Below are 144179 nucleotides of genomic sequence, written 5' to 3' on the forward strand. Positions count from 1 at the left end.
AGGCTGAGCGCCAACTCTCAGATACTTCCTCCTCCCTCCCCCTGGACCATGACCAGACCACTGAACATCAAGCCATTATTTCCAACCACGTTAGCGACCTCATTTCCTCCAGATGCCTTCCCCCTACGGCTTCCAACCTCAATGTCTGTCAACCTCGGACAGCCCAGCTTTTACCTACTTCCCAAAATCCACAAAAAGGACTGTCCCTGCAGGCCCATTGTGTCAGCATGCTCCTGCCCCACCAAACCTATTTCCTCTTATCTTGACTCCATCCTCACTCTTCTGGTCCATTCCCTCCCCACCTACATCCGGGATTCCTCTGATGTCCTGCGTCATAGTGACAGCTTCCAGTTCGCGGGCCTGACAGCATCCTATTTACCATGGATGTGCAATCTCTTTATACCTCCATCCCACACCAGGATGGCCTGAGAGCTCTTTGCTTATTTCTCGAAAAGAGGCCGAGACAATTCCCATCCACCACCACTCTCCTCCACCTGGCTGAACTCGTTCTATCTATCAACAACTTCTCCTTTAACTCATCCCATTTTCTCCAAATCAAAGGTGTAGCAATGGGTACGTGCATGGGTCCGAGCTACGCTTGCCTTTTTATGGAGTATGTGGAATATTCCTTGTTCCAGGCCGACCTGGGTCCCTCCCACAACTCCTTTACCAGTACATTGATGACTATTTTGGTGCCACTTCATGCTCTCGTCTGGACCTGGAAAAATTCATCAACTTTGCTTCCAATTTCCACCCCTCCATCACTTTCATCTGGTCCATATCAGATACTTTCCTTCCCTTCCTTGGTCTTTCTATCTCCATTCCCGGCAATAGACAATCTACAAATATCGACTACAAGTCCACTGACTCCCACAGCTATCTGGACTGCAGCTCGTCACACCTTACATCCTGTAAGGGCTCCATATCTTCTCTCAGCTCCTTCGCCTCTGTCGCATTTGTTCCGACGATGCCACTTTCCAAAATGGTGCTTTGAAAATGTGTTCCTTCTTCCTCAACCATGATTTCCCATCTACATTGTTGACAGGGCACTCAACAGTGTGTGGTCCATCTCCCACGCCACTGCCCTCGCCCCCTCCCAGAACAAGGATAGAGTCCCCTTCGTTCTCACATTTCACCCCACCAGCCTCCGTATGCAAAGCATAATCCTCCTGCATTTTCGCCAACTTCAGCGTGATACCAGCACTAAACATATCTTCCCTTCACTCCCTCTGTCAGCATTCCACAGAGACCGTTCCCTCCGAGACAATCTAGTCCACTCGTCCACCACACCCAACACCTCTCCCATCACACATGGCACCTTCCCATGCAATCGCAGAAGGTGTAACACCTGCCCCTTTACCTCTTCCATACTTAACATCTCAGGCCCAAAACACACATTCCAGGTTTAGCAGCGTTTCACTTGCACCTCTTCTAATTTGGTCTATTGCGTTTGCTGCTCCCAATGTGGTCTCCTCTATATCGGAGAAACCAAATGCAGACTGGATGATCGCTTTGCTGAGCATCTTCGGTCTGTGCGCATTCAGGACCCTGACCTTCCCGTTGCTTGCCATTTTAACAAAAGACCCTGCTCCCATGCCCACATGTCTGTCCTTGGCCTGCTGCAATGTTCCAGTGAAGCTCAACGCAAACTGGAGGAACAACACCTCATCTTCTGGTTAGGCACGCTACAGACTCCCGGTCTCAACATCGAATTCAACAACTTCAGATGATTAGCTGTACCCCATCTCCACCCATTTGTTTTCATCCCATTTCATTTTAACTGTTTGTTGCCGTTTCTTTCTCTCTTGTCTTTCTTTATAAATATTTACCCCTCCCCCCATCTTATCCACCTTTCCTTACCCTTTCTCCCCTTTGCATCCCCCTTCCTCTCCCCCTACATCTACATCTGTCACAGTTTACCCTCTGATGTTAGTTTCTCTGCTGTTTGGCCTTTCACACCTTTTATTCTCTCTGGGGACTACCGTTAGCACTCTTTCCCCTTGGTTTCTGTGGCTATTAGCACCCTGCTTCCCTGGGTTTCTGTGGCATCACTCATCTTTCATTCTCACTCCACGGTATAAATATTTCCCACTTTCTCTGTCTTTAGCTTTGACAAAGGGTCACCTGAACTCAAAACGTTAGCTCTTTTCTCTCCCTACTGTTGCTGCCAGACCTACTGAGATTTTCCGGCATTTTCTCTTTGGTGACTTCAATTCTTCTCCTGCCAGCTGAAGACAGTAGGGAAGAAAATCAGCTCCAAAAGAGGGATGGAATAGTTGCATTTTTCTTTGTGCTCCATTTGTGCTCCATTAGGAAAGCTTCGACCTCCTCTGCTGTGAATGCAAAATCACCCCCTTTACAAGCATTTGACCCGTGTGAGACAGCACTGGCAGCCTATTCCACCATTTAACTAATGTTGGCAGGCAACCTCCAATGCTATGCAATCTTATCGTACTTCATGCCAACTCCCCAATGTGAACGGGAAGGAGAATGGCTGGTAGAATTTAATTGCGATGCAGCCATTAAAATTGGCTAGGTCTCAGTATGTCACTATTCAGTGGGAGTGAACATGCCAATGCAGTTTTTTTTGCCAGAAACCCAATGGTACTTAACAGCCAGGCCAGAGTTGCAAATTGTGTATTAATAGTATTTAATTGGAGCAGGTGGTGGACATTCACTTGCACTCCTATGAATAGGAACAGACTGAAACCAGGGCTGTTGCGTTAGGCGGTACATGTTTTGTGAAATGTCTCAGTGAATAAAATCTGTAGAGTTAAAATCCCTCTCTTTTGGTCAAGAATCAATATTGGTAATCATCATTAAAGAGGATACTAGCCCAGAGTTCAAAGTGACAAAGAAAATAAATAACCTGGCTAATCTGAATAACAGAATTCTGAAGGAATGCCTTTGTGAAATCTCCATTTTTCCTTTCCCTGTCATTTTGTTTTGTTTAATCCTCTTCAGGCAGTCGCTTTTTTGCTTCATTCATTGATTAGCTTTTTTTAGCCGTATGAATACATTATTTTATGCAAATTGGTTTCAATTCTATTCTTCACTACCAGGCTTTCTAGAATAGAATATTGTTGCAGAGAATGGTTATTGTTATAACCCACAAGTACCTTACGGGATGGGAACAATTAACTTCCCCCTTGACCTTGCAGAATATGAGCTCCCCCGTTAAGGGGGTAGGGGACCTCTAAATAATGTATACTTGTAAGGTACATAAAGCCAGCCAGTTAGACACCAGCAAGGCAGACCAAGGTGGGGTCTACCGTGTGGTGTATATACTCGTGATTGTAAATAAACTAAGTTTCTTTGAACTACTCGGTGTGTACTCCTTCGTGGCCGTATAAACGTTATCTATTGGCGAATGTTTGAAGCCAAGAAAATAAAATCAGACATAAAACTAAAATCCTAGTGTCCATTGTGGAAAATGGCAGAAGGTGACTGTAATTGTTGGGTTATGATTACCCTCTGAAATTCTTAGGCTATCACTAGTGGAAGAATGAATTGAATGCGTCAAGTTTTTTTTTATTCATGGGATGTAGGCATCGTAGGTTAGGCCAGCTTTTATTGCCCATCCCTAAATGCACTTGAGAAGGTGGCAGTGAGCTGCCTTCTTGAACCACTGTAGTCCATGTATTGCATAGATTACATGCTACCAAAGAGAAAGAAAGGTGTGACCTTGGCATTGTATTTCCTACAAGAAGTAAAATCAGAAACAATGAATTTTGTTGGAAGAATGTCCATTAGTTTAGTAACGATGAAGGTTTAGATCTTCCAATAGAGTTCTTGGATGAAAGCTACACAACTAGGATCTGTTAAATGCCTAGGAGGAAGGATCAGAATTTGATAGACTTAAGAAAATAATAATAATAATACACTTTATTGTCACAAGTAGGCTTACATTAACACTGCCATGAAGTTAATGTGAAAGCCGTAGTTGCCACATTCCGGTGGCTGTTCGGGTACACAGAGGGAGAATTCAGAGTATCCAATTCACCCAATAGCATGTCTTTCGGGACTTGTGGGAGGAAACTGGAGCACCCAGAGGAAACCCAAGCAGACATGGGGAACCAAGCTGGGAAATGAACCTGGGACCCTGGAGCTGTGAAGCAACAGTGCTACATAACTAGGATCTGTTAAATGCCTAGGAGGAAGGATCAGAATTTGATAGACTTAAGAAAATAATAATAATAATACACTTTATTGTCACAAGTAGGCTTACATTAACACTGCCATGAAGTTAATGTGAAAGCCATAGTTGCCACATTCTGGTGGCTGTTCGGGTACACAGAGGGAGAATTCAGAGTATCCAATTCACCGAATAGAATGTCTTTCGGGACTTGTGGGAGGAAACTGGAGCACCCAGAAGAAACCCAAGCAGACATGGGGAACCAAGCCGGGAATTGAACCTGGGACCCTGGAGCTGTGAAGCAACAGTGCTAACCACTGCGCAACCGTGCTGCCCCTTGACACTGAAGTAAAAGTTCCCATGATCTCCACCCTTATATGGACTTAGAACTGTCGAGTGTCAGAATCTTTGTTCCATTCTGCTGAGTTTTTTTGTATAATTCATCCATAATCAGCATAACCGGCACAAAGGTCACAACATTTTAAGTACAAATTACGTTCAATTTCACTTCTTTGACGCTGATTGGGCAAACCCTCGGATATGTTCCCTCTCATACTGCCTGGGTACCTCCCTGCCCAGAGCCCGACCACCCGGGGGTCTTCGATGGCCTGGGAGACCCCTCCAGGTGCCGCTCTGCCGGGTCCACATTTGTTCGGACCAGTGCCGAACAGCGCCATGATGAAGTCTCCAAAGCGCGGGCGTTTGTTCCCGGGCCTCGGAAGAATCAGTCCCCGACATATTTAAATGAGCCTAATGGCGCACGTGAATACGTAAATGTCGATCTCGTCCAGTGAGGGCGAGATCCAGAAGGTGACATTTCCCGAAATCTTGTTAGATTTCGCGAGGCATTCCGAGTGTCGCAAATCTCTTGAGAAGCCTCTTGTGAGGTTTAATGGCCTCAGCACGTCTCTAAGTTGAGTACGACAATGCCAGGAAGGGGTCAAGTCCAAGATTACGGAGTTTGGTTATTAGTCTTGTTGGGATAATGGTGTTGAAGGCAGAGCTTTAGTCAGTGAACAGCAGTCTTACATTGGTGTCTTTGTTGTCGAGGTGTTCGAGTGTTGATTGTAGAGCCAGGGAGATAGCATCTGCTGTGGACCGGTTGCGGTGATAAGCAAACCGCAGTGGATCGAGACCGTCTGGGAGGCTGGCAGTGATCCGCCTCATGACTAGCCGCTCGCAGCATTTCATGATAACAGACGTCAGGGCCACCGGTCGGTAGTTGTTGAGGCATGCTACCTTGTTCTTCGAACATAGAACATAGAACAATACAGCGCAGTACAGGCCCTTCGGCCCACGATGTTGCACCAAAACAAAAGCCATCTAACCTACACTATGCCATTATCATCCATATGTTTATCCAATAAACTTTTAAATGCCCTCAATGTTGGCGAGTTCACTACTGTAGCAGGTAGGGCATTCCACGGCCTCACTACTCTTTGCGTAAAGAACCTACCTCTGACCTCTGTCCTATATCTATTACCCCTCAGTTTAAAGTTATGTCCCCTCGTGCCAGCCATATCCATCCGCGGGAGAAGGCTCTCACTGTCCACCCTATCCAACCCCCTGATCATTTTGTATGCCTCTATTAAGTCTCCTCTTAACCTTCTTCTCTCCAACGAAAACAACCTCAAGTCCATCAGCCTTTCCTCATAAGATTTTCCCTCCATACCAGGCACATCCTGGTAAATCTCCTCTGCACCCGCTCCAAAGCCTCCACGTCCTTCCTATAATGCGGTGACCAGAACTGTACGCAATACTCCAAATGCGGCCGTACCAGAGTTCTGTACAGCTGCAACATGACCTCCCGACTCCGGAACTCAATCCCTCTACCAATAAAGGCCAAAACTCCATAGGCCTTCTTCACAACCCTATCAACCTGGGTGGCAACTTTCAGGGATCTATGTACATGGACACCTAGATCCCTCTGCTCATCCACACTTTCAAGAACTTTACCATTAGCCAAATATTCCGCATTCCTGTTATTCCTTCCAAAGTGAATCACCTCACACTTCTCTACATTAAACTCCATTTGCCACCTCTCAGCCCAGCTCTGCAGCTTATCTATATCCCTCTGTAACCTGCTACATCCTTCCACACTATCGACAACACCACCGACTTTAGTATCGTCTGCAAATTTACTCACCCACCCTTCTGCGCCTTCCTCTAGGTCATTGATAAAAATGACAAACAGCAACGGCCCCAGAACAGATCCTTGTGGTACTCCACTTGTGACTGTACTCCATTCTGAACATTTCCCATCAACCACCACCCTCTGTCTTCTTTCAGCTAGCCAATTTCTGATCCACATCTCTAAATCACCCTCAATCCCCAGCCTCCGTATTTTTTGCAATAGCCTACCGTGGGGAACCTTATCAAACGCTTTGCTGAAATCCATATACACCACATCAACTGCTCTACCCTCGTCTACCTGTTCAGTCACCTTCTCAAAGAACTCAATAAGGTTTGTGAGGCATGACCTACCCTTCACAAAGCCATGCTGACTATCCCTGATCATATTATTCCTATCTAGATGATTATAAATCTTGTCCCTTATAATCCCCTCCAAGACTTTACCCACTACAGACGTGAGGCTCACCGGTCTATAGTTGCCGGGGTTGTCTCTGCTCCCCTTTTTGAACAAAGGGACCACATTTGCTGTCCTCCAGTCCTCTGGCACTATTCCTGTAGCCAATGATGACATAAAATTCAAAGCCAAAGGTCCAGCAATCTCTTCCCTGGCCTCCCATAGAATCCTAGGATAAATCCCATCAGGTCCCGGGGACTTATCTATTTTCAGCCTGTCCAGAATTGCCAACACCTCTTCCCTACGTACCTCAATGCCATCTATTCTATTAGCCTGGGGCTCAGCATTCTCCTCCACAACATTATCTTTTTCCTGAGTGTGAATACTGACGAAAAATATTCATTTAGTATCTCGCCTATCTCTTCAGACTCCACACACAATTTCCCATCCCTGTCCTTGACTGGTCCTACTCTTTCCCTAGTCATTCGCTTATTCCTGACATACCTATAGAAAGCTTTTGGGTTTTCCTTGATCCTTCCTGCCAAATACTTCTCATGTCCCCTCTTCTTTGGTACTGGTATTATGATGTTCTTCTTGAAGGAGGTAGCGACCTCAGAGCAGAGAAGTGAGGTGGTGAAGATATCTGCAAATACACTCGCCAGCTGGTCTGTGCAGGCTCTGAATGCTCACCCAGGGACTCCGTCGGGGCCCGTCGCTTTCTGCGGATTCACTTTCATGAAGGCAGCTCTTACCTCTGATGCTGTAATAGTGGATATGGGTGTGCCCAGGGCTGTTGGGGCGGGTGGCATTGATACATTGGCTGACTGCTCAAAGCGGGCATAAAACTTGTTCAGATCATCGGGTAGGGATGTTCCAGCCCCAGATCGTGCCCAATGTCATAGAATCATAGAATTTACAGCGCAGAAGGAGGCCATTCGGCCCATCAAATCTACACCAGCTCTTGGAAAGAGCACCCTACCCAAGCCCACACCTCCACCCTATCCCCATAACCCAGTAACCCCACCCAACACCAAGGGCAATTTTGAACATTAAGGGCAATTTATCATGGCCAATCCACCTAACCTGCACATCTTTGGACTGTGGGAGGAAACCGGAGCACCCGGAGAAAACAATGCACACACGGGGAGGATGTGCAGACTCCGCACAGACAGTGACCCAAGCCGGAATCGAACCTGGGACCCTGGAGCTCTGAAGCAATTGTGCTATCCACAACGCTACCGTGCTGCCCCACAATGCTACCGTGCTGCTGTCACTGAACTAGTAATCCTGGGGAAATGGGTTCAAACACAATTGCAGTAGCTGATGGAATTTAAATTCAGTTAATGAAAGCTGGCCTCAGTAACGATATCATCAATTGTCATTTAAAAAAAAGCCCATTTGGTTCACTAATGTCCTTATGGGAAGGAAATCTGCCATCCTTACCTGGTCTGGCTTACATGTGACTCCAGCCCCATACCTATCTACTTGTCTCTTAACTGCCCTTTAAAGTGGCCCAGCAAGCCAGTTAATTCAAGGGCAGTTAGGGATGAATAACAAATGCTGGCCTTGCCAGAGATGCCCATATTTCATGATAGAACAAAAAACAGCTTGGTTAGAAGGAGATTCGCCTTGGGAATTCATCCAGGGAGATGGCTAGTTTTGTAGGTGAGCTTCCTTCCAGCACAATATTTTTAGAATTAGCGTAAAATCAGAATCCCTCCCTCCTGCACCATCTCTCAAGCCATGCATTCATCCTGTCTATCCTGTCATTCCTACTCTGACCAGCACGTGACACTGGTAGCAATCCCGCGATTGCTACCTTTGATGTCCTACTTTTTAGTTTAACTCTTAACTCCCTAAATTCAGTATGTAGGACCTCATCACGTTTTTTGCCAATATTGTTGGTGCCTATATGCACCATGACAGCTGACTGTTCACCCTCCCCCTTTAGAATGTCCTGCAGCCTCTCTGAGACATCCAGGACCCTTGCACCTTGGAATCTCGTTTGCGTCCGCAGAAACGCCTGTCTACTCCCCTTTCAATCAAATCCCCTATCACTAGAGCTCTATCACTCTTTTTCCTGCCCTCCTGCGCAGCAGAGGCAGCCACGGTGCCATGAGCCTAGCTACTTCTGCCTTCCCCTGGTGAGCCATCTCCCCCAACAGTATCCAAAACGGTATACTTGTTTTGGAGGGAGATGACCGCAGGGGACTCCTGCACTGCCTTCCTACTCTACCACTGTCTGATGGTCACCCATTTCCTATTTCCCCCAGTACTCTTTATCTGTGGTGTGACCAACTTGCTAAACATGCTATCCACGATTTCCTCAGCATCGTGGATGCTGCAAAGTGAGTCCATCCGCAGCTCCAGAGCCGTCAAGCGGTCTAACAGGAGCTGTAGCTGGATACACTTCTTGCACGTGAAGGGGCCAGGGCAGTTGACGTGTCCCTGAACTCCCACATTGCACATGAAGAGCATGACACGGGTCTGGGATCTCCTGCCATGCCTTAAACCTTAGGTTAACTGGAATATGGTGTGCTGACTACTCTGTTTTTGTCCCCATGCCATTGTAAAAACTGTGGCCTTTCGCGACAGAAAAACTGGCGTTGTAGAGGGTGCCATCTCCGCTCCTCCACTACTGGGCCGATACCTGGGGTTTGAATATCTGTGTGTGTCTCTCTCCAGCTGGCACTGAAACTTCAGAGGCCAGGGGATGTCGCACTGGGACACTTCCACTGAAGAGAGCACTGCTTCAAGCCTGCCGTTTATTCCTAACCGGCAGCCTGAGGCTTATATCACACAGATCTCCAGACCCCTACCAATACCCAGGTGATTCTCTCTCTTGCCGGTGGTGCAACACCCACCCGGTTCCTACTTTGCTAGAGTAGCTTTCCCAAGAGAGAGAATAGGACACTGCTGTTTATTTCCTAACCAGCAGTCTGTCCTGAGTGAATCGCTCAAGATGACCCTCGATTCTTGAACCCGGAATTAAGGTGAGGAGTATTTTAACAATGACTTGGTCAGAGATCGCTGGTGAAAGATTGAAGAATTTAAACGACTCCAATTATCATCAAATCAAGGTTTATTGCAAAACCCAGGTCAAAATCATCAACAGAAGAAATACAATAAAATCTTATGCTCTAATACAAACTAAGTCTATTCAAAAGTACTAAAACGGACACAACGAAAATTCTTATGATTACACAGTTTTAGCAATAGCACAAGGCACAAAACAGGTTCCCTTCCCCAAAGCCTCAACCACTATTAAAGTCAAGGGAGTTTCGCAAGCTGCTGCAGGGTACTTACGGTCACAGGCTGCAGAGGTCAAGTCAAAGGTGGAGAGGTCGAGCCAAGAGCCAAGCGAGCCCCAATCGAAAACACAGCCCCTTTTATATTGTTTTACCTGGCTTTGTCCTGTGATCGGCCAGCCCCTTTTGCATTGAAAAAGGTAAGGTTTAAAGTTCCCGCTGGTCCTGCCCCCTTTGAGCCGGTCAGACCTGTCGAGATGGGAGTACCTCCCCTAGGTCCGCCTCCAGTCTGCTTTTCGAGATAACGAGGTTGAGCTCCCTTGTGAAGATTTTCAACGTCTTCCATCTGCTCCGGAGATAGCTGCTATGTTGATGGGGTGTTGATTGGATTCTGCTCTGGTGGAAGCCAGGTCATTTACATTTGCATGGGGCTATGACCATCCCATTGTCCTGCTTGCAGGCAGGCCTCCTGTGTATTCCCGTGCCCCTTTGTCTGTGTTTTGATGTTATCTCGTTGTCTGGCTCCTTCTTCCTTGTAGCTCCTAGGGGGGGGGTTTGTAAATACTTATGTACTTATGTCCCTACTCAGCTCAGCGGACCAAGCCTGCTGGGAGAACTGGTTCCATTCTCTTGGCTGAAAAGTCAGTTTACAGTCTCTGAGTTTTATTCTTGGGCAGTCCAAAAAGGGCCGAATTGCCCGAAAACCTTACAGATGCCCCTTCGATACGTCCCTACCTGCTTGGACCGTATCGACACAGGTGAAGGGCAATTATTTCCTTTTGTGTGGACCGTAGGCCCCCCCTCAACAACATGCGAAACTACAAGTCCCAAGACAGTTCCCTTAATCTAGGCTACCCCTGATTTCAATGAAAGGGAAAGACAAGACCATACTTAATTCAAACACACAGTAACATATACACATTTCACCGGAACCCCAAACTTAAGGGTCCCTGTACATATATCACAATCAAGTAACTGAAACCCGCGAATCCATACAACTATTTACAATTGCATCTCTTTATTTCACCAAGGATCCTCCTTTCTTGGCTGCACTTCGCTTCTTCCCGTTGAAGGCTCTTCATTTTTCCTCCATCGTCGATACCTGCAGCTGAGAGGTTTAGTCCAACTGAGGCGACAGCATAATGTACCCCCTGTACAACATTTTCTTTGTGGGGGCAAACACTAAACCATTCTCAGGCCCCCCTGGTGGTGATCGGACAGTTGTGAGGGTCGATCGGTTGGGCTGTGGGCAGGGGTCGCTTTACCTGAACCAGCAGTTCGGTAGCTTTTACAGTCATCCCTTCCCTGGGCGTTACACATCCCTCCCCACTGCGGTCAATTTATCCCGTTCCCTGGGTTCTGCCACCACCTTACAAAAGTGATTAATGCCCCTTGTGGACATGCCTTGGTAGATCCCCATGAACACAAATAAATGCCCTGGTCGGAAGCCCACCACTTATCCCAGCAAACGGTGATCTTACCCGGTGACCCCGTGATGGTCCGGTAGGTGTCGTTGTCCATTCGTTCCCAGTCCGAGGTCCGATCCCTCATGTCCAGGCTCAGCTTCCTGAGCCACCACCATCTCCCCAAAGGAACGTCCCCCTCACAGGTTAAACACACCCGCCTGCCCTCAGTCACCCTAACCCGGTCAGTCGCCACCTGTATCTCCTCGCAGAGTACCGAGGCCTCTCCATAGGTGAAGCTCTGGTGGCTGGAGTACCTGGTCGAATTCGACCCTAGCCACCCAGGCCACCTCCCCAGGTGTGAGTAGCGGGCCTGCTCTATGGCCACCTGGTTTCCCTGTCCGGTAGTGACCAGAGGGGCTCTGCCGCCAGAACACCCATAGACCAAGGACTCTTCTGTCTCGCCTCTGCGGAGTTCTCCCGGTCCCACCATCGCCAGGATCAGCAAACTCCACACCGTCGGGTGCCCCATCTGTAAAAAAACAAAACACATCCTTGCCTCTACAGAACTACCTACCTTAAAGTGCATGGGTTCTATCCAGCGGCGGCAGCAGCTCCTGCTTTGAAGTTGCCGCAGCCTGTCTGTGATTCTGTGTTTACAGACCGGCTCCCCAGGGTCCTAGTGCCTGCTGCTATCCGGCGGCAGCAGCAGCTCCCGCTTTGAAGTTGCCGCAGCCTGTCTGTGATTCTGTGTTTACAGCCCGGCTGCACCAGGGTCCTAGTGCCTGGTGCTTCATCATTTTACCATTGCACTAGGCGCTTCTGTGTTCCCACGATCCTAAATACTTCACACACAACTACACACTAATTAGAACTAGCAGGGGGAAAGAAAAAGGAATATGATATATACAATGCCATCCGTCTCCGGGTGGCCAAATTAAAACTGTGCCCCGCTAAACTGGGGCAGTTCACCTGTTTGGTCCAACGGCTCGGGCCAGACCGTCCCCTCCCGGGGGTTCGGGCTGCCCCTTGCCTCTCCTTCCCCGACAGGGTTCGGGGATCCCTCAGCGTTCCCTTCTACTCGGGCCCCCTTACTGCGGGACCGGGTTCTAGGGAGGTGTGATGGGGACCATCTTAGAGGGGGCTTGGAGACCCGATTGCTCCTTCGTCCCCTGACTGGTTCCCAAACCCAAGGTGATACCTCCACTTCCTCCGCCTCCTTAGCCTCTATACTAAGGCAGGCCACCTGACCCACAGGTAAGGGCTTGGGAATCGTTACTGTCCCTGGGCTGGGTGCTTGCAGCACTGTCGGTCTCTTTGGGACTGCCCCTTCGGGACAGCACCTTGTCACCGGTTGTGTGACCGTGGAGTCAGGGACCTCCCCCACCGTCGTTAATTCTACGGGGGGTTTCTCCACTACCACCCCCAGTCTTCCCCCCACCTTGCTCTTTCTTGTCCTTATGGGGTGGAACAATTTAAATTGACTGATGTGGCGTTCGCATGGGTCCCACCTTAAGGGATTTAAACTGCAAATAGCCCCTGAGGCAGCCTCCAGAATGGGACCCTGCACCTGGACCGGACCAGGGTCTGGGGCTAGAACTACCCCTGCGCTCCCTTTTTCCTGAGGCTGCTCCCTGGGTAGTCATACGGGTTCTTGTGGTGTGGGTGCGGGCAGGCCCTGGCCCGTTGCCATTGCCACCTGTCCTGAGCCTTGCAAAAGGGCTAAAATTTTACTTATCTCGATGGTTCCCGGGGCAGCTGCTCCTACCGCCGGGGTCTGACTCTCTACTGCGGGAGCCCTCTCCTGCTTGCTAGGGTTTCTACATTCCCTCTTGAAATGCCCGGCCTTCCCACACCCGTAGCATACCGGTTTCTCGTCGGAGGTCCGGGTGCCCTCATGCTTCCACTCTCTCTTAGGGGCTGCTGGCGCGATTTCATGCACCCTACCCTTAAGGGGCTTGTCCTCACCCCTCTCCCCATTACGATATGCGAGGGTAAGTTTCCTAAGGACCTCTTCCTCATTAAGGGCCGGGGTCTGCGGGTCGAACCAGTGTTCGGCTTTTGCCCTAACGTTAGGGAGACAGTTGGCAACTAGGGTCTTCAGCCAGTGGGCGGTTCTTTCCCCTAAATTCCGTCTATCCCCGGGAACCCCGCATGCCTCCATATAGACAGTCCACAGTCTGTCTGCGAACATGGTGGGAGATTCCCCTGGTTGCTGCTTGGTTTCCCCCACCCTCATGAAAGGGCTCCCCAGATTCAAGCCCATCGCCTCCAGAACAGCAGTCTGTGCTGCCGCCCATGTGTCAGGTCTTCCCCCATTCCCCGAGGTCACTGTCCTGCATAGCTGTGCATCTAGGGTCATCAGGAGCATCCTTATTTGCTCCCCCTCGTCGCAGTCATTAATGCTGGCCGCCTGTTCCACCTCCATAAAATGAAGCGACGGATCCCCCTTTGGAGTTAGCCTGGGAACGTGGGCCACCATCCCCCTGAGCGCGGATGCCCCATGAGGAATGATAATGTCGCCCTCAACCGGTCCCCTATTCGCCAGCCCCGCCGGGGGACCATACCTTCTTTGTCTGACAGGGCACATCCGCCCTACCTGGGGTTCCTGCTCCTCCTCCCCACTGTCCAGCTCTCCTGCCCCGTTGGGTAGCCCCCCTGTCCCCGGGCTAACTACCCATATAGGAGACGCCGCTATCTGGGGATACACCACTGACCCCCCTTGGACCTGCCCCTGACCGGGCGGTCCAAACCCTACCTGCTGACCCGGCCCCATCACCGGCATCCCAGGCAGCGGTCTGTCCCCATCCCATGGGGACCCACATACGAAACCAGGCGGACACGCCGCCAGCTGGGGGTACCCTGCCGACCCCCCTTGGACTTGCCCCTGAACGTGCAGTCCGATCCCCCCCTGCCGGCCCGGACACAATCCCGGTGCCTCAGGAGGCGGTCTATTCCCCTTGGCCTGTGGGGAATCATCCGCTGCGAGGAGCACCTTGCCCCTTGGGAACCCCCCTGGACCTACCAGGTGTACCTGTCCCCTGACCTTGGACAAGGCCTCCTCCAACTCCGTTATTCGTGCCTGGCACGGCCCATGGGCACAGTCCCCTATTTCCTCGCGAGCCACTCGGTACGCTGCCTGGATGTCCTGGAACTTCCCCTCCAGCTTCCTACACTGCTCTGTACTCCGAGCATAGAGTTCCTGGAGCCTCCGTTCCTTTTCTTTACCCTCCATTATCTGGCAGTGGAGATAGTCCTTCTCACACCGGTTAGACTCGCTTTCCTGTTTCATTTCTGCCATTTCTTCCCGCAGTCGTTCCGCTACACTCGCGCTGTCCTGTTTAATTTCTGCCAATTCCTCCCGCAGTCGTTCCGCTGCGCTAGCACTGTCCCCTGCGCTGGCCCTCACTTCTCTCAACTCCTGCTCTAACTCTTCGACCCTATCCTCTGTCTTGACTACCTGCTCGGACAGGCAAACCAGCCAAACTGCCTTCTCCAAGTGCCTTTTGTGCGCCTTGCTTTCTGTCCATGCAGCCGCTGCCATTACCGGTTGCTCCGCATTGATTAATTCTGAAACCCAAGGTTTGGTGAGGTTGACCTTTTGCCACAAATACGAGGATATTCTCTCCTCCATTTTGCTTCGTTCCCTCACCCCCTCTGCCAAGTCACATACTCCAAACCACCGGGCTCCTGCCTGACTCGCCATTGTAGAGGGTGCCATCTCCGCTCCTCCACTACTGGGCCGATACCTGGGGTTTGAATATCTGTGTGTGTCTCTCTCCAGCTGGCACTGAAACTTCAGAGGCCAGGGGATGTCGCACTGGGACACTTCCACTGAAGAGAGCACTGCTTCAAGCCTGCCGTTTATTCCTAACCGGCAGCCTGAGGCTTATATCACACAGATCTCCAGACCCCTACCAATACCCAGGTGATTCTCTCTCTTGCCGGTGGTGCAACACCCACCCGGTTCCTACTTTGCTAGAGTAGCTTTCCCAAGAGAGAGAATAGGACACTGCTGTTTATTTCCTAACCAGCAGTCTGTCCTGAGTGAATCGCTCAAGATGACCCTCGATTCTTGAACCCGGAATTAAGGTGAGGAGTATTTTAACAATGACTTGGTCAGAGATCGCTGGTGAAAGATTGAAGAATTTAAACGACTCCAATTATCATCAAATCAAGGTTTATTGCAAAACCCAGGTCAAAATCATCAACAGAAGAAATACAATAAAATCTTATGCTCTAATACAAACTAAATCTATTCAAAAGTACTAAAACGGACACAACGAAAATTCTTATGATTACACAGTTTTAGCAATAGCACAAGGCACAAAACAGGTTCCCTTCCCCAAAGCCTCAACCACTATTAAAGTCAAGGGAGTTTCGCAAGCTGCTGCAGGGTACTTACGGTCACAGGCTGCAGAGGTCAAGTCAAAGGTGGAGAGGTCGAGCCAAGAGCCAAGCGAGCCCCAATCGAAAACACAGCCCCTTTTATATTGTTTTACCTGGCTTTGTCCTGTGATCGGCCAGCCCCTTTTGCATTGAAAAAGGTAAGGTTTAAAGTTCCCGCTGGTCCTGCCCCCTTTGAGCCGGTCAGACCTGTCGAGATGGGAGTACCTCCCCTAGGTCCGCCTCCAGTCTGCTTTTCGAGATAACGAGGTTGAGCTCCCTTGTGAAGATTTTCAACGTCTTCCATCTGCTCCGGAGATAGCTGCTATGTTGATGGGGTGTTGATTGGATTCTGCTCTGGTGGAGGCCAGGTCATTTACATTTGCATGGGGCTATGACCATCCCATTGTCCTGCTTGCAGGCAGGCCTCCTGTGTATTCCCGTGCCCCTTTGTCTGTGTTTTGATGTTATCTCGTTGTCTGGCTCCTTCTTCCTTGTAGCTCCTAGGGGGGGGTTTGTAAATACTTATGTACTTATGTCCCTACTCAGCTCAGCGGACCAAGCCTGCTGGGAGAACTGGTTCCGTTCTCTTGGCTGAAAAGTCAGTTTACAGTCTCTGAGTTTTATTCTTGGGCAGTCCAAAAAGGGCCGAATTGCCCGAAAACCTTACAGCGTGCAAGAGCCACATATTCAAAGCCCAGCAGGGGGTTAGCAGGGACCCGTTGTGAATCTAGCAGTTTTTTGCTGCAGATATGGGCTCCAACACTTCTGGGTCAGAGGTCAGGCATTGCGCACGGCAGCGGCCTCCAGCAGCCGCGCCGTGCTCCTTGGCAGACTCAGACCGCCGAGCTGGACCTCCCAAATAGTGCCTCCAAATAGTGACACCGATCTGCCGCACGCCCTCCCCTGAGCACCCGCCCTGTATGAGGCCCCCCCTGCCCTCCGATCAGCCCACTCCCGACCATGGCGGCCACAGACTGAGTCCACAGCCGCCACACTAGTGTCCCAACCACACTAGTATCGGGACTTTGGCTGGTCGGGGGTGGAGAAAGACGGAGCGGACCTCCAGCAATGGCCACAGGTAGATGATACACAGCGTGGAGTACTCTCCGAGTACATGCTTTTCGGGGCCTAGAGAATCGGGGAACAGGCGCCTGTCCCGATTTCGTGCGCGGCAGTGGATTCTCCGCCCATACGCTAGCCGCGATTTTGGCGTCGGGATGCGGAGAATCTAGCCCGATGTCATTCTTGATGGTTCCTCTTAGGTGTGAAGTACTTCTTCAGAGCAAATAATCAATTCCGGATGAAAAGCAACGGGTCATTCTGCTGACCGCGTGTGGGCCAGCAGCCTTTGCCATTATGCGCAGTCTCACTTTTCTGGAGGCACCGGATACGAAAACATTCCAGGAATTGACGGACTTAGTAAAAGAGTACGATGACCCTAAGCCACCTCTGATACTGTGAAGGTACCGGTTTTACTCAGCATTCCAAGACACTGGGGAGTCAATTACAAACTTTTTAACAAGATTAAGGCGATTAGCAGAGGCTTGCGAATTTGGCCTGATGCTAAATGAGATGCTCTGAGACCGTTTGGTATGTGGAATAAATAATTTAGCAATACAGGAATGTCTGTTAGCAGAGGCTGAGCTGGATTGCAAACAAGCATTGCAGCTGGCTTTCTCCTTAGATAAAGCGGCAAGTGGAGCGCATGAGTTACAGGGTACTCCGATGGAGGTAGACGGCCATATCAGTGAAACTGAGTTAAGGGACGATCGCTGGGGGATAGGCAACTGCATAGCCACCCTCAGGAACGACTCGGATACTAAGTTAACCAGGCCCACTCGTAGAAGCCCTATTAAACAAGGGAAAATTAGGTCCAGACAGACATCCCCTGCAGCCTTTCGCCCAGCAAAATATTGTAGCTGTTTCACTGGCCAGAGATTGGAGCCAGAAAGGAGAAATAGAAGACCAAAACCATCATTTTGGAGAAGGTCACGTAGGCCACGGTACAGGAGAATGCATACCCTAGAAGCCCCACCTACCTCCGACAAGGAGCAACTAAATTGTGTAACGATGGGGAAATCAAAACCCATTAAATTATCCATGAGGATGAATGGACGTCCCACACTGATGGAAGTCGACACTGGAGCAGCTGTATCAGTGATAGGGGAAACAGTATTCAATAAAATTCGCACTGGACTCCAACCCTTAATCCTAACCAAGACCTCGGCAAAGCTGAGGACATACACAGGGGAACCACTGAAGTGTTGGGCACGACGCATGTAACTGTGGCTTATGGAGAGCAACTGGTTAGACAGCCTTTAATGGTAGTGAAAGATGTGGGGCCAAGCTTATTGGGACGAAACTGGCTAAAAGAGATCCAGCTGGATTGGGTAAATATTTTCCAGCTGGAAAATGGCCGCCTGAGCGAGCTCCTGTGCAAATACCCAGAGGTTTTCCGAGAAGGGCTCGAAACAATAAAGGGAGCAAAGGCGACATTGCATGTAGATCCAGAGGCAGTCCCAAAATTCTACATACGCAACCAGTACCCTTCGCATTAAGGCAGAAAGTCGATATGGAAATAAAACAATTAGAGCGTGAGGGAATAATAAAACCAGTCTGGTTTGCAAAGTGGGCGGCACCCGTGGTGCCTATCCTTAAGCTGGTCCGCCTTTGTGGATGTTTCAAACAAACGATTAATCGCTACTCACAACTGGACAAATACCCAATTCCCCGATTGAGGGTTTGTATGCAAAGCTGGCTGGAGGACTCCTATTCTCAAAGCTGGATATGAGCCATGCATATCTACAGCTGGAGCTGGATGAAGTGTCCCAAAAATTCTCAACGATAAACACCCTGAAGGGCCTTTTTCAGTGTACAAGATTACCCTTCGGGGTATCGTCAGCTTGTGCGATATTCCAGAGGACAATGGAGAATATATTGCAAGGGCTACCACAAGTCGCGATTTACCTGGACGACGTCCTCATTACAGGAAAAACAAAGGCAGAACACCTGCAAAACCTGGAGGAAGTCCTTAGGAGGTTTTCAGCAGCAGGCGTGTGCCTAAAGAGGGAGAAATTTGTTTTCCTAGCACCTCAAGTAACCTATCTTGGGTACAAGGTGGACTAATCAGGGCTGCACCCTTTGGAGATCGGGTGAGGGCGATTAAAGATGCCCCCACCACAATCCAGGAGTTAAGGTCTTTTTTAGGACTGGTGACATATTATGGAAAGTTCATACAGAACAGAGCTTCCATCTTGGACCCCCTACACCAATTACTAAAAAAGGGGCAAGCCTGGGAGTGGTCTGCCTGCCAAGACAGGGCCTTCAAGAAGATAAAAGAACATCTTTCCTCAGAGAACGTCTTGGCACACTATGACCCCAGGAAAGAGTTGGTGCTCACGTGCGACGCGTCTCCATATGGCGTTGGTGCAGTTTTGGCACACAGAGGGCAAAACGGACAGCAACGACCTAGAGCGTTTGTTTCCAGGATGCTGGCAGCAGCAGAACGAAAGTATGCCCAAATCGAAAAGGAAGGACTGGCTGTGATCTTCGCGGTGAAGAAATTTCACCAGTACTTGTACGGGCGGAAATTCACTATAATTACAGACCACAAGCCATTGCTGGGTTTGTTGAAAGAAGTCAAAGCAATACCACCAATAGCTTCGGCCCGGATCTACGCTGAGCCCTACTACTGTTGGCGTACCAGCATCAACTGGAACATCGGCCAGGAACCCAGGTGGCAAACGTTGATGCACTGAGCAGGCTGCCATTACCGGACATCCCGCCATTCGTACCCAAAATAGAGGAACGGTAATGACGTTACATTTCCTGAACACCCTTCCAGTGGCTGCACAAAACATTTGTTTGTGGACCCAAAGTGTAATTGAAAATATGGAAAGATATGTCATTTGAAACATGGAAGTCTGGCAATACCTGATTTAAGAAACATGAGAGAATGTAGGGAAAAATCCCACGAAGGGTTAACAGCAGCTGCCAGGAGAGGATTGTCAAATAGCCTTCAGCAGATAGTCAAGCAGGCTTAGCAAACAAAACAAACAACTCTTTCAAGTCACAATCGAGTGAATCTTAGTATACAGTTAAAAGCAATGTTTCGCACCTTCATTGAAGTTAGGTAAGCAGATGGAAAAGAATGGATGAGGTTCAGCTGAATTAGGTGATCAATGTTTAAATGTGAGACAAGTCTTTTAAACTCACCACCAATTGAATCTTTATTAGAAAGCAAAAAGCAATATTTCACACCTTCATTGAAGTTAAGTAAGCAGCTGGAAAAGAATGGATGAGGTTCAGTTGAATTAGGTGACAATTCTAGGGGTGAAACTTTGCTGACACCAGGTGAATATAGAAAGCTGGAGTCAATGTGTCTACGAGAACACAAATTAGACCCAAATCAAAGTCAAAATTATGAGCTGGGGACACAATTTGATAATAATAAAACAATAGAAATGACAGGAATCAAAAGTCACACTACCTTTGAAATCAAAGCATTTTTGAACATCACAAAGGAAACAATGTAATCAGATCTATGAGCTGAGGTCATGCTCAAAATGAATACTTAGCCGTGTTAGAAAAATTCAGATTAAAGGTACCTTTTACAATCCAAGTGAAACAAAAGTTACTTTACAATAAAGTCATAAAAACGTAATAACTGTTGGAAAAATATATAAACCCTGAGAAAGGGACAGAGAGGCAGAGAGAAGGAACAAGAGTCAGTTCAGAGTCAGCTCTCATAGCTCGGTCATGGGAAAGGGACAGAGCAAAGCAGCTGAGCCAAAGCAGCTAATACATTTAAGGAAGACCAGAATTTAAAGAGGAGGCAGAGTCAGCTCAGAGTAAGCTCAGAGCCAGCTCTCACAGCTCGGTACATGGGAAAGATAGAGCATAGCAACCGAGCAGAACAGCGAATACATCTAAAGAAGACCAAATTTTAAAAAGAAGATTGATTGGCAAGTTGGGCCTGAAGGTCCCTTCAACCAACCAGAAGGATCCAGAAGCAAGATCTTTTTAACTTTTCTGTAAAGACGATGATTGCATCTTTTAAAAGAAAAAAATATAATAATAAAATAACTTAAAAGTTTTAACCTGAAACGGTGGTTATTACAAAGCCTACTTTACTTACTTAGCAACGCAGGACCCAGGATATCGATGCTACTAAGTGGTAAGTAGGTCAAATTCTTCTGTGAAGGTATGGGTTATACTGGGAGATAACTTGAAAACATAGTTTGACCTGAATAGCACCCACCTAAGTCTGCATAGGAGTCAGGGAGTGAGAATCCCTGTTCACCATTTAGAATGTCGGCCCTTTTTGGTATAGGGGGACTTCTAAGAATAGTGGTGAGTTTTCAACAACAAAAGGGACCCGGTTTTATAAAAAATAAAACACACGGTGCTAACTGGGGAGATGGAAAGACCGGTCCAGGCAGAATTCCACACTTACTGGAGCAGAAGAGAGCAGATCACCATGGAAGATGGGATCCTGCTATGGGGGGCTAGAGTAATAGTTCCCAAGTCAAGGCTGTCGAGCCATACTGGCTGAACTACATCATGGGCACCCTGGAGTCTCAAAAATGAAGATGCTGGCCAGAAATGTCTGGTGGCCGGGTCTGCACACAGACATAGCGCCATTGGTAGGTCAGTGCCAAGAATGCCAACAAGGGCAAAAGGTGCCACTGCACCCATGGGAATGGCCAGGTAGACCAAGGTCGTGACATCATGTCGATTTTGCAGGCCCGTTTATGGGTTCAATGTTTTTTTGTAATAGTACACGCCCATTCCAAATAGCTGGACGTCTACAAAATGAACTCTGCAAATTCAACAACTACCATTGAAAAACTCCGCACCTTGTTCGCAACTCATGGTATCCCGGAGGTGTTAGTTTTGGATAATGGATCGGTTTTCACCAGCCAGGACTTCACAAAATTTATAAAGTCGAATGGCATTCGGCACATAAGGACGGCACCATACCACCCGGCATCGAATGGTTTGGCGGAGAGAGCCGTCCAGACTTTAAAAGTCGGGTTGAATAAACAGTCAGCTGTGTCATTGGACACCAAACTGTCGCACTGGCTATTTGACTACAGAACAACCCTACACACAACAGGAATAGCACCGGCGGAGCTACTCATGGGCAGACAACTCCGAACCCGGCTGAGTCTACTATTGCCAAATTTCGGTGGCAGAATAGAGCGACACCAAGAGGCCCAATGCAGGGGCCACGACAACACTCGCCGAGAAAGGCAGTTCAACACGGGTGAAAATGTATGGGTCAGAAATTATGTGAATGGCCCCACATGGGTTGCAGGAACAGTCAAGGCCAGGACAGGACCTGTGTCGTATGAGATACGTGTGGGAAAACACGTAATAAAGAAACACCTGGACCAGGTGCTGGCCTCAGACTTGTTTCCTCCTCTGGAGCTGACTCAGACCAGCATACCAAGGACGGTGGAGAGTCCTCCCCGGCAAACTATTCATGCCCCTCCGACACCACTGGTGAGGGTTTTGGACTCGGATATGGACACACTGGATGATGCCGCAGCTGTAACCCTGCCGCCGGATGAAAGGGGCGAACTGCCCCTCAGGCGCTCACATCAGAAAAGACGGGCGCCTGGTCGTTATACCCCCCCTACGTCGGAGGCCGAAGTGGAGCAGCCGGACACGGCACAAAAATGAAGCAGGAGACCCATGAGTCACGAGGGCCATGGAGGCTCCTCGGACTTTGGGGGAGAGGGGTGTAGGCCAGGTCTTTGAGATTGGCCAATTAGAATAAGAGTTCCCTAATTAGTGGCCCAATCAGGGAACACCTTTCTGTGTATATAACAGGGAGTGTCAGATCGTCTGCACTCCCGGTGTTGACAGCAGACTGAATGGCCATAGTTGTTCAGCTGTTGGGTTTGTAAATAAAAGGAATTCTGGTGACAGACTTCTGCCTCCGTGGACTTATTACACTGGTGTAAGGTTTCACTGCCAAGCTGACCTTGACGTACCGAGAACAATGCAGCTTCTGTTTCAACTGCAGTTACAAGATTTTTAAAACTTGGATTTTAACTATTTTCCGACACCAGCATAATGATTTTGTACGGCCCAATTTGTTATAATGAAAGCATATAACTTTCCTCATGTCCCCCATTCCTTCAGTACCATCTCTTTTACTTTGAGGTGAAATCTCCTCAAAATTGTCAATCATTCCCTCTCTTGCTTGAATGTCTTTTCTCGCACTTTCCCATTTTCTAGCTTTCATGCTTGATAGGTGTCAAGAAAAGGATTTTGACCTACTAGCACGCTGAACGGTTTGCCTCACAGTTTTACCTCTTTGTTCCTCCTCATGAATTCTTATCACTGCAGAATTACTTCTCTAAGAACCTCACAGATTCCTTCTATTTTAAAAAGAACCTCACAGGTTCCTTCCATTTTAAATGCTCTCACCCATCTATTAAGATTACTTTTTCAACCCTTTGAAAGTCAATGTAACATAAGTCCGTTAAGACCGGTTTCTCACATTTTGAAACAACTGGACGCCTATGGTACTAGCTCACAAGCACTCAATATAGCTTGTTTTTTACTGTATCATACTCACCAGTCCTTTCCTCTGACAGACTTCACCATCCCTATGGGCTTACTCTGTAAGAGCAGTGTCTAAATATATTGCTACCATTTTATTTGGCTCACTATTTTCTCAAATGAATTACAAATGCTTTTACATCCTTTTCATCAAATTTTGGATGTGCCTATTGTGGTAAACCACTGTTGCACCTCTATTAGGTGATGTATGGTAGGACCTGTACTACAGGTATGTTGGTAGTCCCTGCCTGCTGGCTCCGCCCAATAGGCAGAGTATAAATATGTGTGTCCTCCATGCTGCAGCCATTTCGCCAGCTGCTGTGGGAGACCACACATCTTAGACCAATAAAGCCTCAGTTGTACCCAACTCAAGTCTTTGTGCAATTGATCGTGCATCAATTTATTGCTCTAAGATTTTCAAAAGATGGACCTCCGTATCAAACCGGATTGCCTGAAGCTGGATCCACATTCAAGCGATGCCAAAAAGGACTTTCAACACTGACTAGCTTGTTTCGAGGCATACATCAACTCGGCGTCTAGCCCTGTCTCGGAGGCTCAGAAGATACAGATCCTGTACTCAAGGTTGAGCTCCAACGTCTTTCTGCTGATCCAGGACGTGCCAACCTACGCCGAAGCCATGCCACTTCTCAAAGAGAATCACGCTCAGAAGACGAACACACTCTTCGCCAGGCATGTACTCGCCACTCGCTCTCAACTCCCTGATGAGTCCATAGAAGACTTCTGGCGGGCCCTAATCCCACTCGTCCGGGACTGTGACTGTCAGGCCGTTACGGCCACTGAACATTCAAACCTCCTTATGCGGGACGGGTTTGTTACGGGGATTGGGTCGAGCCTCATATGCCAGTGAATGTTAGAAGTCTCAACCCAGCAGAGACAAACAATCTAGCGCTCTCTATGATGGTCGCCTCGCGCAACGTTCAGGCCTACACCCCCAGCCACGCGGCCCACCCCTCCTACATATCGTGGACCTCACAGATGGCCGCCCCAGCGGGGGCCTTACCCAGCCAATATGCCTGCGCCATGTGCCAGCCAGCGAACCCCGGGCATCCCCAATGTTACTTTTGCGGCCAGTAGAAACACCCCCTCCAAAGCTGCCTGGCCCACGCTGCCCTTTGTAAGGCTTGCGGCAAGAAGGGGCACTTCGCCACAGTGTGCCAGGCCATTGCATTCGCCGCTATCTTCCTCAAGATCTTCAGGCGCCGCCATCTTGTCTCCCCAACGGCACATTGGCACCGCCAGCATTCCAGGACCCGTGCCTCCCGGGTTCTCCATCATCCAACACCAGCGATGACCGACCACGACTCGCCTCAGTGACCATCGACCAGTCTCGTCCACTCAACCTGGCCACCGCATCGACCAGCGTTAAAATCAACGGACACGTGACCTCTTGCCTGCTGGACTCCAGGAGCACCAAAAGCTTCATCCACCCGGATACGGTAAAGCTCTGCTCCCTCACGGTACACCCCGCCAACCAAAGAATCTCCCAGGCATCCGGATCCCATTCCGTGGCGATCCGGGGGTACTGTATGGTCACACTCACAGTCCACGGCATAGAATTCAGCGGCTTCCGCCTCTACATCCTCCCTAACCTCTGCGCTGCCCTACTACTTGCCCTGGACTTCCAGTGCAACCTCCAGAGCCTAACATTGAAATTCGGCGGGTCCCTACCACCCCTCACTGTGTGCGGCCTCGCGACCCTAAAGGTCAATCTGCCTTCCCTCTTCGCAAATCTAACCTCGGATTTCAAACCCGGCGCCAGCAGGAGCAGACGGTACAGCACCCAGGACAGGACCTTCATCAGGTCCGAGGTCCAGCGGCTGCTTCGGGAAGGCATCATCGAGGTCAGCAACAGCCCCTGGAGAGCCCAAGTGGTAGTAGTTCAAACTGGGGAGAAACACAGAATGGTCGTGGACTACAGCCAGACCATCAATCGGTACATGCAGCTCGACACGTACCCCCTCCCACGCCTATCTGATATGGCCAATCAGATTGCACAGTACCGGGTCTTCTCAACGGTATACCTCAAGTCCGCCTACCACCAGCTCCCCATTCATAAATCGGACCGTCCATACACTGCCTTCGAGGCAGACGGCCGCCTCTATCACTTCCTCAGGGTTCCCTTCGGCGTCACCAACTGGGTCTCGGTCTTCAAAAGGGAGATGGACCGAATGGTCGACCGGTACGGTTTGCAGGCCACCTTTCCGTACCTAGACAACGTCATCATCTGCGGTCATGATCAGCAGGACCACGATGCCAACCTTGCCAAATTTCTCCACACTGCCACTCTCCTCAACCTCACCTACAACAAGGAGAAGTGCGTGTTTAGCACGACCTGCTTAGCCATCCTCGGAGTTCTGGGGCCCGATCCCGACTGCATGCGCCCCCTCATGGAGCTCCCCCTCCCCCACTGCCCCAAGACCCTCAAACGCTGCCTGGTGTTCTTTTTGTACTACGCTTAGTGGGTCCCAAACTCTGCGGACAAGGCCCGCCCACTCTTAAAGTCAACCCATTTTCCCCTGACGGCCGAGGCACAACAGGCCTTCGCCCGTATCGGAGCCGATATCGCCAAGGCCGGGATGCATGCAGTCGACGAGACACTGCCCTTTCAAGTATGAGAGTGACGCATCAGACGTCGCCCTAGCCGCCACCCTCAATCAGGCAGGCAGACCCGGTGGCATTTTTTTCCTGCACCCTTCATGCCTCAGATATTCGGCACTCATCCGTCGAACAAAAGGCCCAAGCTATCGTTGAAGTTGTACGGCATTGGAGGCATTACCTGGCCGGCAGGAGATTCACTCTCCTCACTGACCAACGGCCCGTAGCCTTCATGTTCAATAACACACAGTGGGGCAAGATCAAGAATGATAAGATCTTGAGGTGGAGAATCAAGCTCTCCACCTACAATTACGAGATTTTGTATCGTCCCGGCAAGCTCACCGAGCCCCCAAACACCCTATCCCGAGGTACATGTGGCAGCGCACAAGTAGACCGACTCCAGACCCTGCACGACAGCCTTTGTCACCCGGGAGTCACACGGTTATACCATTTCATAAAGGCCCGCAATCTTCCCTACTCTGTCGAGGAAGTCAGGACAATCACCAGGGACTGCCAGGTCTGTGCGGAGTGCAAGCTGCACTTCTACCGACTGGACCGTGTGCGTCTGGTGAGGGCATCCTGCCCCTTTGAACGCCTCAGCATGGATTTCAAAGGGCTCCTCCCCTCCGCCGACCATATCACGTATTTTCTCAGTGTGGTCGATGAGAACCCCAGATTCCCCTTCGCCATCCCATGCCCCGATATGACGTCTGCTACTTTCATCAAAGCCCTCAACACAATCTTCGCTCTGTTCGGTTTCCTCGCCTACATCCACAGTGACAGGGGATCCTCCTTCATGAGTGATGAGCTGCGTCAGTTCCTGCTCAGCAGGGGTATCGCCTCCAGCAGAACGACAAGCTACAACCCCCGGGGAAACGGACAGGTAGAGAGGGAGAACAGGACGGTGTGGAGGGCCATCCAACTGGCCCTACGGTCCAGGAACCTCCCAGCCTCCCGTTGGCAGGAGGTCCTCCCTGATGCACTACACTCCATTCGGTCACTACTGTGCACCGCCACTAACAACACACCCCATGAACGTCTCTTTGCCTTCCCCAGGAAGTCCACATCCGGGGTGTCGCTCCCGACTTGGCTCGCAGTTCCAGGACCCGTCCTACTCCATAGGCATGTCTGACTCCACAAGGCGGACCCGTTGGTGGAAAGGGTGCAATTGCTCCATGCAAACCCCCAGTATGCCTACGTGGTGTACCCAGACGTCCACCAGGATACTGTCTCCCTCAGGGACCTGGCACCAGCAGGTTACACACACACACACACACACCCCCCCGGCCCGGCACCACCCTCCCCTCCCCCGGCGCTCCCAGCAGCAACCCCCCCCCCCCCCCCGGGACTATCTGTCCTCCCCCTGCCCACGCCCAAGGATGAAGAGGATTTTGGCATGTTCCCGGAGGCACCGGACATCAGACCAGCATCGGCATCGCCGCCACCACTATGTCGCTCCCTGCGGCACATCAAGGCCCCGGACCGGTTAAACCTCTAACTGGTCCACTGGACTTCAAAAGACATTTTTTTCTCTCTATCAAATATTGTAAATGTAAATGTAAAAAAGAAAACAATTTGTTGTATATAGTTCTCCACCACCCCCACCGGACTCAATTTTAACAGGGGGTGAATGTGGTAAACCACTGTTGCACCTCTATTAGGTGATGCATGGTAGGAGGTACGTTAGTAGTCCCTGCCTGCTGGCTCCGCCCAGTAGGCGGAGTATAAATATGTGTGTCCTCCATGCTGCAGCCATTTCGCTAGCTGCTGTGGGGGGCCACACATCTTAGAGCAATAAAGCCTCAGTTGAACCCAACTCAAGTCTTTTGCAATTGATCATGCATCACCTATACAAATCTAATTATCTCCCAACTAGGTTCATGTCTCGAACTAAGCCTTCCTCAACCTACTCTGGTGTCTCTGCTTTAGCGGTTGTTTGAAGGCAAGTAGTGGGGGTGTGGGGATGACCTTGGCAAGATGTTCATCTTCATCGATGATGTGTTGAAGGCTGTGAAGAAGATGTCGTAGTTTCTCCGCTCCGGGAAAGTACTGGACGACGAAGGGTATTCTGTCGGTTGTGTCCCATGTTTGTCTTCTGAGGAGGTCGGTGCGGTTTTTTGCTGTGGCACGTTGGAACTGTCGATCGATGAAGATGAACATCTTGCCAAGGTCATCCCCACACCCCCACTACTTGCCTTCAAACAACCGCGCAACCTCAAACAAACCATTGTTTGCAGCAAACTACCCAGCCTTCAGAACAGTGACCACGACACCACACAACCCTGCCATGGCAATCTCTGCAAGACGTGTCAGATCATCGACATGGATACCACCATTACACGTGAGAACACCACCCACCAGGTATGCGGTACATACTCGTGCGACTCGGCCAACGTTGTCTACCTCATACGCTGCAGGAAAGGATGTCCCGAAGTGTGGTACATTGGCGAGACCATGCAGACGCTGCGACAATGAATGAACGGACATCGTGCGACAATCACCAGGCAGGAATGTTCCCTTCCAGTCGGGGAACACTTCAGCAGTCAAGGGCATTCAGCCTCTGATCTCCGGGTAGGCGTTCTCCAAGGTGGCCTTCAGGACGCGCGACAACGCAGAATCGCCGAGCAGGAGCTTCTAGCCAAGTTCCGCACACGTGAGTGCGGCCTCAACCGGGACCTGGGATTCATGTCGCATTACATTCATCCCCCACCATCTGGCCTGCAAAATCCTATCAACTGTCCTGGCTTGACACAATTCACACCTCTTTAACCTGGGGTTACCCATCTCTGGATCTGTAAAGATTTAATCACCTGCTAATGCTCACATTCCAAGCATTGTCTGGCGTCTTTGAATTTGTCTATATATATGTTTCTGGAGCATACCTCTTCATTCACCTGAGGAAGGAGCAGCGCTCCGAAAGCTAATGACACCGAAACAAACCTGTTGGACTTTAACATGGTGTTGTAAAACTTCTTACTGTGCTCAGCCCAGTCCAACACCGGCATCTCCACATCTTATCTAACACTGCCATGCCTCCTATTTTCATTCCCCCCCTCCCTTACTGCTGACGTTCAATTTTCTTTGAAGAAGTCGATGAGTGGCTGCCATCTCTGGGCGAACCCCTTAGTTGATCCTCTCAAGGCAAACTTGACTTTTTCCAGCCTGAGAAACTCTGCCATGTCGCTGACCCACACACCTGACTTCGGGGGCTCTGAGTCCCTCCATCCCAGTAAAATCCATCTCCAGGCCACCAGGTAGGAGAAGGCCAGGACATCGGCCTCCCTCCCCCACCTTGACCCCCGGATCATCCGATACCCCAAGTCTTGCCAGTTCTGGACTTGGGGTTACCCTCCCTCCCAGGACTTCTGACATAACATCTGGAAATCCCTGCCAGAATCCCCTCAACGTCGGACATGCCCAGAACATATCCACATGGTTTGCCGGGCTACCCCCACACCGCCCACATCTATCCTCCACCTCCTCAAAGAACCTACTCATCCGGACTACCATCATGTGGACCCTGTGGACCACTTTGAACTGGATCAGGCTAAGCCTGGCACAGGATGAAGATGAATTGACTCTCTTCAAGGCTTTTTCCCACTTTTCCATTTCCAGCTCTCTTCCCAGCTCCTCTTCCCACTTCTGATTCACCTCCCTGATCGGGGCCCCCTCCCACTCCATCAACTCCTTGCATATCTCCAAAATCCTTCCCTCTCCAACCCCAGTTTTTGACATCACCTTATCCTGTAGTCCCCTCAGGGGGAGGTGAGGGAAGCTTGGAACTTTCCTCCTGACAAGTCCTGGACCTGAAGATATCGAAACCCATTCCCGCCCGGTAGCTCAAGCTCCTCCTCCAGTGCCTTCAAGGTCGGAAAGCCCTCCTGGGTAAATAAATCCCCAAATATCTCAATCCCTGCCTGCTGCCACCACCTGAAGCCCCCATCCAGCATCCCCGGGACAAACCGGTGATTGTTACAAATCAGAGACCACACTGACGCCCCCTCCAATCCCATGTGCTGCCTCCATTGCCCCCACTCCCTGAGGGCTGCCACCACCACAGGGGTTGTAGAGTACTGAGCCGGTGAGAATGGCAGGGGCGACGTTAGTAAAGCCTCCAAACTCGTACCGTTGCAGGATACCGCTTCCACTCGCTCCCACGTCGACCCCTCCCCCACTACCCACTTTCTGACCATCGATATGTTGGCCGCCCAGTAATAATTAATAGTTTTAAAGCACACACCTCCTCACTTGGTTCCATACTTTCCTCATCCTCATTACATTTAAAAGTTACAAATTCCCCAGGGAATTATGCTTTTGAGAATCTTTAGCAAGCCCCCAATTTTGTTAAGCACCCTGCTGATGTTAAATGTGAGGGTATCTCAAACCCACAAAGATAACTTTGAACACAGATTATTATGGTGTATATTTTCAATTTGGTATACTGTGAGATAAAATATGCAAACCAGGGAGGAGTCCAGTCACTTTATGATCAATTAATAAATAATCTTTATTAACTTAAAAAAATTACAAACAACAAGAAGGAATATAATACATTACAAAAGTACACTTAACTACACTGATTGCTATACACACACAATATTACATGAAGGTACCTTTTTGTTCCCAACAACCTACGTTTCCTGAACTGTGAGACACCCTTATCTGCAGACAACATCCAATATTATATAACTTTCTAAGTTAAATCCAGCATATAATTACCACACACAGGTTATTTGTCCACATTTAATAATTTTTATTGGCACAAGTAGGCTTACATTAATACTGCAATGAAGTTACTATGAAAAGCCCCTAGTCGCCACATTCCGGCACCTGTTTGGGTACACTGAGGGAGAATTCAGAATGTCCAATTCGCCTAACAGCACATTTTTTGGGACTTGCGGGAGGAAACCGGAGCACCCGGAGGAAACCCATGCAGACAGGGGGAGAACATGCAGACTCCGGAAAGACAGTGACCCAAGCCGGGAATTGAACCTAGGACCCTGGCGCTATGAAGCAACTGTGCAAACCACTGTGCTACTGTGCTGCCAGGGGAAATTTAGAGAAATGGTCTTCAGTTTCAGTGAAGACATAATCTTCTCAGTTTGAGTTTTGAATTTTAACTGGCTGCCCTTTTAGCAATAATTTGTGATTAGGGGAGACTGTTTTCTGCAGCTGGGTGTGGCTGTGACATAGCTCCCTCTACTGTGTCCCTTTCTCCAGTTATTGTGCTATGGATATAAAATTATTTCCCTTTGATGTTACCCATCCTGTGGACCAATTTTTAGCATATAAGTCCCAATTCTCTGATCTCTCTCAGTTTGAAGTTAATTCTTCTACATCACATTACTTTCCTCCAGTCACATAGATAAACATCCACTTTTCTTACTTGCATACTAATCCTACATAATATGCTGGAATTATATGGCTGTCTCTGTGTTTTAACCATTTAGCCTGTCATGTCCATGCTGACCCTCTGAAGGAACAATTCACCTCGGGTCATTCCCCTGCGTCTTCCCCTCAGCCCTGAATGTTTTTCCTTTTCAGATAATGATCCAATTTCCTTTTGAAAACTTTAATTGGTCCTGCCTGCATCACACTCTTAGGCAGTGCATTCCAGATTCCTAAAAGGATTTTCCTCATCTCACCATTACCTCTTTTGCCAACCAGTTGCACCGTCTGGACCTGTAAAGACTTAATTACCTGCAAAGACTCACATTTTAAATTATCTTGCATCATAGACTTTGTCTATGTATGTGTTTCTGGAACCCACCTCTTCACTCACCCGATGAAGGAGCTGCGCTCCGAAAGCTGGTGATTCCAAACAAACCTGTTGGACCTTAACCTGGTGTTGTAAGACTTCTTACTGTGCCCACCCCAGTCCAACACCAGCATCTCCACATCTTTTGCCAACAGCCTTAAATGTGTGCCCTCTAGCTCTCAATCATTCCACCAAACAGTTTCTCCCTATATACTCTGTCCAGACCCCTCATTATTTATTTATTTCTCATGCCTCTATCATTTTCCGCTCAACCTTCTTTTTTCTTCTCCAAGGGAATGGTCCCAGCTTCTCCCATTTATCCAGGTGACTGACGTTCTTCAACCCTGGAACCATTCTCATCAGGTCTCTCTTATGGGGGCTCTGTGGTGGTTAGGCTCTGTAATTGGGGGTGGCGGTAGGCGGGTCTGGTAGGAGTGGGGTGGGGCAGGATTTGCATTGTGGGAGGAGAGCTTCCGATGGACTTTTGGGGGCAACTGCCTTACTGAGTTAACCCTAGGCCCACCGAGAGCTCCATCGCATCAGGCCACATTTGTAAATACCTGCACTAATTCTCACCCACATGAATCCAGGCCCAGAGGAACAGAGAATCATGTGGGCTTGGAGAATATGGAGCCCGGTCCATTGATTGGATGCAAGTAGGCCTAAATGACCCATTTTGCATCCTCCCACTGGCGCGGGCATGAACCTCGATGCCGCCATCAGCAGGGACCGAAACTGATCCTGTTTTTTTGCCCGATGCTGAATTCTCCACCACATCGGGAACTCTGCTGATGGCGGAGGATCCAGCCCACTATCTCTTATCTTGAGGTTGGCTTGTGTCGTGACCAATACTGGTTAACATAGCTGTCTCTCATTTGGAGTTGTGGCCCCTTGGACAAGGGCCTATATTCAGTCTTTCTGCTAGTCAAGGCTAAAATTCATGTTACCTCTTCATTCTGTACCATGAGAAACACACATTAATCTTTTTTCTCACAGCACCTTGAAAGTTTATATTAATAATCAAATGTTAATAGTGTGCTTATAATTACAGAAGTCATACACATTTATGTTCCAAATTATATTTCCAGCCTAACATATCTATTCATCAATTATTATTCTTTAATTGTCTCACATAAGGCTGTTTACTTAACTAATCCGGCTGGTTTCCAATAACATTTTTTCAGTTTTGATTAAAATGGATTCCATTAGTTTCAGCTAAGAACATGTTAATTCAAACTACAAAATGATAGTCATACTAAGACTAGTGATTTTCAAACGACCAACACTACTGCCTCCAGAATCTCCATTATCACTTCCTTTGGTATCCTTCATACATCTTTTCTTTCTTCCAGAAGTCGTCATGATCATGAAGTTCTAGTTAGACCATAAGACCATAAGACATTGGAGCATAATTAGGCCATTCGGCCCATCGAGGCTGCTCTGCCATCCAATCATGTTTGATATATTTCTCATCCCCATTCTCCTACTTTCTCCCCATAACCCATGATCCCCTTATTAATCAAGAACCTATCTATCTCTATCTTAAAGACATTCAGTGATTTGGCCTCCACAGCCTTCTGCGGCAAAGAGTTCTACAGATTCACCACCCTCTGGCTGAAAAAATTCTCCTCATCTCAGTTTTAAAGGATCGTTCCTTCAGTCTGAGGTTGTGCCCTCTGGTTCCAGTTTTTACTACAAGTGGAAACATTCTCTCCATGTACACTCTACCAGCAGGCCTCTCAATATCCTGTACGCGTCAATAAAATCCCCTCCTCATCGTTCTAAACTCCGACGAGTACAGACCGAGGCCTCAACTGCTCCTCATATGACAATGTATTAATTCCAGGGATCATTCTTGTGAATCTCCTCTCGACCCTTTCCAAGGCCAGCACATCCTTCCTTCGATACAGGGCCCCAAACTGCTCACAATACTCAAAAGGGGTCTGACCAGAGCCTTATACAGCCTCAGAAGTACAGCACAGAACAGGCCCTTCGGCCCACGATGTTGTGCCTAACCTTTGTCCTAGATTAATCATAGATTATCATTGAATTTACAGTGCAGGAGGAGGCCATTCGGCCCATTGAGTCTGCACCGGCTCTTGGAAAGAGCACCCTACCCAAAGTCAACACCTCCACCCAACACTAAGGGCAATTGTGGACACTAAGGGCAATTTAATGTGGCCAATCCACCTAACCTGCACATCTTTGGACTGTGGGAGGAAACCGGAGCACCTGTAGAAAACCCACGCAGACACGGGGAGGATGTGCAGACTGAACACAGACAGTGACCCAAGTCAGAATCGAACCTGGGACCCTGGAGCTGTGAAGCAATTGTGCTATCCACAATGCTACCATGCTGCCCTTAAGAACAAATAAATCTACACTATATCATTTTACCGTAATCCATGTACCTATCCAATAGCTGCTTGAAGGTCCCTAATGTTTCTGACTCAACTACTTCCACAGGCAGTGCATTCCATGCCCCCACTACTCTCTGGGTAAAGAACCTACCTCTGACATCCCCCCTATATCTTCCACCATTCACCTTAAATTTATGTCCCATTGTAATGGTTTGTTCCACCCGGGGAAAAAGTCTCTGACTGTCTCCTCTAACTATTCATACACTACACCTAGCTAGACACTAGAGGGAGAACCAGAGACACCATGACACACAGACATTTAACCAATAGGTCAGTAAGATAGCTCACGACCAATGGGCAGTCACGACACACCCAGACGTGACACTACCACAGGGGGGCATTACACCAACCCATATAAAAGAACACAGCACACATGATCTTTCTCTTTCCAGTGGAGACACTTGGTGAGTACAGACAGGGTTGATTGAAACACATCACACCCACCACGTGGATTGTAGTAGACTGGTTAGTTAGTCTGAGTAGCTATAGCAGGATTAACAGGAGAGTCGAATCCAAGTAGGAGAATTGTTAACAGTTTAATAAATGTGTTAAAGCTATCTCCAAGTCTGAACCTTCCTTTGTCAGCGTGCACATCAAAGAAGCAGCTTATGCTACGTCAAGAGCATAACAAAAAATGGTACCAGTGAGTGACTGTTTAAATCCATATAGTTTCTACTCAACTCAACAAATTCATGACAACCAGCAACAGCACCCAGGCATGATGTTCGAGATTCCGGTTCCATAGCAGCTCAGGTACCACGGCAATCTCAGTGCAAACTGGCGTGCGTTCAGGCAGAGATTTGAGATCTACCTGGTAGCGTCCGACCTAGATGGCGTGGCGGATGCAGAGAAAATAAAGCTTCTACTTACCATCGCGGGTCCAAGAGCAGCTGAAAGCTTCCAGACCTTCAAATACTCAAAGGGGCAAAACAAGAGCGACTTCCAGGCAATCCTGGACAAATCCCAAGAATTCTGCGAGGAAGATACAAAAAAAAACGGTAAAAGAGGCACCAATCCTGACCACGAGGCGAAGGTAGGCCTGCAGAAAACGGCAGTTTTGATTTGCAGCCATCTTGGAAAAGGAGCCGCACATGCGCAGTTGCGCGATAAGCGCACAGAACGGGAAGGTCCTTTTGCGCATGCGCGAGAAGCCGCACATGCGCAGTTGGGAACAATGCCCCAAGTAAAGGAACAGTGATCTGCGCATCCGCAATAGCTTCCGACGCTCTACGTCACAAGCTTTGTGACGTCAGAGGCCCCGGATCACGCCCATGTAAAGGGGAAATGTCTCAAAACAAGAAAAAAAAATGTTAAAGCCTCAAAACAAGATTCTTTCACCTGGAACAAAAGCACAATGCCTGAATTTCGACCAGTAGCTGAAAGTAACCTCCTCAGAACCCTGCAACAAGCAGTTAGCACCGCCCTAGAAGATGATATGTTTTTTGCAGACAACGATTTCATCAGACGAAGATTTCATCTTGGGAGATGGCGACCCCAGTACCAAATCCGAACCGCAACTAGAGGTGTTGCACATTGAAGACCCCGACAACGAGTTCTTCGGATTGGGGAATCCTCAGCCCAGCATATATGATATCCCGACTTGTGAGTGCAGGATTATGCTGCGGCCTGACGCCAAGAGACAGAGAGCGGTCCAAGCCCACAGAGCGCGGCCTGCTGCCACACAGAGAGTGGTTCACGCACCGTGAAGGGTCCCCGACTCCACACAGAGAGTGGCCCACGCACCACGAAGGGTCCCAGCTTCCACACAGAAAGCGATAAAAGACTCCACAGCGAGACAGCTGCACGTCTCCACACAGAAAGTGACTCCAGTGACAGCGAGCTCGTGGACAGACTCCACAACAGAAGCAACGCAAGACTCCACAGCACAGTCCTTGCATGAACAAGAAGTGATGACAGTCTCCACAGCGAGACCAATGCACAATTCCACACAGGGAACGCTGCAAGACTCCACAGAGGAAATGACACAAGCCTCCATAGCGAGCTCGTGGACAACCTCCACGATAGAAGGAACGCAAGACTCCAGAGCGCAGTCATAAGAACATAAGAACATAAGAGCTAGGAACAGGAGTAGGCCATCTGGCCCCTCGAGCCTGCTCCGCCACTCAATGAGATCATGGCTGATCTTTGTGGACTCAGCTCCACTCTCCGGCCCGTACACCATATCCCGAATCCCTTTATTCTTTAGAAAGGTATCTATCTTTTTTTTAAAAACGTTTAAAGAAGGAGCCTCAACTGCTTCACTGGGCAAGGAATTCCAGAGATTCACAACCCTTTGGGTGAAGAAGTTCCTGCTAAACTCAGTCCTAAATCTACTTCCCCTTATTTTGAGGCTATGCCCCCTAGTTCTGCTTTCCCCGACCAGTGGAAACAACCTGCCCGCATCTATCCTATCTATTCCCTTCATAATTTTATATGTTTCAATAAGATCCCCCCGCATCCTTCTAAACTCCAATGAGTACAGTCCCAGTCTACTCAACCTCTCGTCATAATCTAATCCCCTCAACTCTGGGATCAACCTAGTGAATCTCCTCTGCACTCCCTCCAGTGCCAATATGTCCTTTCTCAGGTAAGGAGACCAAAACTGAACACAATACTCCAGATGTGGCCTCACCAACACCCTCTACAATTGCAGCATAACCTCACTAGTCTTGAACTCCATCCCTCTAGCAATGAAAGACAAAACTCGATTAGCCTTCTTAATCACCTGTTGCACCTGCACACCAACTTTTTGCGACTCGTGCACCAGCACACCCAGGTCCCTCTGCACAGCAGCATGTTTTAACATCTTACTGTTTAAATAATAATCCAGTCTGCTGTTATTCCTCCCAAAATGGATAGCCTCATACTTGGCAACATTGAATTCCATCTGCCAGACCCTAGCCCATTCACCTAACCTATCCAAATCCTTCTGCAGACTTCCGGTATCCTCTGCCCTTTTTGCTTTACCACTCATCTTAGTGTCGTCTGCAAACCTTGTCACATTGCACTTGGTCCCCAACTCCAAATCATCTCTGTAAATTGTGAACAACTGCGGGCCCAACACTGATCCTTGAGGGACCCCACTAGTTACAGGTTGCCAACCAGAGAAACACCCATTTTTTCCCACTCTCTGTTTTCTGTTAGTTAACCAATCCTCTACCCATGCTACCACTTTACCCTCAATGCCATGCATCTTTAGTTTATGCAGCAACCTTTTATGTGGCACCTTGTCAAAAGCTTTCTGGAAATCCAGATGTACCACATCCATTGGCTCCCCGTTATCTACTGCACTGGTAACATCCTCAAAAAATTCTACCAAATTAGTCAGACACGACCTACCCTTTGTGAACCCATGCTGCGTCTGCCCAATGGGACAATTTCCCTCCAGGTGCCCTGCTATTTCCTCCTTAATGATAGATTCCAGCATTTTCCCTACAACCGAAGTTAAGCTTACCGGCCTATAATTACCCGCTTTCTGCCGACCTCCTTTTTTAAACAGTGGTGTCACATTTGCTACTTTCCAATCCTCTGGGACCACTCCAGAGTCTAGTTAATTTTGATAAATTATCACTAATGCATTTACAATTTCCGTAGCCATCTCTTTTAACACTCTGGGATGCATCCCATCAGGGCCAGGAGACTTGTCTACCTTTAGCCCCATTAGCTTGCCCAATACTGCCTCCTTAGTGATTACAATCATCTCAAGGTCCTCACCTATCATACCTTTATTTCCATCAGTCACTGGCATGTTATTTGTGTCTTCCACTGTGAAGACTGACCCACAAAACCTGTTCAGCTCCTCAGCCATTTCCCCGTCTCCTATTGTTAAATTTCCCTTTTCATCTTCCAAAGGACCAATATTTACCTTAGCCACTCTTTTTTGTCTTATATATTTGTAGAAGCTTTTACTATCTGCTTTTATGTTCTGAGCCAGTTTACTTTCATAGTCTACCTTACTCTTCTTTATAGCTTTCTTAGTAGCTTTCTGTTGTCCCCTAAAGACTTCCCAGTCCTCTAGTCTCCCACTAATTTTTGCCACTTTGTATGTTTTTTCCTTCAATTTGATACTCTCCCTCACCTCCTTAGATATCCACGGTCGATTTTTCCCCTTTCTAACGTCTTTCTTTTTTGTCGGTATGAACCTTTTCTGAACACGGTGAAAGATCGCTCGGAAGGTTCTCCACTGTTCCTCAACTGCTTCACCATGAAGTCTTTGCTCCCAGTCTACCTTAGCTAGTTCTTCTCTCATCCCATTGTAATCGCCTTTGTTTAAGCACAAAACACTAGTGTTTGATTTTACCTTGTCATCCTCCAACTGTATTTTAAATTCCACCATATTGTGGTCGCTCCTTCCAAGAGGATCCCGAACTATGAGACCATTAATCAATCCTGCCTCGTTACACAAGACCAGATCTAGGACCGCTTGTTTCCTTGTAGGTTCCATTACATACTGTTCCAGGAAATTATCCCGGACACATTCTATAAACGCCTCCTCAAGGCTGCCTTGACCGACCTGGTTAAATCAATCGACATGCAGATTAAAATCTCCCATGATAACCGCTGTACCATTTCTTCATGCATCCGTTATTTCTTTGCTTATTGCCTGCCCTACCATCCTGTTACTATTTGGTGGCCTATAGACTACTCCTATCAGTGACCTTTTCGCCTTACTATTCCTGATTTCCACCCAAATTGATTCAACCTTGTCCTCCATAGCACCAATATCATCCCTTACTATTGCCCGGATGCCATCCTTAAACAACAAAGCTACACCGCCGCCCTTACCGTCCATTCTATCCTTTTGTATAGTTTGATACCCTTGGATATTTAACTCCCAGTCGTGACCATCTTTTAACCATGTTTCAGTAATGGCCACTAAATCATAGTTATTCACGATGATTTGCGCCATCAACTCATTCACCTTATTCCGTATACTACGAGCATTCAGGTAAAGTACACTTATGCTGTTTTTTATGTCTTTGTTATGAATCCTAACACCTTGATCAGTAACTTTTCGCAAATTATTTTTCCTCTTACCCTTTCTCCTAATTTTCCTTGTCTTTGAACCCATATCTCTACATAATAACCTGTCCTTGCATGAACAAGACCATGAGGGTCTAGCAACCTCCTCTGAGCAACCAGCAGCAGACGATGCAGGTCTGCCACACTCAATTGCACAGCAAGAAGACTCTGACACTCTACCACGCTCAAGTGAACAGCAAGAAGACACTGAGGCTCTACCCACCGTATGTGTGACAAGTGACGACGGCATCCCACTTCCCATACAAGATGTGCAACGTGACAGACCTCAGCTAGTGTGTACAGAGGCACTCGACAATCACAGTGAGGCTACTGGTGACTCCGGTGACACCACGCTAATTCAATCCTCAACCACTCGAGCCTCTCCATAAGCAAATGAATTCCTGAATGTTTTGACTCCAGACATGGAGCATCAAGAAACCTCAGAAGATGCAAGTGAACCTGAAATGACTCCGGATGGGGAGCATCAAGAAACCTCAGCTGACTCAAGTGAACCTGCAATGACTCCGAACGGGGAGCGTCAAGAAACCAAAGCTGATTCAGGTGAACCAGAAAGGGCTCCAGACGGGGAGCATCGACAAGCCAAAACTGACTCAGGTGAAACAGACCAGACTCCATACAGGGAGCATCGACAAGTCAAAGCTGATTCCAGTAAGCCGGACATGACTCCAGACGGGGAGCGCCGCGAACTCAGTGATGGCACGCTAAAGGAAACAGCAGATGCCACAAAGATCGCTGACAAGAGTAACTGTGTGAAGGACTCGTATTATCCACAGAGTGTGGTTCTTGAGCGCAGCAAACACGGCAACAAAACCAACCAACACAACACCACAACCTATGAAAACCATGTCAAAGACAATAACAAGAAGCATACCAGAGGCAACAACATCAACAACAAGCATGACAAAAACAACAACAATGGGACTACGACTGGTATGACATGGTACACCTCTGCAAATGAGGGACACTTACTGCTCAGCTCAGTACAATGACATGCCATGGCAGGACGATGCATCTTACCAATTCACATTTGCTACACTACCAACAGGCGACCTGGCTTTCAGGACAGATGCCATCAAGAATTGCTACCATAAGCATCGAAAGAAAGAGTCCAAATCAGTCAATGAAATGATTTGAACACTTGAACACCTCCTGATGACCAAACACCAGGACACTGACGGTGTTCACAAGGGAATTAAAACGTCACCATTGACACTTCTTTACCAGACCATATAAATTCATGAACTATTGGACTCATAACTTTTATTTTGTAATTTCATATCCTCAAAGTCATCGCAACTATTATTTGGTCTTGTATACTATTGTATAGTCATCACAGTCATCATAACTTGTACATGGAATCACTTATCTCCCTGTTTTTGTTCAATTTTCTTTAACATTGTACAGAAAATATGTAACATGAAAAAAGGGGGGATGTGGTGATTTGCATCACTGTAAATACACAAGGGGTTAATGTACATACACTACACCAACTAGACACTAGAGGGAGAACCAGAGACATCATGACACACAGACATTCAACCAATAAGTCAGTAAGATAGGACACGACCAATGGGCAGTCACGACACACCCAGATGTGACACTACCACAGGGGGGCATTACACCAACCCATATAAAAGAACACAGCACACATGATCTTTCTCTTTCCAGTGGAGACACTTGGTGAGTACAGACAGGGTTGATTGAAACACATCACACCCACCACGTGGATTGTAGCAGACTGGTTAGTTAGTCTGAGTAGCTATAGTAGGATTAACAGGAGAGTCGAATCCAAGTAGGAGAATTGTTAGCAGTTTAATAAATGTGTTAAAGCTATCTCCAAGTCTGAACCTTCCTTTGTCAGAGTGCACATCAAGGAAGCAGCTTATGCTACGTCAAGTGCATAACAAAACAGTAACCTTCAGAGAATCTTGAACTATGACTCCTAAGTCCCTTTGTGCTTCTGATTTCCTAAGCATTTCCCCATTTAGAAAATCATCTATGCCTCTATTCTTCATACCAAAGTGCATAACCTCACACTTTACCACATTGTATTCCATCTGCCACTTATTTGCCCACTCTCCAAGCCCTCCAACTTCCTCAATACTACCTGTCCCTCTGCATATTTCTGTATTATCTGCAAATAACTTCACTGAAGCCTACTTATTATTATTAACTTAGAATCAATGCCTTCAGTTCCTCCTTACAGATCATTAATATATATTGTAAAAAGTTGTAGTCACAGCACAGACCCCTGAGGCACACCACTAGTCACCAGCTGCCATCCTGAAAAATACCCCTTATTCCCCATTCTTTGCTTTATGCCAGTCAGTCAATCCTCTATCCATACCAGGATCTTACCCTTAACTTATTTAACAGTCTCCTATGTGGTGCCTTGTCAAAGGCCTTCTGGAAATCTAAAGAGATCATGTCCACTGATTCTCCTTTGTCTAACTTCCTTATTACCTCCTCATAAAATTCTAACAGTTTTGTCAGAAATGATCTCCTCTTGACGAAGCCGTGCTGACTCAGTCCTATTTTATCATGTACTTCCAAGTACTCTGCAAACCCGTCTTTAATACTGGACTCTTAAAAATCTTACCATGATCAAAGTTAGGCTAACCGGCCTATAATTTCCCATCTTCTGCCTCCCTCCCTTCTTAAACAGGGGTGTTACATCAGCAATTTTCTAGTCCTCTGAAACTTTCCCTGCCTCCAGCAATTTCTGAAAGAACACCACCACTGCTTCCACAATCTCCTCAGCTATCTTTCAGACACCTGGGGTGTAATCCATCTGGTCCAGGTGATTTATCCACCTTCAGACCTTTCAGTTTCCCAATAATCTTCTCCTTAGTGATGGCCACTACACCCACCTCTACCCCCTGATTCTTCTGAAGTTCTGGTGTCCCATTGGTGTCTTCCACAATGAAGGCTGATGCAAAGTAACTATTCAGTTCATAGAATCATAGAATCTGCAGTGCAGAAGGAGGCCATTCGGCCCATCGAGTCTACATCGGCCCTTGAAAGAGCACCCTACTTAAGCCCACACCACCACCCTTAATCCAGTAACCCCACCCCAATCTCTGGGCACGAAGGGGCAATTTAGCGTGGCCAACCACCTAATCTGCACATCTTTGGACAATGGGAGAAAACCGGAGCACCCCGAGGAAACCCTTCTCTGCCATTTCTTTGTTTCCTATTACTACTTCTCCAGCCTCATTTTCCAGTGGACCCATGTCTATTCTTGCCTCTCTCTTACCTTTTAGAAATTGAAAAAAAACCTTGCTATTTTCTTTTTTATTACTAACTAGCTTATACACATATTTCATCTTGTCTCCCCTTATTACCTTTTTCGTTGCCCTCTTCTCACTTTTAAAGGCTTCCCAATCCTCTGGCTTCCCAGTAATCCTCGCCAGTTGCTGCCAATAAAGTTGAAGAAAAACTAATAAGAAAGTCAAAACACTTAAGAATTATACAGTTGGAGAGAGAGTGCTGTTTACTCTGAGGCATCAGGTGAGGGTCAAACAGTTTTTTACTGAAGTGGATTTATATTGAAAATGTCCTACAGATGGACTGACAAGGCCAACGTGAATCTCTGAGACCTGACACATGGGGGAATCCAGCCATTACGCAAAGCCTCTGGCTTTCTCAACCTTAATGTCCACATCAGTCCAGAGCTTGATTCTCCTGAAGAGGACATCGATCACAAACTTGATGCAGTGCTGTGTGGCTGATTGGGAGATGCAGCACACATGTCTCCAGTGGGCCCCTGGATAGAGCCTGAGGAATACAAATTATGGTCACTGCCACGCTGAGAACCTTTAGTATCAGATGCCCACCAGTGCAATTGGAGCTCACCTCCTCTGCCAGCATGTCATACATATTGGTCACCGGCCTCTTGGGAGACACAATTTTTGGCGACACTGACAATCCAAACCTGAAGGTAACTCATATAAGTATTTACATTCTGTCCATTTTGTAGCCTCATCTCCATGCCAATCTCTATACACGTTTCCCTCTTCAGCCTTCTGTGGCATGCCCATCATAAAAGCCCCTGCATGTGCCCAGGAGCTGCTGTCCATTTTTATTGGTCCACTCTTCCCTCCCCCTCACATTCTCCTCCTCGCTGCAGAATGCATGGTGCCCATGCCACATAGGCACTGCTCCTATAGAGGGGGAGCCCTTCCCACAATTGCAAAAATCCTAACCAGTCCAACACCCACTTCTTAGGTCCCTCATGTAAGAACCTCCTGCCCAGAGGGCCAACTGCTCAAGGGTCCCCTTCTACTTCCTTTTAAATATATGCTAAGACCTCAATGAATGTGTGCAACAACAGAAACAGCTGCCACCCTGTCACCAACCTTTAAATAATGCCAATGCTCTGCCCAGGCAAGCCAAACATGCATGCATCTGTTTTATATGGGCCAGATTTGCCCATTTACAGCCCAAAGCATCATAATATCAATAATATAAACATAACAAGTATATAAAGTTTTGCATTGCCCTCCAATGCTGCCTCCTGAAAGGTAGCCACTTTTATCCCCACAAACCATGTCACGGGCCTTCATGCCCAATTTCCTGACCCGTGCTCACCTTGAGGAAGGCTCCATTCCATCCTACGAAGTCTTGTAAAATGAGGGTTTAGGTATGGTCTGACCAGATCTTCACAATACATAGCTAGAGGTCTTTATCTATGTGGTCTGTGGTGCCTCAGAAGCTTACGTGCCAGACAGCAGACTCGGTATCAGTTCATTTTGCGTCACGGTAGTTTGAGCTCTGCTTCTGCTCGAAGTAAACTCTGTGATGAGCTTGATCAGAGATATTGGTTCAGTCAGATACTTCACTAACTCTGTCTGTAACCTTGAAAAGCATAACTTCTGACATCAATACTACAAAATTTGAATAGGAGTCAGCATGGAAACATCTTCAGCTTATTACTCTGCTGTTCTGACTATTGATTGATTGCATAGTCTGAAACAGCTGCAAAATGAAGATATTTCAGTGGGGAAACAAATCTCCTTCATACTCCAAAAATTCATAACAAGGACTGACATATTTAAAGTAAACAACAGCTTCTGAAATTGATATAGTAAACATGCACAATTTGGTAAGCACAGCTCTTCAAATATAATTTTTCTTCGCAGACATAATAGTTCTTATTAACACTGCTGAGTGAGTCATACTGTAAATAATTCTCTATAATGCATTTCAGAGTTTGATACCAATGATAAGGGATTATTCAACATTAATAACAGTCTTCAGCAAGATTTTCTGCCAACCCATCAGCAGAACGCCACAGGAAAACTATCAGGAATGATCAGGTGCTCCCTGTTGTCCTTGTATGTATTCTTTCACAGGATATGGGCATTGCCACTGGGCCAGAATTTTTTGCCCATTGTAATTGCCTCTGAGAAGGTGGTGGTGTATCCACAGTGCAGTTAGGGAGGGAGTTCCCGAATTTTGAGCCAATGACAGTGAAAAAATGGCAATATATTTCCAAGTGCGCAGGGACAAGTGCAATTCCTTTGGGATGGAGTTCCTGTGTATATCTGAGGCTGCCAGTGCAGCAGTAATCATGAAAGTCAAATTCCCTGCTTTTAATCTTGAACCTACAACTCCAACAAAAGGGAAATAATGTGGATGCTACAAATCTTAAATTAAATTAAGAAAATGTTAAGTAAACAATGAGCAGCTCATGCATCATTCGTAGTGAGAGAATTCTGTTTCTCTGTCCCCAGCTGCTGCTTGAGCTGATGAGTGTTCATTTTTTATTCATTTTGACTTTCCCCTCCGGAGCCATGAGGATGTTGCTCCGAGAGTCTGTGCAGTCAGTCAGGTGGGTGTACCTGTTGCACCACTACAGGCATTGGCCTTCTTATGGTCGTGATCACATCCCTGGAATTTCAAACTTTTGCACGGATGCCAGTGGGATTAATATCCAAAAAAAAATTCTGTCTCAATGTTGTTCCAAGCTGCTCTTTTACTAAGACGTCATCTTGGCATTAGGTGAGAGGTTTGCCTGGACTTTTCTCTTTGTCTTATGTCCAGGCAGAGCAAGACGTTTGCTCTTCCCTTTGACACTGTTGTAAACCCAATCTGTTTTCCTAATTTGAACTTCTTTACTTGTATATTTGTGAGAGGAAGTCCCAGTAAAGTTGCAGTAGGGGCATTTTTCGGGGCAGTCAAGACTTGAAGCAAGCAGAAGTTGTAGCCTTATAACCCTTGCACTTCAACAAGTAGCAAATGGACATGATTGGAGCAGAAGGTACACTTTTTCAGCCCTCTCCATTCATTGCTGCACTTTGAAACAATTGCAAAACCCACCCCAAACCTGCTGTCACTCCAATTAGGCAGCCCTGGAGGGCACTGATAAAAGTGGCAAATGGTGGTAGTACCTTTGTTATTCGAGTATGTCCTAGCTGTAAGTTACTTTATGTGCAGAGGGTCCTTTCACAATTGAAGTGTCCAATGGGAGAGTGACATGAATGTCCACAGAATGTACAGTTTATATTATTGTTGTTGTTGGCGCTGGGGAGAACATCTGCAGCTGCTCCACCTCTGGCCTCCCTCTGTGTACCTTGGATGTTGTGGGTTTGACAGAGACTCTAGCAGATAATTGTGAGGTCATTTGCGTTCAAATGCACGCAAAATGAATTTGGCATCATTTGACATCAAAATGTATAACTTAGAATTAGTTTTCATCACTCATCAGAAGTGTTCAGTTGTTACCTTTGATTGTCAGTTGCCATCAAATGTGCTTAAACATCAGAAGTTGATCGGCAGTATTCAAAAGCAATTATCAGACACCAAAAGCACTCATCGTGCATCTAAAGAGATCATCAGTCCACCCCCCTAACAAAATAACCCGTGTCCTCCCTCCCATTCAGACTCTCTACCTATGGCCCTGCTGTACCCCAGTGAGAGTCAGTGTCTGTGGAACCTGTACCTCAGTGAGAGTCAGTGTCTGTGGAACATGTGCCTCAGTGAGAGTCAGTGTCTGTGGAACTTGTACCTCACTGAGAGTCAGTGTCTGTGGAACCTGTACCTCAGTGAGAGTCAGTGTCTTTGGAACAAGTGCCTCAGTGAGAGTCAGTGCCTGGGGAACACAAACCTCAGTAAGAGTCAATGTCTGTGGAACCTGTACCTCAGTGAGAGTCAGTGTCTGTGGAACATGTGCCTCAGTGAGAGTCAGTGTCTGTGGAACTTGTACCTCACTGAGAGTCAGTGTCTGTGGAACTTGTACCTCACTGAGAGTCAGTGTCTGTGGAACTTGTACCTCACCGAGAGTCAGTGTCTGTGGAACCTGTACCTCAGTGAGAGTCAGTGTCTTTGGAACAAGTGCCTCAGTGAGAGTCAGTGCCTGGGGAACACAAACCTCAGTAAGAGTCAGTGCCTGGGGAACCTGTACCTTAGAGTCAGTGTCTTTGGAACCTGTTCCTCAGAGAGAGTGCCCCCAATGGGAACGCAAATTGTACGTTATTTAGTCCCGGCGGGAACATAGTCTGTCAAACAGAGAAACCAGCCCAAAAATGTTTTTGATCCATGGTTTTCAGGCAGCTGTGTGTGACTTCTGTTTCAATAAATATGTCCACTTTTGAATGAAACTTCATTGGTCTACATATTTGGCCTAAATTACAGTGTCAGCATCAATGTGGCCAGACCGTCTAGACTTGGTTATGTTTAAGCCTCTGATCTAATGACCTACAATTCCAATGGTCAGCAAGTTGATTTACTCACACTTGGTTTCATGCCTATGTAAACCTGATTTAAATTTGCAAACATTTTCACACAGAGATCCTGAAACTTTGTGGGATGCTGGTCTCATGGGAGCCATATGGAATAGCCTCTGGAATTTCCTACCCTGCCAACCTGAGAATTTGCTGATGTCTGTATTTTTTGAAGTCCATTTTTATTTATTGATATAAATGGTCAAATACATAAGTTTTGAAACTATCAATTAATAATGGAGGAAATTATTTCAACTTCTTTGACAACAAAACCTTGATGGATGTGTTAGTTACCTTTAAATAAATTTAGCACAGTGGATGGAGTCAGACGGGATGATATTAATTTGGCTCATTGAACTCACATGGGGATAGAGTGAATAGTGTCCAGGAAAGCAATAACCAAGAAGAAGAACAGCCTCAGTTTATATGAGGTGAGATGAGTGAGCTCTGTGTGCCTACTTGAGGGAAAAGTTCATTTACTGCCAAGTCCTCAATTATTTTAAAATTTAGAAACGTTTGTACAATATAAAGTCACAAAAGTTTCATCAAATGCTGACAATGGGAAATAAGCATTTTAATTGGTGTGTCTGACACTGAATATAGGGAGTCAAAACCAAGTTTAGCCTTCAGGTGAAGTGGGATCAGAAAGAATAGGATTGTTGTTCCAAGCTGCAGTCATAAGTAAGCACAACTTTCAAAGTCATGCATTCTGGACAAAAGTTGTTCATGCATTGCAGCTTGAAGCAGCGCTAGACACCAATTCCTCATGGCCTTCTTCATCAGTGGCCTGTGGCACTGCTCCCCAGGAAGTTATATAACTATGCGTGCCACTGCTTGAGTAAAACAGCAGAGCACAAACAAACTTTTCTTCCCCTATGTTTTCGTGTAAGTAGAGACACTCAACATATATGAGGGCGGGAGGGTCTGGAGGAGTGCAGCCATGTGTGAGAGAAACTTGGAGACACTGAGTTTCTGCTGAAATCCATGGCTAACTTTTGTCTTCTGTTTCTCCCTGGAAACTGTCTAAATTGATGGGCTGACCTGCCGTTAGGTGGGAAAACCAGCAGAAGGAGATTGTGGCTGGGGACCTTTGAAGATAATGCTCCCTCTAATCTGTGTAGTCCAGTAGCAACCCAAAGGTTCCTGTACATACCAAGCACAAGTTGGCTCCTTTAAGTTACTATGCATTTGCAGCTGCTTAAATAAACTTAAAAGGCTCATATGTGATTTGTTAGGTTGTAGGTGTAACATAAGCGGCTTCCTTGTGGTGCACTTGACAAAGGAAGGTTCAGACATGGCGATAACTTCAACACGTTTATTAAATTGTTTACACTTCTATTACTCGGGTTCGACACGACTGCTAATCCTACTATAGCTACCCAGATTGACTAACCAGTTGCTGCAATCCACATGGTGGCTGTAATATTGAATCAACCCTGTGTCTGTACTAATTGACTGTCTCCACTGGAAAGAGGCAGATCATGTGTGTGGTGTCCTTTATATATGAGTTAGTGTAATGCCCCTCTGTGGTCCTGTCACCTCCTTGTGTATCGTGAATGTCTATTGGTCGTGTCCTATCTACTTGATCTATTGGTTGAGTGTGTGTGCGTCGTGTCTGTTGTGCTCCCTCTAGTGTCTAGCTAGCCTACATGTATTTACATTGATGCACATCACCACAATATGCTTAATTGAATAGACAGCACACACCAAGCACAAAATTTGAGGGTTCATTATTTAGGAACGGGCATCAGTAATTGGAAAATGATCATGGCAGGGATGGCTAGTAAATGGGAGTAAACTGCACATAAGTGCTTGGAATATGACGGTCAATGATTGTTGGCAGACTGTCAGGGCCGGGGATTGGGGTGGAGGTATCTTAAATTCCTGTGGGGAGAGAGGTCAGCAGGAAGTGGGCCTGCTTCCTCGGGTCAGCAAGGACTACTATGAAAAATATACTTACCTGCTGGAGTCAGCAGCTATTGCTCCCATTTCATTGTCAGGTCCAGAAGTACATTTTTTAAAAATACATATTTCATGGGATGTGGGCATCGCTGGCTAGGCCACCATTTATTGCCCATCGCTAATTGCCCCTGAGAAAATGGTGAATCCACCTTATTGAACACAGTCCATATGCTGTCGGAAGACCAAAATTGCTGTTTAGAAGAGAGTTCCAGAGTTTTGTCTCAGCTGTTGTAAAGGAACAGCGATAAAGTTCCAAGTCAGGATGGTGTGTGACTTGGAGGGGAACATGCAGGTGTTGGTAATCCTATGCATCTGCAGCCCTTAGCCTTCTAGGTTGTTGAGGTCATGGAGTTGTGAGGTGCTGCCGAAGGATCCTTGTAGTTTGTGTAGTGTATTGCATATGGTATACATTGCTGCCACTGTGCATTATTGGTGGTGTAGGGAGTGAATGTTGAAGCCTATCAAGTGGGTTGCTTTATCCTGGATGGTGTTGAGCTTCTTAAGTGTTGGAGCTGCATTCATCCAGACAAGTGAAGAGTATTCCATTACACTCCTGACTTGTGTCTAGTAAGTGGTGGACAAGCTTTGGGGAGCCAGGAAGTGAGTTATTCGCTGGAAAATTCACAGCCTTTGACCTGCTCTTGTAGCCACAGAATTTATATGTATGGTCCTGTAGCCATCTGGGATGGCCACTTTCAGCATATAAAATGGACACTCGCAGAGCATACAGGGAAAAATGGTCAATACAAAGTAACAAACAGGCACAGAGCCTGAATGTGTATTTAGAAGACAGACTGCAGACAGAACCAAAACTCTTGGCCGATTTGCACATTGATGGCCCATCTCCGATAAACAAAAGACTAGCGCTCAGGTAGCCGACACCGTCCCAGACATTCTGGCGCCACTACCTCAGCAAGAAGATACAAACAAAGAAAGGCCAACGGCCACTTCGGACATGCCCAGCCATCAGGGGACCCGCCCCTTTATTGGCTCAGATCGATGGCGGTGATCAAGAAGCTGCCCAATTGATTGGGACCAAGTTTAAGGACCGCCTAAAAGCACGCGAAGCCCCCCCGAGTATAAGAAGGAACTCCGCCATGTGTTCGCTCTCTTGGATTCGGCTCTCAACTGGAGAGACCCCTCCACCTGCACCACCAGAAGCAAGTTCAGGTCAACGCTCGCTACCAGACGGACGGCCATAGCTACACACCTGCTACCTCTTCGAACCCAACAGCCTCAGATCCGAACAGTGCCACTGTTCCTCTGACCTAAGCGGGTACCTGAAGTTAAGTATAGGTGTTAGTGATAGACATAGTTTAGCCTGTAGTGTTATTGTGCATGAGTAAACCATACTGTGTGTAAATAAAGTACCATTGACTTTGAACTAACTAACTGGTGTATTGGCTCTTTGATCGATATTTGGTTGAACCTTGTAGCGGTATCAAGAGACACCTGGCGACTCTGAAAACATATTCACATTTAAGATTAAGAAAGGCGACCTTATTAACTGCCATATTTATAGCCACTAAAAGATAGCAACAGTCCATTTCAGTTTTTGGTCAGTGCTAACGCCCGGATGTTAATAGTGGGGCATTCAGCGATGCTAATGTCATTGAATGTCAAGAGGAGATGGTTAGATTCTCTCTTGCTGGAAATGGTGATTTCCTGGTACGAATGTTACCAGGAAATCACTTGTCAGCCCAAGCCTGGATATTGTCCAGGCTTTGCTGCATATGAACACAGACCTCTTCAGTATCTGAGGAGTCGTGAATGGTGCTGAACTTTGTGCAATCACTAGCAAACATCCTCACTTCTGACCTTATGGTGGAGGGAAGGTGATTGATGAAACAGCTAAAGGTAGTTAGTCCTAGGACACTACCCTGATGAACTTCTGAAGCAGTTTTGGACTGCCGACAGCACATGGACTGTTCCAGAAGGTGGACTGAGATGATTGACTTCCAACACCCACAACCGTCTTCCTTTGTGCTTGGTATGACCCTAACCCAGTGGAAGGTTTTCCTGCTGATGAGCTAGTTATTGGTTTGTAAGTAGCACTTGATCGTGCTGCTAGTAACACCTTCCATCCCATCACTTTGCTGATGATCAAGAATAGACTGCTGGGGTAGTGACTGTCCAGTTTTGGGCAATTTTCCTTGTTGTTCAGCGGATTCCAATATTGTAGCTGTACTGGAACAGCTTGGCTAGGTGCACGGCTACTTTTGGAGCACAAGTCTTCAGTATTATTGCTGGAATGTTGGCAGACCCCTCAGCCTTTGTAATATCATACTTAGGTACTGCTCACAATAAATGGTCATAGAACTGTGAACTGAATAATATGGGAGCATTGGATGCCCCTGAAATGGCATCAGTTCAAGCCTACATGCTCCACCCCAACCTACCCCACAGTCATAAAGCACTGTGCGGAGGACTAATGAGGGCTAAGCAAGACTTTTGTTCTTTGTTGTTGCCCTACGAACAGCAAAGTGAAGCCCCTGAAGAGTGACACTTATTTCCTTCACACCCTTTCAGGGCGTCACTGTCTAAAAATAAGGTTTGCCCATTTAAAACAGAGATGAGAAGAATGTTTTTCTTTCAGAGGGAAGTGTGTCTTTGGAACTCGCTTCCTCAAAAGGAAGTGGAAGTAGTTTTTGACTATTTGTAAGACATAGGTTGATAGAGTTTTGATAAACAAAGAGGTGAAAGGTAATTGGGGCAGGAAGCAACAATCAGTTCAGCCATGCTCCTATTGAATGGTGGAGCAGGCTCAAGGGTCCAAGTTGCCTACTCCTACTCCTAATTCATATGTTCGTATGTTGGTAAGCATTTGAGTGAAGAAACCAACCTTCCCGCTCCCACCTGATTGTCCACGCCAATGTGAGCAGCGTATTTATCAGACTCAATTGGCTGGATTACAAGGCTAAATGACCGTTGAATTTTCATTTAAATGTAGCAGATGGGCTGCTGATTTAAGCCCCTGCCCACATCCCTCTCGTATGATGGAGGTGAACTCTGACATGGGCAGGAAGGTGGTGGGATGGGCATTCACCCTATTTTCTGTCCATGTCTGCAGTGAGAAACAAGCCCTCCGGGGTCAGGTAAAATTCAGTCCTGTGTGTGTCTGTACTTCTGAATATTGTTATGTTCCTTGTTTTGTTCTCCAAGATATCCAAAGATGTAGTGTTGACAAACAACTTAAAACTATATGTCTAAATCAAAACTAATTTATTTTACACTACTTAACTTGATTCGCACTGTCTACTGAGTAACAGTTAACAAAATAATAGTACTGAATCTGTGATGCAGTAATTAATAATTTCTCTAATATATAAACGACACTAACTCAACCTCACACTATCCTTCGACTCAAATTCCCCATCAGCTTCTCCCAGCATGCCTAGAGACGCAGACCTTTATAAGACTACTCCGTGATAACAAAACAAAGAAAACAAAACAAAGAAAAGTACAGCACAGAAACAGACCATTCAGACCTCCAAGCCTGCGTCGACCATGCTGCCCATCTAAACTAAAATCTTCTACACTTCCGGGTTCCGTATCTCTCTATTCCCATCCTATTCATGTATTTCTCAACATGCCCCTTAAACGTCACTATCGTCCCTGCTTCCACCATCTCCTCCGGAAGCGAGTTCCAGGCACCCACTACCCTCTGTGCAAAAAACTTGCCTCGTACATCTCCTCTAAACCTTGCCCCTCGCACCTTAAACTTATGCCCCCCGGAAATTGACCCCTCTACCCTGGGAAAAAGTCTCTGACTACCCACTCTGTCTATGCCCCTCATAAGTTTGTAGACCCCAATCAGGTCGTCCCTCAACCTCCTTCGTTCCAGTGAGAACAAACCAAGTTTATTCAACCTCTCCTCATAGCTAATGCCCTCTATAGCAGGCAACATCCTGGTAAATCTCTTCTGCACCCTCTCTAAAGCCTCCACATCCTTCTGGTAGTGTGGCAACCAGAATTGAACACTATACTCCAAGCATGGCCTAACTAAGGTTCTATACAGCTGCAACATGACTTGCCAATTTTTATACTCAATGCCCCGGCCAATGAAGGCAAGCATGTCGTATGCCTTGTTGACTGCCTTCTCCACCTATGTTGTCCCTTTCAGTGACCACTGGACCTGTACACCTGGACCTCTCTGACTGTCCATACTCTTGAGGGTTTTACCATTCACTCTATAATCCCAAATTCCAGACCTTCCAAAATGCATTACCTCACACTTGTTCGGATTAAACTCCATCTGCCACCACTCTGCCCAAGTCTCCAAATGATCTAAATCCTGCTGTATCCTCTGACAGTCCTCATCGCTATCCGCAATTCCACCAACCTTTGTGTCGTCCACAAACTTACTAATCAGACCAGTTACATTTTCCTCCAAATCATTTATATATACTACGAACTGCAAAGGTCCTAGCAGAACACCAATAGTCACAGCCCTCCAATCAGAAAAGCACCCTTCCATTGTGTGGTAGTCTGTATTAGGGGTATTAAGTACCTAGGTTGAGGCTGTAAGATCATTGGTGTGGGAGGTACCTGAGACAGGAAGATCATTGGTGAAGCCTGCCTGCTGGTTCCGCCCAGTAAGGCCGAGTATAAGAGTCTGTGTCTCCCTAGCAGCTGCATTCTGTACCTGCGCTGCTGGGGGAAACATCTAGTCCAATAAAGCCTTCAATTGTCTTCCAATCTCACTTCTGGAGTTATTGATCAAGCATCACATTGCTACTCTCTGCCTTCTATGACCTAACCAGTTCTGTATCCATCTTGCCAGCTCACCTCTGATCCTATGTGACTTCATCTTTTGTACCAGTCTGCCATGAGGGACCTTGTCAAAGGCCTTACTGAAGTCCATATAGATAACATCCACTACTGTACCTGCATCAATCATCTTTGTGACCTCCTCGACAAATTCCATCAAGTTAGTAGACATGATCTTCCCTTCACAAAACCGTGCTGCCTCTCGCTAATACGTCCACTTGCTTCCAAATGGGAGTAGATCCTGTCTCGAAGAATTCTCTCCAGTAACTTCCCTACCACTGACATAAGGCTCACCGGCCTGTAGAAAACCTGGATTATCCTTACTATCATTCTTAAACAAAAGAACAACATTGGCTATTCTCCAGTCCTCCGGGACATTACCTGAAGATAGTGAGGATCCAAAGATTTCTGTCAAGGCCTCAGCAATTTCCTCTCTTGCCATCTAGTGTAGATATACATGAGCATCAATTTGTTAACCTTTTACTATGTTTTGACTGTACATATCATTACAAATACCTGTGTAGGGAACAAGGTCTGATAATACTACACATATCCCCACATTCCAACAGTGACTACACTTTCAAGAATACTTAATTAAAAGTGCTTTTGCACCTGCTGAGTTTGCAGAAAGGGTTATGTAAATGAAAGTCTTTCTTTTATTTAACTCATCAGATACTACGCAAGATGATTTGGCAATCCTAGCAGGCAAACCTAGCAAAGGTATTGTTACTCTTCATGGTAATAGTTAACACGAGGGTATGCAGGTTTGTGTGACAGTTGCAGGGTGCCAAGCAATTTTCGACAGCGTGACAGTAACTTCATTGAAGCCTACTTGTGACAATAAGTGATTATTATTATTATGTAGTGTGCACTCAACATGATGATATTGTAACAATTATATCACATATTAAGTCAATTTGCAAAAACTTGACAGCTTTAGTTTTTTTTTAACTTCACTTCATTTCTCAAATGTGCGCTGTCTTCAAATCTCAAATGTACCCTGTCATCGCAGAGAAGTTGGTCATTGTTGTACAATGGCTGCATCACCACTCGATAATTTGAGTGCCTACAAAGTTTATATCCACTCTTTACAAATCATGGGAAAGTCATGCTCACCATTAAATGATGTTGACAGACAAGGCTCCCAGTGGAATCTGAAAGTCAGAAAATTATCTCGAAGATAGATTTAACTGGTTGCTTCCCTCTAGTTTTTCACAATAATCTTTGTCAGCAGCCGTTGGTGGCTTAATCTGGTTGAGGAACATTCCACCTCAAATGTTAAATCTGACAAGTCTTCTCTTCAGGACTGTGTACTGACCTGAATATAAGCTCTTCTTTTCCGAGCGATGAAATCTGATCGCAGACAGTTCCTCACTCGATGCCTGTCCCCTCATTGCAGAAGTTTAAAACCAGAGTAAGCCATCATTTGAAGAGCTAGTGTTGTTCAGACATCCTCAATGCTATGGGAGATCTCTTGTCTGTGCAACCATTATTGTTTCTCTAAGCATCAGAAACCATTAGGGTTCATTTCACAAGAGTTCTCCTCTTGTTACACTTGCCACTCAAGCTGCATAATGTTGTCACATTCCTAACATATAATTTTAAAAATAAGATATTTTCCAGGAGTCAGCTCACAAGTCAATCATTCCTCTTCTGGATAGCAACATTTATACCACTCATGTGGGCTTGCCAGGGATGGGTTAGGGCAAGTAGCTGAGAGGTTTAATCTGTCACTATGGGATCATTGAGATTTTGATGGTTTAGAAAGAAAACAAAGTATAAGAGCAATAAGCTGCAGAGGTATTTTAACATCTACCAAGAAGGAAATAGTTTTGTGGAAATTGGACTGAGCCATCATATTGAGCATATAGAGACTGGCAGTAGTGGAAAAGGTCCATTGGAAGTAGTCCCTGCTGAAATATAAAGTTGTCATTTATTATCCGAGTTCCAAATATACATAAACTGGATGTTAATATAGTTGTTTTAAATGTAAATAAAACCATCAAAAATAGCTTGCTCCATTAATAACTTATTACTTTACCATTTTAAGCTTCACTGCCATTGAAAACAAAATTCCTTGTGGAGAAGGAAACTTTCATTTTGGAAAAAAAACGTATTTACGTCCTTCTACTGTTATTTGAAAACTGGAAAATTGCTCTGGGGTGAGGTGGAATTTGTAAATGACAGCATCTAGTAAGGTTCTAAATGTCTTTGAGAAAGGAATATTTGAGCACTCTGCTACTTTTCAACAGGAATTTTGTTTCAACAGGAATTTATTTTCAAAAGTCACAACTATTTTCAATTCTTGTAAGTAAAGGATTTGTTTTCCGAAAAATCAAAGAAATTATGCATTTACATAGGAAGTACAGTGCAGAAACTGGCCATTTGATGCAATCAATTCAAATTGGCGTTTATCTGCCAGTTCTAATCTCATGTTCCTTTTATTCCTTTTTCTTCATCATGTTCGTATTGCATTCGTAAATGTTAACATTGCCTCTGTTTCAACCATTAGTTCCAGTAGCACATCCAGAATCTCGGGCGAGATTCTCCGTCCCCCGCCGGGTCAGAGAATCGCCGGGGGCTGGTGTGAATCCCGCCCCCGCTGGTTGGCGAATTATCCGGCACCGGATATTCGGCGGGGGCGGGAATCGCGCCGCGCCGGTTGGCGGGCCCCCACCCCCGATTCTCCGGCCCGGATGGGCCGAAGTCCCGCCGCTAAAATGCCTGTCCCGCCGGCGTAGATTAAACCACCTACCTTACCGGCGGGACAAGGCGGCGCGGGCGGGCTCCGGGGTCCTGGGGGGGGGGGCGCGGGCCGATCTGGCCCCAGGGGGTGCCCCCACGGTGGCCTGGCCCGTGATCGGGACCCAGCGATCTGCGGGCGGGCCTGTGCCATGGGGGCACTCTTTCGCTTCCGCCTTCGCCACGGTCTCCACCATGGCGGAGGCGGAAGAGACTCCCTCCACTGCGCATGCGCGGGAATGCCGTCAGCGGCCGCTAACGCTCCCGCGCATGTGCCGCCCGGAGATGTCATTTCCGCGCCAGCTGGCAGGGCACCAAAGGCCTTTTCCGCCAGCTGGCAGGACGGAAATTCGTCCGGCACGGCTCTAGCCCCTTAAGGTTGGGGCTCGGCCCCCAAAGATGCGGAGCATTCCGCACCTTTGGGGCGGCGCGATGCCCGACTGATTTGCGCCATTTTGGGCGCCAGACGGCGGACATCACGCCGATACCGGAGAATTTCGCCCCTCACAACCGTTGTATAAGAAGATTTCTCCTGGTTTCACTCCTAAATATCGTGCCTTTAATTTTATATCAAAGTCCTCTGTCCACAAAACAGAGGAAAAAGTCTGTTTTCTTTGACTCTGTCCCATTTCTTGGTATTTGTAAACACTCTGTTCTCCAGATCCTGGGCTAATAAACTGTTGTTTGACTTTCTTACAGGGAATAATCTCATCATCTCTGCCCTTTCTCTTTCTATCGAGGCAGAATTAGCTAAGAGCCTGAGTGTTGACATTTCTCATGAGGCTCCTTGAATTATCAACCCCAGTTTTATTCTTCAGAATTTGAGCTCACCTTGATGAGCACAGTTACTTTTAGTGAACCCTTGGGTTGTCAGGAAGTCCAGCTGGTGTCGACCTGACAGAAGCCCAAAAACTAGAAAATAGTGAGTGTTGTGCTTCTGATAACTTCTGACCACTTCCAACCGGGCTTGAATGACATCCTCCGCTGGTAAAGGTGTTAGTGCAGATATGCGAGACAGGGTAGATACAGGAAGGAAGTTCCCGATGGTGGGGGAGTCCAGAACCAGGGGTCACAGTCTGAGGGTAAACCATTTGGGACTGAGATGAGGGAAGATTTCTTCACCCAGAGAGTGGTGAGCCTATGGAATGCACAATACTGTGATTGTATGTTTTCTTTTTTTTCATAAATTTAGAGTACCCAATTATTTTGTTTTCCAATTAAGAGGCAATTTAGCGTGGCCAATCCACCTACCCTGCACATCTTTGGGTTGTGGGGGTGAACACCACGCAGACAAGAGGAGAATGTGCAAACTCCACACAACAGACAGAATGACCCGGGGCCGGGATCGAACCCGGGTCCTTAGCGCCGTATGCAGCAGTGCTAACCACTGAGCCACCGTGCCGCCCCCAGTATTGTATATTTTTAAGAGGAAATTGATACTGCTGTTGGGGCTAAAGAGATCAAGGGATGGGAAAGTGGGAATAGATTACTGAGTTGTATGATCAGCAATGATCATAATGAATGCCTGAACAGGCTCGAAGGACCGAATGGCCTACTTCTGCTCCTATTTTCTATGTTTCTATGCTATGCATGCTGTGTGCATTGGAAGCGTTAGTGGAGGAGGAAGGAGGTAGTGGGTGGTACAGATTGTGGCATCAAAAAGCTGTTGTGGCTGATCTGGCGCATGGTTTTGAAACTTGGACCATTGCAGTTGCAATGAAAACTTGTGCTACTCGCAGCAGAATGTGCATTCAGCAGCATGGGGGAGCCCACCATACATAAGAACATAAGAACTAGGAGCAGGAGTAGGCCATCTGGCCCCTCGAGCCTGCTCCACCATTCAATGAGATCATGGCTGATCTTTTGTGGACTCCGCTCCACTTTCCGGCCCGAACACCATAACCCTTAATCCCTTTATTCTTCAAAAAACTATCTATCTTTATCTTAAAAACATTTAATGAAGGAGCCTCTACTGCTTCACTGGGCAAGGAATTCCATAGATTCACAACCCTTTGGGTGAAGAAGTTCCTCCTAAACTCAGTCCTAAATCTACTTCCCCTTATTTTGAGGCTATGCCCCCTAGTTCTGCTTTCACCCACCAGTGGAAACAATCTGCACGCATCTATCCTATCTATTCCCTTCATAATCTTATATGTTTCCATAAGATCCCCCCTCATCCTTCTAAATTCCAACGAGTACAGTCCCAGTCTACTCAACCTCTCCTCGTAATCCAACCCCTTCAGCTCTGGGATTAACCGAGTGAATCTCCTCTGCACACCCTCCAGTGCCAGTACGTCCTTTCTCAAGTAAGGAGACCAAAACTGAACACAATACTCCAGGTGTGGCCTCACTAACACCTTATACAATTGCAGCAGAACCTCCCTAGTCTTAAACTCCATCCCTCTAGCAATGAAGGACAAAATTCCATTTGCCTTCTTAATCACCTGTTGCACCTGTAAACCAACTTTTTGCGACTCATGCACTAGCACACCCAGGTCTCTCTGCACAGCAGCATGTTTTAATATTTTACCATTTAAATAATAATCCCTTTTGCTGTTATTCCTACCAAAATGGATAACCTCACATTTGTCAACATTGTATTCCACCTGCCAGACCCTAGCCCATTCACTTAGCCTATCCAAATCCCTCTGCAGACTTCCAGTATCCTCTGCACTTTTTGCTTTATCACTTATCTTAGTGTCGTCTGCAAACCTGGACACATTGCCCTTGGTCCCCAACTCCAAATCATCTATGTAAATTGTGAACAGTTGTGGGCCCAACACTGATCCCTGAGGGACACCACTAGCTACTGATTGCCAAACAGAGAAACACCCATTAATCCCCACTCTTTGCTTTCTATTAATTACCCAATCCTCGATCCATGCTCCTACTTTCCCCTTAATGCCATGCATCTTTATCTTATGCAGCAACCTTTTGTGTGGCATCTTGTCAAAGGCTTTCTGGAAATCCAGATATACCACATCCATTGGCTCCCCGTTATCTACCGCACTGTTAATGTCCTCAAAACATTCCACTAAATTAGTTAGGCACGACCTGCCCTTTATGAACCCATGCTGCGTCTGCCCAATGGGACAATTTCCATCCAGATGTCTCGCTATTTCTTCCTTGATGATAGGTTCCAGCATCTTCCCTACTACCGAAGTTAAGCTCACTGGCTCATAAATACCCGCTTTCTGCCTACCTCCTTTTTTAAACAGTAGTGTCACGTTTGCTAATTTCCAATCTGCAAGGACCACCCCAGAGTCTAGTGAATTTTGATAAATTATCACTAGTGCATTTGCAAATTCCCTAGCCATCTCTTTTAGCACTCTGGGATGCATTCCATCAGGTCCAGGAGACTTGTCTACCTTTAGCCCCATTAGCTTGCCCATCACTACCTCCTTGGTGATAACAATCCTCTCAAGGTCCTCATCTGTCATAGCCTCATTTCCATCAGTCACTGGCATGTTATTTGTGTCTTCCACTGTGAAGACCGACCCAAAAAACCTGTTCAGTTCCTCAGCCATTTCCTCATCTCCCATTATTAAATCTCCCTTCTCAGCCTCTAAAGGACCAACATTTACCTTAGCCACTCTTTTTTGTTTTATGTATTTGTAGAAACTTTTACTATCTGTTTTTATATTCTGTGCAAGTTTACTCTCATAATCTATCTTACTCTTCTTGATAGCTTTTTTAGTAGCTTTCTGTTGCCCCCTAAAGATTTCCCAGTCCTCTAGTCTCCCACTGATCTTTGCTACCTTGTATGTTTTTTCCTTCAATTTGATACTCTCCCTTATTTCCTTAGATATCTACGGTCGATTTTCCCTCTTTTTCCCGTCCTTCCTTTTTGTTGGTATAAAGCTTTGCTGAGCACTGTGAAAAATCACTTGGAAGGTTCTCCACCGTTCCTCAACTGATTCACTATAAAGTCTTTGCTCCCAGTCTACCTTAGCTAGTTCTTCTCTCATCCCATTGTAATCTCCTTTGTTTAAGCACAAAACACTAGTGCTTGATTTTACCTTCTCACCCTCCATCTGTATTTTAAATTCCACCATTTTGTGATCGCTCCTTCCGAGAGGATCCCTAACTATGAGATCCTGAATCAATCCTGTCTCATTACACAGGACCAGATCTAGGACCGCTTGTTCCCTCATAGGTTCCATTACATACTGTTCTAGGAAACTATCGCGGATACATTCTTTAAACTCCTCCTCAAGGCTGCCTTGACCGACCTGGTTAAACCAATCAACATGTAGATTAAAATCCCCCATGATAACTGCTGTACCATTTCTACATGCATCAGTTATTTCTTTGTTTATTGCCTGCCCCACCATAATGTTACTATTTGGTGGCCTATAGATTACTCCTATCAGTGACTTTTTCGCCTTACTATTCCTGATTTCCACCCAAATGGATTCAACCTTATCCTCCATAGCACCGATGTCATCCCTTACTGTTGCCCAGATGTCATCCTTAAATAACAGAGCTACACCACTTCCCTTACCATCCACTCTGTCCTTTTGAAAAGTTTGATACCCTTGGATATTTAACTCCCAGTCGTGACCATCCTTTAACCATGTTTCAGTAATTGCCACTAAATCATAGTCATTCACGATGATTTGCACCATCAACTCATTTACCTTATTCCGAATACTACGAGCATTCAGGTAAAGTACACTTATGTTGGCTTTTTTACCTCTGTTCTGAATCATAACACCTCGATCAGTAACCTCTCCTAAGTTATATTTCCTCTTAACGTTTCTCCTAATTTTCCTTGTTGTTGAACCCATATCTTCATGTAACAACCTGCCGCGTCGCTTACCATTAATGTTTTCACGTCCCGTTTTATTTCTTTTAGTATTCCTGGTCCTATTCACTGAGCTCCCCTCAGTCACTGTACCTTGTACTGTCGCCCTTTTTGATTTTTGACTATGGCTTCTCTGCCTTATGCTTTCCCCCTTAATGCCTTTTATTTCTGTCCCTGTTTTACTACCTTCCAACTTCCTGCATCGGTTCCCATCCCCCTGCCACGTTAGTTTAAATTCTCCCCAACAGCTCTAGCAAACACCCCCCCTAGGACATTGGTTCCAGTCCTGCCCAGGTGCAGACCGTCCGGTTTGTACTGGTCCCACCTCCCCCAGAACCAGTTCCAATGTCCCAGGAATTTGAATCCCTCCCTCTTGCACCATCTCTCGAGCCTCGCATTCATCCTCTCTATCCTGACATCCTACTCTGACTAGCTCGTGGCACTGGTAGCAATCCTGAGATTACTACCTTTGAGGTCCTACTTTTTAGTTTAACTCCTAGCTCCTTAAATTCAGCTTGTAGGACCTCGTCCCATTTTTTACCTATATCGTTGGTGCCTATGTGCACCATGACAGCTGGCTATTCACCCCCCCCCCCCCGCCCCAGAATGTCCTGCAGCCGCTCTGAGACATCCTTGACCATTGCACCAGGGAGGCAACATACCATCCTGGAGTCTCGATTGCGTCCGCAGAACCGCCTGTATATTGCCCTTACAATTGAGTCCCCTATCACTATAGCCCTGCCATTCTTCTTCCTGCCCAGCTGCGCAGCAGAACCAGCCACGGTGCCATGAACCTGGCTGCTGCTGCCTTCCCCTGGTGAGTCATCTCCCTCAACAGTATCCAAAGCGGTATATCTGTTTTGCAGGGAGATGACCATAGAGGACACCTGCACTGCCTTCGTACTCTTGCTCTGTCTTTTGGTCACCCATTTTCTATCTCCCTCAGTACCTTTCACCTGCGGTGTGACCAACTCGCTAAACGTGCTATCCACGACGTCCTCAGCATCGCGGATGCTCCAAAGTGAGTCCACCCGCAGCTCCAGAGCCGTCAAGCGGTCTAACAGGAGCTGCAACTGGACACACTTCTTGCACGTGAAGGAGCCAGGGACAGTGGACGTGTCCCTGAGCTCCCACATCGCACACGAGGAGCATGACACAGGTCTGAGATCTCCTGCCATGTCTTAAACCTTCGGTTAACTTCAACAACTACAATTTCAACAAAGAAAACAACAAAGAAAAAATAAATAAATATACCAATGAAAAGAATCAGAAAAACAGAAACACTACTTACCAGTCACTTACCAGGGATAAAAAGCACTTCCTCCCCACCCAGCTTCGAAATCCCACCTAGATTCAAATTCCCAAACTCACTCTTAGCTGTGTCTCACTCCTGGCTCTGTCTTCTCTGGCTCACTGGGAGGACATACAATGTGCAGGTGGTGTGCTTTTGACTTCTGCTGTTATGTAGGTGTTGTGGTGAGTAGCTGGATTTGGAAGAGTGTGTTGTTTCATTGAGGGACGGCAGAGGATTTAGTCATCTCTCCACACAAAGGCTGCACCAGGAGCTGTAGTTAGTATCTCTGAGTCTGCAATATTACAGACAAATGGAGTAAAGGCTCCAGAGCGGAGAAGCTTAAGGCATGGAGGAGGACGGATCTCCTCAGACCCTACCCACTAAGAGTTTTCAAGGAACAGTCACTCCTTCAACCTCCACCTCAATCAGGAGCGATGCCTGAGGTGTCAGAAATTCATCGAGGACCTGCTCCTCACATCAAGGTGAGGACTGTGCTGCCAATGATCATCAAGGTCCTCATCACCCTGAATTTGTACACAACCGGATTCCTCCAGAGTGGGAGCAGGTCACATTGTGAGTGTCCTAGTACATCATCCACTGCTACATCTGGGAGGTGAAGGGGACCCTCTATATGAGAAGAGTTGGCCTCATCATTTGCTCTAAAACAGAAAGAAACATGAGTGAGTTTTACCTGACTTTACCAGGGTAGTAGGATTCCCAATCATGATGGGAGACACTAACTGCAATCATCCAGCTCTATGGGTTCCACATATCAACGAGAAAAGGCAGAGGCACCTTAAAGGGCTCCACTCCATTAATGTGCAGTTGATGTACGGCCATGTACAAACCAGCATGTTAGCCAACTATCTTCACAGTGTTTAAGCAATGACTCTGCTGCCTGGACCACTTGAGGTGAGCCCTACAATATATTCCTGAGCACAAATCCAATTTCATGGTGGTCTGCTGTGGCCTCCATAACATTGCTGCTTTCACAGCAGAGCTATTGCCACCAGACATCCAAAAACCACCTCAGAAAGATAAGGAGGAGACAGGGTGAAGGCATCTAGCACCGTGCTGGAGTATCCATGAGCGTCTACGATTCCAGTTGGATTAGAAGATAATTTCTTCACTAGCATGGCTTCACCCTCCCCACCTTCCCATGCAGCTTATCCCCGAACAGCTCAGAGGGAACGTTGTTCCTGATTCCACTCTGCTACTGGACTTTGCATCACCAACATTCCTGCAATCAGTCATGCTGCCACCACAAATATCGAGGAACAAATTCTCAGCCTTCTGGTTCCACTACCTGGATGACCCAGGAGGAACCCACTCGCCAGGCACATCTCCAAGTTCACGGTGGTCATCTGCACCCTTCACAACCTCACAGTCATGGTCACACAGTCCTTCCCACCAGGTCTTCAGAGAATAATTGGGAGGAGGAGACGCCAAAGGGGCTTGCAGGGAGTAGACAACTAAGACTCTCTCAGTCCAATGGGCTGTCTGTGAACAAATACTCAGACCCCAGTTCCACTAGATCTCACCCCACATCACATCTGCTTCAGAGGGGCTGGTTTAGCACAGTGGGCTAAACAGCTGGCTTGTGATGCAGAACAACGCTAGCAGCGCGGGTTCAATTCCCGTACCGGCCTCCCCGAACAAGCGCCGGAATGTGGCGACTAGGGGCTTTTCACAGTAACTTAATTGAAGCCTACTTGTGACAATAAGCGATTAGTATTGTTATTAAATCCCGAACTTTCAATACCCCACAGTCAAAATCCTGCTCTGAAAAGGCAGCAGAAAGAGCTTTTCCACAATCAAATAGCATGTCCAACGATACATATAAAAATGAACTATTCACCCTTGTGCATTCCCTTAATGTGGGTCATGTAGGTGCATTTCCTGTCCAATGCTCCTACATAGTGCTCCCCAGCAGCTGTACATTGCTGTCAGAAGACTGCTGACTTTCAGTGGGGAAGACTACACCTGGCCTTGGCCAATGCCTCCAAGCAGCTGAGGGTCAGGCTTCAGACTAAACCACTGCAGCACGGTCACCAGCGGTCTGGTTTGGTTGATTGAAAAGCACCAGAACAGACATTGGTAAAGTGACAGTGATGGGAGTTGTCACCTGGGACAGGATGGTAGTTTTGTGTTCTATTGAGTCAATGCTACTCCCAGGGCGGAGCGTCAGCTTTGGTGCTTCGTTGGGAGCGGCATAATGGTGGCGTCGAAGTCGGTGCTGGCGGTGGTGGAGGTGGCACCGAATGCGGTGGTGGCGGTGCGGATGCTGGCCAGTCATCGGGGAACTCCGAGAGCGTGCCAAAGTCCTCTTCATCCACTTGTGCAGAAAAGGGGAGGGGGGGTGGTCTGGTGGGGTCAATATTGGCGGCGCGGTGGGAGGGCGGAGGGGTGCGCATGAGTGGGGGGGTTGTTGGGGTGCCAGGTCCCTGAGTGAGATAGTATCTTGGCGGCCGTCGGGGAACTCAACGTAGGCATATTGAGGGTTGGCGTGGAGCAGGTGAACCCTGTCCACCAAGGGATCCGCCTTGTGGAATCGGACATGCCTACGGAGAAGGACCGGTCCTGGAGCAGCGAGCCAAGTCAGGAGCGACACCCCAGATGTGGACTTCCTGGGGAAGGTAAAAACACGTTCATGGTGTGTGTTCTTAGTGGCGGTGCACAATAGTGACCGGATGGAGTGTAGAGCGTCAGGGAGGACCTCTTGCCAGTGGGAGGCTGGGAGGTTCCTGGACCATTGGGCCGGCTGGACGGCCCTCCAAACCGTCCCATTCTCCTGTTCTACTTGCCCGTTTCCCCGGGAGTTGTAGCTGGGCGTCCTGCTGGAGGCTATACCCCTGCTGAGCAGGAACTGACGCAGCTCATCGCTCATGAATGAGGATCCCCTGTCACTGTGGATATAGGCGGGAAAACCGAACAGAGCGAAGATGGTGCTGAGAGCCTTGATGATGGTGGTGGACGTCATATCGGGGCATGGGATGCCGAAGTGGAATCTGGAGTACTCATTGACCACACTGAGAATGTATGTGTTACGGTCGGTGGAGGGGAGGGGCCCTTTGAAATCCACGCTGAGGCGTTCAAAGGGGTGGGAAGCCTTCACCAGGCGTGCACGGTCTGGCCAGTAGAAGTGCGACTTGCACTCCGCACAGACCTGGCAGTCCCTGGTGGTGACTGTCCTTACTTCCTCGATGGAGTAGCGCAGATTGCGAGCTTTGACCAGATGGTACAATCGAGTGACCCCCGGGTGATAAAGGCTGTCGTGTAGGGCCCAGAGTTGGTCCACTTGTGCGCTGGCACATGTACCTCGGGAGAGGGCGTCGGGGGCTCGTTGAGTTTACCGGGGCAATACAAGATCTCGTAATTATAGGCGGAGAGCTCGATTCTCCACCGCAAGATTTTATCATTTTTGATCTTGCCCCGCTGTGTGTTATTGAACATGAAGGCTACCAACCGTTAGTCGGTAAGGAGAGTGAATCTCTTACCGGCCAGGTAATGCCTCCAATGCCGCACAGCTTCAATGATAGCTTGGGCCTCCTTTTCGACAGATGAGTGACAAATTTCAGAGGCATGAAGGGTGCGGGAAAAGAATGCCACGGGTCTGCCTGCCTGGTTTAGAGTGGCGGCAAGGGCGACGTCTGAAGCGTCGCTTTCTACTTGGAAAGGCAGTGACTCATCCACTGCTCGCATCCCGGCCTTGGCGATGTCGGCTCTGATGCGGGCGAAAGCGTGTTGTGCCTCGGCCGCGAGGGGGAATTGGGTGGACTGAATGAGTGGGCGGGCCTTGTCCGCATAGTTTGGGACCCACTGAGCATAGAAGGAAAAGAACCCCAGGCAGCGTTTGAGAGCCTTGGGGCAGTGGGGAGGGGAAGTTCTATGAGGGGGCGCATGCGAGCAGGATCGGGCCCGAGAAGTCCGTTTTGGACTATATAGCCGAGAATGGCTAACCGGGTCGCGCTGAACACACACTTCTCTTTGTTATAGCTCAGGTTGAGAAGAGTGGCAGTGCGGAGGAATTTATTGAGGTTAGCATCGTGGTCCTGCTGATCATGGCCACAGATGGTGACATTATCTAAGTACGGAAAGGTGGCCCGCAAACCGTACAGGTCGACCATTCGGTCCACCTCTCTTTGGAAGACCGAGACCCCATTTGTGACGCCGAGAGGGACCCTAAGGAAGTGGTAGAGACGACCGTCCACCTCGAAGGCCGTGTATGGCCGGTCCGACTTCCGGATGGGGAGTTGGTGGTCGGCGGATTTCAGGTCAATTGTTGGGAAGACCTGGGGCGTCATTCTCCGACCCCCCGCCGGGTCGGAGAATGGCCATAGGCCGCCGTGAATCCCGCCCCCGCCCCTGCCGAAGTCTCCGGTACCGGAGATTGGGCGGGGGCGGGAATCGGGCCGTGCCGGTTGGCGGGACCCCCCGCTGGATTCTCCGACCCGGATGGGCCGAAGTCCCGCCCAGAAATTGCCTGCCCCGCCGGCGTAAATAAAAGCTGGTATTTACCGGCGGGACCAGGCGGCGTGGGCGGGCTCCGGGGTCCTGGGGGGGGGGGGGGGGGTGATCTGACCCCGGGGGGTGCCCCCACTGTGGCCTGGCCCGCGATCGGGGCCCGCCGATCCGCTGGCGGGCCTGTGCCGTGGGGGCACTCTTTCCCTTCCGCCTCCGCTACGGCCTCCACCATGGCGGAGGCGGAAGAGACTCTCCCCACTGCGCATGCATGGGAAACTGACAGCGGCCGCTGACGCTACCGCGCATGCGCCGGGAAACTGTCAGCGGCCGCTGACGCTCCCGCGCATGCGCCGCATTTCCGCGCCAGCTGGCGGGGCAACAAACGCCATTTCCGCCAGCTGGCGGGGCGTAAATCCCTCCGGCGTCGGCCTAGCCCCTCAATGTTGGGGCTAGGCCGCCAAAGATGCGGAGCATTCCGCACCTTTGGGCCGGCGCGATGCCCGTCTGATTGGTGCCGTGTTTGGTGCCAGTCGGCGGACATCGCGCCGTTGGGGGAGAATTTCGCCCCTGGTACTGTGCAATTTGATTGACCATATCAGATATGCGTGGGAGGGGGTACGCGTCGAGCTGCGTGTACCGATTGATGGTCTGGCTGTAGTCCACGACCATCCTGTGTTTCTCCCCAGTTTTAACCACAACCACTTGGGCTCTCCAGGGGCTGTTGCTGGCCTCGATAATACCCTCCTTAAGCAGCCGCTGGATTTCGGACCTGATGAAGGTCTTGTCCTGGGTGCTGTACCGTCTGCTCCTGGTGGCAACGGGCTTGCAATCCGCAGTTAGATTGGCAAAAAGGGAGGGGGGGGTACCCAAAAAGGGACCCTTGAGGGTCGCGAGGCCGCAAAACGTAAGGTGGGGTAAGGGCCCGCCGAATTTGAGGGTGAGGCTCCGGAGGTTGCACTGGAAGTCCAGGCCCAACAGGACTGCCGCGCAGAGATTAGGGAGGACATAGAGGCGGAAGTTACTAAATTCTACGCCCTGGACCGTGAGGGTGACAGTACAAAAGCCTCGGATTGGAACGGAGTGGGATCCGGAGGCTAGGGAGATCCTTTGATTGGCAGGGTGGACCGTGAGAGAGCAGCGCCTTACCGTATCTGGGTGAACGAAGCTTTCGGTGTTCCCAGAGTCCAGCAGGCATGAGGTCGCGTGGCCGTTGATTTTCACCGTCGTCGATGCGGTGGCCAGGTTGTGCGGGCGAGATTGGTCCAGCGTCATCGAAGCGAGTTGCGGGTAGCCGTCGGATGCTTCGGGTGACGAGCGTGTGGGATTCCGATGTCGGGATGTCCGGAGACCCTGTGGGGGACAAGGTGGCGGCGCCCATGGTGCGCACATTGCGGGGTCGGGACAAGATGGCGGCGCCCATTGGTCGCACATGGACCCGGGAGGAGAAGATGCCGGCTCCCATTATGCGTCTGGCGTGTGGGAGTAGGCGATAGTGGTGACTGCGCAGGTCTGGCACATAGCCGCGAAGTGGCCCTTTTTAACGCAGGCTTTACAAACGCCAGTGCCGGCAGGGCAGTTTTAGCGGGGGTGTTTCTGCTGACCGCATAAGTAACAGCGGGGACCCCCGGGGTGCGCGGATCGGCGTGCGGCGCAGGTGTATTGGGAAGGCAGGGCCCCAGCTCAGGAGGTCGTCGGTGGGGTCCAGGAGGGGTAGGAAGGAGTAGAAGGGTGGGCAGCGCGGCGGGAGGGGTACATTGCACGTCACGGGATGCGACCGTCATGGAGAGTGCCAAGGGTCTCTGCCAGTTCGGGCGTGGCTCCTTGCGGTAATCGTTCTCGGATGCGGTCCGACGCAATCACCGTCACGAAAGCATCGCGCATGAGGAGGTTCGTGTGTTCGGCGGCCATAACGGCCTGTCAGTCACAGTCCCGGATGAATGGAATTAGGGCGCGCCAGAAGTCTTCAATGGACTCACCAGGTAGTTACGAGCGGGTGGCGAGTACATGCCTGGCGAAGAGCGTGTTCGCCTTCTGCGCGTAGTGTTCCTTAAGGAGTTCCATCGCTTTTGTGTAGTTCGTGGCGTCTTGGATCAACGGGAATACGCTGCAGCTCAGTCTGGAGTACAGGACGTTTATCTTCTGAGCCTCCGTTGGCACGGGTCCGCCGCGTTGATGTAGGCCTCAAAACATGCTAGCCAGTGAGTAAAGTATTTTCTGGCGTCGGGCAAGTGCGGATCCAGCTGCAGGCAATCGGGCTTAATTCTGATGTCCATTCTGTGGAAAATCTGACTGTAATAAATTGATGCACGGTCAATTGCACAAAGACTAAAGTTGGGTACAACTGTGGCTTTATTACAGTCAGATGCGTGGCCTCCTGCTGCAGCTGGCGAAATGGCAGGGCAATGAAGGTCATGCATATTTATACAGTTCTCCGTGGGCGGAGCCAGCCGGCAGGAGCTACCGGCAAACCTGTAGTACAGGTCCTACCTTACATCCCCTAATACAGTGGTTCACCACACATACACTGACCTTGAACAACCAAATGAAATCATTAAACTTCTTAAGGCAATGCTGCCAGGTATTCGGGACCAAACTCAGGGAGCAACACCTCCCTTCCTATCTGTTTCCATTCCCTTCTGAGGATGTTCCTTGAGAAACTCCTGATCTCCTGCAGAATTATTGTCTCTCTCCTCCCATCAATCTCCATCACTAAGGCCTTTGACACGGCATCCATGGACCTCAGAGCGTTGTCTCTTGGCTATTGCTCCATTTGTTCAGCTTCCACTTACAGCCAATCGTACTACAGACAGTTCACAGCTACAGTCTTGCAATGAGTCCCTTTAAGAGGGATAGGCTGTGTTTAAAAGCTGCAGCCAGGAGTATGGGCTGCACATGATTGAACAATACAATTGTGCAAATGAGGAGCCAGCATAAAATTTGCATGCTGCCTGTCTCAATGAACCCACGCGCTGGCAGTTTGTGAATTACGACCTCACAGTGCCTGAAAACAGGAAGAAACCATTTTTTAGCCCCAGGTATTTTGTTTTCAATGTTTTTTGTAGCATAGAAATTACTGTTTGCAGAATTAGTGTAGGAATATTTAAGAGGTTTGTCTGAAATTCCTTTGTTTGCAATTTTAATGGAAGCATTAACTTGCTTAAAATAAATGCCTTTCTGGTTTGTATTTGTCATCTGTTTATAATTAAGTTTCCAGCAATATAACCAGCAATTTAAATTAAACTACTCTGGAAATAATTGTATCACTTACAAAATAATTACTACAGAGTGTAGATTTGAGCTTAAAGGCAAAAACTGTAAAATGTTAAATCCATTAATGCAATGTTTGCGTCTGGCAGTGTCTACTGTTCAGTGATGGATGTGATGGTATCATGGCACTGAATGCTTCAGAATTCAATGAATATATATTTATTTTAAAGGAATGCTGTCTTTTACATCTTGTTATCCTTGCAACACAATAAAAATCAACACATTTTCTTGATGTCAAATATAATCAAAATTCAACATATCTGCAAATGCTGGAAATCAGACGCAAAAACAAAATGCTGGAAATGCGCAACAGGTCAGTCAACATCTGTGGAGAAAATATTTTAACTAAAAACATTAACACATCTGTTCCTCTCTTTGCCCTTCCATCAATTACAGGCCTTTTATAGAGTCGCTTAGTTCACACAACCCCCAGTGATTTCCCATCTGGACCTCACCAAAGTCAATGTCCACTTCTCCTATTCCTGTGACAATAATTTTATTGAACATCCATATTGCGTGTGTGCGGCTACTGGTTCTTTCCACTGTGGGTTCCTTTAGCCTCAGCAGCAACTTTCTTGCAAGGCGTTTGACCATTAATCTTTAAACTCAACACTCACCTGCTGCTCCTCCCAGGCGTGAACTGTGTGACAGCGGTGAGACTGGCTTCTGATAATCCAAATAACATTTCTTCATTTCATGGCAACTCGGACCTGCTGCAGGGTCAGCCTGGTCCCGCCTCCTTCCTGCCACCTGCACAGGCTGAACTCTTAAAGGGACAGCAACACCAAATGAGGACAATTGTGCCACGCCACCAATATTTGTCACCAGCTCTGTAAGGTGGGCATGGGGCACCAGCATGGATACTAGCTCCAATTACACTAACAGAGCATCGAAGCCCAGAGAGCTATTGTTTGGGAGCATAAGAGCAATATAATAAATATTTTGCCTCAGTTTTGACAGAGGAATGTGAAACAGGAATTGTAAGAATTCAAGAGAAAGATGGCTAAGAGCCTATATTGGAAACGAGTATTTTTTTTAAAAAAGGTATCAAAAAGATACCATGGACTTACGGTCCTGAGACATGGGATTTACTGTGGGGCTATGGTTGGGTAGGTGGGTGGATCTCACCAACACTTCCGATGGCTGCCTCACAATCATTTGACTTGGGGCGGGACTTCCACACCTCAGTAACAGGAAGCCAACCTCAGAGAGTTGATGGCCAATCAGACGCTGGCAGCTCTGCTACACTGACAGCACCATTGCAAGTCGAGCCACTACCAGTACTGAAAATGAAATGAAAATCGCTTATTGTCACAAATAGGCTTCAAATGAAGTTACTGTGAAAAGCCCCTAGTCGCCACATTCCGGCGCCTGTTCGGGGAGGCTGATACTGGAATTGAAACGCGCTGCTGGCCTGCCTTGGTCTGCTTTCAAAGCCAGCGATTTAGCCCTGTGCTAAACAGCCCCTGAAGGAAGGAGCAAGGTCGAGAGGAGGGCGTACAGCACTGGAGCTGGGCAGGATGCAAACCTGGGGGTCTTGTCGGAGCCAAGCTGGCAGACCCCTGTAAGGGTGGTGAGGAGCATGGGGGGCAAGGTAGAAAGTCCTGGTGGGGGTTTGATGCACTATCAATTACGACGAGACAAGAGTAGCTTGTAATCGAGGGTTTATTACACTGAGATGTGTGGCCTCCTACAGCAGCTGTCGAAATGGCTGCTGTTCGGAGAGCACACACATTTATGCTCCGCCTACTGGGCGGAACCAGCAGGCAGGGATCTACCCCTATACGTGTAGTGCAGGGGCCTTACTGTAATACCCATATATACAATATAATACAACAGTGGTGACTACCACATTCACCCCCTGTTAAAAATGAGTCCAGCGGGGGTGGTGGAAAACTATATACATACAGATTGGTATTAAAATTACAGAGAAGGGTACAGATTTAGACGATCGGGCACTTGATCTGTCGTTGAGAGCGGCGCAGTGCTGGTGGCGACTCAGGCGTCGGCTTAGTCTCCGGTGGCTCCGGGAGCGTGATGAAATCCTCTTCATTCCCGGGTGGGAGCAAGGGGAGGATGGATTGTCCTGGAGCGGGGGCTGCGGTGGGGTGCGCCGGGGGAGGCGAGGGTGGCGCTGGGGCAGGGGGGGGGGTGAGGACCCAGCTGGTGCCAGATCCCTGAGGGAGACTGTGCCTTGGAGGCTGTCGGGGTACGCTACGTAGGCGTACTGCAGGTTTGCATGGAGTAGCTGTACCCTCTCAACCAACGAGTCCGCCTTGTGGAGCTGCACGTGCTTACGAAGGAGAACGGGTCCTGGAGCTGCCAGCCACGTTGGGAACGAAACCCCGGAGGTGGACTTCCTGGGAAAGGCAAAGAGACGTTCATGGGGGGTTTCATTGGTCGCGGTGCACAGGAGCGACCGAATGGAGTGAAATGCCTCGGGGAGGACCTCCTGCCAGCGGGAGGCCGGTACATTTCTGGACCATATGGCCATCTGGTCGGCTGCTCCACCTGCCTGTTTCCCCTGGGGTTGTAGCTGGTCGTCCTGCTCGAGGCAATGTCCCTATTGAGCAGGTACTGGCGCAGCTCATCGCCCATAAATGAGGATGCCCGGTTGCTGTGTATGTAGGCGGTGAAACCGAACAGAGCGAAGATGGTGTTGAGGGCTTTGATGACGGTGGCAGACGTCATATCGGGGAATGGGACGGCGAAGGGGAGAGGCCCTTTGAAGTCCAACCTTAGGCATTCAACGGGGCGGGAGGCCTTCACCAGGCGTGCACGGTCTGGCCGGTAGAAGTGCGGTTTACACTCCGCGCAGACCTGCCAGTCTCTGGTGATCGCCCTGACTTCCTCGATGGAGTAGGGCAGATTGCGGGCCTTAATGAACTGGTAAAAGTGGGTGACTCCTGGGTGACAGAGATCGCCGTGCAGGGTCCGGAGTCAGTCCACTTGTGCGCTGGCACATGTACCTCGGGACAGGGCATCAGGCGGCTTGTTGAGCTCACCGGGGCGATACAAAATCTCATAATTGTAGGTGGAGAGCTCGATCCTCCACCTCAAGATTTTATCATTTTTGATCTTACCCCGCTGTGTGTTGTTAAACATGAAGGCAACCGACCGCTGGTCAGTTAGGAGGGTGAATCTCCTGTCGGCCAGGTAATGCCTCCAATGTCGCACTGCTTCAATGATCGCTTGGGCCTCCTTTTCGACGGAGGAGTGCCGAATTTCAGACGCAAGGAGGGTGCGGGAAAAGAATGCCACGGGCCTGCCTGCCTGGTTGAGGGTAGCGGCCAGAGAGACGTCTGATGCATCGCTCTAGACTTGGAAGGGGAGCCTCTCGTCGACCGCATGCATCGCGGCCTTGGCGATGTCGGCCTTGGTACGGTTGAAGGCCTGGTGAGCCTCGGACGCCAGTTGGAAAACGATGGATTGAATGAGTGGGCGGGCCTTGTCTGCATAGTTTGGGACCCACTGGGCGTAATACGAAAAGAACCCCAGGCATTGTTTGAGGGCCTTGGGGCAGTGGGGGAGGGGGAGTTCCATGAGGGGGCGCATGCGATCGGGGTCAGGCCCTAGAACTCCATTCTGAACCACATAGCCGAGGATGGCTAATCGGTTCGTGCTGAACACACACGTCTCCTTGTTGTAAGTTCGTTTGAGGAGTGTGGCGGTGTGGAGAAATTTGGAAAGGTTAGCGTCGTGGTCCTGCTGGCGTGGCCGCAGATCGTGACGTTGTCCAGGTACGGGAAAGTGGCCCGCAGCCCGTACCGGTCAACCATTCGGTCCATCTCCCGTTGGAAGACCAAGACCCCATTGGTGACGCCGAAGGGAACCTAAGGAAATGGTAAAGGAGGCCATCTGCTTCAAACGCAGTGTATGGGCGGTCGGCCTTACGGATGGGGAGCTGGTAGTAGGCAGATTTCAAGTCCATTGTCGAGAAGACCTGGTACTGTGCAATCTGATTGACCATATCAGATATGCGTGGGAGGGGGTACGCGTCGAGCTGCGTGTACCGATTGATGGTCTGACTGTAGTCAACAACCATCCTGTTTTTCTCCCCGGTTTTCACCACTACCACTTGGGCTCTCCAGGGGGGCTGTTGCTGGCCTCGATGATACCTGCACGCAGCAGCCGCTGGACCTCAGACCTGATGAAGGTCCTGTCCTGGGGGCTGTACTGTCTGCTCCTGGTGGCGACGTGTTTGCAATCCGGGGTGAGGTTTGCAAACAGGGAAGGCGGGTCGACCTTAAGGGTCGCGAGGCCGCACACAGTAAGGGGTTGTAGGGGCCCGCCAAATTTCAGGGTTAGGCTCTGGAGGTTGCAGTGGAAGTCCAGGCCGAGTAGCAAGGCGGCGCAGAGGTTTACATAGAATTTACATAGAATTTACAGTGCAGAAGGAGGCCATTTGGCCCGTCAAGTCTGCACCGGCTCTTGGAAAGAGCGCCCTACCCAAGGTCAACACCTCCACCCCATCCCCATAACCCAGTAACTCCACCCAACCCCACCCAACACTAAGGGCAATTTTGGACATTAAGGGCAATTTGTCATGGCCAATCCACCTAACCTGCACATCTTTGGACTGTGGGAGGAAACCGGAGCACCCGGAGTAAACCCACGCACACACGGGAAGGATGTGCAGACTCCGCACAGACAGTGACCCAAGCCGGAATCGAACCTGGGACCCTGGAGCTGTGAAGCAATTGTGCTATCCACAATGCTACCGTGCTGCCCCACGGAGTGGACGTAGAGCCGGAAGCCACTAAACTCTACGCCCTGGACGGTGAGGGTGGCGATGCAGTACCCCCGGATCGCCACGGAGTGGGATCTGGAGACAAGGGAGATTCTTTGGTTATTGGGGTGCACCGCAAGGGAGCAGCGCCTTACCGTATCAGGGTGGGTGAAGTTCTGAGTGCTCCCGGAGTCCAGAAGGCAGGATATCTCGTACCCGTCGATCTTCACCTTTGTTGAAGCAGTCGCGAGGTTGTGTGGTCGAGACTGGTCGATCGTGATTGAGGCGTGACGCGGTTGGTCGTCGGCAGTTGCAGGCGATGAGCGGCCCGATGAGGTGGCCGATGGGCAGGGGTCCTGAGGCAGCGCCCACGGGCTGCACGTGTCCTGGGGAAGGCAAGATGGCGGTGCCCGTTGGTTCTGAGGCGAGCAAGATGGCGGCGCCCACGGGCCGCACGTGTTGTAAGTGGAGTAAGATGGCGCCGCCCACGGGCCTCACGTGATCTGAGGAGAGGAAGATGGCGGCGCCCACTGACCGCACGTGGGGGTGCAGGGACAATAGCGACGATTGAGCGGGCCTGGCACACTGCAGCCAAATGTCCCTTTTTGGCACAGGCCTTGCAGAGCGCGCTCCACGCCGGGCAGCGCTGCCGGGGGTGTTTTGTCTGTCCGCAGAAGTAACACTTGGGTCCCCTTGGGGTTGGTTGGCTGCCGCGCGGCGCAGGTGTGGGGTTGGCTGAGGGCGGTCGCTGATGGGGTCCATGATCGGGTGGCCGCTGGCGGGGTCCATGATGCACAGGGGGCGTGGGACGTGCGGTCGGGGGCATAAGCCTGTATGTTGTGTGAGGCGACCGTGAGCGAGAGCGCTAGTTTCTTGGTCGCTGCGAGGTCAAACGTGACCCCTGCTAAGAGGCGCTGGCGGATGTAGCCAGACCCTATGCCCATAACGAACGCGTCTCTCATGAGTAGGTTCGAATGTTCAGTGGCCAAAACGGCCTGGCAGTCACAGTCTCTCACCAGGGCGAGCAGGGCATGCCAGAAATCTTCCACAGACTCACCGGGAAGTTGGTGCTGCGTGGATAGGAGGTTCCTGGCATAGATCTTGTTGGTCTGCTGAGCATAATTCTCCTTCAGTAGCGCCATGGCCTCTGCATAGGTAGGCGCGTCCTGGACGAGGGGAAAAACGTTCGAGCTCAGCCGCGTGTACAGAATCTGGAGCTTCTGTGCTTCTGAGATTGGGTCTGGCGCAGACCCGATATATGCTTCAAAGCAAGCTAGCCAATGTTGGAAGTCCTTTTTGGCGTTGTTTGCTTGAGGATGGAGCTGCAGGTGATCCGGCTTGATGCGGAGGTCCATCTCTGAAAAATCTCTGTGTAATAAAGTGATGCACTATCAATTATGACGAGACGAGAGTAGGATGCAATCGAGGCTTTATTACACAGAGATGTGTGGCGTCCTACAGCAGCTGACAAAATGGTTGCTGTTCGGAGAGCACACACATTTATACTCCGCCTCCTGGGCGGAGCCAGCAGGCAGGGATCTACCCCTGTACCTGTCGTACAGGGGCCTTACCGTAATACCCATATATACAATATAATACAACAGTGGTGATTACCACAGGGATTATATCTTGCAAAGGGCTTTCTGTTGGGCCCGGGAGGCCAGTTAGAGGAAATATCCCCCCCCCCCCCCCCCATTCCTCACAGGCCCAAACAGGGAAAGCTGGTGGGATTGACACAGGGCATGGTACCTTCCCATGTTTTCATCTCAGCAGTGGCGGTATGAGGAACTTAAGAGGCATTAATTGGCCACATAAGGGCCTCACTTGCCCATTGCTCACTCCCGCCCAGCCTCCTGTGCCATTGGTAAAATTGTGGCAAGGTGGGTGGGTACACACCAGGCATGGCACCCACTGGATTTTACATACCCCCTCCTTCAATCCCGCTGCGAGCATTAAATCCTGTTCATGGGTTCAAATCTCGCCACAGCAGTTGGGAATTAAATAAAATCAGTAACAGTGGCTAATTATTGCAAAAGGCCATCTGATTTAATAATTTCCACAAGGAAGAAAATCTGTCTCTGCGATTGATTGAGATGGGACTCCAGATCCAGAACAATGTGGGTGACTGTTACCAACCCTCTGAAATGGCCCAGCAAACTACTCAGTTATAGTGAGGTAGGTAACTCACACCAGCATTTCCACAAGGTAAATTCGGGATGGGCAATAAATGCTGGCTGTGTTAATGGGACTACAAGTAAAAAGGTTAACTGCTCCAAGCCAGAAGAGTGGAGCGGGTTTGAAAGAAATTAGGAACATTTATCACAGTTTTTCAGAACTATTTGGAGACAGGAATTATTCAAACACTGGCAAATGGCCGATATTGTACCTTATTGTTCAAGAAAAAAAAATGGCATAAACTAAGAAAACTATTAAGTTAGTCAATCTCAATTGCAGATGCACAGTTAGACCAGGGTTTCCTATTAAGTACATGTTTTCCACTGCCATTTAGTCAGACACTTGTAAATAAGACAATAATGATGTGATTCTACATCTCATGTTCTATCACGCCTGCTTCATTTATACACTTTCTAACAAAGACAATCCTGAAGACTGAAGTAACTTGAAATAAACAAGCTTATTTGACTCCACAATCAGCACAATGATACTCTTATCATTTTTTTGAATAATAAGGGGCAGCATGGTGGCTCGGTGGTTAGCACTACCACCTGTTGTGTTTAAACCACAGGGTGTCATAACCCGTAGACGGTGGACAAATGACTACAAGTCTGTTTCATATACCAATTCAATATTTATTCACTATCACACAATTGTTCATGTTAATCAGTCATACACATATACAACATAAGTTAAACTACAAAGTAAATTTGCACACGAACTTAACTTCAAGTGACTGGCAAGTACCGGGAAGATAAGGCCTTTATCTGTCACCCGCAGTCTTGCAGTTCTCGATGGTTGGTTGTTGGTCTTCCTCGTTCTTGGCTCTGGTCTTCTTTCTGCTGGTGTCATGGATGGTCTTCTTTTTGGGCCGGTGAAGGGTCACTGTTGTTGGGCGCTCTGCACAGGGCGAGATCGAGGGGTTGCCCAGCACCTTTTATCCCTGGGATTTCGCGCCCTTTTGGGCGGTCCCAGGTTAGCTATCAATCAATCGATCAGGGCTTCATCGCCCTGATCTATTATGTCCAACCAGGCCCACCCCCTTGATGGCGGGGCATGTCCTTACGGCCATGTCCGTTCGTGTATAAGGCACGTGTCATGATATCCATATTAACATATCATGGTGCAATCACACACACACACACACTGATGGACAGGTCGACGGACCAATCAACACACACGCAACATCACAGCCAATCACCAGTGAGAGCACACGCACTATAAAACAGGGAACAGCACAGTTCCCGCTCATTCCACCAGGAGATAGCTCAGAGCACAGAGCTCACAGCGTGCCACTCAGACATACACCATGTGCCGAGTGCCTCTCTAAGATAGTGCTAGGGCTGGGTCCACAGGTTAGCTGGTGAAGTATGAACCACAGCCAGAAGTTAACAGTTGTTATTATACAGAATAATAAAACAGAGTTGTACCATCTACAACCGTGTTGGTTCGTTTGTGTATCGAAAAACACCCAACACGACAGCATGTAGGCCTTTCCAAATAAGGGAAACAGATGCTGCTGAGTCTGATACTTTGGAAATGAGTTACATTTAAGCCCATTGTCCCGAGATGGCGTTTTGATAGCCTTTTTCCCGTGTCACTTTGCAAAGTCTGGCTGCAGCCTTGGTTTATTCAAAGCTGCAGCCTGCTTGCCCTTGAACTTGGCCAGTTTTCCCAGCATCCTTTGCCAGACGCCATTTTAGTTGCCCACACGCCTCACAGCACCAAGGGCCCAGGTTCGATCCTGGTCCTGGGTCACTGTCGGTGTGGAATTTGCACATTCTCCCCGTGTCTGCATGTTCTCACCCCACAACAAAAAAAGATCTGCAGTGTCGGTGGATTGACCACACTAAATTGCTCCTCAATTGGAAAATAAAGAATTGGGTACTCTATATATTTTTTTAAATTATGAATTATTTTTGTTTATTAACTGATGCAACCCACCGAGGCAGGTTAAGGATAGATTTTTCCATCTCACCAGGAATCGTGTCTGAAGTAATAATAATAATAATCACTTTTGTCACGAGTAGGCTTCAATGAAGTTACTGTGAAAAGCCCCTAGTCGCCACATTCCGGCGTCTGTTCGGGGAAGCTGGTATGGGAATTGAACCTGCGCTGCTGGCCTTGTTCTGCATTACAAGCCAGCTGTTTAGCCCACTGTGCTAAACCAGCCCCGACAAGTGACTGATGATCACTGAACTCTCCCATCTCCTTCACCTATATCTGCAGCCATTAATTTCCATCCAAATGATCCTTCCAGCCAGAAGACAGAGGCATTGCTAACATATCATAGTTTCTCACACATCACTGCATCGGGGAGGCAACAGAGGCTTGTACGCTAGGAGAGCGGAATTCATTTTCTCGCTAACTAGATAGAATCAGGAGGATCGGAATGTGGCTTTTCCAGGCCAGCAGGAATTTCCTATGGATCAGGGAGTTATTGACTGTGTGCATATGGCTCTGCAGGTTCTACATGTTAACGGGAAGATATATTACAACCACAAGAGTTAACACTTCTTTAATGTGCAGATGTTGTTTGATGATGCTCAGAACCTCATGTTGGTAAATGTCCGCTATATCAGCAGCAACGACACTTCCACCCTGCCCCAGTCAGCTGATTTAACTATATTTGAGGGAAGCTGATGAATCAGAGGCTGGCTGCTCAGTAACAAGGACTATCTGCTTTACATGTGGCTTGCGATTCCCTGCACCAGCTGAACACACATGGACAGTGCACATACGAGTACCATGCTGTGACCAGAAACCTCCTGAAGCCTATCATAAGCATTTCTTTCCTTGGACTGCTCTAGTTCTGACTAGACTGCACTCCAGATTCATGGTGCTTTGTTGCATCTTCCACAACCTCGGTCTTTGAGGGCACAGTCCTCGCTGTCGAAGATAAGGAGGAGAAGTAGGAAGAGCATAAGTAAGAAATGGAGAGAAGGAAGAGCCACTCCTTTTCTCCAGACAGGCTATCCGTGACCCATGGACTCCAACTCCCCCAAAATCTTATTTTCACATAATAACCATCCCCTTCATTTATATCCATCTCCTATGGACCACAATAGCATCATTATTATTACGATACCACACCAGATCCTAATAATAGCTGGGATACTGGACTGAAACCCCAATATTTTAATTTAATTTTGTAAGACAGTGCAGAAAGGAAACATCACTCCAGGTGTGATGATACAAATAAGTCAGGATATGGCAGAATAAAACAAACTTTATTACTGACAGAGTATTAAAGTATCTTTAATACCACACCAGAAAATGACATACAATTACCCCTTAAACAATGCTACTCAATACAGTGAATACAATACCTTTAACTGCTATATTTATTCCCACTTAAACAACAAGAAAAAAAACATGTAAGCTCTCATTCCACTATTAAATACCTCAGACACTCAGGAATACCTGCTTTACAGGTGTTCTTTGAGAAATAGAGATGCTTTGGCACTGCTTGAAAGAAAAGAATGGACTCCAGTCAGACCTATGCAGAAACCTTAGCTGTATGTCTTCAGAAGATGTTTATCAGCTTGTTTCAGCTCCCTGTGTATTCAGGCAAGTCTGCACTGCTTCAAAGACTGTTAATCTCTTTTAACCGAACTGCAGTAAGAGAAAACTGCTTGACATCTGGTCATAGCTCCATTCAGCTCACAGCTGAACTGCTTTTAGCAAAATGTCTGATGCCTTAGTTCCACCCAGCAACAGCATCATGTTACCAAGCTGAAACCAAATTAACTTCAGAGGGAATCCCTTTAATCAAAATAACACTCCAGGTGTGGGGCAGCATGGTAGCACAAATGGACAGCATTGTGGCTTCACAGCGCCAGGGTCCCAGGTTCGATTCCCCGCTGGGTCACTGTCTGTGCAGAGTCTGCACGTTCTCCCCGTGTCTACGTGGGTTTCCTCCGGGTGCTCCATTTTTCCCCACAGTCCAAAGACGTGCAGTTTAGGTGGATTGGCCATGTTAAAATTGCCCTTAGTGACCAAAGAGGTTAGATGGGGTTATTGGGTTACGGGGATAGGGTGGAAGTGAGGGCTTAAGTGGGTCAGTGCAGACTCGATGGACCGAATGGCCTCCTTCTGCACTGTATGTTCTATGTTCTAACATTCTATTAGCCCAGGCTTTTTATGATGCTTTAATTGCACCCCGATTCCCAAAAGCTTTGGTGTCTTTCAAACTAGGATTTTAAAAAAACATGACTGCAGCAGTCACACACACACTAACCCAGGCATTTATTAGCCTTACTGCATCAAATACCTACAATAAAATACATCTGAAATTCCTATACTCATCACACCTTGGCCAAAATCCTAAAATAATACAATAGAAAAAATCCATTCGACAACAATTGCATCAATAGCACTTCCATTAATAAATGCAAAATTCACACGTGTGAGTTCCCTCAGTGCCTGTCTTTCAGGCTTCCTTGCCTATCTTGGTGCCTCCCCTGTGGCTGAAACATGACTTGTGGAAGGCTGCTGGCATTCAGTGAAGGAAGCTACAGAGAGCCTTTGGAGGGTGACCTCTGGCAGCTCTTGGCCTTGCGCATTGTTGCACTGCATTATATCAGCATGGCCTGTAGCAAACCATTTGGCTGGTAATGTGGAAAATTGCCCAGGTGTGCACTGTACACAAGAAACAGGTCAAAGGAAACCCTGCCAATTACCACCCAGCCAGTCTACTCTCCATCATCAGCAAAGTTATGGCAGGAGTTATCAACAGTGCTAGGAAGCGGCACTTACTCAGCAATAACCTGCTCACGGATGCTCAGTTTGGGTTCCGTCAGGGTCACTCAGCTCTTGACCTCATTACAGCCTTGGTTCAAACATGGACAAAAGAGTCAGAGGTGAGGGTAGAGTGCACTTGACATCAAAGCAGCATTTGACTGAGTATGGCATCAAGGAACCCTAGCTAAACTGGAGTCAATGGGAATCAGAGGGGAAACTCTCTGCTGGTTGGAGTCATACCTGGCACAAAGGTAGATGGTTGTGGTGGTTGGAGGTCAATCATATCAGCTCCAGGACATAACTGCAGGAGTTCCTCAGGATAGTGTCCTAGGCCTAACCATCTTCAGCTGCTTCATCAATGACCTCCCTTCCATCATAAGGTCAAAAGTGGGGATGTTTGCGGTGATGCACAATGTTCAGCACCATTCGTGACTCCTCAGATAATGAAGCAGTCCATGTCCAAATGCAACAAGACCTGGACAATATCCAGGCTTGGGCTGCCAAGTGACAAGTTACATTTGTTCCACTCAAGTGCCAGGTAATGACCATCTCCTGCAAGAGAGGATCTAACCACTGCCCCCTTAACATTCAATGGCAATACCATTGTTGAATCCCCCACAATCAACATCCTGGGGGGTTACCATTAATCAGAAACTGAACTGGACTAAGCCATCTTAATACTGTGGCTACCAGGGCAGGTCAAAGGATAGGAATCCTACGGCTAATAACTCACCTCCTGACCCCCCAAAGACTGCCCACCATCTGCAAGGTATAAGTCAGGAGTGCAATGGAGTACTCTCCACTTGCCTGGATGAGTGTAGCTCCAACAACACTTAAGAAGCTTGACACCATCCAGGACAAAGCAGCCCGCTTAATTGTTCCCCCTTCCACAAACATTCAAACCCTCCACCACTGACAACCAGGGGCAGCCATGTGTAGCATCTATAGGATTCACTGCAGGAACTCAGCAAGGTTCCTTACCCAACCCACCTTCCAAACCCACGACCACTAGCACCTAGAAGGACAAGAGCAGCAGATATCTGGGAATCCCATCTCCCCTCCAAGTCACTCACCACCCTGACTAGGAAATATATCGTCGTTCCTTCACCGTCACTGGGGCAACATCCTGGAACTCCCTCCTTAACAGCTCAGGGGGTGGACCTACACCTCAAGGACTTCAGCAGTTCAAGAAGGCAGCTCACCAACCCCTTCTGAAGGGTAAGTAGGGATGGGTCAATAAATGCTGGCCTAGCCAGCGACGCCCACATACTGTAAATTATTATTTTTTTAAATCATCAACCTGAATGTCCTTGGCAATTTCAAATGCAATAGCCTCAGTCAATGCCAGTGCTATTATGCTGAAGGCCATCTCCTCCAAAGGGCTAGGGAGGCAGAGGCATTGACTTTGTATGATCCACCTTGCCCTGCAAGTAAGTGTACTGAAATATTTTTGGGTGATGTGCCTACCATACCTGAGTGGCTAGAAGTGTATGGAAACTGTGAGATTTAGGTTTGAGGATGGCGACAATGATGAATGTGAGATTGAGGTGGAGCATTTGAATGTTAGGCATAGGTCCTAATTGCTGAATCATGTGGTTGTAATGCTTTGAACAGAGTGAAAGGTTGATGGAGTGGCATAGATGTATTGATTGGCTTTGACACATTTATCATGTTATTGAACATTTTCCAGCATTGCAGTCTGGCCCTCAGGGGCCAGTCAACTGGAATTCACTTCCCTCGCCACCTGCTCTCAATCCCTACACTGGGTACACCTTGAAGGCTTCCTGGCACATTGCGGAAACATCCGGACCTCTGCCCCATTTCTACTGCCTGGATTAAGGCCTCTAGTAGTGGCACATCAGAGAACATTAGAGCCCTCTCCTCAGCAGTTACTCCATGTCTTCTCCCTTCCCTTAAAGTCTTTCACAAACAGTTCCACAAACTGCTGTCACCAGAATGCACACTCTCTTTAAGAGGGACAGAATGCCTTTAAGACACATCGGCCGATTTTATGTCATCGTGCCCACTCACATATCTGCTGAGTGTGCAGCCATGTTTCACCCTGGGCTGAACATCAAATCACAGTATTGAGCAGGCAGCATGCAGTTTCTCCAAATCACTTTGACTGGTTACAAGTTAATACACATCATGATCCTTTCACTTCTAACTTGCTTAAACAGATTTTTTACCCTGGAATTTTGGTCCTAATTTCTGATTACCATAACGTGAACTTCACTGGAGTGTTAAGCTAGACACTTGCAAGTTTAATGAGGCATAAAGCAGGAAGTGGGAGCCCACTTGCACCCATGTCAATTCCAGTACACTGGTTGGTACACAATGGCATTCTGCAGGATGACTCAGGAAACAATGAAGAGGGTGCACAGGTTCTTGAATGCTGCACTGAAGGTCCTGGCAGATGAGGTCCAGAGGAGGAGGGATGTCCTGTACCCATGGTGTGGAGAGGCATCACCTCACCCTCCTTTCCCTCCTAACCTTCACCCTTGCAGATGCAGAGGGTGTTCTGCCTGATGTCATGTCCTTCCTCAATTCTTTCTCCAAGCCAAGAGGGGCCCCTAGCAAGATTCCCATGACAAATCACTCCCTTCGTCTTGGTGACCCCAAGAAGATATTCAATAAGATGCAGTAATACAGCACTTACGTAATTTCAGTGAAGTTCTCAAAGAACGTCCAGAGCATGTTTCGCTCGAGGGTTTGCAAAAAGACTGTCCCAGAAAGTCTCCTCTCTTCACAACTCCAGCAAGTGAACATGCATGCGGTTTCTCCGTATCACTTTGACTGGTTACAGGTTAATACACATCATGATCCTTTCACTTCTAACTTGCTTAAACAGATTTTCTACCCTGGAATTTTGGTCCTAATTTCTGATAGTGCTTGAGATCGACATCAATGCTGTGTTTCCTACCAAACTGCTGGTAGCTGTTTGGAGAGGATGTTTGTTGAAACACTAACTGCAAAATGATGTCTGACTTCACTGCTGAGCACCAGCAAGTATTTTGAGTGGCAATTAGCTGCTTAGCATTCTTCTAGGCAGTCATTCCTCGCACTCATATCAACTGCTTTACCAAGATGGCAGTAGACCAATCAATTATTTCAGTTCCATCTTGACCATCATGGATAATTGTTAGTGCCTGAACGCGCTTCCGAAAATCAACCCCATATAATTAAACTTTGTTTGTCTCCTGCATCCTATTGAAAAGTATTTCTCAACTCGATTTCTTCCAATTTGTTGGTACTGATCTCAAGCCATCAAAAGGTAACATCTGGCAATAGACCTCTTTAACAACAACCACCAAGCACATTAATATTAAAATGCAGGGACCTTGGGCGAAATTCTCCGGAAACGGCGCGATGTCCGCCAACTGGCGCCCAAAACGGCACAAATCAGACGGGCATCGCGCCGCCCCAAAGGTGCGGAATGCGCCGCATCTTTGGGGGCCGAGCCCCAACCTTGAGGGGCTAGGCCGGCGGCGGATGAATTTCCGCCCCGCCAGCTGGCGGAAAAGGCCTTTGGTGCCCCGCCAGCTGGCGCGGAAATGACATCTCCGGGCGGCGCATGCGCGGGAGCGTCAGGGCCGCTGACGGCATTCCCGCGCATGCGCAGTGGAGGGAGTCTCTTCTGCCTCCGCCATGGTGGAGACCGTGGCGGAGGTGGAAGGGGAAGAGTGCCCCCACGGCACAGGCCCGCCCACAGATCGGTGGGCCCCGATCGCGGGCCAGGCCACCATGGGGGCACCCCCCGGGGCCAGATCGGGGCCCCCCCCAGGACCCCGGAGCCCGCCCGCGCCGCCTTGTCCCGCCGGTAAGGTAGGTGGTTTAATTTACACCAGCGGGACAGGCATTTTAGCAGTGGGACTTCAGCCCATCCGGGCCGGAGAATCGAGCGGGGGGGCCCGCCAACCGGCGCGGCGCGATTCCCGCCCCCGCCGAATATCCGGTGCCGGAGACTTCGGCAACCGGCGGGGGCAGGATTCACGCCAGCCCCCGGCGATTCGCCGACCTGGCGGGGTGTCGGAGAATCTCGCCCCTTGTTCTCGTCCGATTCACATTGAAATGTAGAACAGCAGACACATCTATTTAAAAATGAAATACTGCAGATGTTGGAGATCCCAGTGCTAGAAAAACTCAGCATGTCTGGCAGCATCTGTGGAGTGGGAGAAACAAAGTTAATGATCAGAGTTCTCCCAGCAGGGGCAGGATAGGGAGTGTTCACAGAGGCCGGGGGAGACCGCACAATATCTTCCAGCCCAAATCTCAATAATTATACACCCAGAGGTTGAGTGGCATACTCCGTGGCAGGGCAGGTATGATGGCATAAATCCATCATATCTGGGTGCCATATTGAAATGTCACCCAACATCACTAATCCACCATTGAAGAAAGAAGATGTACCTCTTGAAAGAAGATGTATCTCTGAAGCTGGAACATGGATCAGCTTGATGGCACTGAATCTGGAGGCTACAGCTGTAGAAGCTCTACCCCCACCCATTTATGTGGTGTTCCAGAGTTCAGAGCTGCCGGTGGCCTCCATTGCGAACTTTGGAGACAGCCCCAAAGGTTGTTCAGGTGAGTCCCAACTTCCAGACATGGACAGGTGAGTTTTCCTGCTGGCATTGTGGAGAATCAGGCGCGGGGTAGAATATTCCAGTTGGGTCTTCATCAGCACTCCATTAGCAGGATGAAAATCAGTTTCATGCTGGCCTCTAACGGGTTTCCTAATCTACCATGGCGGGCACCAGAAAAAGGTTCCATGGGAAATTCACACCACCATAAATCCGATTTTTGGATTCACGCTAAATTCTTCCCTCCATCCTATCCACTGTTGAAGCTGCCTGCGGGCCAACGGAGAAGTCCGCACGTTTCGGTTTGCAAACAAGAGTCACATCCGACTCAAAATGTTAACTCTGTTTGTCTCTCCGCAAATGTTTCCAGACAAGCTGGATTTTTCCACCACTTGCAGTTTTTTTTTAGACTGAACTATTTGTTGTTTTTTCTATATCCCAAGGAAATACAGATAAATATGCATCATTGCCTCTTTTCACTTATTGATTTGCTGCTTAATAAATCATTTTATGGCATTTACATCAGAGACATAGTCTTTGGTGGGCAGCATGGTAGCACAGTGGTTAGCACAATTGCTTCACAGCTCCAGGGTCCCAGGTTCGATTCCTGGCTTGGGTCGCTGTCTGTGCAGAGTCTGCACTTTCTCCCCGTCTGCATGGGTTTCATCCGGGTGATCCGGTTTCCTCCCACAGTGCTAATCACTATGATACCGCACTGCCCATGAAGGACTTAAATGAGTAAATCAAAGGGAAACATCTTACAATGGCTGAAGAGTCAATCAGAGGGCACAGATTGAAGGTGATTGGCAAAGGAACCAGAGGCTGTGTGGGAAAAAAAGATTTTTGTGCAATTAATGCTTAGGAGGGGAACGCATTGCCAGATCGGAAAAAAAAGTGCGGGTATGGAGAGAGACCAGGGTTGGACTAACTGGATTGCTCTTTAATTAAACCAGGTCAAACGTAAGGGTTGATAGTCTCCCGCTGTGCTGCGCTATATGGTTCCATTAATAAATGCAATTTCTGCAAGTTCTGAGTTCACAGTGATTAGATTTTTAAAAAGATTACAGTGCAGGTAGAGTTAATTATGTCGTCGCTGGTTCTGGCTCCTCAAGTCGAACTATATATTGTAATATAACCTTCCCTGCATTTTTCCAATAGCTATATTTGTTCGTCTCTTTCAAACATTTATGGATTTTATAGGCTACCAGAAGTGGAATGATGTATGTTTTGAACTGCCCAAGCTGTGCTAAACAGATCTTGTGTGATTTACCAAGGTTGGCCTGATTATATTGTCAGTGACCTCCAGAGCAGCCCAGGGAAATGTTTTGCATTTGATTTTTAATCTAGATACTTTCTTCAGCTTCAACACGTTCCTCCTGACAGTAAGCCTTTACTCCTTATGAGCCTGAGTTTGCATTTACCTGCCTTGTTATATTGTTATATTACTGGGTTTAGTAATATATTTTGTAACTAGTTGCTATATATTCAGAAGGTCTGATGGTGTGATCCTGAAGAAACAACGAGTCTTCAACTTGAAGCAAACTAATTTATTAAGTAACGATTAATTATAATTTAGTTCAACACTCTACAGGAATATCACTAGTAATCCAGTAACTAAATATTAATGTATTAACTGATTCAAAATTACACGTGCTAACTATGCTGTGATCTATCTATCATACACTACTGCTGTCTAGTCACTCCTGGGTTGAAAGAGACCAAGATCCTTTGTGAGCTGATACTTATAGTGGGATCTAGTGGTGCACTCTAGTGGTAGTGTTGCAGCTAGATGTTATAATTAACCCTTTAGTTATCTACATGTATACATATCATTACAATAATGAAGTAATTTGTAACAAGCTCTGAGATAAATTGCAAAGCCTTCATTTGAATATTTTGGCCACCAATTACATTGTGTACCTTTATGTGGCTTTCATTTTTCCTTATATTTAGTTATATTTCCTTAGTTAGCCGTAAAAAGAAAAAAGATAGAGGTGTCACGCTCGAAGTTCATCAAAAACACAGTGTGGCGTTTATTTGGAGATGCCACTCTTGCTGTACAAATTGGTGAACTAAAAGCTCATGCAAACACTCTGCTGAAGTTACTACAGGTCATGTGATATTCCACCAGCAGGCAGCATTACATGAATATATAATACCCCTCCTCTTTTACTGCTTTAGTGCAAACAACTTTTTTTTAACACATGAACAACAGACCCAAGCAAATATCCATTACATTACTTTATATTGTTTATACATATGTACACTCAATAAGACAGCTGCTTAGGAGGCAGTCTGTCTCTTTTTTATGTAGTACTTGATGTTCTGGAATCTAGCTATTCGAGACCTCTGAAATATAGAACATAGAAAATACAGCACAGAACAGGCCCTTCGGCCCACGATGTTGTGCCGAACCTTTGTCCTAGATTAATCATAGATTATCATTGAATTTACAGTGCAGAAGGAGGCCACCTGGCCCCCTGAGTCTGCACCGGCCCCCGGAAAGAGCACCACACCCAAACCCAACACCTCCACCCAACACCAAGGGCAATTTGGACATTAAGGGCAATTTATCATTGGCCAATTCACCTAACCCGCACATCTTTGGACTGTGGGAGGAAACCGGAGCACCCGGAGGAAACCCACGCAGACACGGGGAGGACGTGCAGACTCCGCACAGACAATGACCCAAGCCGGAATCGAACCTGGGACCATGGAGCTGTGAAGCAATTGCGCTATCCACAATGCTACCGTGCTGCCCTTAAGAACAAATAAATCTACACTATATCATTTTACCGTCATCCATGTACCTATCCAATAGCTGCTTGAAGGTCCCTAATGTTTCCGACTCAACTACTTCCACAGGCAGTGCATTCCATGCCCCCACTACTCTCTGGGTAAAGAACCTACCTCTGATATCCCTCCTATATCTTCCACCTTTCACCTTAAATTTATGTCCCCTTGTAATGGTGTGTTCCACCCGGGGAAAAAGTCTCTGACTGTCTACTCTATCTATTCCCCTGATCATCTTATAAACCTCTATCAAGTCGCCCCTCATCCTTCTCCGCTCTAATGAGAAAAGGCCTAGCACCCTCAACCTTTCCTCGTAAGACCTACTCTCCATTCCAGGCAACATCCTGGTAAATCTTCTTTGCACCTTTTCCAGAGCTTCCACATCCTTCCTAAAATGAGGCGACCAGAACTGTACACAGTACTCCAAATGTGGCCTTACCAAAGTTTTGTACAGCTGCATCATCACCTCACGGCTCTTAAATTCAATCCCTCTGTTAATGAACGCGAGCACACCATAGGCCTTCTTCACAGCTCTATCCACTTGAGTGGCAACTTTCAAAGATGTATGAACATAGACCCCAAGATCTCTCTGCTCCTCCACATTGCCAAGAACTCTACCGTTAACCCTATATTCCGCATTCATATTTGTCCTTCCAAAATGGACAACCTCACACTTTTCAGGGTTAAACTCCATCTGCCACTTCTCAGCCCAGCTCTGCATCCTATCTATGTCTCTTTGCAGCCGACAACAGCCCTCCTTACTATCCACAACTCCACCAATCTTCGTATCGTCTGCAAATTTACTGACCCACCCTTCAACTCCCTCATCCAAGGTAGAAAAGGGGTATCTTCCTTTTCTTCTGTTGGTAGTACTTCTTGAGAAATTGTCTGTCTCCATTCGTGTTGCAGACTCTGCAGGCACAGATCCTACAATCTCCTCCATAGTAGATCTCGGTTCCGACATATCACTGCTCATATATTCTGATGTGAATACTTCTGGTGAAGTCTCAGTGATTTCACTTTGTGAAGCTAGTAATTGGTCACGATAACATCGCCAAGCTCTCTCATCATCAGGCTGTACAGTGTATGCTGTTAGACCTGTCTTTGCTAGGATGATGGATGGTACCCATTTTTCACTTATCGTATAACTGCTGGCTAATACGCATTCTACTTGGTTGAAGACTACTTCTTGAGTTTTTCTCTCCTAGCAATCTGTGCTTGTTGTTGTCATTTGATAATCTCTGAAGTATTCAATGGTATCGAGAGACCGAATTGTGTCCTTAGCTTCCCCTTAAAGAGTAACATTGTTGGTGAGCTATGTGTATGTGTTGTTGCATGTATGATATTTCTACAGGGCATCAGAAAGTTGTTAACACGTCTTGATCTCTTGATACCGAAACTGCATGTTTGAGTGACTGAACAAATTGTTCAACCAATCCATTTGTTGCAGAATGGTATGGAATCGATTTGATATGTTGTTTACCAATCCTCTTCAATTAATCTTTGAACTCTTTTGACATAAATTGAGTATCATTATCACTTACGACTTGCTCCGGTCTTCCAAACCTTGTGAATACCTCATCTAATCTCTCAATAGTTTGTTCAGTTTTCGTGGATTTCATGATTGCCATCTGTGGCCATTTTAATTGTGCGTCAAAAATCATTCGGAACAGATGTCCCTCAGCTAGTCCAGCAAAATCTATGTGTACTCTCTGCCATTTCTGTGTCAGCTATTCCAATAGATGTAAGGGTTGCAGTGGTGGAGTGTTTCTTAGTATTACACAGGACTGACATTGCCCCATTTTCTCTTCAATTTTGGCATCTAACCCTGACCACCAAAAATAACTGTGTGCCAATCTATCAACTGCCCAACACCAGGATATCCTTTATGTAGTTGATCAAGGATCTTGTTACGCAAGCATGGAGGAATAATCTCTCCGATTCCCCTTAATAGACTCCCTGGACTATCAGCTCAAGTCTTCTCGTGATGTAGGGCTTGAGGTCTGAATGTTTACGATGTATGTCTGTCATTGTACCTTTTAGGACCATGTCCATAACCTTCTGTATTACTGGATCGGTTCTTGTATACTTCTGTACTTGTGATGATGTCACAGGTACATTATCCATGTGAGAGAAATATTAGATGTTGACAAAATTTTCTTCCAGTTTTCGTTTGACTTGTAACAGCAGTCTAGATAAAGCATCCATATTTATATGCTGTTCTGATTTTCGATAATGAATATCATAATCATGTGCTGACAATATCAAAGACCATCTCTGTAATGAGACTAGCTGCTAACGAAGGAATATATTTATACGGCTAAAGATTGTCATCAAGTGTTGGTGGTCTGTCAAGACTATAAAATGGCATCCATAAAGGTAACGGTGAAACCTTTTTATGTCGAATATGATGCTCCAAAGCTTCTTTTTCTAGCTGAGCGTAATTAGTTTCTGCGCCATTATGTGTTTGTGAAGCAAATGCTATCAGTTGTTCCATTCCTGAGGGTATTATGAATGAGACAACTGAACCAACCTCATAAGGTGATGCATCGCAAGCAAGCTATAACCTCAGCTTGGGATTTAGTGGACCTATAACTCTGGCTTCTTTCAAACTTCTTTGACATTTTTATATGCATTTTTACTTTCTTCTTTCCAGTGCATTGTCTATTTGATACATAATAAAGTGTGTAATGGCCTCAATCTCATTGCTAAGTTAGGAACAAAATTTACCAAAATTGGACAATCCTAAAAATTACCTCAGTTGTGTAACAGTTTGAGGACATTGGGGCCTCTAGGACCCCAGCCATTTTATTTAATTCTTTATATAAACTATCTTGGTCAATAATGTGACCGAGATAGTTGATGGATGATATGAAAAATTCACATTTTTCTTTTTTGACTGTGATTTTGTAACCATGACAGGGTAGCTTCCAAATTCTTTAAGCATTCTGGTTCACTCGAACCTGCGATGAGAATGTCATTTGAATAATATTAAACACCAGTTAGTCCACTCCGAATTTGATCCATGAATCTCTGAAAAAGAACACGTGCCCACGTTATCCCAGATGGAAGTCTCCTGGAATGAAATAGATCTTTGTGTGTCACTATTGTAAGTAACGGTTGTGATTTTGCAGCCATATTCATCTGTCGAAACGCCTTGAAAGATCTATTTTACTAACTTTCTGAAAGTCCAGCGAATAAGTTTTCAATTAGCAGCAGTGGATAGTGAACTGCACACAATACTGGGTTAATTGTGTTTTTTAAATCTCCACATCGTCTTACTGAACCATTGTGCTTCAACACAGGAACTATTGATGTAGCCCAATCACTGGTAGAAACGGGTTCAATGACTTCTGTTTGAATTAGTCTTTCAAGTTCTTTTTCAACCTTTGACCTGATGGGGGACAGTTCTTATCTTGAGACATTTAGGTGCACTGGTTGGCTTAATCTTGACTTTGACTTCAACTCCTGTCATTGAGCTGGAGTTCCCTATTTTTAGGCTCTGGTTCTGTCAGAGATCATGTATCATAGAATTTACAGTGCAGAAGGAGGCCATTTGACCCATCGAATCGGCACCGGCCCATGGAAAGATCACTCTACCTAAGCCCATACCTCCACCCTATCCCCGTAACCCAGTAACCCCACACCACCTTTCTTTTGGACACTAAGGGCAATTTAGGTCCTCCCTGTGTGTGCGTGGGTTTCCTCCGGGTGCTCCGGTTTCCTCACACAGTCCAAAGATGTGGATTGGCCATGCTAAATTGCCCTTAGTGTCCAAAAATTGCCCTTAGTGTTGGCTGGGGTTACTGGGTTATGGTGGAGGTGTGTGGTTGAGTAGGGTGCTCTTTCCAAGAGCCGGTGCAGACTCGATGGGCCGAATGGCCTCCTTCTGCACTGTAAATTCTGTGAATAATCTATGAATATCATTAAACACCTCCATTAAACCTCGTCTTAACCTCCTCTGCTGTCAGGAATATAACCCTAACTTTTTCAGTCTATTGAGAGATCCGTAATCCTGCATTCATGGAATTTTCTAGTAACTCTATGGGCCAATCAGCCCATAGAGCCTGCTCCACCATTCAATAAAATTATTGCTGATCATCCACATCAATGCTCTTTTCCCACAATATCCCCATATCCCTTTACATCATTGGCATTTAGAAATCTGTCAATCTCTGCTTCAAACATACTCAATGACAGAGCTTCCGCAGCCCTCTGTGGTAGCGGAATCCAAAGATTCACAACCCTCTGAGTAAATTTTTTTTCTTCATCTTGGTCCTAAGTGGCTTCCTCCTTGTTTTGAAATGTTGCGCCCTCTCTATGGAAATAATATCCTTTCTGAGGTAAGGGGACCAAAGCTGCACACAGTACTCCAGGTGTGATCTGACCAGCTTCTATACAACTGAAGCAGAACCTCACTGCCCCTGTACTTAAATCTTCTTGTGATAAAGGCCAGCACACCATTAGCCTTTCTATTTGCCTGATGTGCCTGCATGTTAGCCTTCAGACACTTCTTGACGAGGGCACCCAACTTCTTTTGTATATCTACATGTTCTAATTTCTTACCATTTAAAGAAAATGCTCTGTGCATCTATTCTTTCTACTAAAGTGGATTACGTCACATCTTTCCACATTATATTCCATCTGCCATGTTCTTACCCACTCATTGGCGAGATATTCTCTGAAATCACCAAAGGCTGATGTTGGGAGGGAAAAGCAGCTTTGAGATCAATGACGGCAATGGCGGCTTTTCACAGCAGATGGTGTGGAACTTATTGCCAAAAAATTTCATGCAGAGGGTCCACGCCATATCTTTGGAATGGCAGCCTTTGACTCGCCCGCCCCGCCATCACCTTAGCGCTGCAATCATCAGGGAGCCACAGTTAATGACTGCTCCAGCGCACAGCAGCTACACTTTGGACGTGGCCAGGGAATGATGGCTGCCAGGAAATCTGCCCTCAGGTTTTCAGATGCCTTCCTGGAGAGACTGCCCGATGCTGTAGAGGCCTGACATGCTGCCCTCTACCTGAACTTTGAAAAAAACCTGCCAGCAAGGTAACTAACCGAGCATGGGAGCCAGTCGCATTCGTGGTCAGTGTTAAAGCCTTGCAGAAGAGAACCATCGTCCAGTGCTGAAGAGGACGAAAGGTCCCTATTCTGGCCAGAGTAAGTCACTCTTCTCATCACCCTCAACTCACATCCATTGTACATCAACAGGGATCTCTTTGCCAGCCCAAGGGACACCACCATTCACTCTCCCACACACATCTTCATCTCCTCTGTGGGTCGTGTCCTCATCATCACTCACCATCCACATATGCTAGGCATCCTTATCGTCTGCCCGGCACACATCCTGCTTACACTATCTCCATCCGTCTTCATGCAGGACAAGCTGGTTGACAGCAAATGGGATGTGTTATGTGAGAGTACCTTCAAGAAATGGGTGTTTATCGAATAGAGGATGTATCTTTAAGAAATGGGTGTTTATCAGTGATGTCAGAGTGTGGGTGGAGCTGGGCTGTCTGTCAGCTTTTAGTTTCGCTTTGAGAAAAGCTTGGGTGTGTCTGTGTTTTTTTTTGTTTCGTTTTAGTTTTGGAGCTGAAGCCAGGCAAAGAAGGTGTAATTTCGATCTCTCTGCCATCTAAAGACTATCTCTTGATCATTTGGTGAATTCAGAGTTTTAACTGTTCTCAGTACTAAATTTAAACCTGATGCGCTTCTGTTAAAAGGTTTTTGTTGTCTTATGGATGTTAAAAGGAAAGTTTAAGTATTACTTAGAATGTTGTATCATTTGGGGGTTGTATTTGAATTGATGGTTGCTAAGATGTTCACTGTATGTTTTAAAAAGATTAACTGAGTTCATAGAATAAACATTAGGGGCTGGTTTAGCACAGGGCTAAATAGCAGGCTTTTAAAGCAGACCAATGCAGGCCAGCAGCATGGTTCAATTTCCATACCAGCCTCCCCAAACAGGCGCCGGAATGTGGCGACTAGGGGTTTTTCACAGTAACTTTATTTGAAGCCTAATTGTGACAATAAGCGATTTTCATTTTTCATTTCATTTGTTTTGCTTTAAAAAATACTGTTGGATGTCTGCTGCACCACCAAAAGACTGGTCACCATACCACAATCTCGTAAAAGTTGTGGGTCAGATGAACTCCATGATACACTTTGGGGTTCTCTAAACCCTGGCCCATAACAAATTGGGGACACAAGGGGGGTAAAAGTCTATCTATTGGATTGGCTTAGTGAACTTAAAGACAGTGAGGGGTGAGCATATTGTGGTTGCTTTTCAGGTGTGTTATTTCAGTTTAAATAGGGAGTGTGTTGTGGACAATGGCTCTTTTAGAGGCTCTGAAGTTTTTGGGGGTGGAGACGGTCACATGCAATACCTTATGGACAGAGACGAGAAACAGACTGTTAGATTTGGCAAAAACATTGCAGTTAACATTACTGGACACAATGTGAAAAGATGAGGTAATTATGGTGGTGGCTAAGCATTTAAAATTGCTTAAGATAAAGTATGACTCGCAGAAATGGCAAAAAATTCAGTTACAGATCATGCAACTTGAACATGAAAAACAGTTAAAGCGGCTTGAATACACAAGAGATAGAGACGATAAAGAAAAGGAGAGAGAAGAAAGAATAGCCTTAGCAGAACAAAAAGAAAGAGAAAGGGAGATACAGTTCAGGGAAAAAGAAAGAGAGAGGAAAGAGAAAGAGAGAGAGAGGACAAAGAAAGACAGATAGAGTTTGAACTTTGGTAAATGGCCATGAAACATGACAGTTAGTTAAAATTGGCAGGCGTAAAGTGAAACGTACAGTTGGAGGATGGTGAAGAGGATAGTGAGAGAGTGTCATAGTCGAAGACTTGGTGGGGATCTATTTAAATATGTCCACGCAGTGCCAAGGTTCAATGAGAAGGAAGTAGAAGCCTTTCTCATTTCATTTGGGAAGGTAGCTAAACAAATGAAATGGTCACAGGAGATGTAGGTATTACATATTCAAACAAAGCTGGTAGGTAGGGCGAGTGAAGTGTTTGCATCACTATCGGAGGAGGTATCTGGGACATATGAGGAGGTGAAAAAATCCATTGTAGGTGTATATGAACTAGTGCCTGAAGCCTACAGACAAAGGTTTAGAAATTTAAGGGAAGAATTTGGTCAAACATACATAGAGTTTGAAAGGATCAAAAAGAGTAATTTTGATAGGTGGATAAGGGCTTTGAAAATAGACCAAACGCATGAAGCTCCCAGAGAAATTATACTTTTGGAGGAGTTTAAAAATTCAATTTCTGATGTTGTGAGAACTCATGTGGAGGAGCAGATGGTTAAAACTGCGAGGTTAGCAGCAGAAATGGCAGATGATTATGAATTAGTTTATAAATCAAAGCTTGGTTTCTGACATTAGTTTCAGCCTGTGAGGGATAGAAACTGGGGACATGAGAAATACTCAAGTGGTAAAGGTAAAGGAGTTCTGATGGGAGATAATAAGGAGAATGTACCAGGAGGAAATCCAGGAGGGTGGAAAAGAAATGAAAAGTTTCAAATGCTTCCACTGTAATAAACTAGGCCATGTAAAGTCACAGTGTTGGTGGTTGAAGAAAAGCACTGGGAAGGCTGATGTGGTAAAGCAGGATATGACAGTGGGGTTTGTTAAAGTGGGAAAGGAAAGGTCAAGTGAAGCGAAGGAGGTGCAAAAGATTGTACAGCCTGATCAAGAGGTGATTGATAAGATGGTGCCAGATCTCTTTAAAGAATTTATTTGTGTGGGTAAAGTTTACTCATGTGTATCTGGAGGAGCAGGTAAAGAAGTCACAGTTTTAAGAGATACATGAGCTAGTCAATCTTTAAAGGTAAGACATGAGGAGTTATGTAGTTTGGGAAGAATGTTGCCAGAAAAGGTGGTAATATGTGGAATTCAGGATGAGAAGAGTAGTGTTCCATTATATCAGGTAAGGTTGGAAAGTCCAGTGAAGAGTGGTGAAGTGGTAGTAGGAGTAACAGAGAAACTATCTTGTCCAGGAATACAGTTTATCTTGGGTAATGTTATAGCTGGATCACAGTTGGGAGTGATGCATACTGTGGTTGATAAGCCAGTGGAAAATCAGACAACTGAAGTGTTGAAGGACGAATATCCTGGAATTTTTCCGGATTGTGTAGTAACAAGGTCGCAAAATCACAGGTTAAGACAAGAGGAGAAATCAGAGAGTGAAGATAAAGGTGAAGTGCAATTATCAGAAACGATTTTTGATCAGATGGTTGGAAAAGAACAGCTGGAGGATGAGGCGGATATTTTTAGTTCAGGAAAATTGGCAGAGTTACAACAGAAAGATATAGAAATAAAATGGATGTATCAGAAAGCATACACGGAAGAAGAATCTGAGTGTATACCGGAGTGTTTTTACCGTAACGATGATGTCTTGATGAGAAAATGGAGACCTTTACATATGCAAAGAAGTTATGGATAGCTTAGGAATAAAACAATTTAAATCAACTGCGTACCATCCAGAATCGCAGGGAGCATTAGAAAGGTGGCATCAGACATTAAAGACAATGTTGAGGGCTTATTGTCAAGATTATCCAGAGGATTGGGATAAAGGAATTCCATTTGTACTGTTTGCAATTAGGGATGCACCGAATGAGTCAACCAAATTTAGTCCTTTTGAACTAATTTTTGGTCATGAGATAAGAGGACCACTTAAATTGATTAAGGAAAAATTGGTGAGTGAGAAATCGGAAACTACCTTATTGGATTACGTGTCAAATTTTAGGGAAGAATTAAATAGAGCAGGTGAATTGGCTGGACAGCATTTAAATGTTGCACAACATGTGATCAAATGGGTAGCGGACACGAAATCCAAAGTTCGTAGTTTTGCCAGTGGAGATAAAGTTTTAGTATTGTTACCAGCGATAGGTGAACCTTTAAAAGCAAGGTTTTGTGGACCTTATCAAATTGAAAGGAAATTAGGTGAGGTGAATTATGCAGTAAAAATACCAGATAGAAAGAAAACCCACCGAGTATGTCATGTGAATATGCTTAAAAGATACTTTGATAGGGAAGGAGAGCAAAAGGGGTAGGTTTTAATGATTCTAACTCAAAGTGATGAATCAAATCCAGATGACTGTGAATTTGACATACCTCATATTAAATTGGAAAACGAGGATGTTCTTACAAATTGGGATAGATTGTTGAGTTACCTTCCAGAGGAAAAATGGACTGACCTGAAAGAGTTATTGATATCACGTGGGCAAGTTTGTGGAGATAAATTGGGAAGTACTAAAATGGCTATACATGATGTAGATGTGGGAAATGCTGTTCCAATCAAACAACATCCATACAGACTTAACCCTTTAAAATTGGCAAAGGTTAACAAAGAAATTGAGAGTCTGCTTAAAAATAGCATAATTGAAAGGGGTTGCAGCCAATGAAGCTCACCCATAGTGATGATACCTAAACCAGACGGTACCCAATGGTTGTGTGTAGACTATAGAAAGGTTAATGCAGTTACATGAATGACTCTTATCCTATCCCACGTTTGGAGGATTGCATTGAGAAAGCTTTTATTTCCAAACTAGATTTACTTAAAGGTTACTGGCAGGTACCTTTATCTGAAAGGGCAAAGGAGATTTCAGCTTTTGTGACTCCAGATGGTATATACCAATTCATAGTTATGCTGGTTTAGCACACTGGGCTAAATCGCTGGCTTTTAAAGCAGACCAAGGCAGGCACGGTTCAATTCCCGTACAAGCCTCCCTGAACAGGTGCCGGAATGTGGCGACTAAGGGCTTTTCACAGTAACTTCATCGAAGCCTACTTGTGACAATAAGCAATTTTATTTTATTTATTTATTTATTATTTGGCATGAAAAATGCCCCTGCCACATTTCAACAGTTAACTAACAAAGTTGTTTCAGGATTACCCAATTGTGCGGTATACATTGACGATCTGGTAATTTTCAGCCAGACATGGAAAGAACATTTAAAACATCTGATGGAGTTATTCGATCAACTTCAGGAGGCGGATTTGGTGATAAACCGAGCCAAAAGTGAATTTGGAAATGCCCAAGTCACTTTCCTTGGCCATACAAACGGACAGGGTCGAACGGTCACATGGGATGAGAAGACAACGTTATTGAGGAGTTTCCAATACACTCAACGCGAAGGGAAATAATGCGATTTCTTGGCATGAGTGGATTTGATCAAACATTTGTGGAAAATCTTTGTAGCGTGGTTGCTCCATTGATGGACTTTCTGAAGAAACGTCAATAATTTCAGTGGACAGCGGACTTTCAACAGGCATTTGACGGCCTGAAAGTTGTAACAACCAATGCTCTTGTGTTGGAGAATTACAAGGGCCTCTGTGATCAGATTGAACTAAAGTATCTGACTTTAAAGAGAAATGCCGAGGCATAGAGAAATGGACGGATCATGCAAAGACCTTCTTGTTCAAAGAGACTGTCAATCGAGAAGGATTCCTGTTGGAGGAAGAAGAACTAAAATGGACTATATTATTATAAATGTTTGCATGTTTTGTTTTGTTAAAAAAAAATGTATATTCACTGTCCATATTTCTTAAAGGAAAGTGAAAAGGTGAAAAATGAAACTATCTTGAAGTTGATGGTTTACTTATTTTTTCTTGGGGGAAGGTGTCATGTGAGAGTAATTTTACGAAATGGGTGTTTATCGAGTAGTGGATGTACCTTTACGAAATGGGTGTTTATCAATGATGTCAGAGTGTGGGTGGAAATGGCTGTCTGTCAGCTTTTAGTTTCGCTTTGAGAAAAGCTTGGGTGTGTCTGTGGGGCTTTTTTAGTTTTGGAGCTGAAGCCAGCCAAAGAAGGTGTAATTTTGATCTCTCTGCCATCTAAAGACTATCTCTCGATCATTTGGTGAATTCAGAGTGATAACTGTTCTCAGTAGTGAATTTAAACCTGATGTGCTTCTGTTAAAAGGTTTTTGTTGTCTTATGGATGTCAAAAGGAAAGTTTAAGTATTACTTAGAATGTTGTATTCTTTGGGGTTGTATTTGAATTGATGGTTGCTAAGATATTCACTGTGTGTTTTAAAAAGGTTAACTGAGTTCATAGAATAAACATTGTTTTGCTTTAAAAAATACTGTTAGATGTCACACCTATAGAGTGGGCCATGTGCTCCCCATACCACAATCTAGTAAAAGTTGTGGGTCAGGTGAACTCCATGATACACTTTGGGGTTCTCTAAACCCTGGCCCATAACAGATGGATCCCAGACAGGCAGAGGTATACCAGAACTGAAGGTCCTCATGGACTTTAAGGAGAGAGTAAGCCAGCTGGCCGGGAAGGAGTTCGACCGTTCATTTGCTGATGGTGAGGTCGCTGGTGATAATCCAAGTGAGGATCTGGCACTGTGGCAACAATGCCATAGGTCACGTCTCCCATGTCCAACTCCCCTGCTATGCAATAATGGACTCTCCAGTTTTTCGCAGGCACAAAGGGATGAAGCCGAGGGAATCCACCAGCCAGGTCCTCGATTCCAGCCCTGACAGCAGTACACCAGAGGGATTCACGGAGCCTGAAACAGGAAAACCATCACCGTAATCACCCACATCCTCCACCAATGCAGAGACACACACCTCAGCGAGGCCTAGTTTCAGAGCAGCTTCAGCGGGCACAATCTGGTGAGCACATCATACCATTTATCCATAGCAGGCAGGGGCAGGGACATACCAGATCTCCGGCACTCGGATGATTTCTGGAGGCCAGGAATCTGCTGAGTCACAGCAGATCTCTGGATTACTTCTGGGGCCATGTACCAGTGAGCATAGAAATAGGAGGTTATTCCAGATGAATGTGTGGCTGGAGAGATGGTGCAGGAGGAATGGCTTTAGATTGCTGTGACATTGGGGCCGTTTTTAATCTGACATTACCTGGTGTGGCCTATAGATTACTCCAGGCCCACATCAATGTCGTTGACTTCAATTGACCCATGAGGGAATTCAGGCACGATAACCAATTAAACTTTGGGCTTCTGTGGTGATTTGTGGTGATTGTCACTTTATGGACAACGAAGCAGAAGAGTCACCTGCTTTCGGGGACAAATTGGAACTGAGAGTAGGACAGACGTGGGGTTGCTGGCCTCTGTGCAGTTTTTCTTATTAATCATTGGATCATAGAATCCCTACAGTGCATAAGGAGGTTATTCAGCCCATTGAGTCAGTACCTACGCTCCGAAAGAGCATCCTACCTGGGCCCACACCCCCAACCTATCCACGTAACCTCACCTATGGGGAAATTTAGCATGACCAATCCATCTGACCTGCACATCTTTAGACTGTGGGAAGTAACCGGAGCACCCAGAGGAAACTCACATAGACACGGGGAGAATGTGCAGACTCCTCACGGACAGTCACCCAAGGTCGGCATCGAACACGGGTCCCTGGTGCTGTGAGGCATCAGTGCTAACTACTGTGCCACCGCGCTCCCCTTTTTCTTGCCCGCCCGGCCACCCTCCTCAGCACTGGCCTGGAGGTCGAGAGTCACCCTGCTGCTCCCCTCAATGCCAGTAGGCTAGTGTCTCCTCTATGCCTCGCTAATAAATACCTTTTGTGTTCCAAATGAAGTCTGTGAAAGTACACCATTTCATCTGAGGAAGAGGATAAAATTCTGATGCCACTGCCTCTAGCTCGAACCTGTGAGTATTCTGTTTTAGTCGAACTCAGAAAGAAATACTCACTGGATGCCTGTCTTCGGGCGAATTGACCTATTTGAGGTGTTGAGATATTGCCAGACCCTGGGGGATAGACGCAGAGCGGACCTGAATTGGCTGGTGCAGTCGGACATTTAGAATTATATGGAGACAAAAATAATGAGTTTAAGGAAGGTGGAAGTTCAGTTAAAACAAACAAACAGCTGCTGTAAAGACTTTTTTAAAGGAAACATAGAAGAGAATGCAGAGAACAGTGTTTTCAGTGATTGAAGAAGAAATGCCCTAAGCAAATGTAGTGTGGTCTCCAGACGTGCGAGAAAATGAAGAGGCTAAGATTGCCAGGGGAGTCATGAACAGCGTAGTTCTGGAGGCTTTAGGGCAGGAGCAGTCCACAACCTGTTTGAAAATAAAGTTTAAAAGTTTTTAAAACAACAGCTCCTTGGACCTTGAGAGTGCTGAAGATTGCAATGAAATCAACAAAAGAAACGGGCACATCAAAAGCAGGGGGAAAGCAAGCACTCCAAACGGCCAGGAGAATAAAAGATGCAGAGATCTCTGAGATAGCTTTACCTTAGTAAAAAGAAGTGAAGTTTTAAATGTTTAATCAAGGTTCAATGGAGGAGTGGTCAGGTTTGGGCCGAGACGTCAAAAGCATGGAGAAACACACAGACAAGCTACTGACAGCTGAGGGGAAAAAATTACATTCTTAAAGAGGTGATACATTTAATGTGGCAATGCACTTAAGGCAGCAAGTGAAAGAAGAAACAGATGACAATGAACTTGAAAATTGGGGAAGACTTCAAAAAATGGTCCCTCAGCAACAAAGACCTCAAAGAGGCGGCAACGCAAGACCTCAGAGGAGGCAATGAAAACCTCAAGAAAGAGGCAACAGAAGACCCTAGAGAGAGGGCACTGAGACACCCTGGAAGGAGGGCATGGAAAGATCCCAGTTGGAGGGCACTGAAGGATCCCATGAGGACAATGAAAGACCCTAAAAAGAGGGCAACGATGAAAGATCCCTGAGAGAGGGCAACAAAACACAGTAAATGACCAAATGAAGGGCAACGAGAGAATTGCAGAATGTAAACATGTCAACACTTCAACGAGACAGACCTCACCAACAGTGAGGCCAAAAGGGTTTGGCTGAAGTTAAGACAAGTAGAAATGAAGGTTCCATTTGTGAAATGTATATATTCAATAAGAACAGGATGTATTTCCCTCTAAAGAAACACAGAAATTAAGTACTTCAAAGGAAAAAGGAACTATTGAATTAAAGAGGAATCAGCAAAAAGAATTAAAGCTCTGGAGAAGACATTAAAATAACAAGAAACGATATGATACCATGGTCACTGTTAAAGGTGCCAAATTGAAAAGCTGGAAAGAAGAAGGAGAACTTAATGAGAGAATGGAGAATAAGCTGCACCTCATGAAAAAACAACCAGAAAATAAGAACAAGTCCAGTGAAGAATTGACTCGGGAAAATAAGAGTTTGAAGAAGGAAGCTTGACAATGAGGAATTAACCGAATTAAGTGAAGGTCTGACAGTTTGCTGTCAGATTGAAATGGACAGCAGAATCAGCAATTCAGACTGAGACCATAAGACCATAAGACATAGGAGCAGAAGTGACCACTCGGCGCATTGAGTCTGCTCCGCCATTCAAGGAGATCGTGGCTGATTTGATAAAATCCTCAACTTGACTTTCCCATCCAATCCCCATAATCTTTGACTCCCTTACTGAATAAAAGTCTGCCTATCTCAGCCTTGAACATACTTAATGACACAGCCCCTACAGCTCTCTGTGGTAAAGAATAGCACAGATCCATTACCGTCTGGGAGGAGAAATTCTTCCTCACTTCTCTCTTAAATGGGCGAGCCCTTACTTTGAGATTATGTCCCCTGGTCCTACAATTGGCACGGTGTCACAGTGGTTAGCACTGCTGCCTCACATCTCCAGGGTCCCGAGTTCAATTACGACCTCGGGTGACTGTGTGGAGTTTGCACTTCCTCCCCATGTCTCTGTGGATTTCCTCTGGGTGCTCCGGTTTCCACCCAGTCCAAAGATGTGCAAGTTAGGTGGATTGGCTATGCTAAATTGCCAGAAGATTAAGTGGGGTTACTGGGTTACGGGGATAGGGTGAAAGCATGGGCATATGTAGGGTGCTCTTTCCAAGGGCCGGTGCAGACTTGATGAGCTGGATGGCCTCCTTCTGCACCGTAAATTCTATGATTCTATAATCTCCCAGAAGAGGAAACATTGTCTCAGCATCTACTTTGTCAAGCTCCTGAGAATCCTATATGTCTCAATAAGGACACCTCTCATTCTTCGAAACTCCAGTGAGTTCCAGAGAAAAAAACTGAGATTGCGTGCCAAAACAAGATTGCTGAAATGGTCATGTGAATGAAAAAGCTACAAGCCTGTATGAAAGAGGTCCATACAAGACCATATTTGGAACTGCACATAGCTAAGGCCCATTGATAAATGTGTTTATGCGCCTCAAGATCTCACGAGTGAGCTATCGCCACTGCAGCAAAGTTGTGCAGCCTGATAATTTAAACGATAATAGAATGTGGCCCAATGCTAAATACACCTCTGAGTTGCTGCGTGTATCAGTAGGGGGCCAATCTTGTGTGAAACTGGTACTACTTAAAGCTAGCCCACACTCCTTAAAACCAGCCTGCACCACTTAAAGGAAAAAAACAATATTTGCATTTATATTGTGTCTTTCATATGTCATGTGAGAGTACCTTTAAGAAATGGATATTTATCAAATAGCTGTAGTGGATGCACCATTAAGAAATGGGTGTTGACCAAATAGCTGCAGCGATGTCAGAGTGTGGGTGGAGCTGGGCTGTCGGTCTTTCACTTTCGTTTTTGAGCTGGCAGCTACAGTGTGTGTGTAATTTAGTTTTCAGAGTTGGAGCTGCATCCAGCCAAACAAGGTGTAATTTTGGTATCTCTCTGTATGAAAAGCATGGCTTCAGATCACTTTCTAATTTAAAAGTGATAACTGCTCTCAGTAGAGAATTTAAACCTGATGTCTTTGTTAAAGAAGGTATTTGTCTTATGGATGTTGCTAGGAAAGATTAAGGGTTACTTATAGAGTACTGTATTCTTTGGGGGAAGTATTTGAGTTGATAATTGCTAAGATGTTTACTGTGTGTTTATAAAATGTTAACTGGATTCATATAATAAACATTGTTTTGTTTTACAAGTGCTTCAGATCTCTGTTGCATCACACCAGTAGAGTGGGCCCTTGTGCTCCCCATAACCAAAATATGTTCAGATGAACTCCATGACACACTTTGGGGTTCTCTAAACCCTGGCCCGTAATAATCTCCACAAGACATCCCAATGTGTTTTTCAGCCAATGAAGTACTTTTGAAATGTGGTCACTGCTGTAAAGTAGGAAATGTGTTCGCCTATCTGTGCACAGAAAGCTCCTGCAAACAGCAGTGTGATAATGACCAGATAAGCTGATTTTTGACATGTTATTGGGGGATAAATATTTGTCAGGGCACTGGAGATGAATTTCTAGCTCTTCAAACTAGTGGGCTTTTACGTCCACCTGCAGCCTCAGTTTAATATATCTCTCATGCAACAGCACCTCCAACCATACTCCTTCAGTATTGCACTGGTGTATCAGCCTGGAGTTTTGTTCGGAAGTCTGAGAATTGTATATGAACCCACAACCTGCTGACACAGGGATAAGAGTGCATTCAACTCAGTTACTGCTGCATACAACTTTGGCATGTTCTGGCTGCAGCAAATGCTGGGTGTGTCTGTGGAAGTCACTCTGAGCAGGACAAATGGGGCCACAGGGCAGAGAGCATGTTTCAAGGTTCTCACCCAGTGCACCGGAGGATTTAATTAATTTTTGGCATATCGATTTCACAAATTTTTCTTTCACTGAAACTGGAAGATTTGGTCATTTATTTGTTGGTTATGCAACCTTATTGTACATAAATGGTTGCCATTCTCCCACACATTATAACACTGACTCCACTTCAGAAGTACATAATTGGCTGTAAAGTGCTTTGTTACATTGTTGGAGGGAAGACATGCTCACAGTCTGTCTGCGACCGCGTGGTGTTGGTAAAACTTTTGTTTATTCGAAAAGTGGTTGTGTGCACAACAGGAGAACAAGAAGCTGCTGCTGCCTTCAGCTAGCACGAGTCTGTTCCGATTTTTACAAGGAATTCATGCATATATATTTTAAGTTTGTTCACAGTTACAGGTAAGCATTGACATCATCGATCAATTTTGTACAATACAATCTGATCAGGAGGTATCGGTAGAGATGTTTCCTGAGCCCCTTAATGGGAAACTGATTTACTCGTACAATGGGATTTTGCAAGTTACCAGATCATGTTCAGAATGTTCCCGTTAACCTGAAATAATGCCGTTAGTCCTCGATGAGGCGTTATTCCCTGCTCTGTGTAGAACAATAAATCTCCTGCAGACAAGCTGGGGCCATTGTCTTGTGACGTGGGTTCCCCATTATTATCATTATGTCCTGTAGGATGATTAAATTATCCTGAGTGCAGGTTTTCTTAAGGTTTCTGGCTGATCCAACAATTTAAACCTTTGCCTACCGATTTTCCACTCCCCATGTGCTGCTTTTAACCCAGAACATCTTTTCATTAATATATATTTTATTTTCTCACGAACAAAATCCTGAGGTCACAAGAGGTGCAAGTCATTTCTGCTATTTGAATTATTTATTCATCTTGTTCTCACATTTTACAAGTTTGAAAGTGGTGATTGTCCCTTTAAGGGTAACACAGCAGAATAAGGGTCATCTGGTGTGACCAAACAGGACTCAGACTGGGGAATCACCCCAGCGGGAGGAGTTCTCCTGGACAGAGGTATTTTAGAGTTAACAGCAAACATGCTGCTGCCGTTCAAGATCACAAAATAAATCCCTTTTTGTTCACTTACTAATGAAGTCGCTGAAAGTGCATCATTACATTCCTTCAACTTTGTTTGTGTTTTGTTCAAAGCACTGTGAAAAATGGCCCAAAATTTACTTTATCCTTCTGCTAACCTAAACTGATTGTCTGGCGGAAATCCCATTTCTGCGTAAATGGAGTTTCCTTCGGACTTCCAATGAAGTTACAGAAGCACAGGAATGCCCAAGGAAATTCAAGGCAACTTTCTCCAGAAAGAGCAGGTTCAGGGGCAGATTCAGAACAGAACACCTGGGGTGGTCCCACCCCACCACCCCGACGCCGGCTGCCGTATTCTCCGGTGCTGTTTTTTGGGCGAGAGTGGGTTTCACGCCACGCCTATCGGGGGCCGTTGGCAGCCGCCTCCCCGGCAATTCTCCGGGCCCCGATGGGCCGAGCGGCCATCCACTTTTGGCCAGTCCCGCCGGTGTGGGTTACGCATGGTCCCACATGGCGGGACCTGGCAGGTAAGTCGGCGGGGGCGGTCGTCAGGGGGGCGCGGGTCGATCCGACCCCAGGGGGGGCCCCCACAAAGGCCTGGCCCACGATCGGGGCCCACCAATCCGCGGGCGGGCCTGTGCCGTGGTTGCACTCCTTCCTTCCGCGCCGGCCCCTGTAGGGCTCCGCCATGACTGGCGCGGAGAAGAGAACCCCCCGTGCAAGCGCCAAAACACTCCGGCGGTACCGTGCATGCGCAAGATCACGCCGGTGCTTTGACGCATGCGCAAACTCGCGCAGTCCCTTCAGCGCCGGCTGGAGCAGCGCCAACCCCTCCGCCGTACACCTAGTCCCCGAGAAAGTGGAGGTGAGTGGAGAATTCCTCACCTTGGGGGCCCATTGTTGCCGGAGTCGTTGGCGCCGGTTTTCCCGCCGGCGTGGGGACTTAGTCCCCGGAAAGGAGAATCCCGGCTCAGGTCTTTCTAGGAATTTCTTCAGAACAAAGAGACAGTTTCTTTAAAAAACTGCAGTGAAAAAGAAAACCTGCTCAATATAATAACACTAACAGTATTGTGACTTTATTAGTGTCACAAGTAGGCTTACGTTTACACTGCAATGAAATGAATGTGAAAATCCCCAAATCGCCACATTCTGGCACTTGTTCGGGTACACTGAGGGAGAATTCAGAATGTCCAATTCACCTAACAAACACGTCTTTCCGGAATTTGTGAGAGGAAAACGATGCACTCGGACCATAGAAAACATTCTTTCTGGTTGTATCACAGCTTGGTATGGATCCTGCTCTGCCCAAGACCGCAGGAAACTACAAAAGGTCGTCAATGTAGCCCAGTCCATCACGCAAATCAGCCTCCCATCCATTGACTCTGTCTACAATTCCCACTGCCTCGGAAAGGCAGCCACCATAATTCAGACTTTTGAATGGACCTACCTCAGATTAAGTTGATCTTTTCTCTACACCCTAGCTATGACTGTAACGTTACATTCTGCAGTCTCTCCTTCCTTCCCTATGTGCTGTAAGCGGTGTCTATATAGCATGCAAGAAACAATACTTTTCACTCTATACTAATACATGTGACAATAATAAATCAAATCAAATCAAATTGGAGGAAACCCACACAGGCACGAGGGGAAGCACTTCAGAGTTAATGGGCCCCTGCAGAACTATTAAAATAAATAATGGTTACTCCTACTTTGGAATTGCCTATATCTGTAAATTAAGAGGCTTGTAAAAGTTAATGGACTGTAGAATTGAATGTAAACAATACAGTTCAATGCTTTTAGGCTCATAAACATGCCCTGAGGCTTCAAAACATTAAATAGGAATGAAAATTATGTGAAAAAAGCACTTCAAAGGTTTCCAACACATTGAAGGAAAGTTGTTCTGCTGACAGATCTTTGAACTTGACATGCTGGGAGAGACATCAAAGGGTTCCAACACATCACTTCAAACTGAATCGTGACATGCTGAAAGACAATTTAATGATTTATCAAGGCTAAAGATGGGAAGACCTGCCAACCCCACCCCAGGAATGACCCCGGACTTGAGCCTCTCCAGCCAAGCCTAAACCACCCTGACACCCACCTTCCTGAATGACTCCTCGGCACACTGGAGGCAAGTGTAGAGAGTGTACTCACCCTCTTGTTCCCCCCACCCTCAGAGTGCAAGGCTTCAGATCCCCACTTGTCAGGACTTATACCAATTCACACCAGCGTGACTCCCAATTGGTGTGGCTGGTGCATCCCAGAAGGCTGGCGAATTGGGCTTCATGCCCGATAATGATATGAAAATGAATTAAAATTAGGAGTTTGCATGTTCTCGACTGCTCTGGGCGAGGACCTCGTTGGGGCCGACTGAGAGACTCGCAACTGCTTTGACACCCAACAGGAATCCTGCTTTTGTCTTCATGGCGATTACCACCTGGGACTAGCAGCCCCAGAGAATACCACCATGATCTAATTCAAATATTTTGAATGTGGAAATCTGTCACTGAAAATCAATTTTCCTACCTTCTTGTGGATTGTGACAATGGTCCAATATTTGTCAGAAGTTAAGGATGACATTTCTGTCAGTCTGGCAGGCAAGTTAGTGCATTGCTTTGACATTTTCAATACCTTAGTTTGTAGCTTTATTGAGTGGGGAAGATAATTGCTTTATTCTAAAATGATCTCACAAGAACTGATAGAAGCCGCCAAAAATAGAAGAATCTGAAGAAAGAAGTATCCCTAAGGAATTGGAAAAGCTTTATAATATGTACTTAATCATGCTCTCTGGTAGACTCATTCTTTTCTTTATGGTCACAATCACAGGCCTCAGCACGATGATGATTTGAAAACAGCCAGGGGTAAAGTTTGTACTACTTGACATTGAGCTAGTTATTTTTAGCCACCAAAGCCTTTGAGATTTCAGGGCCTTCTAGGTGGAGGTTCATTTTCTATAACCCGTCCGTTCCTCAAAATTACTCATCTGTGTGTGATTTTGAAGAAATGATCAAGCATATTAAAAACAGCAAGTATTGATAGGAGATAAATAGTGCGAAAAAGGGTCAAAGCGAATGGCAGAGGTTGAACAGCAGAATCTCATGCAGTTTCCTTCTCGGTTAGAATGCTAAAGCAGGCTTCCCAAGACAAGATAAGCAGCTGCGTTCTTATCATATCCAGACTGTGAAAGTCTGCATGATATTGTGTGTTATTGTGTGAGACAAAAAGAAGAGGGTCGAGCAACCTTGAATATGGAAAATAAAAAATATGGGAAATTGAAGAGAAAGCATTTTGAGATGAAGATATCTTAAGCCTTTCAATCAAACAGACACTTTATATATATATGTATACAATTTCACATCTTTAAACTTTTGCTAAAAAGAACTTTGCTTGCAAACACATTGTCTTATTGTCATTGAATGAACTCATAGAAAATCGGCTAACTAACATTTAAGGCTTTAGTTCAATTTTTAATATAAAGGTGGAAGTAAATAAAGATTTTAATCTACCATATATTAGTGTTTGTATACTTTGGATTTACCTGTTCCATGCAGCAAACATTTGTGCCATGTTTTATTGATTTTATTGATTTCTATGAAGTTAACTGGTGGCACTTAAATGTGACCTGAGAGGAGCTCCTGCCTCTTTTATCCTGCAGCTGATAAGATTTGAATTGCCACCAAAAGGGGAATTTTAGCCTTAAAAAGGGTTTGGATCGGATTGGAGAGGGGAAGCTGGGGTTAAAGACTCAGAAATCTGTTTCTTGACCTAAACATGCCCCATGCCAGTTCATTTCCGGCTTTAATTGACAAAGGGGTGAAGGGGTGGGAGGGATGAAGGTGGCCGGGTGACCTGTCCACTCTTTGGAGGCATGTTAGAAATGTAAATATATCCATGAGGCTTCAAGCCTCAATTGTTCTTCTACTTTAGAAATGTAACTATTTTCGGCCAGGTTTCCCAGGTCTGGCAGCTTTATCCAATTGTGGAGTTGATGGATTCAGGATGTGAATGCCTTCACACATACCCCCTGGATCCAAGTGCCTGCTGCGGAGCCACCCTGTTTGCCCCCTCACCCCTCCCCATCCTTCTCCACCCCAGCCATCCCATGGTTATCTTCAAAGTCAGTGGCAATGGCATCCTCAGTCTGCTGTCCAGTAATAGCTCCAACTATAGGAGGTGATCCTGTTGTAAGGGACCTCTGTTAAATCCTTGTCTGATCCTTGTTTCTTTTTTAATTCCTATCTACTTTTAAATCACAGATTTTGCTTTTCAACGACAGACTTTTGAAACCCCCTGCTGAAAGCTGCTATTTGAACTGCCCCAGCACACCCCTCAACCCAATGTGCTATGTGCTAGGGTCCCAAGATGTCACTTTGATGGACTTTTCTAGCAGCCAAACAGCTCTTTTGAAATCCAGGTATTTGACAGGCTCTTTATTCTGGTTCCAGAATGTTCTGAAAACACAGGTAGGCTTCCTTTTTGAAGAGCTAAATTTCAGTTCTGTTTAGACATCGAGAGCAGCCAGAAGCAGATTTGATGAAATGATGAAATGGTTGCAAGCTGTCTGTGAAAACCTAGGAATCAGCAGGTTCCATCAGCTAAGACTGATGGTTAAAATACTCTCCAGCCAGGCCTGTGAAAGTTTAACTTCTGGTTTAAAGGTTGGGGAGCTGAATCTGATTTCCCTCAGCTGATAGCCTGTGTTTCAAGACCTTTCTCTCTGCAGTTAGTCCAACCTGTGGGAGGATCCAGTCCAACACCACCTGCAGGAAGATGAGGCTGATTGAAAACCTATTCAAAATCCTCAGGTGAAGAATTCTAATTTTATCTCAGTGAGACTGAGAGCCAGTCTGGTGGAGGTAATTCAAATAAAAATGACTCCCCAGGGAGAGTTCTACAGCTTGCATGTTCTAATTGAAGACAAGCGTTGGACAATCCATACAAATTCATGATTTCAACATTTTGCATCCTTGGAAGATTGCCAGCTACAAAGACTACCACTTCAGCAATAAGGATTCATTTCATGCCTTTATAATCCCTCTTATTTTGAACCTCTCCTACCCACCTACTCATCATATGTCAGTCTTGTGTATGTCTGGATGGAGGGTGCTATGGTGTTTGGGGAAAGGTTAGATTAGTAGACCATTGTTTTATTAATCCCAATACATATTTATCTCTTCTCTTGTTACAGATAAGCAGTTTTTTAATGTTTTACGCATAAATTTGGTGCCTGTAAGTCATTGGAACAGTCAGGATCAAAGATCTCAGCAAACCATGTGAATTATTGATTAATTCACTTATGTTGGGACTCCAAGGCTTGTGAGGCTGTAATTGACTGCACACTAGCCCAGGCTGTTGTGATATAAATTGGGGGCTCGTCCGGTATCTAGGGCATTAGACGGTGGATTTGGGGTACAGTGTAAATTATAAAGAGACACCAGGGCCGGGATTCTCCGGTATCCAGTGGGTGGGCCGTAGCGGCACCAAAGTGAACCACTCAGGCGTCGGGCCGCCCGGAAGGTGTGGAATCCTCCACACCTTCAGGGGCAAGGCCAGCGCTGGAGTGATTGGCACCACGCCAACCAGCGCAAAAGGGCCTCCGCTGGCCGGCGTGACTTGGCGCATGTGCAGGAGCGCCAGCGTGTTCCCAGAAGGGCCTCCGCTGCCCGGCGGGGGGGTCGGAGAATCCCGCCCCAGGTTTGTAGTAATATCACAGGATGGCTATGGAAGCGCCTAAGCATTCTCTCCAGGTGTCCAGGCTTCGGGACCATGCGAGACCATGCAGACGCTGCGACAACGAATGAACGGACATCGCGCGACAATCACCAGGCAGGAATGTTCCCTTCAGTCGGGGAACACTTCAACAGTCAAGGGCGTTCAGCCTCTGCGGGATTCTCCGATATCGGCGCGATGTCCGCCGACCGGCGCCCCAAACGGCGCAAATCCCACCTGCATCGCGCCGCCACAAACGTCACAAAGTCTCCGGCGCTGAATGGGCTAGCAGCAACGTGACGATATCCGCGCTGGTTCACGTGGTCCACGCAGTGCAGCGTCATGCACGCCGACCGGCGTGACGGCTCAAAAGACGCGCTGCTCCCCGCACCCGACCAGAAGACCCTACCGGATGGCCGCCCGCCGCTCAGCTCCGAGGTTCCAGTCCCGCGACACTGATGCGCTCCTGGACGCAGTGGAGTAGTGGAGGGAGGCCCTGTATCCCGGACACGGCCGCAGAGTCGCCCCACGCCACAGCCGGCGTCTGAGGAGGGAGGTGGCAGAGGCCGTCAGTGCTGTGGCCCTGACACCACGGACAGGCACCCAGTGCCACAAGATGGTGAACGACCTCGTCAGGGCAGCTAGGGTGAGCCCCCCCCTGCCCAATATCCATATCCCCCATATCCCCCCTCCCCCATAACCCCCTCCCCATTAACCCCACTCCCCCATATTCCCCTCCCCATATCCCCCCTCCCCCGAATCCCCCATATCTCCCCTCCCCATTGCCCCATCCCAATATACCCCCTCCACCATATCCCCCCTCCCCCATATCCCCCATATTCCACCTCCCCATATCCCCCATATCCCTCCTCTCCCATATCCCCCATATCCCCCCTCCCCCTTATTCCCCTCCCCATATCCCCCATATCCCACCTCCCCCATATCCCCCATATCCCTCCTCTCCCATATCCCCCATATCCCCCATCCCCATATCCTCCCTCCCCCATATCCCCCCTCCCCATATCCCCCTCCTCATATCCCATATCCCCCATATCTCCCCTTCCCCATATCCCCCTTCCCCATATCCCCCCTCCCCCATATACCCCCTCCCCCATATCCCCCCTCCCCCATATCCCCCATATCCCCCCTCCCCTATATCCCCCATATCCCCCTCCCCATATCCCCCCTCCCCATATCCCCCCTCCCCCATATTCCCCATATCCCCCTCCCCCATATCCCCCTCCCCATAACACCCATATCCCCCCTCCCCCATATCTCCAATAATCCCCCCTCCCCCATATCCCCCCTTCCCCATATCCCCCATATCCACCCTCCCCCATATCCCCCCTCCCCCATATCCCCCCTCCTCCATATCCCCCATATCTCCCCTCCCCCATATCCCCTCCCCATATCCCCCCTCCCCCATATCCCCCATATCCCCCCTCCCCCATAATCCCCCATATCCCCACTCCCCCATATCTCCCTCCCCATATCCCCCTCCCCCATATCCCCCATATCCCCCCTCCCCATATCCCCCCTCCCCATATCCCCCATATCCCCCTCCCCCATATCCCCCACATCCCCCTCCCCCATATCCCCCTCCCCCATATCACCTGATCACTGCCTGCGTGTCTAATCATGCATGCTTCATTGTGTATCGCAGGAGCAAACGTCGAGGCACCCATCGCCGCAGATGCAGACCGCCCGCAGGATGCCCCTCGGAGGCCACGGGAGACGGAGACCTGGACCCTCTGGCATGCGACGCCCGCACGATGCCCCTCGGAGACCACGGGAGACGGAGAGACCCGGACCCTCTGGCATGCGACGCCCGCACGATGCCCCTCGGAGACCACGGGAGACGGAGAGACCTGGAGCAACAGGGAGATGGCGCTCCCGTCTCATGCGGGTGCTGCGACGCAGGCGTGTGCACCCAGCGACGAGAGGGGAAGCCACAGGCCCCCATCACAGCCGAGCCACGAAACCACTACCCAGGACACCACTACCCAGGACACCACTACCCAGGACACCCCTACCCAGGACACCACTACCCAGGAAACTGAAATACAGGACAGTGACACAGATTGGATGGGTGGAGACGAACTGCCACCCCAAAGTGCCATGGACTCAGAGTGGGACGATGCGCACGACACAACACCACTGCTGTCACCAACACCCTCCACCATCGCAGAGACGCTCACCTCGGTTGGGCACTTTAGTGATGAGGCATCTGGTACACTCACTGGTGCGCACAACACAGCTGTCCTGGTACAGCAGGTGGAGGTAGGAGCAGCAAAGGGGCCGGGCGGTCGGAGGGCAGCCCAGCCCAAGCGAACATCTGCCGCCCAGATGGATCCCAGGTTCCTGGAGTTACCACACCCATCCATAGGTCCGATGCAACCACCGACCCGGAGACGAGCGAAGAGGGTGACGGCCAGCTTGCGGCGGCTGCAGTCATAGGTGGAGGAGTCCACCCGCGTCCAGGAGCTGGCAGTGGTGCCGCTCATGCGTGCCTCCCAGGCCGACACCGCACGGGTGGCGTCCGCGGTGGAGTCAATGGGTGCTACGGTGTCAGACATGGGGAGCTATTTGCGAGGCCTGGGGCTTTCCGTGCAGGCGGCGTCTGTGGCCCAGGACATGGCTGCCCTCTCACAGGAGGCCATGAGCCAGTGCCAGCGGCAGATGGCAGAGGGGCTCAACTCCCTGGCACAGTCTCTGAAGGCCATGGCCCTGTCTCAGCAGGCCATGGCCCAGTCTCAGCAGGCCATCGCTGAGGGCATCGGCGCCATTGCCCATGTGCGAGCCGGCGTCGCACAGTCACAGACAGGGTTTGCCAACCACTGAGCTCCATGGCTGCAAAGCTGCAGACCCCTGTCGATACCAGCACGGGGCTTCAGGACTGGCAGCGCCAGATGTTGGGGGGGCGCCGGATGGCCAGTCCGTTCGCATCCCCCACCCATGTAGAGGCCTGGGGGCCATCGGGCACCCTGAGGGAGGAGGAGGTGCTGGGGCCCGTTCCGGGTCCCTTTGTAGGAGAGGTCCCGGAACACCTCAACACCTTGGGCTACCCCCCTTCCGTCCCAGGTGCATCGGGTGGGCAACGGGCAGGACAGGCTGGCAGCTTGCCATCCCAGTTGCACGGGCCACAGCCTGGCCCATCTAGGCCAGGACGCCCCAGGAAACGGCCGCCAAAGGAATCCCGTGTCAGAGGGCAGGAATCGCAGGAGTCCACCTCCAGTTCTGCTGCACCGTCTGGGGAACCACCTAGGCGTAGTCAAAGGGCCCGTAAGGCCAAACAATTAGACACTGAGTAAGTTGGCACGGGTGCAGGGCACAGATGAGTTTTAGGGGCTAGGGCACGTGCATGAACTCCTTTCATTATTAAAGTCAATGTTACACCTACAGAAGCTGCCTTTGTGCTCTGTCCAAAGCATGCGGGGGTGTCATGTACGTTGAGCGCAAGTGTGTGTGTGAGGGGTGGTCTTACCTCAGCCCCAGGTGAGTCTGCCCCCTTCCCCCTGGGCCGCCATCAACATACCCCCGGGCAGAGGACGGGACCGTGCGCTGCAGCGTCACAGCCGCATGCAGGGATGATCGGGGTGGATGGCGGTACTGTGGCCAGGGTCAGACATCGTCCAATGATGTGGAGCCAGGAGCTCATCGCAGAGCGGGTTGTCATCATCCTCCATGGCCTGCAGTAGACACGCGTCCACCGGCAACTGTGTGAGCCCGGCCGTTGTGCCGCAGGTGGATCGGCAATGGGGGGTGGTGGTGTGCATGCGGGTGGGTTGGGTGGGGTTGGGGAGGGGGGTGAAGGTGCTGGGTGGGTGGATGGGTGGGGGGTGTGGGTGTTCGGGTGTTGCCATGGTGTGCGGTCTGTGGCCATACTACTCGATTCCCACGCCCATCTAATCAGTGAAGCGGGCGTCTATCAGTCTGTCCCGTGCCCGCTGGCCCAGCCGGTAACGGTGGACAGCCACCCGCCCATGTCTAGCCCGTCTGCCCTGACCATTGCCCCCATCCCCCTCATCTGGGAGGACTGCGCCTCTTCCTGCTGCTCCTCCACTCCGCCGTCCTCTGCCTGCAGCACATCGCCCCTCTGCTGGTCTATATTGTGCAGGACGCAGCACACTACAATGATGGGGCCGACCCAATCTGACCGAAACTGGAGGGCGCCCCCAGAGAGGTCCAGGCACCTGAAACGCATCTTCAGCATGCCAAAGCACCTCTCTATCACTCCCCTTGTCGCTACATGGGCATCATTGTAGCGGTTCTCCACCTCATTGCGTGGCCTCCGTATAGGCGTCATCAGCCACGATCGCAATGGGTAGCCCCTATCGCCCAGCAACCAGCCCCACAGCCGGGGATGGCGTCCCTCGTACATGCCGGGGATGTCTGACTGCGACAACACATATGAGTCGTGTACACTGCCCGGGTAACGGGCGCAGACGTGCAGGATCATCATGCGGTGGTCGCAGACCACCTGTATGTTCATCGAATAGGTCCCCTTCCTATTGGTGAACATGGCCCTGTTATCTGCAGGTGGCCGCACGGCGACGTGCATCCCATCAATCGCGCCCTGGACCATGGGGAACCCGGCCACGGCAGAGAAGCCCACAGCCCGGGCATCTTGGCTGGTCCGGACCACAGGGAAGCGGATGTAGCGGTGCGCAATGGCATATAGGGCGTCTGTCACTGCCCGGATGCACCGGTGCGCCGATGTCTGCGAAATGCCAGACAGGTCCCCACTCGGTGCCTGGAATGACCCCGTTGCATAAAAGTTCAGGGCCACCGTAACCTTGACGGACATGGGGAGAGGGTCCCCGGCACGCACCTCCCCGTCCCCACCCTGGCACGACCCCCCCCCACCCCAGCACGGACCTCCCCCGCTGTCCCCCTCCCCGGCATGGACTCCCCCCGTCCCGCTCCCTGGCAGTCATCCTTCCGTCCCCGGCACTCATCCCCCTCCCGGCACTCCCCCGGAGCCCACCCCACTCTAAACCCCCCCCCGCCGCACACACACACACAACCCTACACACACCTCTCCCCCACACATACAGACTGCGGCCACGCCATCACCTCTCCAGCGGCCAACCCCCCAGCCGTCACCCACCTCCACGCTGGTCGGCGTCAACCTTGAGCGCTGGTTGACGCCGATTGAAAGGTGTTTTGATTTACGCCGACGTGACCGATGGGACTTCGGCCCATCCAGACGGGAGAATATCGGCAGTCCCGAAATCCATTGCCTCGCGCCCACCCGTGCCATTCTCCGAGGCGTGCAGCGCGATTGACGTCCCGCCGACTTTTCTCCCTTCGGAGAATTCGGCGGGTGGCGTGGGCGGAATTAACGACGGCCCACGGCGATTCTCCGACCCGGTGGGGGGTCGGAGAACCTCGCCCCTGATCTCTGGGTAAGCGTTCTCCAAGGCGGCCCTCAGGACACGCGACAACGCAGAATCTCCGAGCAGAAATTTATAGCCAAGTTCCGCACACATGAGTGCGGCCTCAACCGGGACCTGAGATTCATGTCGCATTACATTCATCCCCCACCATCTGGCCTGCAAAATCCTACCAACTGTCCTGGCTTGACACAATTCACACCTCTTTAACCTGGGGTTACCCCATCTCTGGATCTGTGAAGATGTAATCACCTGCTAATGCTCGTATTCCAAGCATTGCCTGGCATCTTTGAATCTGTCTATATACATGTTTCTGGAACATACCTCTTCATTCACCTGAGGACGGAGCAGCGCTCCGAAAGCTAGTGACATCAAAACAAACCTGTTGGACTTTAACCTGGTGTTGTAAGACTTCTTACTGTGCTCACCCCAGTCCAACGCTGGCATCTCCACATCATTACTTAAAATAATGTAATCGTTGAATAAACTTCCAACTCCCTCCTAGACCCCACCAAGCATCATTCCCCAACTCATACAGAACGAGGAAGCAAATGTTAGATAATGGGTTTAAATTTCACCTCAGTTTGCTGAACCTCCCAATTCTTCAATCATAATTTTCCCATTTCACAAACACCAAGTAGGTTTCAATGAAGTTACTGTGAAAAGCCCCGAGTCGCCACATTCCGGTGCCTGTTCGGGGGAGGCTGGTTTGGGAGTTGAACCCGCGCTGCTGGTCTTGTTCTGCAGTACAAGCCAGCTGTCTTAGCCCACTGTGCTAAACCAGCCCCTAATAACCACCAGAATAACCACCAGACTTTCTTCTCACACCTTCACACTGGCCTTTATCGGTACATTGTATGCAGAAGACAATTGCTGAAGGATCAGGTGCATTTCCCCGTGTTCGCATGGGTTTCGCCCCCACAACCCAAAAATGTTCAGGGTAAGTGGATTGGCCACGCTAAATTGCCCCTTAATTGGAAAAACTGAATTGGGTACTCGAAATTAAAAAAATAAAAATAAAAATATCTTCTCCCTGACAAATTAACTGCAAATGTATTTCTAAGAAGAAAGCAGAAATGGAAGATTTTTAGGGAAAACCTTGTAAAGTGCCCTCCGCAATTTTCCCAATTTGCATTGCACCTCAGATTGTACCTCTGATCTAAAAGCTACAGAGTAAGTGCTATTAGACAAATGAGGAGGAGAATTTTTCCATTGTTTTTGACAAAACTTCAGGAAAATTGGCCCATTAATTCTAATACTGCATTGTCAATAATCAGAAGAATACTGTGTTTTACATGTCTCCCATTCTGTGCACCTACAGTGTGAAAGCTGAAAGGAACAGAAACATTAACACTTTGCAAAACTTGTAATGCTGGTCACTAAAGTATTTTTGTTCACACAAACCACAATTTCTGGTTTTATTAATATTGGACCAACTTCATACCAACAAGACTCTTGCCATAATGTAGGAATGCATAATCAAAATCCTCAGCCTCTCAATTCACCCAGGTTGTCTGTATATTCCTGAGAATCCTATTCCATAGATTAATTGCTCACCATCCGTGTTAAAACTGAAAAAATAAATAAGCTGATTGGAATGAAGTAGTCTAATAGGTACTACCTATGGTGCCTTATGTGGCAGGATGTGAATCACATTTATTCCTTTTCCAGTGAAAAATCTTTTCCAGTCAAAAGGACAGGAAATGTATTCACAAACAGTGAACTATGTGTTAAAGCATTGCTTTGCTTGGCATGGTTTCCATGACCAACATCTTTTTTTGGTTCTAATGAACACTGTATGCAACTAGTGGAAGTCTTCCAATGATGACTTATAATGTGGGAAAGATGTTTCTGGTTTTCAAGTATGACAAACAGGAAAGTGAAAAATGTCCTCTATGTACAGTAAGTAACACCCTTAAATAACACCGTGAAGTATTAGGTAGAATCCACTCAATTGAAGAAATTCTGAGATCATGGTTGAACCATAGTTGAAAACCTTGTGCATGTGCTTCAATAGCAAGCCCAATAAACATCTGTCAAATTGCTTCATGTATAATTTACCACTCTTCAGTAAAAAAGATCCATTCACTTCTCCAGACGAATGCATGCATTTAGCTGGCAGAGCTCTGAAGGTGCTTGTCCTTGGTTAACTAGGCACAACACTTTTTAGGTATTTGACAAACTCCTTCTTTGAAAGATCATTGGGCAGTATGGTGGTGCAATGGTAAGCACTGCGCTGAGGACCCAGATTCCATCCCGGCCTAGGTCATTGTTCGTATGGAGTTTGCACATTCTCCTCGTGTCTGGGTGGGTCTCACCCCCACAACCCAAAGAAGTGCATTGGCCATGCTAAATTGCCCTTTAATTGGAAAAAAAAATTTTAAACACCAGACAATTCATTTATAATCAATTATGATAACTGGTAACTGAATTCTGAACAGAAAACTGACTGCTAATAGTCATGGAAAATTCTGAAAGCTCTTAGCCAAGTATTTCTTCAGAAGTGCTCTCACTCCACTGCTGTAACTTGGCCGGAGGCGCAGGATAAACCTTGCGCTTCTGGCAAAGTTAGAGCAATGGACTGAAAGCAACTGAAAGGAAAATCCCAGACTTTGATTTATCAACTTTTTCTCTCCCCTCCTGTTCTTTCTGTTCTCTCCAGCATAACCTGCAGCCAAGATAGTGATCTGATCATTTGCTGCTAAACCTCCGACTATTCAGCTCCATATTTGGCCACTAACAGGCACGGATGACACCCTCACTAATGTTTGCTCTTTTCAAGTGCATTGTTTCAACTTCCCTTCGGATGGTTGAGATTGATGAATCATCATGTGGGAAATTTTCAGTACGTAGCTGAAATCCTAAACCCTTGATGGATTGGAGCTTCAGTCTGTAACCAGTGCTACCTATATGAATATTTTTAAAAAGCATGAAGTACATATTTTCTTGCCAATCTTTTCTCCTCTCTTTAAAGTATTAACGCTTTGTTGAAAACAAAATCAGCAAGAGTACACCCACAGTAATCCATCTTGCGCTTGGTGAATGCAAGATCCAGTCAGCAGCATGAGGAGTGGGGAAATACTTCCTTTGAGGAATCATGCCATCCAAGGGTGTTGGCAACACATGGACTTCCATTGGATTGGCCCAGAATTATGCTTGGCAATGTACATAGAACATAGAACATAGAACAATACAGCGCAGTACAGGCCCTTCGGCCCACGATGTTGCACCGAAACAAAAGCCATCTAACCTACACTATGCCATTATCATCCATATGTTTATCCAATAAACTTTTAAATGCCCTCAATGTTGGCGAGTTCACTACTGTAGCAGGTAGGGCATTCCACGGCCTCACTACTCTTTGCGTAAAGAACCTACCTCTGACCTCTGTCCGATATCTATTACCCCTCAGTTTAAAGTTATGTCCCCTCGTGCCAGCCATATCCATCCGCGGGAGAAGGCTCTCACTGTCCACCCTATCCAACCCCCTGATCATTTTGTATGCCTCTATTAAGTCTCCTCTTAACCTTCTTCTCTCCAACGAAAACAACCTCAAGTCCATCAGCCTTTCCTCATAAGATTTTCCCTCCATACCAGGCAACATCCTGGTAAATCTCCTCTGCACCCGCTCCAAAGCCTCCACGTCCTTCCTATAGTGCGGTGACCAGAACTGTATGCAATACTCCAAATGCGGCCGTACCAGAGTTCTGTACAGCTGCAACATGACCTCCCGACTCCGGAACTCAATCCCTCTACCAATAAAGGCCAACACTCCATAGGCCTTCTTCACAACCCTATCAACCTGGGTGGCAACTTTCAGGGATCTATGTACATGGACACCTACATCCCTCTGCTCATCCACACTTTCAAGAACTTTACCATTAGCCAAATATTCCGCATTCCTGTTATTCCTTCCAAAGTGAATCACCTCACACTTCTCTACATTAAACTCCATTTGCCACCTCTCAGCCCAGCTCTGCAGCTTATCTATATCCCTCTGTAACCTGCTACATCCTTCCACACTATCGACAACACCACTGACTTTAGTATCGTCTGCAAATTTACTCACCCACCCTTCTGCGCCTTCCTCTAGGTCATTGATAAAAATGACAAACAGCAACGGCCCCAGAACAGATCCTTGTGGTACTCCACTTGTGACTGTACTCCATTCTGAACATTTCCCATCAACCACCACCCTCTGTCTTCTTTCAGCTAGCCAATTTCTGATCCACATCTCTAAATCACCCTCAATCCCCAGCCTCCGTATTTTTTGCAATAGCCTACCGTGGGGAACCTTATCAAACGCTTTGCTGAAATCCATATACACCACATCAACTGCTCTACCCTCGTCTACCTGTTCAGTCACCTTCTCAAAGAACTCAATAAGGTTTGTGAGGCATGACCTACCCTTCACAAAGCCATGCTGACTATCCCTGATCATATTATTCCTATCTAGATGATTATAAATCTTGTCTCTTATAATCCCCTCCAAGACTTTACCCACTACAGACGTGAGGCTCACCGGTCTATAGTTGCCGGGGTTGTCTCTGCTCCCCTTTTTGAACAAAGGGACCACATTTGCTGTCCTCCAGTCCTCTGGCACTATTCCTGTAGCCAATGATGACATAAAAATCAAAGCCAAAGGTCCAGCAATCTCTTCCCTGGCCTCCCTGAGAATCCTAGGATAAATCCCATCAGGTCCCGGGGACTTATCTATTTTCAGCCTGTCCAGAATTGCCAACACCTCTTCCCTACGTACCTCAATGCCATCTATTCTATTAGCCTGGGGCTCAGCATTCTCCTCCACAACATTATCTTTTTCCTGAGTGAATACTGACGAAAAATATTCATTTAGTATCTCGCCTATCTCTTCAGACTCCACACACAATTTCCCATCCCTGTCCTTGACTGGTCCTACTCTTTCCCTAGTCATTCGCTTATTCCTGACATACCTATAGAAAGCTTTTGGGTTTTCCTTGATCCTTCCTGCCAAATACTTCTCATGTCCCCTCCTTGCTCGTCTTAGCTCTCTCTTTAGATCCTTCCTCGCTACCTTGTAACTATCCATCGCCCCAACCGAAACTTCACACTTCATCGTCACATAGGCCTCCTTCTTCCTCTTAACAAGAGATTCCACTTCCTTGGTAAACCACGGTTCCCTCGCTCGACGCCTTCCTCCCTGTCTGACCGGTACATACTTATCAAGAACACGCAGTAGCTGATCCTTGAACAAGCCCCACTTATCCAGTGTGCCCAACACTTGCAGCCAACTTCTCCACCTTATCCCCCCCAAGTCACGTCTAATGGCATCATAATTGCCCTTCCCCCAGCTATAACTCTTGCCCTGCGGTGTATACTTATCCCTTTCCATCATTAACGTAAATGTCACCGAATTGTGGTCACTGTCCCCAAAGTGCTCTCCTACCTCCAAATCCAACACCTGGCCTGGTTCATTACCCAAAACCAAATCCAACGTGGCCTCGCCTCTTGTTGGCCTGTCAACATATTGTTTCAGGAAACCCTCCTGCACACACTGTACAAAAAACGACCCATCTATTGTACTTGAACTATATCTTTTCCAGTCAATATTTGGAAAGTTAAAGTCTCCCATAATAACTACCCTGTTACTTTCGCTCATATCCAGAATCATCTTCGCCATCCTTTCCTCTACATCCCTAGAACTATTAGGAGGCCTATAAAAAACACCCAACAGGGTGACCTCTCCTTTCCTGTTTCTAACTTCAGCCCATACTACCTCGGAAGAAGAGTCCCCATCTCGCATCCTCTCCGCCACCGTAATACTGCTCTTGACTAGCAGCGCCACGCCTCCCCCTCTTTTGCCTCCTTCTCTGAGCTTACTAAAACACCTAAACCCCGGGACCTGCAACATCCATTCCTGTCCCTGCTCTATCCATGTCTCCGAAATTGCCACAACATCGAAGTCCCAGGTACCAACCCATGCTGCCAGTTCCCCTACCTTGTTTCGTAAACTCCTGGCATTGAAGTAGACACACTTCAAACCACCTACCTGAACACTGGCCCCCTCCTGCGACGTCAAATCTGTGCTCCTGACCTCTATACTCTCATTCTCCCTTACCCTAAAACTACAATCCAGGTTCCCATGCCCCTGCTGCATTAGTTTAAACCCCCCCAAAGAGCACTAACAAATCTCCCCCCCCAGGATATTTGTGCCCCTCAGGTTCAGATGTAGACCATCCTGTCTGTAGAGGTCCCACCTTCCCCAGAAAGAGCCCCAGTTATCCAAAAATCTGAATCCCTCCCGCCTGCACCATCCCTGTAGCCACGTGTTTAAATGCTCTCTCTCCCTATTCCTCATCTCACTATCACGTGGCACGGGCAACAACCCAGAGATAACAACTCTGTTTGTTCTAGTTCTGAGCTTCCATCCTAGCTCCCTGAAAGCCTGCCTGACATCCTTGTCCCCTTTCCTACCTATGTCGTTAGTGCCAATGTGGACCACGACTTGGGGCTGCTCCCCCTCCCCCCTAAGGACCCGGAAAACACGATCCGAGACATCACATCACGTACCCTTGCACCTGGGAGGCAACATACCAAACGTGAGTCTCTCACGCTCCCACAAAATCTCCTATCTCTGCCCCTGACTATAGAGTCCCCAATTACTAATGCTCTGCTCCTCTCCCCCCTTCCCTTCTGAGCAACAGGGACAGACTCCGTGCCAGAGGCCCGTACCCCATGGATTACCCCTGGTAAGTCGTCCCCCCCACAAGTATCCAAAGCGGTATACTTGTTTCTCAGGGGAACGACCACAGGGGATCCCTGCACTGACTGCTTTTTCCCAGTCCCTCTTACAGTTACCCACCTATCTCCAATCTTTGGTGTAACTAATTCCCTGAAGCTGCTATCTATGACCCCTTCTGCCTCCCTGCAGTTGTTTGCTGTTGCTTTCTGCAGTATGGCTGATCAGAAAACTCCCCATTCTTATGACTGTCATCAGACATATTGGGATGATTTATAGGCTGGCCCAAGAGTTGGCCTCTAAATTTAATAATAATAATAATCTTTATTGTCACAAGTAGGCTTACATTAACACTGCAATGAAGTTATTGTGAAAAGCCCCTAGTCGCCACATTCCAGCGCCTGTTCGGGTACACAGAGGGAGAATTCAGAATGTCCAAATTACCTAATGGCACATCTTTCGGGAATTGTGGGGGGAAACCGGAGCCACCTGGAGGAAACCCGCGCAGACAGTGCAAACTCTGCACAGACAGTGACCCAAGCCAGGAATCGAACCTGGGACCCTGGTGCTGTGAAGCCATAATGCTAACCACTATGCTACCATACTGCCCGTGATAATAGTAATTCCAATTTGGCATTACAATTATTATCAATCTAATTTATTTCAGTATTATTTCATGTTTATGTGCCTTTATGTTGTAACTCGCATTTTTTTTTCTCTTGACCTTACACAAAAGATTCAGACACCAGAAATTTCTACTTGGCCACTATAACTTGGTTTGGAAACCAACAGAAATCATATTGATGACGCTGTCTTGGGTCTTTTGACAATTTCCTGTTGAAGTCATGGCAGCTGATTGGGAGAAGCCCTGAGGAAATTGCTGGTGATGCTCTTCTACCTTAGTGTAGTGCTTGTGACTCCAACATTCAAGGTCAGCTTCAAACTCTTCCTTAAATATTGTCGCTCCTGGCCAATGCAATTAGTCCCTCTGCATAGCAGGGGAAAAAATCTGACCATAAAAAACATTGTCATTTCAGAATTTTATTCAGTGGCTTTTTTGTATTTTAAAAAATTACCTTTTTTTGCCGCATACACCTCCTTGTTGTTAATTGTTCATTACCTGATTCATTCAAGGTAAATTTGAGATGGTAATTCCAATTGGAAATTGCAACTCCAATGATACATCTTCCCCACACACACAACATTTATTACATAAAGGAACTTTGACAACGGGTCACCTGGGCTCGAAATGTTAGCTCTTTTCTCTCCCTACAGATGCTGCCAGACCTGCTGAGATTTTCCAGCATTTTCCTTTTGGTTTCACAAAATTTATAGTCAGGAGCAAGACTTTTCCTGTTCTGTTTAATGATATTTGAGCTTCGTCGTTTATTTTAGTATACTGCAGATATTGTAGTTCTAGAGAAATGGCATGGAAACAACTCCCAACATAAGAAGATCATGTGGTTCTATTCCATTTTGTTCCATTTGTTGGTCTAAGTTCAATAATGTCAATTTTTTCATCAGTCTTCCAATTTTCCTTTGTAATCACTGCTCACCCTTGCAGTGGTCCACTTCGTACACTGAATAACATGTCGAACTTTGACATCAGCAGCAACGAGATGGATGTAGCGCACAAAGACTCCGAGAGACGAATAGAGTGAAGTCGATGAGGCTTTATTAAGCGTGACTGTTTCCCCCGCAGTTCGGTAGTAGACTGCCTGCGGGGGAGGACTCCAGGTACTTATACTCCGCCTTCAGGGCGGAGCTAGAGGTCAACGTCCAACCAGGACCCGGGATCTGTCAGCCAATGATATCATGGCTTCACAGTCCCACATGACCCCTAATTCATACTACCACGTTCACCCCTTGTTAAAAATGAACCCGGCGGGGTGATGCTTCGCATGGTGCTAAGGGTTTACAAGGCTGGTCCTGGGAGGAAAACTTTCACATGTTATAACAGTATGTACAAGGTTTTTTTTTGTTTCAAACTATTTACAGTAATTGTCAGGAAAAGACAAAATGTTCTCGTTAAAAGTCCACAAAGTCCACATTGTACTGTTAGATCGACGCCACGAGTCGGTCGGGCGGTCTGGTCGTCCGTATCGATCGCCTCGGCCCCGGTGGTGGTGGTGGTGCTTGTTTCGGTGTTGTCTTCTCCGGGAGCCTTACGGTTTCAGCTTGGGCTTCATTCCTGGTCGGGCCTGGGAGGAGGACTGATCCTCCTGGGAAGGGGGCGGTCGCGGGGTGCGGCGGTGGCAGGAAGGGGGGGGGGGTTGGGTGATTGGTGTCGGGGGGGTGTGTGTGTTGCCGGCGGGCGCCAGATCTCGCAGAGAGACCGTGTCCTGTCGGCCGTCGGGGTACTCCACGTAAGCGTACTGCGGGTTCGCGTGAAGGAGGTGAACCCTTTCGACCAACGGGTCCGACTTGTGCGCCCGCACGTGCTTTCGGAGCAAGATGGGTCCTGGGGCCGCCAGCCAGGTCGGCAGCGACGTTCCAGAGGAGGACTTCCTGGGGAAGACAAGGAGGCGCTCATGAGGCGTTTGGTTAGTGCTAGTACACAGTAGTGACCGGATGGAGTGGAGGGCGTCCGGAAGGACCTCCTGCCACCGTGAAACTGGGAGGTCCCTGGACCGTAGGGCCAGTAGGACGGTCTTCCAGACCGTGCCGTTCTCCCTCTCTACTTGCCCGTTCCCCCGGGGGTTGTAGCTGGTCGTCCTGCTCGAGGCTATACCGTTGCTGAGCAGGAACTGGCGCAGCTCGTCACTCATGAAGGAGGACCCCTGTCGCTGTGGACGTATGCGGGGCAACCGAACAGTGTGAATATGGTGTTCAGGGCTTTAATGACCGTGGCCGCGGTCATGTCAGAACAGGGGATGGCGAATGGGAAGCGGGAGTACTCGTCCACCACATTAAGGAAGTATATGTTGCGGTCGGTGGAGGGGAGGGGTCCTTTGAAATCCAGACTAAGGCGTTCAAAGGGGCGGGAAGCCTTTTTCAGGTGCGCACCATCCGGCCTGAAAAAATGCGGTTTGCACTCTGCGCAGATGTGGCAGTTCCTTGTGACTGTACGGACCACCTCTAAGGAGTATGGGAGGTTGCGGGACTTGATAAAGTGGTAAAACCCCCGGGTGGCAGAGGTCCTCGTGGAGGGTTTGGAGGCGGTTAATTTGTGCGTTGGCACATGTGCCGCGGGATAGGGCATCGGACGGCTCGTTCAGCTTTCCGGGACGATGCAAGATCTCGTAGTTGAAGGTGGAGAGCTCGATCCTCCACCTTAAGATCTTGTCGTTTTTGATTTTGCCCCTCTGTGCATTATCGAACATGAAGGCTACCGACTGTTGGTCCGTGAGGAGAGTGAATCTCCTGCCGGCCAGGTAATGCCTCCAATGTCGCACAGCTTCCACTATGGCTTGGGCTTCCTTTTCCACTGAAAACACGGACATGTTAATGCGCGATGATTAGTGGCGGATTTCTGAAGCGTGGAGGGTTCAGGAGAAAAAGGCCACAGGTCTGCCCGCTTGGTTAAGGGTGGCCGCTAGAGCTACGTCGGAGGCGTCGCTCTCGACCTGGAAGGGGAGGGACTCGTCGATGGCGCGCATCGTGGCCTTTGCGATATCCGCTTTGATGCGGCTGAAGGCCTGGCAAGCCTCTGTCGACAGAGGGAAGGTCGTGGTCTGTATTAGGGGGCGGGCCTTGTCTGCGTACTGGGGGACCCACTGGGCGTAGTATGAATAAAAACCCAGGCAGCGTTTCAGGGCTTTTGAGCAGTGCGGGAGGGGAAATTCCATGAGGGCGCGCATACGTTCGGGGTCGGGGCCTATTATCCCATTGCGCACTACGTAGCCCAGGATGGCTAGCCGGTTGGTGCTAAAAACGCACTTGTCCTCGTTGTACGTGAGGTTCAAGGCTTTAGCGGTCTGGAGGAATTTTTGGAGGCTGGCGTCGTGGTCCTGCTGATCGTGGCCGCAGATGGTTACATTGTCGAGATACGGGAACGTGGCCCGCAACCCGTGTTGATCAACCATTCGGTCCATCTCTCGTTGGAAGACCGAGACCCCGTTTGTGACGCCAAATGGGACCCTTAGGAAATGGTATAATCGCCCGTCTGCCTCGAAGGCTGTGTACTTGCGGTCACTTGGGCGGATGGGGAGCTGATGGTAGGCGGACTTGAGGTCCACGGTGGAGAAGACTTTATATTGGGCAATCCGATTGACCATGTCGGATATGCGGGGGAGAGGGTACGCGTCTAGTTGTGTGTACCTGTTGATGGTCTGGCTATAGTCTATGACCATCCTTTGCTTCTCCCCTGTCTTTACTACTACCACCTGTGCTCTCCAGGGACTATTGCTGGCCTGGATTATGCCTTCCTTTAGTAGCCGCTGGACTTCGGACCGAATGAAGGTCCGGTCCTGGGCGCTGTACCGTCTGCTCCTAGTGGCGACGGGTTTGCAATCCGGGGTAAGGTTTGCAAACAAGGACGGGGGTTGCACCTTGAGGGTTGCGAGGCCGCAGATAGTGAGTGGGGGTATTGGGCCGCCGAATTTGAAGGTAAGGCTCTGTAGATTGCACTGGAAGTCTAATCCCAGTAATGTGGGGGCGCAGAGTTGGGGAAGGACGTAGAGCCTGTAGTTTTTGAACTCCCTCCCCTGCACCGTTAGGGTAACTATGCAGAAGCCTTTGATCTGTACGCAGTGGGATCCTGCAGCTAGGGAAATCTTTTGTGCGCTGGGATGGGTGGTCAAAGAACAGCGTCTTACCGTGTCGGGGTGGATAAAGCTCTCCGTGCTCCCGGAGTCGACTAGGCATGGTGTCTCGTGCCCGTTTATCAGCACCGTTGACGCCGTCGTCTGGAGTGTCCGGGGCCGAGCTTGGTCCAGCGTTATTGAAGCGAGACGTGGTTGTAGTAGTTGAGCGTCTTCTTCGAACCCCGTGGAGCCGTCGACACTGGGGTCTGTTGTTGCCGTCCAAGATGGCGTCGGGGTTGAACAAAATGGCTGCCCCCATGCATTGCACATGGCTGGGGGGTCACAGGATGGCGGCGGGGGTGGACAAAATGGCCGCCCCATGTGTCGTACAGGTCTGGGGTGGTCCAAGATGGCAGCGCCCTTCCTCCCCTCGTGGTGGCCGGGACCCAAAATGACTGCGCCTGCGGGTCGCACATGGGGCGCTGGGGGGGTTGGGGAGCGTTAGGAACGCGCGATGCTCCCTCATCTCTGGGGACAGCGGTGGTCGGGACCCAAATTGGCAGCGCTGGCGGGTCATACGTGGGGCGCGGGGGGGGGGGGTTTGGGGGGCGTTAGAGCCGCGCAGAACTCCCTCTTCTCCGGGGAGAGCGGTGGTCGGGACCCAAAGTGGTCGCGCCGGCGGGTCATACATGGGGCGCGGGGGGGGGGTTGGGGAGCGTAAGCGGCGTGCAGGGCTCCCTGTTCTCCTGGGACCGCGGTGGTCGGGACCCAGAGTGGCTGCACCTGCGGGTCGTACATGGGGCGCAGGGGGGTTTGGGGAGCGTAAGTGGCGTGCAGGGCTCCCTGTTCTCCCGGGACAGCGGCGACCTCGCGGGACCGGCACACAACCGCGAAATGGCCCTTTTTCCCGCAGCTCTTGCAGATCGCTGCGCGGGCCGGGCAGCGCTGCCGGGGGTGTTTCGCCTAGCCGCAGAAATAGCAGCGGGCGCCCCCGGTGCAACTTGGTGTTTGGACCGCGCAAGCCTGTGGGGTGTCCGGGGGGGGAGGTGGGTTTGTCGCGACGGGTACTTACGGAGCCCAATGGGCTGCCGCGCGGTCGGGGCCGTAGGCGCGGGTATTTCGCGCGGCCACGTCGAGGGAGGCCGCTGGGGCCCGTGCCTCTGAGAGTCCTTGCGACTCTTTTTCTAGAAGTCTTTGGCGGATTTGGGAGGAGTTCATACCTGCCACAAAAGCATCGCGCATTAACATGTCCCTGTGTTCATTTGCGTTCACCGACGGGCAGCTGCAGGCTCGTCCCAAAATTAGTAGCGCGGCGTAGAATTCATCTATCGATTCTCCGGGACTTTGCCGTCTCGTTGCGAGTTGATAGCGAGCGTAGATCTGGTTTACTGGGCGGACATAGAGACTTTTTAGTGCTGCGAATGCCGTCTGGAAATCCTCTGCGTCTTCGATGAAAGAGAAAATCTCCGTGCTTAACCTCGAGTGCAGGACCTGTAGTTTTTGGTCTTCTGTGACCCGGCCGGTGGCCGTTCTGAGGTAGGCCTCAAAACAAGTCGGCCAGTGCTTGAAGGCTGCTGCCGCGTTCACTGCGTGGGGGCTGATCCTCAGGCATGGATGATCCTGAGCTCCATAATCCTTTTTAGTCACGCTTAATAAATTGTAGCGCACAAAGACTCCGAGAGACGAATAGAGTGAAGTCGATGAGGCTTTATTAAGCGTGACTGTTTCCCCCGCAGTTCGGTAGTAGACTGCTTGCGGGGGAGGACTCCAGGTACTTATACTCCGCCTTCAGGGCAGAGCTAGAGGTCAACGTCCAACCAGGACCCGGGATCTGTCAGCCAATGATATCATGGCTTCACAGTCCCACATGACCCCTCATGCATACTACCACATTGGGCAATCCACATTTATGTGGTTGCTGGTTTCCAAAAGGTTCTGGGCATGATCGATGTCAGCCAACTTTCAACTGCCTGAACCGGAAGGGCTTCCACTGCCTGCGTGTAACAAAATGCAAAGGTTCCTGCATATCAATACAAAGTGTGCTGGAAGTTGTCATAATACCTTCAGTTGGATTAATTCAACCATTTCTGACCTCTTGAAAGAAGAAAATCAAATCAGTGGATGTTTCTGGGCAACAAATCCGTACCCCAGCTTCCATGGATAATGACTTCACTGAGAGGAGACACTAGCTTCACACGAGCAGTATAATGCACTTTAAAAAAAAGCACTTACCTAGTCCAATGACAGCTGCGTTCAGGGGGCAACTCAATTTTAGGAAAAGGGCCACAGCACAAACCTTAGGCACTCTGTTCTCTTGAACTGAGACCATTAAGGCAAGATTAATGGGAGATCTAAACAATAAAAGAAATAGATAGTCGAAACATAAATCAATTCAACTGTCAGATAAATTGAAAATAAGAGGTCCTGATCTCAAGATGTTCACCAGATACATAAAGGAGCAGATGAAAAGAAGTTTCTTCATCCAAAAAGTTATCAGTATGTGAAACAAACAGAGGAGGAATTTCTTCTCTCAGAGGGTCACTAATCTTTGGAATTCAATGATTCAGAAAGTAATGCCTAGAAGCTGGCTAATTGAACATACTTAAGTTTGAATTAGTCAGATTTTCCATCGACAAGAATGTTATGGGGTCAGGCTGGAAAATGGAGTTTAGACCAGGATTAGATAAAGCATGATCTAATTGACTGGTGGAATGGGCTGGAGGGACAGATTGGCCTAACCCTGCTCTTACTTCTTATGTTCTTCTGAAAGCTTTGTCATAAATGATGAATACTAAATCAATCCCGGTTTTCACAAAACTCAGGGGATTGACAGAAAGTCCATGGGGCAGATGTCTATTTCCCTCTCTCGGGGAGACTGCAATATTCCGGCCATTACTGCTACTCCAGCAGCGCCTATCAGCTAGCCTGCTCAGATTGCTGCTACCCATGCCAAGTTAGTGTAATCCACAGCTGAGTCTTCCAGGCCCAGGGCTGCTTGTGGCCACCTTCCAGGGTCATTTGCAGTCCTTCCCACTTGAAGTCAGCAACTTTCTTCCAGCAATCTACAACAACCAGGATAGTGCTTTGAAGGAACACTAGGATAGGCAAAGGCTCCAACAGGACAGATACTAAGGGAATGTGCAAGGATAATTTTGGAACATTTTGGAATAGTGAACAATTTATTTGATAATATGGTTTGAAATGTTGTGGTGACTTTAATTTCCATGCTGAGGTCAAGAGGGCGCAATAATTGTCACAGACAGAGGAAAGAGAAGGTGTGGGATTGTTGAAGCTTGGCCAATTGGGGTTATATTAATTGGTGCCGCAATCAGGTAAGCAGATCATGGGCATCCTGGCTAAGGACCAGATATGCTGGTTGCCTCTTCCTTCCTTTTACAGTGTCTCCCACTGAAAGTCAATAGACTTCTAAAAACCATGCTGCAACCACTGAAGTAGCATTACACTGGAGTACAAGGACAAGCAAAAGCACACTGATGACAGGAAATAAGAAAATACATAATGGTGACTAGTTGATAAAATATGGAACAATCTCATTTGTACATTTGTTTCGAATATTTATATTATGGACACTTTTACATTTGCATTGTGGCCAAGCTGACATTATGAGGTGGGACAGCTGTGAATGAGGAATTGGGGATGAGTTTTTCATTTGTAGACAACTGGAGAGCAGCTGTCTAGGCTCCTTCCTCATCATGTTTTACCTCCTCCTCTTCCTCGTGCTACTACTCCTAAAATGGTTGTTGTGTAGGTGATGGAAAAGGCTGTCCCCTCATGCTGGTGAGGTTGTGTAGCATGTAACAGACTATCATGAGTCTTTACACTGACTCATTACTGCTGGGTTCCTCCAGAGTGGTGCTGGCAATGTCGGCAGGCCAATAGTCTGCCATATCATACTTCATTTGCGAGCATGGCTCTCATTGCATGCATGCTGAGCACATGTGCAAGGATTGCACACCAGGTTCAGCAACCACATGGTGAGTGGCTAACCCTTGTCACCCAATAGCCAGCCTGTACTTTATTCTAGCAGCTCAAATGCAATTAACACAATGGACTGCTGCAGAAAGAAGCTATTTCGGCCATTTCCAAGATATCAAGCATTGATAAAGCTTTAAAATAGACATATGAATGTAAAACATTAACTCAGTTTTTCCACGGATGCTGCCAGACCTGCTGAGTTTTTCCAGCAGTTTGTTTTCATTTCAGAATTCCAGCATCCACGGTATTTTGCTTTTATCATCAAGCACTGGTTGTTGAGTGAGTGGGATCCATTTTGGCATCAGTATAGGACACGGATAATATGCGCTCATGAAAAGTGATGTGTGTTGCAGTCAATGGCAGCTTTACCATTGGGAAGCAACAATCATGCTTATATCTGGCAAGAGAATGCAGAATGTAGTTAGCTGTCATTGAGTACACCACTAAAGTGGACGGCAAGCTCAGAGATGTTGCAAATATCTCCAACTCTAGCCTGGAAGGAGGTAAGCCTTAAAGTTCCTTGTAACATTTATCTTCACAGTCACTGGCAATATGTCCCTTCCCCTGGTTTGAAGATTCTGAAACATACTGCAACAACAAAGCATCAACTGCTTACAAAATTAAAGCAACTATCTGAACAGAAACGAACCTGTAAGTAATTGATGGTCCCTTTAAAGGGAAGGATCCTTGCAACAGCTGAATGCATGTTAAGCTGTGGGAGGTTAAGAGAGGGTGTTAGCGAGCATGCTGAACTCCAACATGGCACTGTTGCTATCAAAACAGCATTGTATGAGATTGACAGCATGATCTGCCTGCTCCACAAAATTCCAGCGGTCATTTATGCATACACTCATGACTTTACCAATATGCTCTCCAGCACAATTCACCCAAAGCGGGTGTGCACACCACAGATGCTATTTTCAAACTCTAAGGGCACTCATGGCACCCAGAAAATACCACAAACGATCCCAATTTGTCACCTATGTTGCCAAAGTAGAGTAGTGAACCTGAGGATTGGGATAATATTTAAAATCAGCAGAGATGGACCAAAATAATTGATGAGGAGAAAATTGATAAGGATAAACTAGCAAGAAATATAAAAACAAATTGTAAACATTTCTATCGGAACATAAATAGGAAAATAGTAGTGAAACAAAAATATGGGTATTAGAGACAGTGACAGCTGAGTTATAATGTGGAATAGCAAAATGACAGACATTCAGCAAATACTTTGGCCCAAATTTTCACTTAGTCGTGGAGACTCCACAGACTGTTAAAAATGACAGAATAGACCAGGAAGCCCGGTCCCCTTTTCTAACAAATTCCATTATTGCTGCCCTATAGAAACACAGAAGATAGGAGTAGGCCATTCGGCCCTACAAGCCTGCTCAACCATTTATTATGATCATGCAGGGGCAGCACGGTAGCATAGTGGTTAGCACAACTGCTTCACAGCTCCAGAGTCCCAGGTTCGGTTCCTGGCTTGGGTCACTGTCTGTGCGGAGTCTGCACGTTCTCCCCGTGTGTGCGTGGGTTTCCTCCGGGTGCTCTGGTTTCCTCCCACAGTCCAAAGATGTGCGGGTTAGGTGGATTGGCCGTGATAAATTGCCGTTAGTGTCCAAAATTGCCCTTAGTGTTGGGTGGCGTTAGTGGTTTATCGGGATGGGGTGGAGGTGTGGCCTTGGGTAGGATGCTCTTTCCAAGAGCCGGTGCAGACCCGAATGGCCTGCTTCTGCACTGTAAATTCTAAGATATGAGGTGTGGGTTTATTAACTGTGCCAACGCAAATCAGGATTCAAAGTTCTATGACAACTAGTCATCCAACTCAGTTCCTACTTTCTTCCCATATCCGTTAATCCCTTTAGCCCAAGAACTATATCTAACTCCTTGAAAATAATGTTTTGACTTCAATTATTTTCTGTGGCAGCTACAGGCTCACCACTCTCTGGGTGAAGACATTTCTTCTCACCTTAGTCCGAAATGGTTATTATAATAATAATCTTTATTTATGTCACAGGTAGGCTTACATTAACCCTGCAATGAAGTTACCCCCTATCCTTAGACTGTGACCCTTGGTTCTGGACTCCCCCACTTCTGGAACATCCTTCTTACATCGACCCTGTCTGGTCCTGTTAGAATTTTATAGGTTTCTACCAGATCCCCCCCATTCTTCTAAACTCCAGCAAATATAATCCAAATCGACTCAATCTCTCCTCATACGTCAGTCCTACCATCCCAGGAATCAGTCCGGTAAACCTTTGCTGACTTTCTCTATAGCAAGAACATTCTTCTTCAGAATAGGAGACCAAAACTGCCCACAATATTCCAGGTGTGGTCTCACCAAGACCCTGTATAATTTCAGAAAGACATTCCTGCTCCTGTACTCGAATCCTCTCGCTATGGAGGCCAACATGCCATTTGCCTTTTTTACCGCTTGCTGTACCTGCAAGCTTACTTTCAGCGACTCGTGTTCAAAGATTCACAGGTCTTGTTACACATTCCCCTCTCTCAATCTATAGCCATGCAGATAATAATCTGCCTACCTGCTTTTGCTACCAAAGTGGATAACCTCACATTGATCCACATTATATTGCATCTGCCAAGCATTTGCCCACTCACTCAGCTTGTCCAAATCACACTGAAGCATCTCTGCATCCTGCTCACCCTCACACCCAACTTTGTGTTATCTGTAAATCTTGAGATACTACATTTAGTTCCCTCATCTAAATCATGAATATGTATTGTGAATAGCTGGGATCCTAGCACTGATTCCTGCGGTACCCCACTGGTCACTGCCCGGCCACTTGGAAAAAGACCCGTTTATTCATATTCTTTGTTTCCTGCCTGCCATCCAGTTTTCTATACATCTCAGTACACTATCCCCAATCCCATGCTTTCTAATTTTACACACTAATCTCTTATGTGGGACACAGTTGAAAGCTCTCTGAAAGTCCAAATAAATCACATCCACTGACTTCCCCTTGTCAACTCTACTCATTATATCCTTGAGGAATTCTAGTAGATTTGTCAAGCAAAATTTCCCTTTCATAAATTCATGCTGAGTCTGTCCAATCCTCCCACTGTTTTCCAAATGTTCAATGAGGAGAGACGAGATCCAATCAACATACAACATATTCACTGCAGTTTAGAATAATGTGAGGTGATCTGGTTGAAACATATCAAATGCTTAAGACACCTGACGGGGTAATTCATGAGAAATTGTTTCCCTTGACTTGGGAATCTAGAGCAAGAGGGCACAATATTACATGACAGGGAAGGTGGTGGCAGTGGCGTACTCATGTTTCACTGCGCAGGTAATCCAGAGACCCAGAGTAATGCTATGGGGACAATGGCTTGAATCCCACCATGGCAGATAATAGAAATTGAATTTTTAAAAATCTGGAATTAAAAGTCTAATAATGATCATGAAAGCATTGTCAATTGTTGTAAAAACCCATCTTGTTCATTAATGTCCTTTAGAGAAGGAAATCTGCCATCCTCATCTGATCTGGGAGGAAATGGTCGAGTGAGGGAACCGTGGTTTACTTAAGCAGTCGAAACACTTGTCAAGAGGAAGAAGGAGACTTATGTAAAGATGAGACATGAAGGTTCAGTTAGGGCGCTCGAGAGTCACAAGTTAGCTAGGAAGGACCTAAAGAGAGAGCTAAGAAGAGCCAGGAGGGGACATGAGAAGACTTTGGCAGGAAGGATCAAGGATAACCCTAAAGCTTTCTATAGATATGTCAGGAATAAAAGAATGACTAGGGTAAGAGTAGGGCCAGTCAAGGACAGTAGTGGGAAGTTGTGCTTGGAGTCCGAGGAGATAGGAGAGGTACTAAATGAATATTTTTCGTCAGTATTCACACAGGAAAAAGACAATGTTGTTGAGGAGAATACTGAGATTCAGGCCACTAGACTAGAAGGGCTTGAGGTTCATAAGGAGGAGGTGTTGGCAATTCTGGAAAGTGTGAAAATATATAAGTCATCTGAGCCGGATGGGATTTATCCTAGGATTCTCTGGGAAGCTAGGGAGGAGATTGCTGAGCCTTTGGCCTCGATCTTTAAGTCATCTTTGTCTCCAGGAATAGTGCCAGAAGACTGGAGGATAGCAAATGTTGTCCCCTTGTTCAAGAAGGGGAGTAGAGATAACCCCGGTAACTATAGACCAGTGAGCCTTACTTCTGTTGTGGGAAAAATCTTGGAAAGGTTTATAAGAGATAGGATGTATAATCATCTTGAAATGAATAATTTGATTAGAGATAGTCAACACGGTTTTGTGAAGGGTAGTTCGTGCCTCACATACCTTATAGAGTTCTTTGAGAAGGTGACCAAACAGGTGGATGAGGGTAAAGTAGTTGATGTGGTGTATATGGATTTCAGTAAAGCGTTTGATAAGGTTCCCCATGGTAGGCTACTGCAGAAAATACAGAGGCATGGGATTCAGGGTGATTTAGCAGTTTGGATCAGAAATTGGCTAGCTGGAAGAAGACAAAGGGTGGTGGTTGATGGGAAATGTTCAGACTGGAGTCCAGTTACTAGTGGTGTACCACAAGGATCTGTTTTGGGGCCACTGCTGTTTGTCATTTTTATAAATGACCTGGAGGAGGGCGTAGAAGGATGGGTGAGTAAATTTGCAGATGACACGAAAGTCGGTGGAGTTGTGGACAGTGCGGAAGGATGTTACAAGTTACAGAGGGACATAGATAAGCTGCAGCGCTGGGCTGAGAGGTGACAAATGGAGTTTAATGCAGAAAAGTGTGAGGTGATTCATTTTGGAAGGAATAACAGGAAGACTGAGTACTGGGCTAATGGTAAGATTCTTGGCAGTGTCGATGAGCAGAGAGATCTCGGTGTCCATGTACACAGATCCCTGAAAGTTGCCACCCAGGTTGAGAGGGTTGTTAAGAAGGCGTACGGTGTGTTAGCTTTTATTGGTAGAGGGATTGAGTTTAGGAGCCATGAGGTCATGTTGCAGCTATACAACACACTGGTGCGGCCGCATTTGGAGTATTGCGTGCAATTCTGGTCACCGCATTACAGGAAGGATGAGGAAGCATTGGAAAGGGTGCAGAGGAGATTTACCAGAATGTTGCCTGGTATGGAGGGAAGATCTTATGAGGAAAGGCTGAGGGACTTGAGGCTGTTTTCGTTAGAGAGAAGAAGGTTAAGAAGTGACTTAATTGAGACATACAAGATGATCAGAGGATTGGATAGGGTGGACAGTGAGAGTCTTTTTCCTCGGATGGTGATGTCTAGCATGAGGGGACACACCTTTAAATTGAGGGGAGATAGATATAAGACAGATGTCAGAGGTAGGTTCTTTAGAGTGGGGGTGATGGGGTCAGGTTGGTTTAGGGTGGGGGTGATGGGTCAGGTTGGTTTATGGTGGGGATGATGGGATCAGGTTGGTTTAGGGTGGGGGTGATGGGATCAGGTTGGTTTAGGGTGGGGGTGATGGGGTCAGATTGGTTTAGGGTGGGGGTGATGGGGTCAGGTTGGTATAGGGTGGGGGTGATGGGATCAGGTTGGTTTAGGGTGGGGGTGATGGGATCAGGTTGGTTTAGGGTGGGGGTGATGGGGTCAGGTTGGTTTAGGGTGGGGATGATGGGATCAGGTTGGTTTAGGATGGGGATGATTGGGTCAGGTTGGTTTAGGCTGGGGGTGATGGGATCAGGTTGGTTTAGGGTGGGGGTGATGGGGTCAGATTGGTTTAGGGTGGGGGTAATGGGATCAGGTTGGTTTAGGGTCGGGGTGATGTGGTCAGGTTGGTTTAGGGTGGGGGTGATGGGGTCAGGTTGGTTTAGGGTGGGGGTGATGGGATCAGGTTGGTTTAGGGTGGGGGTGATGGGGGCATGTTGGTTTAGGGTGGGGGTGATGGGGTCAGGTTGGTTTAGGGTGGAGGTGATGGCGTCAGGTTGGTTTAGGGTGGGGGTGAAGGGATCAGGTTGGTTTAGGGTGGGGGTGACGGGGTCAGGTTGGTTTAGGGTGGGGTGATTGGGTCAGGTTGGTTTAGGGTGGGGGTGATGTGGTCAGGTTGGTTTAGGGTGGGGGTGATGGGGTCAGGTTGGTTTAGGGTGGGGGTGATGGGATCAGTTTCGTTTAGGGTGGAGGTGATGGGGTCAGGTTGGATTAGGGTGGGGGTGATGGGGTCAGGTTGGTTTAGGGTGGGGGTGATGGGGTCAGGTTGGATTAGGGTGGGAGTGATTGGGCCAGGTTGGTTTAGTGTGGGGGCGATGGGGTCAGGTTGGTTTAGGGTGGGGGTGATGGGATCAGGTTGGTTTAGGGTGGGGGTGATGGGATCAGGTTGGTTTAGGGTGGGGGTGATGGGGTCAGGTTGGTTTAGGGTGGGGATGATAGGATCAGGTTGGTTTAGGATGGGGATGATTGGGTCAGGTTGGTTTAGGGTGGGGGTGATGGGATCAGGTTGGTTTAGGGTGGGGGTGATGTGGTCAGGTTGGTTTAGGGTGGGGGTGATGGGGTCAGGTTGGTTTAGGGTGGGGGTGATGGGATCAGTTTCGTTTAGGGTGGGGGTGATGGGGTCAGGTTGGATTAGGGTGGGGGTGATGGGGTCAGGTTGGTTTAGGGTGGGGGTGATGGGGTCAGGTTGGATTAGGGTGGGAGTGATTGGGCCAGGTTTGTTTAGTGTAGGGGCAATGGGGTCAGGTTGGTTTAGGGTGGGGGTGATGGGATCAGGTTGGTTTAAGGTGGGGGTGATGGGATCAGGTTGGTTTAGGGTGGGGGTGATGGGATCAGGTTGGTTTAGGGTGGGGGTGATGGGATCAGGTTGGTTTAGGGTGGGGGTGATGGGGTCAGGTTGGTTTAGGGTGGGGATGATGGGATCAGGTTGGTTTAGGATGGGGATGATTGGGTCAGGTTGGTTTAGGGTGGGGGTGATGGGGTCAGATTGGTTTAGTGTGGGGGTGATGGGATCGGGTTGGTTTAGGGTGGGGGTGATGTGGTCAGGTTGGTTTAGGGTGGGGGTGATGGGGTCAGGTTGGTTTAGGGTGGGGGTGATGGGATCAGGTTGGTTTAGGGTGGGGGTGATGGGGGCAGGTTGGTTTAGGGTGGGGGTGATGGGGTCAGGTTGGTTTAGGGTGGAGGTGATGGCGTCAGGTTGGTCTAGGGTGGGGGTGACGAGGTCAGGTTGCTTTACTGTGGGGTTGATGGGGTCAGGTTTGTTTAGGGTGGGGGTGATGGGGTCAGGTTGGTTTAGGGTGGGGGTGATGGGGTCAGGTTGGTTTAGGGTGGGGGTGAAGGGATCAGGTTGGTTTAGGGTGGGGGTGAAGGGATCAGGTTGGTTTAGGGTGGGGGTGACGGGGTCAGGTTGGTTTAGGGTGGGGTGATTGGGTCAGGTTGATTTAGAGTGGGGGTGATGTGGTCAAGTTGGCTTAGGGTGGGAGTGATGGGGTCAGGTTGGTTTAGGGTGGGGGTGATGGGGTCAGGTTGGATTAGAGTGGGAGTGATTGGGCCAGGTTGGTTTAGTGTGGGGGCGATGGGGTCAGGTTGGTTTAGGGTGGGGGTGATGGGATCAAGTTGGTTTAGGGTGGGGGTGATGGGATCAGGTTGGTTTTGGGTGGGGATGATTGGGTCAGGTTGGTTTAGGATGGGGATGATTGGGTCAGGTTGGTTTAGAGTGGGGATGATTGGGTCAGGTTGGTTTAGGGTGGGGGTGATGGGATCAGGTTGGTTTAGGGTGGGGGTGATGGGATCAGGTTGGTTTAGGGTGGGGGTGATGGGGTCAGGTTGGTTTAGGATGGGGATGATTGGGTCAGGTTGGTTTAGGGTGGAGGCGATGGGATCAGTTTGGTTTAGGGTGGGGGCGATGGAGTCAGGTTGGTTTAGGATGGGGATGATTGGGTCAGGTTGGTTTAGGGTGGGGGTGATGGGGTCAGGTTGGTTTAGGGTGGGGGTGATGGGGTCAGGTTGGTTTAGGGTGGGGGTGATGGGGTCAGGTTGGTTTAGGGTGGGGGTGATGGGGTCAGGTTGGTTTAGGGTGGGGGTGATGGGATCAGGTTGGTTTAGGGTGGGGGTGATGGGGTCAGGTTGGTTTAGGGTGGGGGTGATGGGGTCAGGTTGGTTTACGGTGGAGGTGATGGCGTCAGATTAGTTTAGGGTGGAGATGACGGGGTCAGGTTGGTTTAGGGTTGGGTGATTGGGTCAGGTTGGTTTAGGGTGGGGGTGATGGGGTCAGTTTGGTTTAGTGTGGGGGTGATGGGGTCAGGTTGATTTAGGGTGGGGGTGATGGGGTCAGGTTGGTTTAGGGTGGGGGTGATGGGCTCAGGTTGGTTTAGGGTGGGGGTGATGGGATCAGGTTGGTTTAGGGTGGGGGTGATGGGGTCAGGTTGGTTTAGGGTGGGGGTGATTGGATCATGTTGGTTTAGGGTTGGGGTGATGGGATCATGTTGGTTTAGGGTGGGGGTGATGGGGTTAGGTTGGTTTCGTGTGGGGGTGATGGGGTCAGGTTGGTTTAGTGTGGGGTTGTTGGTGTCAGGTTGGTTTAGGTTGGGGTAATGACGTCAGGTTCATTTCGGGTGGAGATGACTGGGTCAGGTTGGTTTAGGGTGGGGGTGATTGGATCATGTTGGTTTAGGGTGGGGGTGATGGGGTCAGGTTGGTTTAGGGTGGGGGTGATGGGGTCAGGTTGGTTTAGGGTGGGGATGATGGGAACAGGTTGTTTTAGGGTGGGGTGATTGGGTGAGTTTCGTTTACGATGGGGATGATTGGATCAGGTTGGTTTAAGGTGTGGGTAATTGGGTCAGGTTGGTTTACGATGCGGATGATTGGATCAGGTTGGTTTAAGGTGTGGGTAATTGGGTCAGGTTGGTTTCAGGTGGGGTTAATTGGGTCAGGTTGGTTTAGTGTGAAAGCAAATTACTGCGGATGCTGGAATCTGAAACCAAAGAGAAAATGCTGGGAAATGTCAGCACGTCTTGCACCAAAGAGGTAACGTTTTGAGTCCAGATGGCCCTTTGTCAAATCTTCGACAAAGGGCCATCTGGACTCGACACGTTCGCTCTTTTCTCTCCCTACAGATGCTGCCAGACCTGCTGTGATTTTCCAGCATTTTCCTCTTTGGTTTAGGGTGAATGGGGTTGGTCAAGTTAGTTTGGAATAGACGATGTATGGTTCGGGTGATTCAGAGCTTGTTTTAGTGCAGGAGGTGGTGAGGGGAAACAGGGAGAGGCAGCATTGCCTCAATAAGGTAGATGACATTGAGAAGTACAGTGTCAGCTAGCTGACAGATCGAGCTGGGAGGACTCAATGGGTAAAAATAATACATATATGTTGTGACTGGCAGGCCTGACATATGGGAATAAAAGGACATTTTGGGCAAAACAGTATGATGGAAAAGTCTTATCCAGATGTCTGAACTCACAGGATTTGCGTGCTAACCTTTCATGTAATATAGAATATTATTACCATAATCTCTTGCCTTTATTATGTTCAGTTTATGCAATAAAACCATATGGAATCAGTGATGTAAAATACTGTATATTATCTTCTATATGGTGTATTTGTTGTTGCTGCCCTCTTCAGTTCAAAGTATGTTTTTCATTCCAAAGTTTGAGGCCAGAGACCGACCAGCTTCTATCAACATATTTGTTTTGTCAGCTGCGTACTGGTTGAACACTCTCAAGACTGTATTTTTTAATGAAAAGGAGAATTGTACAGCTGGTTAGTGTTGATAGATAAAATGGGCAACCAAATAAAACCAGCACAAATGCAAGCTGATTGTAGAATTCACCTTGGGACTATTTGGCACCGCTACAGTTAGAATACTTGAGGCTTGTTTGGAATCAAGGTCTAACATACAGGCTGAAAGTGTCCTTTTGAATTCAGAGTGCATTAATCCATTTACACAGATTAACGTCAAATCGAAATGCAGCCAAGCTCACAGATTTCTGCAATTTTCTGCAATTTTCACCAGAAATTGAGGTTTGGTTGCTTTGATACACAATAAACCCGAATTGTTATTCTCAAGATATTGTAATGTGGCTAAATAATAATTAAAATGCTCTGAATGGAAAGGTGATTTTTAACCTCACTGATGTCACTCAGGCTACTAAACGTCATCCAGAAGCTGATTTCTACATTATTTTGTCTTCTTTAATGTAGTGTTCAGTTGTGATTTGTGAATGTTTATATAAAGTACAATATCTAAATTATGATGGACTTGCCTGAAATTTCTTTGAAACTGGGTGACCACCCAAGATTTTTACATGCCAGTCAGAGACGGGGCTGACACTCTGCTGTCTGCTTTCATGTTTGTGTTTCTTTCCTGTCGCGTTTCTTCAGCTTCTATCTCATGATCTCTTTCTCTCATCTGAACTTTTCTTTTGTGTTCTGACTTTATCTTTCAAGCTGGAAATGGTGAGGGTTGCAGAACAAAGATAATACAGCCTAATGTGATGATATTACAGCATAACGACAGAATAATGTTCATATTAACATTGGTAATCATGTTAAAGCACCACATACTGGCATAAGCAAATAATAGAAACAAATGTGAAATGTTTTTTGAAAGGAATTCCCATCAAGAATATTTATATTTTCAACAGCAGACTTGACCCATGTAATGTTTCTATTATGCTATGCATATACTAGCTCATGCCTCAAAACATTAATAATAATAATCTTTATTATTGTCACAATTAGGCTTACATTAACACTGCAATGAAGTTATTGTGAAAATCCCCTAGTCGCCACATTCCGGCGCCTCTTCGGGAGAATTTAGAATGTCCAATTCACCTAACAAACACGTCTTGTGGGAGGAAACCAGAGCGCCCGGAGGAAACCCATGCAGAGACGAGGAGAACATGCAGACTCTGCACAGACAGTGACCCAAGACGGGAATCGAACCTGGGACCCTGGAGCTATGAAGCAACAGTACTAACCACTGTGCTACCATGCCGCACAAACTGAGCCTAAGATTTTTT

The sequence above is a fragment of the Scyliorhinus torazame genome, chromosome 9 (genome assembly GCF_047496885.1).
Source record: "Scyliorhinus torazame isolate Kashiwa2021f chromosome 9, sScyTor2.1, whole genome shotgun sequence".
Lineage (NCBI taxonomy): Eukaryota > Metazoa > Chordata > Chondrichthyes > Carcharhiniformes > Scyliorhinidae > Scyliorhinus > Scyliorhinus torazame.